The following is a 142,503-nucleotide window of genomic DNA, read 5'->3' on the forward strand; positions in this document are numbered from 1 at the left end:
ATCCACCGAGAGGGCGGGTTTTATACACAGTAGCCTAACGGCTACCGGGCTTTCCCAGTGCTTCTCTGCACACGGCCCGAAAATAGTACAGACACACACAACGCTCTTTCCAGAATTCGTGATGGCCGGCGGCGCTCGTTGAGTCTGACAGAGGAAATAGAGGAAATCACGGCTGCGGCGCCCGCTTCGCCGGAGCCCGTCTCAACACGAAGAACGTTAATTTGTTTCGCGTTTTGCAACTGCTCCGGCTCCAGTCATCGCTGGCGGGGACTGTGTCAACACGTTTTTCGAGGAAGGCGGGCTTTCCGCAAGGCACAGTTGCACTACACGAAGCTTGCAGCACACGCGTACGGGGTAGCGGCGCGCTGAATCGCAACGAGGCCTACTTTATGCGTATTTGTAAGTAACTCAGGAGTGCTGTGGTCATTAGGCACCAATATTAGCCCCAAACGCCGAAGCACTTCGTGCTGATTCATAAAAGGCCAAGAGACATGCGTGTGAACTTAGACGAGACGTGCATGTGAACATCTACAAACCATCTTAGGGCGCAGCCCTTTGGCGGCTGTCTGTGGGCTAAGCCGCGTTGTCGGCGTAACCGAGCGAACGATGTCAAGATCGACGAGTAAAAGAAAAAGCAAATGATGAAAAAGCAAAGGAGGAGAGTGTCGCGAAATTGGGAGGGGAGGGCAGTTCGCCGTGACGGCGCCAGCCAGCGCTTTCCAAAAGTGTGCGGTGGGGGCGAGGAGGGGGAATTATATGCTGCTCCCGCACGAGGCGCTCGACGGCGCGACGCTCGGCGTTCGCTTAAGCGTTCGCTTAAAGGCCGACCTCCATGCAGCGAAATGTCGACGAAAAGGCGGCGAACGTCGCCCGGCGGCGGCCGCTCCACCGCCGGCGTCGAAAATACGGCTGTTCGCCGGCGATCTACGCGAGCTAGATGCCGAACGCGCGGCGGCGAACGCGACCGGAAGCGGCAAACTGCATTTTGAAGCTGCAGCCAATCACAGCCTTGTACTTCCTTGTACTTCCTGTCCTGTCTTCCATCGGCGGCGTTCGCCGCGTCACGTTGCATGGAGGTTGGGGTGGACGAAAACTAAGCGGCGCGTCCAACCGCGGCGTCCGCCGCGCCAAGTTCGCCGAGCAACTTCGCTGCATGGAGGTCGGCCTTAAGGCGTAGTTCGCGGTCCGTTCCTGAGGCTCACTTCGCGCCGCCGACGCAGAGGATCATCACTGCCGTCGAGAGAACCTACGAGTGAGTGCTGCCTCAGCGCAATACTGCTGCGCCCAAATATCGCATTAGGGAGTATCATAATCGCCAGCATATTTTTTGTAGCGTAAGCTACACTGGCCGAGGTTGAGCTGTTTCGCGTGGGCCGTGAAGGGCCGTTCCGTACAAGCGCGAGGAGCATTGGATTGGTTTGGATCGGATCAGATTGGATTGGCTTGGGTTGGCTTGGCCTGGGTTGGATTGGATTGGATGATTGGATTTGGATTGGACTGGATTAAATTGGATTGTGTTGTATTGAAATTCAATCCAATTGGAGAACGGGTGTGTAGAGAATTTAGTCTGCACATTCGCCGGTCTGCGCATTCCAGAGGAGTGACGTCATAGCCACGGCAGACGCACTGGCGCCGGCGCGTGCCTAGCTGTGCACCTCCGTTGCGCAGTAGCCAAGTCTGACGCTGCGCCGGAGCCGCTTGATAGCCGTTTGGCGTGGCTCCTGGAGAGCCGTGCTGCGGGAGGTGCCATGCGCGAGGAGCACTGACTGGACTGGACTGGACCGGACTGGACTGGACTAGACTGCATTGGATTGGATTGGATTGGTTTGGAAATCGTTTTAGCATCAGTAAGCATGGTAATCAGCTAATCCTACACAACCAGGAAGCCTAAGAATAACCAGCTGAACCTCAGCTCACGCTACGAATATCCTGGCATAGCCGAGCTAAGCGACTGCTAATTTTTGTAATGTGATTAGAACACTGTGAGCACCACAGCTGCCGCGGGCAACGGGGAGCTGCGCGGCACATTGCAATCTTAGCGGAGTGTGGCGCGAGCGCCTCGCTAATCGGGACATGACGCGAGGGAGCACATGGGTATGCGTTGGCGCGTTTCACAGCAGTCGCTGCAGACAGACCTCCACTCGGCGAACGAACGACGGCGTGCTACTCTGGCTCAATCAGACGCTTGTTCATGCAGCACTGTGTTTCCAGTTCGCTGCTCTCTCCCTCCGCTCACCTCGTCATTTTTCCACTGCACTTTTCTCCGCTTCCCTAATCGATGTCTCTTCACTACAACCGTCCTTTATTGCCCCTGCGCTCCGCGTTCGCATTCAATCTCCTCCAGATCGCTCGCTCAATTACGCCGACGGCGAAGCCGCTCAGCGCACGAAGCGGGTTTAGGAGCCGCGCTATAGGGGCTTTACAAATCTGCGCTTTTCATATACAAAAGAGAAATTGTGGCTTTATTCTTGTCTCGAAGAGCATGAAAACCGAGGGAGGCGGGGTGGTACGGGCGCGCATGCAAAGTTTGCTGGGGAGCTCTACATCTAATGCTTTTGTGTCAGTCACATTGCTATGAAACTGCAAAATCTAGGCGCAATGTAAAAATGAAGTGATCGCCCTTAGCTACTCACGCATGTTGACAGCGTTTGCCTCCCGGTGATTAGACACGAAATGATGTTGATGATTCTTGGTGAATGATACACACGCAATCAGCGGATCGGCCAACCAACGGTAATTGAAAAAAAAAAGGTTGTAAACTAGCTTCAGGGCATTGCACAAGGGTGATAAACGGTGGGAAAGCATTTTTCAGTCTAAATAAAGATAGAACCAAGAGATCTAGAAGAATTATATAAATAAAAAAGAAAGTTTTTGTCCAAAATTTGGTGCATAAGACCGCAGCTCAGAAAGACAGATTGTTGAGCTTGCGCCATTTTTTCGTGTTTCTTTTTTACACTGACATGCCAAAATTATTTTGACCACCTATGTCTTCCATGCAGAGTTTTCCCTACTCCTTACCGCACCCGATACATCTTATAGTTCATTCAGCTGACGTAGCTTTCTTTCGCTTGTGTTTATGGGCGTCGGCAGGATTTTGTCTTGAGGGGCGCAAACTCATTGTATTGAGGGGGAAGAGGGAGCGGGAGATGGGGCGGGGTAATTGTGCTCGAGAGGCATGAGGGGGGTCCCTTTTGCGCCCCTCTGCCGGCGCCCATGCTTGTGTTGAGTGCTTGTGTTGTGTACTGTGCGCTTCTCTGATTAGCCCTTGTCTGAAAAAATTAGCGCTGTTCACCCTTCAGTTTCCGTTCGGCAGCCCGGTTTTGTGACTGACAAAGCTGGCCGCCTAGCTGCACCAGTGGCGCCATCTACTAGTTCGCTTGGGACACTCCTATTCTCTTTAGCGACTGCTGAAGTTGCGTCACTCAAGATCAAGCCTCCTCGCCTGAGCATAGACGTACCCCCGGGCATCATGTGGATCTCAGAACAAGCAAATAGATGAGAACTATGAGAACACAGCGGGGGAACCTTTATCTATTGCGAGCTCAGAATTCTACGCCCACCTGAAGGTGTAAAGGCAGTGGCAGCTACGAGTAGCTCTGTGTGTGAAGCGTCGATCCAGACATTCCTCAGCACTGGCCCGGGAAGTGGCCCACTATCATTCACAGGATTTTAAATGGGTCGGCAAGGACTCCACATTTTCGCGCTATACAAGACAATTTAGATGATACCGAGAGTTCACGTTACTCAGCCAATAACGACACTGCATGCATTTTGTGGGACTGTCCTCGCTTTGCCGACTGTGATGATTGGTTTTGCCCAAGTCTTCTTAATCCAAGCTAAGAACAGCGTCTGCTCACCACTCTACGGAACTTGTTCGACACAGCCGGCTCCACCAATTTCTAGCTTTAGCTTCCTAATTCCATTCGATCTATTAAACTTTGTCCACAATTCCCATAACCTACCCCATTTTCCCTAGACAGCAAAATTAGCCAAAGCGTAGCATGGAGTCTTCGCACACCCTGTAAATAAAGAAATGCGTGTTACCACCACCACCTGCTAAATGGGCTTCGCTATATCGCCACAGTGACCTTTATCAAGCGCCGGAGCCGCTTGATAAATATACATGTATCACATAATGCGTATACCGTGTGCGTGTCATTGAAGCAGCAGTACGCATGATAATCAAGCTAATCCTAGACAACCAGGTAAGCTTAGAATAACCAGCTGAACTTCAGCTCACGCTACGTATATTCTGGCATAGCCGAGCTAAGCCACTGGTAATTTTTTTCGCAAAGACCAGTATTCTTCTTTGATTGATTGATTGATTGATTGATTGATTGATTGATTGATTGATTGATTGATTGATTGATTGATTGATTGATTGATTGATTGATTGATTGATTGTAGGTTTTAGCGCGCCGACGCAACCCAGGCGATGAGGCCCGCCGTAGTGGAGGGCTCCGGATTAATTTCGACCACCTGGGGATCTTTAACGTGCGCTGAAATCTCGTACACACGGGCATTTTTGCTTTTCGCCTTCATCAGAAAAGCGGCCGCCGTGGCCAGGAAGCGTATATGCGTTTTCTAGTCAGTACAGCCAGCCGTCTCCTGAGCTTGCTAATGGGGGTTATATCACGGCATAAACGTATCTAAAGCATACCAAACCACCCGAACTGAATTAAATAACAACCAAAACGAACCTGCAATGGTTGAAAACCATGGTGTAGAAAAATATTCAACAGAAATAGACGAAACCGATTTAAAAGGGGAAAGTCCGCAAAAACGTAGAAGATGCAGTAGCTAAAACTGACCAAAAGGCAATGAAAATACCCGAAATCCCATTTAGAATGCATAAAGATGTCCTAAATAGATTCTATTTGCTATAACAAATGTTGATATTCAAATATGACAAACCCTTGAAAGTGAAAAAAAAAAGCGGTAACGGGATTTTAACCCGGGTTAGGATGTTTGCTTCGCAGGAGCGGAACTACTACACTACTAGATTTTTTTTTTCTTTAATGCATGGAAATTTCAGAAAACTTCAAAAGACAAGACACTTAACACACAATATAAACACTAACAGACAGCAAAGGGCAAGGACCTCAGTCAAGCGGTTCTGAACGATTAAATTGAGGGCCACATGCACGTGGACATAGGTTCAAACATGCCACTAGGTGGCGTATGCGTCGCTTAGCTGTGCTGGCTAGGAAACGCCTATACGCAAAACGGTTAATTGCGAGAAAGGAACTGCCCCAGGTAAGACTGTAATGCACGCACCGATCATGAAGAGGGAGTACACTAGTAGACCTTCATCTCATGAACCACGTATCGGTGTACATTTAGATCGTTCGTAGATTCGTTTGTGTACTGCAAGAAAAATCGTCGCATATGGGTTCGTTCTTTGTTTGCGATTTGGGTCTCTCCAAGTTTCACGGTCGATTAGACGCACTTTCAGCGAAGGTTGGACGCACTTTTATCTTTCGCGCTTTTCCCAATTTTCTTTAGGCAGGAACGCTAAACTTTTTTTACGGATGACGATATTGGCGGAATTAATACGCACGCTGATAGTCAACGAGTACGCATGTACACTCACATGTACATTAGCGCTGCCAGGGTACGGGAGGCTACAGGGCGGCCATTTCGTGATGAGAAGACGATGAAGGTATTTGCGAAACGACATCGAAGTCGCTCAGAAGAACAAGAAGAAGAAGAATGGAGCTCGAGTAAGTATGACGCTTGTTCGCTCAGCGAACTAAAGGCTAGCCAGGCTGCGCAGCCTGTCGTGTTCCTTGCAAGACAACGACCAACGTTGCTTGAAGCACGTGCTAATGACATAGCGACAGTTTAGACACACGCACAGACATACGCTGCCCTTTCTTCTCAAGGAAGCATCGCTTCCAGGCTCTCACTGCTCTCGTGCTAAGATCCCAGCCACTTTCTGGCGAGGTATCTATGACGTCACTGAAATTTGCGCGACTGGCTGCCGCCAACCAAAGCGACCGCCAAGAAACATATCTGGGCGATTGCACCAGGGGCCTCTACAGTTCCGTTTGGTTGCATCACTTGGATGTTAAAGGGAAGCTGAAGCGCTTTCCAAAAAAATTGAGTTAGATGAACAGTTATATAGTTTCTTGCGCGCTGATTCCGAATATCACATTGAAATTTATCGTACATGAGTCCAAGTGGCATTTATCTTGCAAAAAGCGCGGCCCCGTTTGAAAGACGCGCGCTTTTCGTCTTTTGACGCCCCTGATTGGTTGCGCCCGTCATGACGTCAAAGGAGTACACCCTTCGGCCGCGCGGGTTGTCGGAAGCATTGCGAACGATCGCACGGTTGCCTTTGCAGCAATTTAGCTTGCAGTTTAATTTTCGCACATGACTGGAAGTTTGTTTTATACTTTTCCCGTGCTGTTGGTTCAATTATCTTGGAGCTTAAATTTGCTTTACACGACAGAGAACCCCAAAGCAGTGACTGTGACGTCGACTACTGGGTTCCATCACAATATTTTTGAATTAGGCAACCAGCATAGGGGGATTTGATACCTTATGTTAATATTAGGTACTGCCTTAACTGTTTCTTATTATACACAAAACCATTTATGCTGAAGATTAATGGACGTTTTATAAACAATCTACCAGCGAAAAGCACGTACGTGCACTGCGCGAAAAAATAGCGTTCATGCGCTGTAAACGTATATGCGAGACACATCTTGCCGGTACACGCATAAACCAACACGCAGACTCTGCTTCCGCATTTCCTTTGTTCGTTGTCGCCCACCCCAGCCCCGTTACTCATCCCCGTACACAGACCCACACGCGCGCCATTTCGGCAGCGGCGCTACGGCGCCTCCGCGATTGCTAGCCGCACTTCGATGAGTGGCGTCTTACTGCTTCACATGCATTTATTCTGAAAACACTGCAGCATACTAGTGCCTGCTCAGCATTATTGGCTGTAGTAGGGCTTGATTTTCGCTTGTGCGTTGCGCATTCTGCTACAATATTACGGCCACCTCGTTATAATTAACAGACCAGTCGGACAAGGCAGTTACGTTGTAGTTACGTTACTTTACGTAACAATCACCAAACGTTTGTGATAATGAATAGTTGGCCTGTTTCAGCATTTCTAGATTTAAGCATTTACCGCACTAGTCGGACAGAGGCCGTATATTTACTTTTCGCTCTTAATTTTTTTAGTATCATCATTATATGTATCACCGACTATCACTGGATCGCACTTGAGGTTCAGTGACAACAAGTGCTTGCCAGGTTATAATATGCAGCCACACGGAATCTTGGGCAAAAAATTAGGCCCCCGCAGTCAACACAAATTATGGCACGATGGTGGTTCGGAGTGGTGTTTTTTTTTTTTAATTCCAGACTCCTTATCGTGACATGTATACTTGCAAAATAAGTAATCTGGTTGTCTTGGTTATTTTACTTTGTACGAATACTGTTTACCTCTTAGCCGGGAGAGAACTTCTCTATCAGGACTGGCCCCTTGTTTTAGTTTCGCCAAAAAATTGTTTTTTTTTAACACTGTCCTGAGCCCATAGGGAAAGAAAACCGACGCGTTTAAAGAAACAAGTATTTCCTGAACAAATCTGACTTGGTTTCTGGAATGGAACGAAACATCCCCGGCCAAAGTACAGCAGTATTCCCCATCCTTCCTAAATCTAGAATCTAATGTGAACATTCACGTCCGTCGCATCAAAAAAAAAAAAAAAACGCATTGGAGCGGTTTACAAAGTATTTAACGTAGTGTAGTATATTCTCTGTCATCAAGCACAGCCACCTCGGCTGTCGCTTCCGTATGTTATCAAGCATCCCGGCGTGGCATTATTCTGCTTAGGAATACGGCATGATAACGTATGCCTCGTTTGGCGTTCGTGCATACTTTTTGAACACGAAAATTGTACAAATGAGTGCTATCAACCACAACAACAAGTATCATTCACAAGGAAACACGGCGAAAAGAGCATGGCCGAGGCGGCTGATCCGGCCGGAAGTCCAGGTATGACGTTTTTCAGCCGGTTTTCGCCCGCGCTCTTCGGTCTTCCGGCATCGCGCGGCGAGATGGGGGCGGGGCATCGGGCCAGTTTTGTTTGCTCATTGCGGCGCTTCTATTGCATGTATTGCGAAAATATTTCGTACACATGAACTATTCAATGTGTACTTGCTGCTAGTCAACTTTTCTTTTAATTCTAAAACCGCTTCACCTTCCCTTTAACGCGTTGAGGCATGATAGCTACGCCATTAGTGCTCCCTCACTTGCGCGCGTCACTTCCCCCTCTATTGTGTCACGGCTAACATCGCGTAGCGCCCGATTTGAGAGGTTTTCTATATTATTCACTTTGTTTTTGTAAAAACAATTCGCTCCAATCCACGATGTAAAAAAGGTGGTTGGAAAGCTAAGCTGGAAACGAGACCCTCAACAATCGACGTCACTTGAATTCGCACACGTGGCTCTACAAAGAGTGAAACCAGAGATTCTGCCAGCCGTTACCTAGAATTTGCAGGGACGGCGTCCCAAACGCAGAAGCGTCGGCCACGGCCGGGCTAGAGCTGCGGACGCCGTTGCTGTAGCCCGGACGTGCGTCGGCAGAAAGAAAACGGCGAGGAGCGTCATTGGAAGGGTGAGACAGCGGAACCTAGCCATCCTGACGTGCTAGCTCGAGGCTACACCACCGCGCGACACAAGCGCAGACACCAAAACAATTGGGCATGTGAGCTAAGTGATTCCCATTTATAATGATTTAAACTAGTCAGTTTAGTAAATTTGAGAATTATGAAAAAGCTGAGAACTCTTATAATCGCTATTTATTAGAACCACTTGCTCCTTTCGCCTTTTGCTGTGGGCTAACGGTAGTGTTTGTCTAGCGTCCAGATTTGAGTATGTGGTCTCTACATTTTGTTTTGCGGGAACTTTGTGTTAAAGGTGTTGTGCCGCCAAATTTTAACTCTGTAAAAAGCCTGCTGTAGGCTTCCTCTGCATCCAATGACCCTCAACACGAAGTGCTGGGTACAGCAAGCGCTTAATATATATTTTAATTCGCTTCTAAAAATTACCTAAATGCTCTTCTGGAAATCGGGACCCATCGCTAGCGCCACTAACCATGACGTCAGGGAATTGCCAGCGTAACAAAGTTTGTGACGTCATACAACGTTAGCGACTCGAGCGACGTCAACGTGAACTCCAGTTACCACAGTTTGTTTGGTCGCTTGGTCGTATCAGACACACTATGCCGACACGACGACGACGCGACGCCGACGAGTCGCCAAACTATCGGCCAACTGCCGAATATCCAGACCGCGTTGTCACACTACGCCGACGGCGACAGAAACACGTCGGCCGATGGAAAGTCGCCGTAGTGTGACTGACTCGCCGACCGAAGACGCCAACATAACCGGTCGCCTGACTGGTCGCCCGACGCGTCGTCGGGAATCGACCGAGAGAAACTGCGCCCCGACAACATTCGTGCCGCAATGAACGCGGCTTTATTTTGTTAGTTTCTGGAGTGTAATAAACTCAGTAAGTTCAATGAAGCCCATACAACTCAACACTAGCGCTAATGCGATCCGTATTTTGGCGTTCGACGCTTCGGCCGTGCTCTTCGGCGACGCCGCTACCCCGGAATGCGTGTGCGATCTGCTCGCCTGTAGAAAATAGTTTCGTGCAGAAGAAGCGTTACGTAGGGTAATTTGGGTAATAATAAGGTAATAAGGTAATAATAAGTATCGGCAAAGGTTTTTAACGTAAAACGTAAAACCAAAGTACGGCAAGCACTATCCCTTTAGTGCAAAATCGCAGTCGCAGCCGGGCACACTTATTTTTGCGAGCGCTTTCGCAAAATAGCAGAGTTGATGGCGATAAGCTGTTGCGGGGGCTTCGCAAAACCTTGCTGCGCAAGCGCTATTTAAGAAATTTGAGTTTACAAGTCAGGAATTCTGTAAACTAGCTAGTAAACACCGACGTGCGACTCCAAGGATGGGCCTCCATCTAGTACACCTGCTATATCTGCATTGGCAAACCGGTTGTTCGGTGGCTCAGTGGTTTCGCGCGTCGCGCCCGCCCGGTCAACGTTGCGAGTTCAATTCGCGGGCAGGGTTGCTTTTTTTTTTTTTTTGAGCGTTTTTTTTAGCATTTTTATGGTTTGCATATCCATGGTTTTCATTTGTCTGCATCCGAGGATGCAGACAAAGAATCCGTGTCGGAGCTGTCGCGGCTTGACGTGACGAGTCGGCGTGTTTACTTCCGTGGTGAAGCACGTATGTGGGGGAGCAGACGCCGCAGTAAAGTCGCAACGTACCGCAGCGCCGCATGGTAGACACGCGTGGCAGAGCGTCCGCGCAACCATAGCCTCCTATATAACCTACTAAAGGAGGCTATGGCGCAACGCTGTGACGTCACTGCTTGAATCGGCGCCCAGAAACCGAAACCGAATCCTGTTCACATGAATCGTGCGATAATAAATTTTTTACTCAGAATATGTGCATATGAGAGCATGTATCATGCTTTCTAATGAAATATAAAACGTTTGCAACAAAGAATGCACAAGCAACAAATTTGGTGGCACAACACCTTTAATGCGTAAGCGTTCTTTCCAGCAGCTCTGTGTAACAGGCGTTTGTATTCAAAACGACTTACTACCATACTCAAATAAACTCCGGGGAAGTGGTCATATCATAGTGTGACCACTCATGTAAGGGCGTGACCACTATGCACTGTAAGTGGCCACGTATCGCTATTATACGTCGAGTCCCTTTAAAGTCGGCTTCACTACTAGGCACGAATTTGATTGGTGGAAAGACATTTCACCCGTACAATTCCAAGTCTTATACCAAACTATTAAGGCAACGGCGGTAGAGCTTCATATAATAGTATGAAACTCTATAGGCAAAGAGACGGTAGGGGGCGTTCTGTGGCGCCTTACATGCTGCGCTCATGGCCTGTTTAAAGTCGACTTCATTATCCCAAATAAATAATTTGCTAGTGCGTCCTGTCACTTTTTTTTTTTGTCACAGTCATAAAAATTTGCGCCACTACAACGATTATGTCTGGGGTGGACTTCTGAGTTTGTTACAGATATGTCCATTTTGCGTCCGTTTCAGTCGCGACGTACGTGCACTTGCGAGGTCCTGCAGAGCAACAACCTATCCGCAGAAACGCAGAAACCGACGCCTCGCCTTGCTTGCGATGCGTCGCACCTGTCGTCTGCTTTCAGCCCATCAGGGCTCGCTCAAAACGGACATGAAATGGACACAGCTGAGAATCCATCCCTGTTAACCCGGTTTGCTATGCAATTATTTTGCACATAACAGGCGTCACCCGGCCTTGCTCGGTTTTACATCGTTAAGTAACGCTTACGTACTACCGCCGATAAACAGCCGGCCAACCATGCGTCCTTCTCAAAACCATTCTTTTGTTGCTCGCAGAGCCGTGATCGTCTCGTCGCTGTATTCCGCGCCGCCGCACACAACAGACCCGCCGGCCAGAGAAGGTACGTGACACCTGACTTCCTCACAGTGTGTTAACACCGTTGATATAGTTCTATTTTATCCGTGTTGGACTGATTACATGGTATGTGCAGTACATATGGTTTCATACTAATGTATGCTAGAGGGAAATCTGTCGCTGCATTCGCGTGCCGTCATGGGCGCCGCCGCCATAGCAGCTAGCAACGTCCCTCTCTTACTTGGCTTGGCTAGCCACGTGGCTTCTTTCCGCTTTTGAAGCCAAAACCAACAAAAAAGGAGGACCTTCTCATTAAAAGCGGAGCTGTTTAAAGGCCAACTGCACTCAAAACTTCGACCTCCCAAAAACGTTATTTCCCTATAGTCTGTCTAAAAGGACTGCAAGATACAAAATATGACAGCTGAAATACGCGTATCCACGGCGCTAACGACAGTTAAAAACCGGAGATTTCGAAACCGAAATTGAGAAGAGCGCGGCCATTACGGCCAGGCGGAAGTGACGTCCTAGCCGGCTCAGCCGGCGAGCGAGCGACCGCTTGCGGCCGGCCGGCCGGAGAAAACCTGCGCGCAACGCTTAGCATAGCAGCCAACGAGAAGCGCGCCCAGCGTTGCTCGGCTGGTTCTCGATCCGCCGGCACGTGCATCGTTGCCTGCGACGGAGCTATTTTGAACGTTTCTAACTAATTAACGATGACACTTACGGGGCTACCAGTCCTGAGTTTGTGTGGTGATACGTGATGTAGCATCATGATAAATTAAAATACGAACAACGGAGCACGTGGCTTTCAGTAGATACCGCGCATCCTGGCGACGGGCCGCGCATGCGCAGTGCGAGCAAGTTACAGGAGTTTGTGTACAACGCTGATATGGAAACACCGTCGTTCGGCGTGTGAGCGTTTTGTTTGTCTTCCCACCGCGTTCGGCGCCCGCTCACGCAAGCGTTATCTAACTTTTTTTTGCTGCGATGAGTGAAAACGGCGCACGTAGCTATATTTCTTTATTTTTTATTTCGTGCTGAGCGCCCAACGGACGATGGAAATGCGATGGTCTTTTCATATCATGGTTGGTTACGAACTCTTCTAACTTGTTCGCACTGCGCATGCGTGGTCCGTCGCCATGATGCGCGGCATGTACTGAAAGCCACGCGCTCCGCTGTTCGTATTTCAATTTACCCTGAAAGTACGTTCAAAGTAAATTTGGTCGAGGTGAAATATGAGTGCAGTTGGCCTTTAAACTTGAGCTTGGTCAGGTGGCGTTAGCAAAAAAACCAAGAAAAAACTGCCTCGCCCGTAAAGGGTGCACCACCGCAGAACAGTGAAGCTAGCTTTCTGGCCTGTTCGAGTGTGCGTACAAGGGGTACATGTGTATGCGTACCCCTTACTATACTATTTTAAAGGTGACAGTCTTTCTTGGGCTACAAAAACGCAAAAAATGGCGCAGCTAGCACTAGTGGTGCAAGGCAGGAGAAACAGTGGATCTGGGGGTTGACGTAGCTTGATACGCTGTCAGTGTGGGGGACCGACCGGAACGACCCTGTAAAATCCGGCTAAACTTGGCCTTACCTCTCAACACTTAGCCTAGCCTAGCAAGAACATCGTGAAACCTAACAAGGCTTAGGAAAACCCGAAAAAGCTACGTATGTTTCTCCAGTCTTGCACCATCAGTGCATGCGGCGCCAATTTTTTTCTTGTTCGTCTTGCATGAAGCTCCAAAAACCGCCTGAGAAATAGTCCCCTTTCCGACTAATAAAGCAACTTTAAATAATCCTTTACAGAAATATTGTGTCTTTTTGGAGCCCGAAACAATCTTCGGCCAGTTTATTAGCCATGTCAACGATAAGTGGAACTTTCCTACCTTGTACATGACGCTACTCTTGCTGGAACGTGGCTAGTCTAGACAGGAGAGCCATATTTCTCTCTAGTATGTATTAACATGAAGCACGATTATTAGTACTTTCGGTCTGTTGGGGCGTGTTCTTGTGGGACGGCCCATTCGATAACTGCAAACTAAACCGCGAACACCTGCGGCCCTCCGCGGATTAAAGGTTCGGAGAACTGATTTTTGTGAAGTATACGCTCTTTACCCCAAATGAAAGGGTGTCACTTAAAACACCTTAAACTGAAACGATTTTCTTGGTATGCCCTAGAAAGTTTGGAAGCCGAATTTTGAGACACCAGCCTTACGTATGCCGCCAGAACTGATGCGAGCAACTATGACAGCGAGCAGTGCGACAACGCACTTTTAACTGCCTTTTTACTGCACGCGAGATGAAAAGAGGCATTTAAACATTTGTCTCCAGCTTAAACAATAATAAAATGCAGTCTTTCCTGTTCCATTACACGGTTTTTTAATCATAACTTGAAACTTATGGAGTTATTCATCTACGTACGGCAGTGCCACGTTTCGATGGCGCCGCCTTTGAAATTTCGGAATGTCTAGTACCAGATTAAAAGCAAATTTCCGCCAATTTATTTAAAAATTCCTTGTGGTTATCCGACTATATTAAACGCTGGCTTTCGTATGAGCTCGAGGACATGTACTCCACAAAAATCGCTTGCCTGTCCCTTTAAGCTAGAGTCACCGGACTGACGTCAAAATAGCGGCAACTTCAGAAAGGGTTGGCATTACGAAGTGCTCCCTGCTTAGTTTGCAAAACCGAGGTAGCGCTGCACCCATCTTTACTAAGCGCAAAACAACGTTTTCCAAAAGGCACCCGCTACTGGACCAGGAGACGCGTTGCTGCAGGTAACTTGGCGTTGCTACAGCCACCGATGCTGACTCTGGCTTTTTCGCTAAGTGGGTCATTTATTGCTTTGACATTAAACCAGTTGAAGTTACAATTCCATTTTCTTTCTTGTGTGTAGACTCCGGCAATAAGTCCAACATCGAAGAAACCAACGGCGACTCTACAAGGCAAGTCGGAAGACTAGTCCTAATTAGTTTTCCTCTTACTTCGTCGCGCAGGGGCGTACCAAATGGGGGACAGGTTATGGAATCGTCCGGTGTCAGTACACCTCAAGATTACTGTCACCCCCCCCCCCCCCCTCCCGTGCTTCACTGTGAAGAGAGGCGGTAGCAAAATCAGGGAGAAGCAGACTCACCCCGACGTATTATAGAACGTCTGTTTCCTGGTCTAGTACTGCGAGGTCTTCTCGCGATTTATTCCGTGAAGCCCCTTCTACACGGTGCGGATTTCGCCTGCGAATTCGCAGCTGCGGCGCAGCTCGTGCGCCAAAATAATATATTCTCGTTGCTGTGGCAACTTGCCAAATGTTAGGAACAGTCGAACGTCTACTGTGAACCGCTTGATATTTGGCGATTCGTCGCACCAGTGAAAATAGGAAAAATCGATAGTTTTCCCGCACGAGCGGCGCATCCGCACCGTGTAGAAGGGGCTTAACGCGCTCACATCAAGTCTCCTACTTCAATTTCTGATGGTAACTGCTACCAGGCGCGCCATGTCGTGCCGATGCATGGGCGAAGTAGATTGGTTGGCCGGCAAAATCTCACCTAATGCGCAATTGACAGCTTCAGTGTACAACTATTTATACTTGTTCAGAGAAAAACCAGTGGAAACATGCCATAAAGTGGAGAGGCAGGACCAGTACAGTCACTGGACTTCCAACAAAATTTTATTGAAGGAACTCGGATACTTGTTCACCAAAACGGCGTAGGCGCAGATGGGTCACCCCTCACCCCTTCAAAAACCCAAGATAGCCACAGAACTCTCTCTTCCACAGGCTCCTTCCTTTGGCTCCTTGTCGATGCAGGCACGCAAGCCTACAAGCTTTCTGGGCGCCGAAAATACAAAACGTACGCAGTCCCTTATTACCCGTTTTAAGTTGTGTGACAAAGGATGCGTTTCTCAATGCAGCCTGAGATGACAAGTGTCTGAGAGAATTCTGTGGCGACCTTAGGTTTTTGAAGGGTTGAGGGGTGACCCATCTGCGCCTGCGCCTGCGCCGTTTTGGTGAGCAAGTATTTATAGGAATTGCTTCAATAAAATTTTGTTGCATGTCCAGCGAGTGTCTTTGCCTTGCCTCTCCTCTTGTGTAGCGCGTTTCCACTGCTTTTTCCCTGAACATCATGAACCAGCAGGCCCAGACTTCCACTTAACTATAACTGGTATACCAACCAGCACCGTTTTAGTTGCTCTGGTAAGCATATAGCGGCCACTACTGTTCTTCAGGCGAAAAAACATGGCTCAGGCTGAACACTTTCAAACCTAATTATCACAAGCGAAAGCAAAGCCTACGGACACGGTGCTTTGTGAAAGTTTACCTTTGCCTGAGATTTTGCAGCTTGCCGTCCAGCTGTATCCTACTGGATGATTGGATTCAGCTTTTCGCGTGCGCTAACGTCCACTCGCATACAGCCCGGACGGCGCGCTGTGGATTGCGAGAGGGAGGACCAAGCGGTGGCAAAGCAGCCGTTAATCCCTCGTGGTTCGCTTGCGCAGAAATGCACGCGCAGACGGCCCGGCCGGTGCTGAGCCGTCAAGCGCAGGCGAAGCAGCTGTTTCACCCATGCTTAGTGACGTGGTACCGCAGCGGCGAGGCTCTGAGCGAGTAAAGCGATAAGAAAGGCACAGCTTACGCGACCGCCGTCGAAGGTCACTTGCGACGCGATGAACGACATTGAAAGATGTAAAGTTGAGCGCGGCCGCCCACTGTGACGTTCTTTCCCGCTTCCATTGGAAAAACCCAGGCCCGATGCACCCGTCGTCGCCCCCGAGGCACCCCGGGGCCGGGGAGTGTCGATGACCAACAGCTTCCGCCTCGGCCTGCTGGCCACCTCCGTGATGGGCGTGGTGCTTCTGCTGCACCTCCTGCTCGCCACCATCAACGCACGGAACGACAAGCACGACACAGGCACGTCCCTCCTCCCCTCTCCCCTTTCCATCCGGAGACTGGGTGACAGCAGCAAGCGTCATTACTTTTTTATACCATTTAAATCACACAAGGCAGATAGGCAGGGCTATATATGCATGGCGAAACAGGGAAATACAATACAAGGCAGTGCAAGCTACCAAGCTGACAGGCTAGACAGAAATACTACTCAGGTAGCACAGAAAATGTGGCCAGCCTTTGGCCCATCGTCGGGAAATACCTGGGCTGTTTCGCCATTGGCAAAGTTAGGTCTGCCAGAGAACTCATGTTCTTTGGCATGCATTTGGCCACGGACTGCTCGTTCTCTGTTTGGCCTGCTGATGTCGGAACACAAACTGCAAGTGTCTGGCCACGGAGTTCCTGTTTTCTCCTAGGCCACCATAGGTCTCATGACGAACGGCAAGCGTACGGCCACGACGGATTACTCGTTTCCTTTTCGGTGAGCTGACAAATGGAGAGTCAGGCAGACGGACTGATATGCAGATACAGGTGCGCGAATTTATGGTCCGATTGGCGGGCGGTCAGACGAGTGCATGCATGGATGAGTGGCTCCATCTTTTTAAAGCGTAGCTGTAATAGACTAACTCCCCCGTTTTTGCGTTTGTTGACCGAGAAAGCCGACACGTACCCTCCTCCTCCCTTCGGCACACCCTCTCCCTTCGGCCACCTGTTCGCTTCCGGCGCTCGCGTTGGAGCGACGGGGGGAGCGTGGGTAGTGATGAGGAAAACGAACGTCATTGTGTGCATAACCAATGTGCGTGTCCGTTTACTGTGACGTCATACATCGCGTAGCGACGTCACCGCAGTTCCGTTTGGCCGAGCTTTGGGTAGGACGCGTGTTGTGCACAGCGTAGAAGAACAGCTTGCCTACGAAGAGAGCTGTGGGCGCGAACGCGGCGGAAAGAAATCACCGACGACGATTGGGCCACGGACGAATAATAGTACCACTAGCAAACCGAAATAGTATAGTCACCAGCGGATAGACTTTGACAAAATGAAATGGCACTGAATTTTGTTATTGTAAGCGTTGAGCACTGACTTTCACCACGTTGAAGCATCTTATTTTTCGTTATTAGTTCCACCGTTGCTGTACTATAATAGTAGTAATGTCATTTAAAAAAAATCCGGCGGCGTCGATGAAAGTGGACGGAGCAAAATGGTGAGGAGGAGGAAAGAAGAGGAGGGGCGAAGTAAATTCAGTTCATTAGAAATCTGTCACACAGGAATCTTTCTGATAAGGCAGACCTTAGAGCATCAACCGGAGTGAATGAACGTATTTTTTTATGAATATACTAACATTACATGGAAAGGCTTTATGGTGCATCTGCGCCTCTTTTCCAGATGAAGGGCTTGCTTTCGGTTTAGTTGGTATTCCATAACGTTCATCTTAAGCGCAGAAAAAAAAACAGGGACACAGTAGACACAGTAGACAAGGACAAGCACTTGTCCTTGTCTACTGTGTCTCTGTATTTTTCTGCGCTTAAGATGAACGTTTTCCAGATGGATTCATGTACCTTTTGTGCTACATGATTGAGGTATCCATCCTGTATATCTATCCGTAGTCAACCCGTTCGGCATCCATCCATCTATCCATCCGTCCGTCCGTCCGTCTGTCTGTCGTTTATTTACCACGACGTATATGTAAAATGCACCCAACTTTCAAGCGTCTATGGACGATAAGCATGTTACAATTTCTGGCCTACACCTGTTTCTGTTTGTGTCGCAGGCGAAGTGGTGTACATGGCGCCCCAACAGAACCCAAGTAAGCATGTGTCTTTGTTCACATGATTGTGATGAGGCGGGGTTATGCGCAGTTCGCATGCTTGTCCCAGAGAAGCACTCAACTCTATCGCGCAGTGCAACTATCACGGTACTGCTCGCTCGCTGAAGAGAAGCGCAGACGGCAGCTACAGTGGAACCTCGTTATAACGAACACTGATATAGCGAATTATAGGCAATAGCGAAATAAATAAGAACTTTGGTTGCTCACGCTTAATTTCAGTGACACTTACTCTTGCTATAACGAAGCCGAAAACGCGAGAGCCGCGCGGCTGTAACAAAGAAATGTTCGGTTCACGCAAAGCTCAGAACTCGAAAGCTACGTAAGACAACCTTTTTTTTTTTAATCGTTTGAAAAAAGATCACACCCTTCTTCAAAGAAGTGAGAACGCAGGGCTGCTTTTCAAATGAACTTTATTCTGTCGTAAATTCACGTTTTCATGTCCCGCGGTCCACTCAGGCAATTACAGACAGAGACTGTTCTGACGCCGGCGCTCGCGCGGCACGTGTGTCCGGACCTCTACGAGAGTGCTCGGTGCAGTGTGTGTGAACGCGAAACTGCGACCCTGACCCATATCATGTGGGGCTGTGACTGTGCAGTGCGCGACGGTGGGGGGGATGGACAGGACCCACAGGACCCGTACCCACCGGACGTGCGTGAATGCGTGGGCTCTGCGGAGCCCCAACAACAGGGGAGGGCCATCCAGCGGCTCGAGGCGGCTCTGGCTCTGCAAAGGCGAAAGGGGGCCCCGCGCCCGCCCGTCCCTCCCGGCACTCCGTCCTCCCATGCGGGAGGTGGGGGTCGGGGGCCGACGGTGGTGGCCGGGAGCGCTCCGAGTAGCTCGAGCGGACGCCGAGACCAACCGCCTCGGGGTCTAAGCCCGACGCCCTAGGACCAGTCGCGACTTAGGGTGATTAGATAGAGGGGACGCGACCGAGCCCTGCGTGGCCGGGAATCGTGTCCTTTGCACGCCGGATGCTTGAATAAAGTTCCATCTCTCTCTCTCTCTCCACTTAGTTTGACATGCCACAAGGAGAGAGGTAAGGTTTACCTCGTTTATAGTGGGTTCGAAGCCTAGAAGAATGCGCTTTGTATCTATAGGATTTTTGCGCGAGCCAGATTGCCGATTTGCTACAGCCGATATTTACCTCTACTCTTGCAACGGATATCGGTTATAACGACTTAATTTACTGCCCCGATACTTCTCCATCATAACGAGGTTCAGCCTATTTTTTATTTGGCGGCACAAAGAGAGTTTATTACTATGGTACACCCGGCGTCAAAAGTTGGCGGGACGAGATTTCGAAAATCGAAGTCAATTTCTCTGCTGTCTGGTTTAATTTGCCTTCCTAAGCAAAGAATCGCACTTCGGGGCGTCATCGCCATACTCATAGCAGGAGCTTAGCCACCAGGCAGTAGAGAAATTGACTCCGATTATCGAAATCTCGTCCCGCCAACAGACCTTAGTGTACTTAAACATGAAAAAAAAAATGCGCCTCGCAACTTTCAGTGAGAATATTTGTATACTTCAAGATCGTTGCCACGACGTACCGTCGCATTCCTTCCAACTTGTGACGTCTTAATCTACCGACGGCACGAATGATGGATGGAAACAACAAAGCGAAAGAGAGGTAGGGAGACTGACCAGAGAAAGATAATTTCCTCCTTTATTTGTCGATTTCTATGCAACGAAGTAAAATTTGACAACTATTCGAAGGTCCATGTGTGTCAAAGAGGATATTAAAGGGGAAAAATGCTTCGTGTCAACGAAAGAAAAGTACAGGCGTGCTCCCGATGGCGGCTTCGCCTTATTGTTTATTGGAATTTCAGCCCAACTTGTCCCCGGAATTCATATCAAAAACTTCGAAAGGGTGCTACAGTCAAACCCGGCTATAACGAACCCGGATAGAGCGAATTATGCTATATATCGAACAAAAATATTTCCGTTACGGAAATACATGGGAAACATATTCCTTATAACGAAGTTCACCTCCGATATATCGAACTCTGCATGGGCTCCTAGAATGGCCGCCGAAATGCATGATCTCGGAGCGGCGATTGAGATGTGGATTGGCCGCGACCACGGAGCAAGAGCCGCGACTGAGGCATTGCGCCTCGCACGGAGCGACGTGACGCCCAATACTTTCCGGAACTGTTTCCGATGCGCGGTACTCGCGACGGAACCCGCCCAGTCAGTGAGTGCGGACCAAGACTGCATGCAGCATCGGTGAACTGTGGGAAGATCTCGCCGACTTTCTCGATGATGTCGCCAGTGAAATCTGTCCGACGCTTATAATGAAGCGCTTTCGGCCGTCGATGTGCTCCGCCAATGCTTCTTAGATTTTTGAGGACACTGACTCGGAACTGGTGCAAACAATGTTTCGTGTAGAGAATGATATGCTAGTTGAAGCCGCCGAAACGAAAGTGAAAACAAAAATATCCCCCCCCCCTTTTTTTTTTTTTGCAACGTGGGCAGTTGAGGCGGAAAGTAGCTTTGGTACTTGCAATAAATTGATTATTTTGGTCTGGTAATGGCTACTGTAGTGTGTTCGTTTCTGCATACGCAGATGGCGGAGTTGGGGAGGGGGCGGGGGGCTCTCGCGGATTGAGAACTCGTAACAATAAGCTCGTTATAGGCCGGTTCAGCTATATCGAACTATTGGATATATCGAACTAATCGCGGTGCATATTGCAGTTCGCTATAAACGGGTTTGACTGTAAAATAATTCAGGGAAGCTTGCACTCACGCGCAACTTGAATGGCGAAGCTGTTTAGGTGAGCATTGCCGGACACATAGTAAAGTTTCAGCATCATTAATCGTCGTCATACGCAACGAAGGGGTCGTCGTCGTCTTCGCGGCGAGTGGTGGACCCAAAGTTGTCCTCAGCATTGCATACTTCATCGACTCGAGACAGCGGTGGAGGGATATGCAAGTCGTCTCGGGAAGGAGTGGCGCACTCGTAGCCATGTCTCCAATTATTCATAAAGGCTTCTAGAGAAGACGGCCGCGGTGACCTCTCCCAAACAGGGTGTCTTTTCACCTTTAGCTTTAGCGCAGGAGTTTCTTTTTTCTTCTTTTTTTGCTAAAACCACTGCGCGAGCCGCGGATGCTAGGCGGTCGCCGCGAGGCACGCGCGCGTGCTGCAACGGCAAACTTGCAGATCGTGCAACAGCTCCGCTGTTAGAGTATGTGCTTCTCTGCGTAGTTTCCGTTTTAACAAAGTCATCAATACCGTTGGAAGGGTGCCTAGAATTGCGGCTGCTAAAATTCACATTACAGTAGCACTTGGGCATTGATAGTGCCGAGGCCTTATATCAGTCATTGGAATTAGCTGCCACATCATTTTGAGTTACGTTTGTGCAAGTTTATTGCCGTTCATTATCTTTATTACAGACGCTTTATAAACCTCAAACTACTACAAAGCGTTGCAGGGGCCACTGAGATTGCTCGCAGGTCCAGTTTCTTTCGAAAGAGCTCAGTATGTGCTGTAGCAGTAGAACGGCGCAAGGCAGACCGGGGCCACGGCTGCCCGAAACGGGAATGAATGATTTAATCACACGGGAATCTCTATGATGACCATGCTGATGGCTGGCGCATACCAAGAGGGAGATTCAACATTTACGAAATTCGCGGGGCGCAATGTGAATGTCAGCTACAGCTCTGTGAATTAAGCTCCTAATTTACTGTTGTCTTGGTGCACAAACGTCGGTGTTACCAAAGGGACTCTGCAACACATTTTTGTACTCTTTTCAAAATCTTCTATTCTTGCAGAACGCAGTCATCCAACACACCCAGTACTTAAATTAGGGGGTCGCGAAGTACCGAAGCCAAAATAACTGATCTATGCCCATCAGATAACTTGGAATCTTACTAAAACAGATTTCTCTCTTGCCCGGTTTTGGGGTTCTTCGACCACTGGAATTACGTCATTACAGCGCTTTAGCGGCTATTGGCTGCCTTTTCATGCAGTTGCAGCAATGAACGCATTGAGCCGCTTTAAAACGAAAGCCACAAAAACAATGCAGAAATGGAAGGCGTATCTGCTGCGACGAGCAAATGACGCAGTGCCGCTCCATTCTGCCGATAACTATAGCTTTCGCAGTGCTTCCAGACGCGAAGGAGAGAGTGAAATCGTTTATCTGACGCTTTGCAGAGTTCCTTTGAAGTCACGGAAACTGAAATCGACACCGGATGAAGCATCACTCCTTGTACTGACGTCACAGTATCTGACGGCTTATGCATCAGCTAAAAGCCGATTGACTTTTGCTGCCGCGAGTTAGAAAAATCATGGTGGACGGCACAGCCAGCGACAAAAAGGGAACAGACTACTCAGCAAAAGCTTGAAGAACGGACTTAAGCATCAGCCCACTTACTCAGCAATTTTCGGTCCGGTGACACTGAACCAGCATTGCGGTGGCTCTTGCGAATAGCCTTGAAAAATGGTGCTTCACGAAGCCGATATCGCGAGGCATAAATGCTAAAAAAAAAATAGTTTATTCTAGTGCGCTGCTTCATTGGAAGCGGAATTGAGAAGGCGTTCTGAGCAGGCACAAACTCTAAACGGCGAGAGAGAGAGAGAGAGAGAGAGAGAGAGAGAGAGAGAGAGAGAGAGAGAGAGAGAGAGAGAGAGAGAGAGAGAGAGAGAGAGAGAGAGAGAGAGAGAGAGAGAGAGAGAGAGAGAGAGAGAGAGAGAGAGAGAGAGAGAGAGCTTTACTAAATAAATAGTTAGGTTAGTATCAGCATGGTGACCGAAGACCGTAGTGCTTCGGCGACTATGGCTGCCCGAGCCGTGAGTTCCCTCTGCATAGAGATGCACGGTCTAACATATGATCAGAAAATGACGTGTCTTCGCTCCTAGAACCAGTTTGGCTGCCGGAAGAGCCCGCAGCGGCCTCTACCGAGCGCGTCGCACCCGCTGGATATGTTGCCGAATCGCGTCGGAAACCCTATTGGAACTATTGCTCTGGTGCACACGTGTCTGCCGCTTAAACAATCAACTGCAGCATCTGTCCCTCTCCGACCTCTGCCGGCAGACGAGTCACCCCTGGTGGCTGCTGCAGCAGTAGCAGCGGTGCCGACGTCATCCATCGAGGGGGCTGACTGCTCGGCACTGGTGGGGTTCGAAGGCTGCGACCCGTGGAGGGCTGAGGCGGCGCACCGCTGGTTCTACTTCGCCCGCGGTAGCTGTTGGCCCTGGGAACCGCGGAGACCCATGTGTGCCGCCGGCAGAAACCGCTTCCGGACGACCGAAGACTGCAGGGAGGTCTGCGAGCACGGAGGTGAGAAGATGACGACGCGTCTCCTGTATACCAGCTGCCCCGCTTTGCGGCCCGCTCTTCGGGTTCCGCGTGAATTTGTCGTGACTCACGACTCACGACAACCCTTGACTTGATCACAGCGAAACCGTTTCGCTGTGATCAAGTCAAGGGTTTGACGGACGCCCGTCTGGTCGGGGTGCGTCTTGCATAAAGGGCAACCGCGCCGAACACAAAGTTATAATAAGTTTAAAAGATTCACATTTAGGCTCCCGGTAACCTCAGTCACAATAAAACAAAGCGCAAATCTTCGCCTTAAAGGGACACTGAAGTGAATTTGTCAAGCTCCCGTTTTTGCTTGCACTGCGTAGACTGGCTCAAATTAGCACACTTTTCATCGTTTATCCGGTTGACAAATCGGTAATTATTTTACAAAGCGCGAAAGAAGAAAAACTACCATGCGCGGTTTGCGGCGGCCGCACCAACTAAGGCTGTGACGTTGAGAGGAGGGGCGCCGTGATTGGACGATGCCCAAGGTTAGCAATCACACAAGTTTCGGTTTCGGTTTCGGTTCTGTAAAACATAACCAATGGCTTTGTTGGATGGGCATTCTCAATATCTCAGTAATCATCGTACCGCGCTTCTGCCATGTTGTCGGCTGTAAAATGCACAAGATAAGCCTCCCAGGACGGCTTGTAGTCGTAGCATTCACTAGCCGAGACCTATGCAGTGCATGAACGCCCTCCGCGTACCCGCAGACGCCCAAATGTCATGCGCTTTTCCCCCATATTTGGAGCTTGCCTCCCTCATGCCTGTATCGTAAAAAGCGTGTTCGCACCAGGCCAAGGGTCTGTTCATTCTGGCCTGTGCCCACTGCCTGCAAGCAGTCGGTGCTTATGGCAACAGCACGCCAACGAGAACTCGCTAGCGCGCCAGTGCCAGCCTGCGCGCGTTTTGTGAACTAGTTCGTGTAGCCATGAACGTTGCGGCCCCAAAAAAGGTGAACTCAATATAGAAAACATCGGCGGAAAACAAAACAGTTAACTTACAAAAAAAAAAAGCACGTACCCGCGGGGATTCGAACTCGTGACTCGCAAAACATTTACGGTGAATTCCTAGCGCCGCAGACTGCTAGGCTACGGAGCGGGACGCGGAAGCCTTGCTAATATAGGGTATATATTGTACAAACGGTTTACACTTTTATTTAGTTTTGGCATTTCAAGCCGCTTAGGTGACTATTTGTTGTACTGCGATCGTGCAGTAAGCGTCGCCCGAGCTTCCACAGTAGCTCACGTCTAGCAATTTCATTTCGTAGACGGAAAAGCGTTCGCAGATGCGTAGTCGTGCTGCTGACCGCTGTGCTTGTTCGCCCAGCGCGAAAAAGTGCTTCCCGCGCCCTAGTTTTACGCTGTACGGTAAAAATATCAGTTGATTTTATTTGCTTAGTACCTATATTGACTTCGCTGACTCTTCTCCCGCCTTCAAGAGGCCTTATATTTTCCTACTGGCGTACCAGTCAGCGAAGCGTCGCATGTGCAGCGCTTGTGTGAAGCGACCTTGACTTGGAGCTAGATACAGTGTACAAACAAACCAAGTAAAGAAAGGCACATTCTTCCATTCACAAACGTGTCCTGGCTTCGTTTCAACTAAGCGAACGAATTGCGACCAAGCAATTTTTTTTTAACCTCCTTGATTGCGACGACCCGCCGGCGGCCGGCGGACGAAACGCTGGACCGACTGACTCTGTCGGCCGGGGAGCCGTGCAGTAGCGCAGCCGTGGCGCAGCCAATTGCCAGCTCATCCCCTCCTGACGTCACACGAAAACGCCACAGAAAATGGGCGAGCGTAAAGAGAGGAGGACAGCGTTTTCGAATTAGTTTTTCTACTAAATAAAATCGCGTAAACGTGCCTAGAGTGGTCGAAACATGGCCTGGGGACTCCGGACTACAATTTGCGCTAGTAATCCCGCAATGTTTACATATCACTTCAGTGTCCCTTTAAAGGGCTGGTGAAGAGCTTTCCAAAAATATTTTGTTGGGGGCATTACATTATGGTTTTCTTGACGCTGACTTCGAAAAACGTGTTTATTTTATGTGAAATACACCCAACCCATCTTTTTTCGTCAAAACAAACGACCCCTGCCCGCGGGCGCGGTAAAAGCCCTGGCTGCCTTTTGCGATTGGCTGGCGGCAGATGACGTCATATTCGGAAGTGCCGGCGCTGCGGTGACCGCTCGGCCTGAAGATCTCATTGTTTTCCCGTTCAGATACGGTCCAGAAGGTCCTCTGGTGAATGGAGGGCTCACACAATCTTTCCTTAGAATAGGAGATCCTGAGGGAAGTATAAATGCAACAGGTTCGCTCGCGGCGAGCTTTAGAAAGGGGTTTTCCCCCGACGACTCATGGCCGACTTGTTTCTCGGGTGCAAGGAAGTTGCGCAGATATTGGTTCGCCGCTTTCACTGCCAGCGCTAGTCACAATTCCTAGAACAATTTTTCAACCCACCATCATGCCCATCCTCGAATGTGGAACTGTTTTTACATTTGGACAGGCGGCAACAAGCTCTGTGCAGCGGCCTGCGATGCGCACAGGCAGCGCGGCCGCCGCCGGTCGCCGCGTCGCGCAGAGGTGCTGGTGCCGGGTCGCTGCTCGGCGGGTCAGCGGAACATGGCATTGCTGCACATACGCATGTTTTAGAATAGGGGAGTTGAACGTTGGTCGCCCCCCAAAAGGTAGAGGAACCCAAGCGCAGCACGCTGATCCCCGACGAGCTTTAGAACGCCTTCCCCAACAGCTCCAGCCGGCTCAGGTTGCATGGATCGCCGGTGCTGTTGGGAACTTTAGGTTTAGCACCAATTGAGATAGTTGGTCGCCGCTATCTCTGCAATTGCGAAGGATATATCCTTAACACAGTTTTTTACCACACTATCATCCCCTTTCTCGCATGCGGAACCTTATTCCTACGTTGATAGTCATTCTAGCGATAGGTGCTGTGCTCATTCTTGCGCGCAGGTAATGACATCCATCGGCCTCTCGCCGCATCTCGTGCTCGGGCAGGTTCGTTTGCTACCGTCGACGAGCCTCTGCGACCGGCCGGTCGGCGCTCCGCATCGCGATACAAATTCGATCACCTCTTTCGAAATCACCTTGGATGACAATCCCTAGTACAATTTTTCACCATACTATCATCCTCTCTTGCACGTTTACCTTGCTTTTCGCGACGGCCTTGATTCTGGACGGCAGCGAAGAGCGGTCGCTGCCGCGGCATGCGTGGTGCGAGCCGTTTCGTGCGCCGTACGGGCATGCACGAACGGCGAGTGTGCGGAGCGCTTCCGCGCGCAGGAAACGCTTCATGCTTTCAGCTTGCTTGATTTCTTCTTAAAATCTAGCTATTCAGCTAAGCTGTCGTCACAGCCAACAACGATGATCGGGTAAACGAGCAAGAAGTTCGGGAAGCCCGGAGCGCTCTGGTCCCACAATTTTTCTAATTCCCCTATAATAATGGATCAGGAACTTGGGGTACCTCCGTATTTGTTTGAGCCCGTCGATTCGCGTATAAAGCACAGAGCACCCGACGACACGGCCGGCCCCGCGACTACTCGTGAGGGCAATGTAGTAGCCACGGGCGCTCGGGTAGGAAATCTCTGGTATCTAGCAGTCGCTTTAGGGAATCACACAGTAGCATTACGGTTACAAATAGACGCGGAAGCAACTCTGCACAACAAAGATTAATAAACTGCAGATTGCACGCCTGCTTAATTCGGAACTTAGCCCAGAAAACTGGGACACAGCGAAGCGGCGGCGCACCTCGCTGGCCATCTTCCGAATATGACGCTCCTTCCGGTCGCTGCCTCTCGGTTTCTCGCTCTTCCGGCGATGCGGCAGGGAGCAGTGGGCAGGGCGTAGGGTCAACTTTAACGACGAATACCGCTGTCCCCAAGCTAGAAATGCCGAAAAAAACTTTACAGGCATAAACTGACCAATGTAATAATTGTAAAAAGTAGTTTTGCCCGGTTTTAAAAGTGCTTCAGTAGCCCTTTGAAGGGACAGACGTCCAATTTTTGTCGGGTACATTTTCTCTATTGCAAATGAAAGGGCACCACATAGAACACCTTAACCCGAAACGACTTTGCTTAGCGCCCTAGGACATTTGCGATCGCAATTTTTAGATCTACCAGCCATATGTATCCATGAGAGTGAGACGCGTGTTGCAACATACTTTTAACCGCACGTGAGATTAAAAGAGGTGTTTAAAAACTTGTCACCCGCTAAAACAATAATAAAATGTGCTCTTCCCTATTCCTTTATGCGCTTTTGGAATCACGCGTTGAAACCGACGGAGTTGTATGGTTACGCGTGGCCCCCGCGATCGGCTGCCGGCGACGCGCCGTTAGCCGATCGCTGAGGCCATGGGCTACGTATTATACCCCTGTCACACGGGCACTTTCAATCGCGATTGAAGTGAATCGCGATCAAGTTTTCGAGCACGCTCGACGCACTGCCGCTGCTACACGGCCCGTTTCAATCGTGATCGAAAAGTTGCACCGGTTGCACTCGTGTAAGCTAGATGGCGCTAACATTGAACTTGCGGCCGGCGTCTGGTAACTTCTCGCCGTCGTAGGTATACGTAACTATGTAAATGTTACCTCAGGCTTATTCGGGTCAAGTTATTTGACACAGTTTGTAGCGTTAGTTGAAGTTTTCACCTTCTGTGTCATTACTGAGCGGGGACGAGAGTATCGCCGCTTTCGTTCGATCGCGCTTGGAAGCCTCGATCGCGCTTGAGAAACCAGGATTGAGTTCGAGCGGGATCGAGCTCGATCGCGATTGAAACTGCCGTGTAGCATGCGCCCGATCCGGACTGAGCTCGATACGGATTGACTCAATCGCAATTGAAAGAGGTAGTGTCACGTTTAGACGCCACCTTACGGACTTCAGGAATGACAAATTAAAATTATTTCTGTCAGTATGTTTAGAAATTCCTTGTGGTCGCCCAACTATATTTCTGAAGTCTGAAAGGTGGCGCCACGTAGTGTCTAAGCGTGACACTACCGTACGTAGCCAAACAACTCCGTCGGGTTCAATACATGATTTCGCAACCGCATAAGGGAATAGGGAAGACAAGATTTTATTATTGTTTTAGTTAGGTACAAGTTTGGGGACAGACAGACAGACAGACAGACAGAAATTTTCTACGATGTCTCGGAACGTTACCAAAATCACGAGACGGCGAACTCGACCACCCGACAGTTAACAGGCCGCGTGGCCGTAGCGAACCCGTCTGCGAAGGGGGAGGGAGAGACCAAGGATAGGCTGGGTGGGTACATATAACGAAATAACGAAGCACTACAGGCTAAGCAGGGGGAGAATGGCGCTGCCACCCAAGTCTGGCTCGGGAACAGGCGGTGGTGTTAAGACAGATGCAGACGGGTTCGCTATATACTGACCACGGTCATCATGAAACACGCGTGCCCCGAACAGTACGAGGACGACACGTACAAGGTGTGTTAAGTGCGTGAGCCACCGCGGCTCACCTGCTGTGGGACTGTACGGCAAGGTCCAGTGAAGCGGCAACAGCAACAACGATCCCGCCGTGGTTCGAGGCTTCGGCGCGGAGCAACGAACGACCAACTCCAGGCCGTCCAGCTGATCCTGGCGGCCCTTGAAAGGCTGAAGCCGGTCGAAAGCCGAGAGGGCTCGGCCCCCCATCCAGGGGCGGCTGAAGGACCTCGAGGGGAGTTGAGAGGCGGCTGCCGAGTAAAGGGTCTTTGACAGGATGACGCAGGCCGCATCATGGTGCTCCATTAGGGACACCACAGCAGGCGATTTCAATAAAGTATTTACTCTCTCTCTCTCTCTCTCTCTCTCTCTCTGTTTTAAGCATGGAAGAAAGAAAAGCTAAGGAGAGGCCCTGAGGTTATAGCGAACTAGAATTCTTATTCTAGTTCACTATACTGAGGTCACTTCTACAGCAGCCGGTACCGCCATATTGGTCAGCCGCCCTTTTTTGCTTGTATTCTGCGTGCAAGCGCTACCTCCTCCGCCGTCGCTCGCTCCCCTGTCGTCTGCTTCGTCTTTGCCCGCCGACCATTGGCTACCGGCTGGGCCGCGCAGTGACGTCGTGCCTCGTTGGCCCGGCTACAGTGAACTTCCAATATTCTGGTTCACTCTAGCCCGGCCTTCGGCGCCAATGCCATAGACGCGGTTGCCGTCGGCCTACCATGGCCGTGAAAAAATTACGTCACTTCTTCCACACTCCTCCCGATGAGCCGGTGGCTAGCGGGGCCTCTCCTGGGTTTCCTTTCCTCCATGGGTTTCAGTAACCCAAGAGAGACTGTCGTCTTTAATACGCGCGTGTACAAACCGCAGCGGACGCGCGCTCCCGCCTGGACTGCACTTCGGCGGTGTATCCCCGGCGATGCGACGTGATGGGCTCGTGGGTGTTCCCCTACTACTACGACTGGGCCAAGGCCCGCTGCCTGCACCACCGAGGACGCAGCTGTCTGCTGGCGCCCAACCGCTTCCGGGCCTTCGTCGAGTGCAACCGCGCATGCGCGGCATGCCCCAACTGTGAGCAGTGCCTGCTGAAAACGGGCTCGCTTCACCCTCGTTATGCATGAGTGATGAGATCTACTGCCGTCACGGCATCAAAGGCAAACTAAATCGCTCATTTGGCGGCGAATTGCCCGATACAAGCTGAAATGTGTATTAGTGGTCGAACGGTGACGCCGCCACTCTCCATGCAGTATTTTTTTTTTAACACAAAGTAGATGGGCGTTAAATGTACCGTATTTTCGCGCGTATATTCCGCCCCTGCATATAATCCGCACCCCCACTTTCAGCCCGTCGGAAAAGAAAAAAATTCCCGCGCCTTCCCGCGAGGGGAACACGAGTAAATGCAGAGCATTGGGGGTCGTTAACGCCGCGTAAAGTCGCGTTAGGGTGGGTAGTTGGGTCGTAGTTGCGTTGGTGTTGGTTTGAGGTAGAGAGAGGAGAGTAAAGTCGCTTTAGGGTGGAGCGAGCGTCAACCAAGGAACGAAGGAGTAACGCAGTGACTGAAGCACGAGCGACCGCTAGCCGCTTTATATTTGCAGCGCGCGCAGTGCGCGCAGTAGAGGGAGAGCAGTACGGGGGGGAGAGCGCGCATGCGCAAGCAGCGTGCGCCCTTCCACGCCCCACCGCGCTGCTATCACGCACCTGTTACGCCGAGACCGCGACGGAGCGAACGGGCTGACTACGACGCATGCGCGCGCCAGCTGCTGTTGAGAGAGAGGAGGGAAGGAGGAGAGGCGCACCTGCTGCGGACGCGGAGCTGTTGACGCCGTCCGACGCAGGAAGAGGCGAGGCTAAGAAATGCTCTGCATTTAAAAAATCCACGCGTATTGCCCGCACATTTGATACAGGAAAGGCAACACCAAAGCTACTGCTCAAACAACGCATCACATGCTATGTAGACAGAAAAAGCGTATAGTTATCAAGTAGAATACACTGACTGCAAGGCAAAAGTCACAATTCACTTAGTGTCACTGCCCTCGCTAGAGCCATGGAAGGCTTAGTGTTACTGCGTAGGAGCTTCACGGCACAACACGCATTGCCGTGAAGCTGCACTAAAGGAAAAAACTACGCGTATTATCAGGGTGTCGAACCGGAACCGGAACCGAACCGAAAACCGGAACCGAACCCGAATTTTTGCCCGGAACCGGAACTGAACCGGAACCGTATTTTTTCCGCCATTTTGGAACTGAACCCGAACCGGAACGAATCGAAGGAACCGTTCCGAACCGGTTCCGGGGCCTCAAAAATGTGATTTCTAGTTTTCCATTTCGGTACCCTACCTTGCGTCTGAAGATATTTTGCCACTCGCCAGACAGAACCATGAAATATTTTGCGTAGTCGGCAGTTCCCAAGACCCATCATGTTCTCTTCTAATTATTGCCCTCAATTTAATTTAAAGTTGTCCGTATATACTATCAGTTTGCGTTAGGTGCTGCCCATCTCTCCCAAATCTTTTACATTTAGCATAACTTAAGTGATAACGCATATTACGAGGCAACATATCATGGAATATTCTTCATGGTTTCTATCTATATGGTGTTTAAAATCGTGTAAAGTTTTCAATGTGTTGTTAATTCGCATGCATCCCTGTCCGCTTGTGAAGGCCTTCAGGGACACCATCAACAATAAATCTGCATCTTCCACTTATTCTAGTTTGAATGAACAGTTATATACAAACAGCACTGAGACACAAACGCTCGCAGTTCTCAAAATTAACGTCACTTTTTCTTGTATACAGTGCTGTTGTGTCCTTTGGTTACTGCTCTAAGAGAACATGAGATATAAAAAAATGGGGAATCCTAATTTCCACTTTTAAAGTATATTTGATAGCATTTTCATGTTATCTTGAATCTGCTCAACCTTAAACTTAAGAGGCGGATGGATTGACGTCAATTAGTGCGGGTTAGCGGGTAGACTGGGGTGAATCAGTTAGGTGAGTGAATGAGCTAATGGGAATTAAGGGGACTGATGTGTTGATTAATTTGGATTAAAGGAATTAGCGGGTCAGTTAAGGCAGATGCGACGTTCGGACAATACATGATATCTTTGGGGTCCTTGGCATTTGGAAATTTTGCAGCGTTCTCCTTCTCGACCAATCAGAAAATTTTGTCACGCACAAAGTAGCCGCAAAGTTATGTGACGACCACCTGATTGCTATAAAAGGTCTTTCTTAATGCCCGTACGTATTGCGCCATTATGTTGTTGCTATATTAAAATTGACATCTCGCACTAAAGTTAATAACTAATTGCCTAATGCATATTTTATATTCATCAAAGGGTTTTCAAAACGTGTGTATATATGAGGGGAGACAGTTGGAAAGAAACTAAACTGCGAGAAAAAAAGGGAGGAACGATCAACTGGTTTGATGCAGGAGACGCCCGATAGCATTCTTCAATACCTTCTCTTTCTTTGTGTTACCGTTCTGCAGCCTCCCACAGGTGTAGCATCTCAACCCCCGAACACAGCCCCCTCTAAGCTGAGGAAGCGGCGATAGCTTAGCCAAAGCGGCGACAAAACTCTCATAACAGACTCTTAGCAGGCGTGGCCCAACTTTGCCAACGGTCGATTGCATGTTACAAAACTTCCGATGATCAATCAGACGCCACCAAGGAGACCAGCCGGGCATGTATGGGCACCAGCTCATACTGGCATCCCCGGCAAACAAGATCACCAACCTTGTGGGTCGAGATTTGACTCGCTTAGCCAGCGCTGATGAAGCTCGGCCCGAGTGCATACATCCTGCAGTCACAGACCAGGAAGTTACTCAGCACTATGGCCTCTTCCGTAGAACGTATTCCTCCCCGCACAAATCACTACCGATTAACCAGGAAAGATTACTCCGCACCCTGTGGGCACACACCTTCCCCCACAACACCAGACTTCACCTCTTTGGCGGGACACAACTCTCTGCATTTCGCTGCTTCTGTGGAGAGCCTGGGAACCTCATACACATAGTAGGCGGCTGCGACAAGTGTGCCGTAGATCCATTCAACCTCCACGTTTCCATAGAGAATTGGGAGACAGCCTTGGCCAGCTCCGGCCTAGAAGATCAGTTGCTCTTGATGGAAACGGCTGTCGATTCGGCCCCCTCGAATGAGGACGCCTCTCTGAAACTTTGCCTCAATTGAATTAAACTTCATTTTCTCTCTCTCTCTCTCTACAAGTGATCATTACTGCTGCTTGTGACTTCACTTGGCTATCATCTTTCCTAGAGCCCAATCGCTGTCACTGGTCGCTGAAGGGCCATTAGCAAGTTCGTATCTCCGGTGGTTCCCTATCCAATGCCGTCCTATACACGCCGTCCAATTAGTCTTTATAGCCATTCTTTCTTTCTAACAGCTCTGTTAGCAGATAAAAGATGGGCAGAAGGAAATTTCTCTAAATGCCACCTGCAACAATTGGCAGTCGGCGCAACGTACTCGTCACACTACCATAGAAAACATTTTGCAGGTACAGTTAAAGGAGCTCTTCAACACTTTAGGTAAACTTGCCGCGGTGGCTGAGTGGGTAAGGCGTTGCGCTGCAGAGCACACAGACGCGGTTTAGATACCCGGCCGCGGCGGCCGCTTTTCTGATGGAAGCGAAAAGCGAAAACGTCCGTGGGTCCGAAATTTCGGCGCACGTAAAGATCCCCAGTTGGTGAAAATTAATCCGGAGCCCTCCACTATGGCGCGCCTCGTCGTCGGCGTTGCATCGGCGCGTTCAACCCAGCAACAAACAAACAAACAAATAAATAAATAAATAAATAAATAAATAAATAAATAAATAAATAAATAAATAAAAAAAGCAGTAAATAAATAAATCAACACTTTCGATAAACGCTTTCACTCTTCGCATTTGGAAGCACTGCGAAAACTATCGCTATTGCCAGCACAGAGCAACAGTGCGTGATTTGCTCGTCGATGCGGATGTACCTTCCGTTTCTGCTTCGCTTTTGTGGCTTTTTCTTAAGTGGCTATCAAATGCGTTCTATTCTGCAATTTAAGGAAAGTCGGCCAACAGCCGCTACACCGCTGTAATGACGTCATTCAGCGGTCGAAGAACGCGAAGACCGGGAAGGAGAGAAAAATATTTTGAGCAAGTTTATATGTTATCTGACGAGGAGAGAGCAGTAATTTTTGGCTGAGGCACATTGCGACCCCATAATCTAATGTGTTGGTTGACTACTTCCTGCAAGCACTCAAGATTTAGAAAAAAGTTGAAAAAAGTGTTGCAGGGTCGCTTTAGTTTGGCGAAGACAAAATATTTGGACAAAGAAACCTTCATTATGACTTTGTTTTTATGCCGACTTGATAAGGAAACGAAAAACGAGCACAAAAAATTAACAGAAAAAAACACGCCTGCTTTTTTTCTTCGAACCCGTTTGAACCCGTTTGAACCGGTTCGAACCGGTTCGAACCGGAACGGAATGGTGCTCTGGAACTGAACCCGAACCGAACCCGAAAGGCTCGAACCCGAACCCGAACCGAACCCGAAAAAATTCCGGTTCGACACCCTGCGTATTATCCGTCACCCCTACTTTGCCACTAAAATTTTCGCATTTTTGGTGCGGGTTATACACGCGAAAATAGGGTAACCTGCTTCCATTATTTCTCTTCAATTTAAACACGTGCTCTACTCTAAAACACGTAAGAAAAAAACAATTCGGGAATGTTAGTAAATACCGGAATTGCTGCGAAAAATTTCCCTCTCATTTAGTTACACGACGGAAGCCCAAGACAGATGACGCGAGCTAAATAATCGGGAGTTTTAGAATAACGGCCAGCGTACGCTAACGCTACGGCGGCGGGTGCCGGGACCCGACTGGGCAGGTGCGCATTCGTTGTGCAGGGATGGGCGCCCATGCCTCGCCGAGCTATTAGTTCCGGTGAGGGACGACCTCCTCGCAGCCCGCACGCGCGCAAGCGCCGTCGGGTACCGGTAACCCGTCGCCGTAGCGTTAGCGTACGCTGGCCGCTACGATAAAACTCTCTAATGAGGAACATCGCATTGCGTTTTGCGTATAGCACTCGCTGATAGCACTCGTCGACAGGTATAAGCAATCAGTGGCCGATACAAACACGGCAGCTGGCAATCAGCTGACCTGTGCCGACGATTTCGCTCGTGTCTTGCGGCAGGAGGATGTAGGACGCCGCGCGATCCAGCAGCTAACGTCGAGGTAATGCTTTTGAGCTTAGTGGGCCGGTCTCATGCGTGCACCGCCATGCCCGAGCCCGCGCGTCCCCGTCGCTATGGCGACACACATAGTTACCAGGCATGCGCGCCGCGCCAGTGAATACAACCCATATACATAGCCTTCCACACTTCGTTATCTCAGCTGGTTCTGGTGCGTCGTGATGGATGCCCTCAACACACGCGTGCTCCCACACAGGGACAAAGTGTATACCGCCGAGCATGCACCGCAATCCATTATGACTTGGGCGCAGCCAACTCTTAGTCTGTACTGGCTAGGTTAGTCCTAAACATCGCTCGCCCCCTGCCGCAGGTACGGACGAGCGTTGCGAGGCGGCCATTTTGAGTGGGGACTGCAGCCTGGAGCTGAAGGCATTCCAGGCCTACTTCGACACGCGGACGCAGACCTGTCGGCCATGGACCGACATCTGCCTCGCGCCGCCCAACAGGTTCCGCAACGAGAGCGAGTGCCGGCGACGCTGCCTGTCCCGTCATTGAGCGAACACCGGACGTCGACCGCCGCGATCTTTTTGGAACTGACAAAACAAGCAAACCGACAAAGATACTTTCCTGCACGCCCCGTTTTGTTCAATGTGTGTTCGGTCGAAGCCCTCTATGGGCATGTCGAAGGAATTCACAGGAGTACTGGCACAAAATTTTCGTGTTAAGTTTTTTTTTTGTTTATACGAGCCCACCCATCGTAGAATGGCACATTATACGGACGATAGCAGCGCAAATTATTGCAGCCTCATTTATTTGTGTCAGTTTCGGTTTCAACAAAACGAACACTGAGGCGGCCGCCATGAAGTCTTGACGTCACCGTTCTCGCCGTTCCACTGCCGGTGTGAACGCGTGCGCGCGCGCTCGTGCGCCCAGGCCGGCCGTAGTCTCCCCATCTTCACGTACGGGGAAGCGTGACGTCAGTCCCAAAACCATGACGTGTACACACCGCTGAACAGCGTGGGCAAACCGCAGCCAGCGCGTTGGCACGTCACGGGAGAACTCACGTCGGCAGTTTGGGGCCACGAGGAGTGCATGGGATCATGCTGATGCCGATTGCAAAAGGGTATCTGTTCTGGACTTTCTCGTGCGCGCAAATATTCAAATTAATTTAAAATATGTTATACCGAACAGCTACTGTTGAAAGTTGGTGGGAGATATCTCCATATACAAAGGAAGACTCTTACATAGTTATCCCAGCTTTGAAATTTCGTGTCAGTACTCCTTTAACAACACTGCAGACTGCACGCTCTTACATTGACGAATGCGTACAAGGACCAACGTCCGTCATGTCGTGATGGCGTGGTGGGCAAACGGCTTGCAGGGGAGTTGGCTCCGTTCCCAAAGGGAATAAGGGAGGGGGCGTTCATAAAGCCGTATTGTATGCGTCTAAAAAGCGGCTCTAAATATCCCAAGAAAGGGATTCTTAGCATCTTTCTAAAGCCCTTTCCGTAATTATCAGAACGTCTTCTAACCATCTAAAATGCGGATTGAAAAGTCACATTGACAGACTTGTACAGCTCGTGTAAAATCCCACTTCTAAACAGATTTCCGAAGATGTTTTAGAGAGAGTGAATAAATCGTCTAGAAATAGTAATACCGGCTGGACATAAGACGTGATTTAAGACCTCTCGGAAACGTCGGGAATGCGTGATAGGATTGTCTGGGATGCTTATAAGCCGTTTCTTTCGTCCTGAAAAATCGCGGTGGTAAGTCTCTAAGCTCTTTTGTGGGGGGCTGCACACCCTAGAGTTGCTGTGGATATTCTAGAAAAGCGGTGCGTATCGCCAGAGTAGCACATACTCGCAGTATGGGATTGGCCAACCAAGAAATCCACCATGAGAAAGCTCCGCGTTCAACCAACGTCGTTGTTAACTGGAGGGGTGTATGATTCGTTTCGCTTTATGAAGCACTTTACGCGAGCACTGATGACTACATGAAAAGAAACTAACCCGTGAAAATAGTTCAGCTAAGATCACTTCTGAATTCAATTCGGAAGCTGGATTGTTTAAAAAAAAACTCCCCCCACCTCCCCGAGGGGGATCGTGCGGAAATGCGAATGCATTGGGTGCACCTATGAGTGCGCTGCGGCAAGCAGTAACGGAGAGAGGCGTGCGCTCCACTGCATTTATATACATTTTCCGAGCGCAGCGAGCGGAGAGAGGGTACGCGGAGAGGAGAGAGAGACCCGTGCAACACGCCCGCCCCGCGCGCGAGCTCTCTCTCCCGCCGAGCTCCGCGATGCGAGCGCCCTCACACGCCCGAGCGCGCTCCTCCTCTCCACTCACTCTCCGCTACTCCGCCCGAGCTCCGCGATGCGAGCGCCCTCACACGCCCGAGCGCGCTCCTCCTCTCCCCTTGCCCTCCGCTACTCCCGCCCGAGCTACCACCTGCTCCGGTTGCTAGGCGCGCCACAGCTGTTGCTAGGGGCGAGGAGGAGCGCGGAGAGATAACACCTGCGGGCGCACGCCGACGGAGCACGACAACCCCCGACTAAGAAATGCATTCGCATTTACGACGACGATGACGACGAAGGCAGAACTACGAGGCGCGCGCTCACGTGCGCTCGCGCTGGAGGAATGCAGGCGCACGCCGACGGAGCACGACAACCCCCGACTAAGAAATGCATTCGCATTTAAAAGCTACCACAGCATGCCCTCCCCCCCCCTCGCCATTTCAACTACACATGTGCACAGCAGATGGACTTCGCGGTGAGACAATAGGCATTTCTGAAGCAGCCATTTCCAAAATAAGAATTTCGAAATATAATTTCTGGAAAACAAACTTGGGGGGAAGAAAGGAACAGCGAAATTGCAATATCCAGCCAGCTAAGTAGTCGTTAGGGAAGGTCCGATGGCAATCATTTAAAAGGCGCATCATTCGATAAACAACCCTCCTGATTTGATTTCTCCTGTGGAGAGTGTAGTGCCCGTGTGCTGGAGCTTGCTAAGGAAGGGACAAGTCCATCTGGCCCAGAGTTCGGCAATGGGAAATGGCGTTCGTCACTTGTCTGCACAGAAACATCGTGGGGGATGAGTCGCAGCCTCTTCTCCTCAGCGATGAATTCCGTTGCCACCATTTTGGCCTGCCGAATGAAAACGTTGTTTATACCTGCAGGAGGACCCGATGTGACCCTGTCAGACGTTGATGGTTCATTGTGGGATACAGGGGACCCCACAAAAGGTTGGAGTGCTCGTTGCCGCTGGCTGGAAAAGTTGGGAACTCGGGCCCACATTTCAGAGCGTTACGTCTCCGCCAAAGTCGCCGCATGGCTCCTTTTCGGTATTTGACAATTCGTTTCTGACCGTCCCTGCTGGTGATCCTGTTAAATACGTCTTCGCTGTCGTCTACACGCGGCTGCGCCGGCCTCTGCCCGATTCACACCAGGGTTGCAATCTACGCGTTGTCGTCCGATCGAAGCTAACTTCCTGGTCGTCGGCCACTTCCCAGAGAAGGTTGTCGATTGGCTCCTCGTCGCGGTACGTCACCTCGACGCCAGCGCGAGCAGTTATACCTCGGTCGGGTCCAAACTTGACAGTACCGGCAGAATCGGTCACGGAGTAGAAGAGGCCCCGCTCCTCGGACAACTTGCGCCTGCGTTCCCACTCTAACAACGACATCGCGTTCCTCTTTCGCTAACTGGGGGAGCCGGAAGAGTCCACCTTAGCCAGACTGGCATCCCACTCGGCGTAGCCCTCAGGAGATCACCGAGTGTCACCCGAAGCAGGTCCACGGGGTCAGAGTCATCGTCAGGCATGAAAACTTCATTGACATTGAAGTCTCCTAAGTCAACGGGGCTACTGCGATCGGTGTTTCGGCAGAGGTACACTGTTGTAGCCTCCCACTTGACCTTCTCTGACGGCTTCATGCTTAACTTTGCATTGAAGCGAACTTTATCGCAAACTCTGAACATGCCCGGAAGATTCTTGATGAAGCTTCTGAGCGACTTGTCCACATTATTCGCATGAAACAAGGCCCGCTCCCTCACATTGGGGCCGAATTTTATGAAGCCGTAGCTCGACTTGGCAAATTCTACCACACCGTGTTGGTTGACGAGGTGAAAGAGTGTTGCAATCACCCATTCCTCCATCGTTTGCGCTTGAGGCGAGACAACAGGCGACGAGGTGAGCCTGGTCGGGGTGGCACGAGTGACGCGGTTTGCTCGGAACTTGGCCTTGCAGTCCTTGGGTCCTGCTCTGGCATCGATGACGACGCTGTCGCCTACCTGGAGCCCGGACGACCGCAGGCTGGTCTGCTGGGCGTTCTCCAAGGACTGCACGTCGAAGTACACGCTCGTCCTGATGGGCGACTCGATGGAGATGAAGCCGTAGAGGGTGAACAGACGGTATACGACTCCCGTGACGTCAGTTAGGCAGGTGACGTCCTTTTCGCTCGCAGCGCCGTCCAACGCTGAAGAAACGCTCTCTGCACTGACGCTGACTGGCGAAGTCCCTTGGCGGTTTTCTTTCGCCACGTACAAGTTGTCCTCGTCGAAAACCTCGGGAAATTTCTGCAGGAAAACCATGAGGGACTTGACCGAGCAGACGTCCGTTGTCCTCAGTTCCGGCGGAAGCAGGGACAGATGGCCGGTCAGCTGTTGGAGCGAGATCACCTGGTGCGACTCTACTCGCTCCTTCAGAAATTTAACCGTAGCGTAAGTTGAGTGGCTGCTACGTTTTGACATGGTTGCCGGACCGTGCACTGATCGTACCTAAATGCTCTCACAACGAGCCTGAATGTCCCCAATAAGCGCAGAAACACACCAGGTTGGTTTGTGATTCCAACGGCAGAGAGACTGCGCTCTGGCTGCTCGATCAGCGATGCCAGTGACGGCGCGCAGCGCGCACTGCACGTTATCGCATCTCAGCACGCTCTACTCTCGCCTTCTTCGTCGCTCAAGTTCCAGTTCATTCTGCAGCAGGTCCTTGTGGTCGGCGTACGGCGGTTTGCAGGACGTTATCGGGCGCGGCGGCTGGGTTGCTGGAATGAACGAAGGAACGAATGAGGTTGCTCTAGCAGGCAGAGTGGACACAGTGAACACTACTGAATGGTCACTTCACGTCATCCTCTTTCAGTGTGGAGCTGAGTGGTTGGTTGTTGCCAAGGTATCAATGTCGCGTGCCCACTCTTGGGGATTGGCCAAGACATACTAGACCGAAATCAACATCAATTTTATTTTTGTGAAAAGAATGTAATATTTCCCGATTTTGAATTCGGGGGGTATAAGGCGCCGAAGCTGCGCGTACACCCTTCGTCAAATTTTGTGGACCAATCCTAGGCCTTCTCAACCACAAAAAAATCAAAGAATCGGCTTTACCTTTAAATGATGACAAAAATATTTTGAGGCAGTAAGAAAGGTGTTTTCCCTAGCTTTCCTACAAAAAAATTTTCAGCTTCGCTCGGGACGTAAGCGTGTACATTGATTTTTTTGCAGCCTGCGCGTTTGCGGCTTGGCCCACAAAATTTTGACAAAGACTAGCTTACCTAAAAACTAGCCTAAACTAGCCTACCTAACGTTCGTACGACCAAAACTGGAATATGCATAATCGATTTGGCATCCCTCACAGGCATACCTCACCCACAAATTAGAAGCCATACAGAATCGTGCCGCCCGCTTTATCTGCTCACAGTACTCCACTAACACAAGCGTAACCGCCCTAAAGCAATCTTTGAACCTGCATTCACTTGAGTCACGCCGGATCATTTCACGCATCTGCCTTCTTCATGCCTTTTATTATCACCCGAAATCCAGACACCCTCTCTTAAAACCGCCACACCGAACCTCGTCCCGTATCAGCCACAGCAACACCATAGCACGACTACCCAGCTGTAATTCATCAATGCTCAACTCATTCTTCCCTCAAGCAATAACCCTCTGGAACCATTTGCCCGATACTATAGCCTCGTGCGCAGACCGCAAATTTTTCCGCGAAAAATTGCTCAACCATGTTTCATAATACCTGCGTATCAAATGTGCCTTATGTGTTTCCTTTCGTTAATGCTGTATCTTTTGTACTTTTGAACTGTATTTTTATACTGTAATTTTGTATTTGCTGCTAATATTGTTGTATCTTTGTCACTAGTTCTTTTTTTTTTCTTTGTTGCCTTGTAATTTTTTTAGCGCTGTGTCATACCTTTCTGCACGCCCCCCCTTATGTAATGCCCTCAGGGCCCTTAATGTGGAAATAAATGAAATAAATGAAAATAAATGAAATGAAAGACCGTTACGAGGCGTAACGTAGTGGAGGACTCCGGATTAATTTCGGCTATACCTGGCGATCACCTGGAGGAAGGGCACGCGTGGAGCGTCGAAGAGACTCTTTCTTGATTAGAAGAGCGTCGTGCAGGGACAGCTGCAGAAGCTGGAGCGGGTGCATAACCTGCGGAGGATGAGCAGCCAAGTCGGCCTGGACGTGGGTGGGCGTGCTACGGCGGGTCCCGAGGATGCGAACAGGGCACGGGAACGATTGCAGTATCCGGTGCACATCGCATGTAATACCCAATGTGCTGTGTACAAGCCGTATCTCGCGAGTGGCTTGCGTTCAATCGGTGTAGATGATCAGGCAAGACGGTGGGGTAACACAATGACGAGGACCTATGGCACACAAGCCATCACGGATGGCGACCAGCTCTGCCGAAAGCTACGGAAGTGGTGCCTCTGTAACATAAGTGCATATCTGGTTTACAGACGTCATAGCAGGGCAAACCAGGCTCGTGTGGATGATGCCATTGTCCACCCCTGCATCCACATGGACCTGGAGGCCATCTGGTGTGTCGATAGCGAGGGGTGGGTTGGTCTGCTGCCCTGGGTGAATACTTTTTATACGCCCTAGAGGCCAGTTGTCGGTGGCCTGTGGGCGGTGCCATGGTGGTGGCTCTATTGGACGCGCTATCAGAGGTGATGCGGGGTCATAGTAGTGCGCTAGTGCGGGGGCGGCAGGAATCTAGGATGCTAGCCACGCGCCTTACAACCAAAGAATCCATCACGTCAAAGCTTCGCGTTCAACCATCGTCGTCGTTATACGGAGGGGAGCATAATTTTTTTGACGCTCCCTGCCTTCCTTCCACCGTGGCGCGAATTCGCTTCGCGCAGTGGTTTCCTTTTACTTTTGTCTCAACCGAAGAGTACGCGCAAGGCAGTTCTTAAGCGGATTTTTTCGCACTGGATATATATAGAAACACAAACAAACGTTCCAACGTTGTTCGGTATAAGCGAGAATTCGTCTCAAACCAGTTCGTCTTAACGAAAGATCACTGTATCATAAAAAATTAGAACGACACGTGAGGTTGGCAAGGGAGACATTTCTTCAGGTTAAAATTGGCGTCAACACCACAAGGTGATCAAGTAACGTTGATCCAAAAGCTAGTAAATAAAAGCGGGTGCTGAGCTAAAGAACAACACACACTCTTTTTTACCGTATGTATTTATTTCTTGCAATCACTTTTAGTAACATAGTTGATCGAGCTTTCTGCTTGAATTCAAGCTTCATGGCGTTATCACCTTCCCACAGGCACTGCCGCCACGCTATTGTCTGCTGCTATGCTACAAGTTTATGGCGTGATCACAGTAAAATACTGCCGTGACCATTGGTTGTATGACGAGGTAAGGACAGCGGCACATTACGCCCAATAACATTGGAGCGTGCCGATGACGCCGATTCACTCATTCGTCAAGCTCGAAATCAATCAGCGCAGTAGTGAATAAAAGTCAGTTTGTTTGTTATTTCTCTCTGGAATTCCATCATGTGACCCACCAGTGTACTAGGTAGGTGTAGACAAATGCCATGCGTTGGGTTCTTTGTAATGAAGAGGTTTGTGCTGCCCTCTTATGTTACTGTTCACCAAACAAACAATTGCTATTTTATTGCCAAACATAAAAACAAAACGGAGCATTATTTTTATGCGCCATTATCGCTGACTTGGAATTTAAGCAGTTAGAAACTATTATTTCTTCCGCTAGAAAACGGTTATAAACCACGCGTTGTGCAAAACTGCGCCTGCTGTGAATTCACAGGGATTTTACAGTGGCAAAGGTCGGTGAATTTTTTTCTCCCCTATTTCAAGGCGACAGCAGAAGCCATTTGCAAGCCGTTACGTAACAACATGTCACTTTTACGCAGGCTGAAAGTGCCAATGTGTGACGTAAGCGTTCCCACCAACTGGTTATATTACGTCACGCCAGCTCAACCAATCGCAGAGAGGGCGTGACCTACAAGCCGTATTGTTGTTGAATAGCAAACGCAGGCCTACGGTGCCATGTCCGCTGCATGTCTAGTTTTTCATTGTCGGCCAAGAATGGTGCGCTTTCAGTAGAGCGAAATAACGCAAACTTCAGAAGTGCTGCAGTAAACGTCATGAAAAGTCAAAATGACAAAAACACACACAAACAGCTATGTCAACCCGAAGCACGTGACCAAAATTGAAAGCCAATCAGAAAAGACTTCCCGCGAATTCACAGTTCACGGTGAATTTAGTGTGTCGGGAATAGAACCCCAGGTTCTTACACGCATTGTGCGCTACCTGTTGGGGCGCTACTGAAATCCCCCTAGCAGCCCGTTGCGAAAGCCGCCATGGGAGGCACCGGTCCGCTCCCCTGTCGCCACTGCTTTTGCTGCACGTTCAAACTGAGATTTACGGTTTGTATGCGTTGTAAATTTATATCTACGTGGAGAAGTAACTCAGTTCGCAAAAGTGTTGTGTTCACAAAGTGAGCGAAGGATTTATTCGGTTGAACTCGTGTATGGGAAGGCTTGATTGATTGATTGTGGGGTTTAACGCGCCGACGCAACGCAGGCGATGAGGCGCGCCGTAGTGGAGGGCTCGGGATTAATTTTGACCACCTGGGGATCTTTAACGTGCGCCGAAATCTCGAACACACGGGCGTTTTTTGCTTTCCGCCTCCATCAGAAAAGCGGCCGCCGCGGCCGGGAATCGAACCCGTGACCTCGTGCTCAGCAGCGCAACGCCTGTATGGGAAGGCAATTAAAGGCCGTATGGGCATGACACCCAGAAGAGAAACGTTTTTACAGCCTGCCTTGCGGGCACAAGTTTCTCAAAATCTGCATGTTATACTTCAAAAAATAACGTAATTATATTTTTCAACTTCACAAAAGACGAGGTTTTGTCTGCAACTATGTCAGATGTTGCGCAATGTTTCTGCGCAGGGTATTCCATCTATGTGCTTGCACCTGGAATTGTGACTGCGCAAGTTCTAACTGGACCACATGGGTATTACATATTGTTTTTTTATCCAAATGTGATTCTCCATACATGTAACAGCATGAAATTCACATTTGTTGTATATAGCAGAAGTGCTGACGTCAATAAATGGAACAAACGATCGAATACGAAGTCTCGAGGACTTCCCAGTCCTCGAGACTTCGTATTTGGTCCAATGCTGATTTTGACTCCATGACTTCGAACATCAGCAAAACATTACAAGGGTGTATCAAGCTCGATGTGTTATCTGCGTTTCATGTATCGTCCTTCGGTTCTGCAGGAGCAATGCAAGACATATAATATCCGCCTTTCCAGCCTCACGGATAGGAAAAAATGGGTAGCTTTCAGTCTATGTTGCACCCTCCACCAAGAAACTGTATGGGCTTCCAGGTGTAGCCCAGCACGCCAGTGGTTTAAAAAAATTTAATGCGCACCTACAAGTTGCTCGTACATCACAGCAGCATCTAATCCGCCCTCTTACTGTGAGCTTTTCAAGATGCAGTAACCACGGCTTCGTATCTACAAAAAAAAAGAAGAAGTTATAAAGCAAGAAAAAAATGTTTACGAAACGGGGGAGCTCGCAGCTCGGGTTTATTGATTCTGCCTTATTGCAGCGTAGGGGGGACGAATGAGGCCGGAGGACATGTTTTTTTTTCTTTTCCTTTCTTTTTGGAAAGTGAACTTTGTCGGACGGTTGACGTAGGTTCGCTTTCTGAGGGCGAGTTCATCCGAAGTCGAAGGGAAGACGTCGCAGCTCTGTGTCAGAGGCGCACAGAAGAATGCCTGTGTGTACGTAGATCTGAGATTCATCAAAGAAAAAGAAATATCTTTAAGGTCATTTTATTTGTCGCTGAGATTCGTATAGGCCTTATGCAAAATCTGCTGCCCTCTCGCGGCCACCGCAAGCGCGACCGCCATGTTCAAGGGCTCAACTGGAAAGCGGAGCATCGAACTGTAGCGAGTTCCCGGCGATCTATCGTTTCCTGTCGTCCAGGATGCGCACATACTGTTGTGTGCCATGTTGCACACGAAGTGGGAACAAGGATGCTCAAGGGGCATAGGTAAGAATGCTAGAAGTCAAAGTATTAATGTTTATTGCGTGTCGCGCGCGCGTGTGTGCGTTCCGCGCGTGCGTGTCGCGCGCGCGGCGAATCGTATCCGTGTAAAATTCGTTCATGTAACAATGACAAAACAAATTGTGTCCGTGTGATATGAAAGGGGTTACCAAAGAACTGCCTGCTTGTCTCAATATGCCAGAAATATCTCACGCTAACGCAGCGGCGATTGCGGACTACTACTTCGGTGATCGGCGCGAACGCGATCGAAGCTATAAAAAGAATTACAGCGAATGCTGAATGGAACGGCCAGCGCTCGTGCGTGTAATGCTGATAAATTAGCGTTCGTGCTTGCTGGTCCGGTGTTTGAAATTATTTGATCCCTCGGAAGGCAGGAGTGTCAACTGGCTTGAACATAGAGGGTGAAACCGCTGTGTTTACATGCTTTGCGAGTTCAAGGCGAACGTCGCTGCTACAGTTCATGTCCGGACGTACTTTATGTACTGTTTGAAAGATTCCGTTTTTTTACATTCTCACAACGAAGAGAAGTTTGCACGCGATGTAAGCATTCTGCGTTCACACCAAATGCAGGGCAAAATGAGTTCGAGTGGTCGCGTGAACGAACTCCGTGCCGAACACGAACCATCGCTTGATCCGCGATTTTTCTTGCCATGAATGACGATCATCTGGCCAAAAGCACACGCAAAAAAAAAAAAAAAAACGCAACGCAAAAAAAAGATGCCCTTCTAATGAAAAAAGATACATGAAAAAAGACGCAGTTTAGGTACATTTATTGTATGCCTTAGTTCTGCAATTAGCGCAATAAATGATTATTGAGCATTTTCAGTGCATAATTGAGGAGGTAGAACGAAGGGGAGGAGGGGGTAGCTGTTTCGTAGACATTGTTCTCTGGGGTGTACCACCGTTGTACCCTCTCATTTTATCAAGTATTTCTTTGCTACCTTCCTTAGGTGAACCTATCGTATAGTACTTGCGATTACAATCACCAAAATTAATCACCAACTGTGTTCGATCGTTTGTAATCTGCACATTCATTATCGTGGCAAGAATTCCTTAGTATTTATTTTTCATTCAAAACGCTTCCATCTATCGAAAATTTACTCTGCACCGGGCTGCAGCATTGCAGTGCTATTTGATTTCTTAAAAACGGGATTTTTTTTTTTGCGAGCGACCCAGGATTGCTGTTACAAAAACAAGCGCAAAGTTGAATTGCGGAAGAGCGAGCATTCGTCAATGTTTTTTCGCTTTCATAAGGACGATTTACCGCACTGTTTGTTGCAAAACACGATACCCCAGCGCTACTTGAACAAACAAAAGCCGTGAGCCAAATATTTATTGCATAAAATAAGAAACGCACAAGAAGTGAAACGGAACACGCGTGTTGCGGCTGCCCGAGCGACTGATTTTTCAAAACTTCGATTTGCGTGCGGCACCATTGATGGCTCGGTAAGCTTTAGAATGTAATTCATTCTAGGCACCATTAAAGAACTTCTGCGCAAACTCAAAAGCACATACAAATAACAACAAACCAAGAGTACTTGTACCCGGCGCACCGTTTCGTCTTCATCGTCGGCAGGCAAACGTACGATTCGGTGGCGAACTTGTAACTGCGCTCCTGGTGCCGTTGCGATTGCGTTTTGGACGCGTAATATGTCTCTGCGAAGCCGGACGGGAACCGGGGCAACGCAGACAAGTCCACACACCATTCATCAATCATTACGTGCGACAACACAGCACGAGACGTGCAGCGAGTCACCAAGAAGCGATAACACGCACGCGCAGCACCTTGTAGCACACGTATTCCCGACCGGCGCTATCCTTAAACATGGCGTCGAAGCGAGGGTTCGATTCGGCTGCGACAGAGGGCAGCACTTTTGCATAAGGCCTATACCTCCATCGCCAGCATGTCCATCGCACGGAAGTTGCGCGAAGCGAGAATAACAAGGAAGAAAATGCTTGCGGAGTTGTTAACTGACTGACTGACTGCAACTTACTTGCACGAATGCTTTGCTCTGTGGACAGCCAATGCACAAGTGCGGCACGCACACTTCTACAAGTGGTGCACTTGTACAACGCACATTTGTACAAGTGCGGCACGCACACACACAGCTGGCTGGCGCCGCATCTTTTCAAAGTGCTACGAGTTGTGCCGCGCCTCCGCCAGATGGCGCCACGGGTCCCGCGACCGAGAGAAGTCGCAGAAGGCACGATCAAATGCAGAGCATTTCCGGGGGCGCACGATGTTAAGTAGTTTGCGTTACGTTAATGTTGTTGCACTTGTGGCAACTGCTGACGAGGGAGCGCTCGTCAGCAGTAATTTGAATGAGTCAACGATATAAGGCGCGTTCGTAGCGTCCCATTCTGTGTCGGCTTTGTGGCGCAGTGGGTAGAGCACCATGTACATTGCGTTTCGCCCGCAGGGTCGAGGAATCGAAACCGCACGCCGGATAGTATTCTTTTTATATAGTAGCAAGGGCGTCCGCAGAACTTTTTGCTAGGGGGAGTATCCATAAGGGGGGGGGGGGGTACGGTTGGATAGCACTAAAAAGGCGCTATTTGTGGTTACAAAAAGTACAAACAGCGAATTAGAACCGGACTTTGAGGATATACATTGGATTTTATTACCGAACAAAGAAATAAAGTTAAAGGAGCCATGAAGAGAAAACACAAGTTTGGTTCATTCAAAAGATTGTCTCGTTAGAATCATACTGACACCACTTTTAACGTAAACTTCGCTCAAATAAGCTACATAATTAGGAAAAACGGGAATGGTCATGCGACCCACCAGCTCATTTCCCGCAACTGAACCTATGATGTCACATGAGCTAAGCTCTGCGATTGGCGGAGGCTGGCAGAAGCAGACGCAAATTAGGTAGAACTTACAAACGAGACGAACGAGCGATTTGCGCTTAAATTTAGGGCACATTCTTTACAAAGCAATAAGAATGATGGGACAAACAGTGGAATTACGAAAGCACATGTAAACATAGAAGTACTGATGCCTTCTGCTGTTCGTACTGCGCACAGCATGCTTGATTTAGCTGCACAGCACTACGGGGCTTGGGGTTGTCTCAGACGCCGTGCTCAGACGACACTGGCCGATTGACGCAAGCAACGGTGTCTTACGTGACCCCATTTGTCGAGCGAGCACTGTTTCAGAGAACGAATATTTTCTCCCAGAACAAAAACAAGCCAGGTTTAAATGCGGGCAAAAACAAACCAAACGCGTGCCACGGTATGGTGGCGCCATCTAGGTTACGGAACGTAAAGAAACGCGGGAACAAACCAACACCGCTGTACAGGGTGGAGACAACCTTTGAACGGTCCCGTGCCGCCGCAATTGGGCCAACGGGCTCAACGCGTTATTCTTTTCGTTTCCCACGAGACCTAGCAACGCGAAACAGACAATATGATTCAAACTTCTTCAGTAAACCGCGTTGCGGCGATAATTTTAGCGCGGTTTTGACACAATGACTTGCTTCGGCGGCGAGCGAGCAACCGAAAATGGCGGCGCCAGCGTATACGTGTCTCTACCCTGTACGGTGGATGCGTGAATGAAGGTACTCTAGGCTGCAGAGCGGTCGGTTTCAGTGATGTCACTTGGGACCACGAAAACGCACGATTGAGCGGGAAAATCAAAATTTTAACCCAAATTGTTTAATTTCTCAGTGAATAAAGCACCGTTTGTATCCGGACAAGCCCTGGGGGCACTATAAAACACGAAATCTTTCAAATAAAACCAACTTGCATTTTCTCTTCATGGCTCCTTTAAAGAAAATGCGAAAAGTTACTGTCACTTTGTAAAGAAGAGTGGCCAGTCTCGCTGCGTGAGGGTTCTCGACTCACGCCCACTGATCACCAGCACACAGTACAATAAATTCACACACATAGAACTGCACTCCGTCAATCTTCCTTGAATAGCAGCTGCAGACGCCTCGGGTTTTTATGCGCAAATTGCGACATGATATGTGTGAAGTCTGTTGAAATGGCTCACGCAATAAAGATACTACTCGCCTCCCTGGCTTTCAATGCAGTAAAGGCGTACAAGCGTTTTGAGGGGCTGATTTATAGGTTTTGTTTCAGGGCTTGGATGGTGCCGACATTTCGCAATTTCGAGGGAAAGGGTGTACAAGGTGATGGGACGGTACGGGAGGATGTTACACTTTCCCTACTAGGTGTAGCGGTGTCCCTACTAGGTGTAGCGGTGAAGACTTTTTGCTAGATATAGCTGCAACTTTGTCCGAAAACTGAAGTTCTTGCGGTAAGACTGCATAAATTTAGAGTTTAGAAAAACAACAACATCAAAAAAAACGTCAAACCTTTCAGAATTGTTCGCTATCTTCAATAGCCAGCACAGGCAGTCTGTTTCACTGCCGTCATATGACCCGCAATGTTAGTCAGTGTCTAAAGTGCAATGTTGACCGCAGTCCTGAAGGGCGTCCATACGGATACGCGGGACCTGAGTGTGATAATCATTTGAGTAGTGTGGATTGTTGCGCTAGTCTGTTCACGTGCATAATTAAAAAAAAAACTTTGCGCTAAAGGACGGGACAAAGGAGAAAACGTCGGTGTCGTTCTCTCCTCTTTTCCGTCCTTCAGAGCAAAGTTTTAATTATGGGCCAACCAAGCTGTGCAGCTTTTTTGTAGTGCATAAAAATATCTGAATTTCCAAGGGGGGGTAGTTGCCCCCCCTTCCGGACGCCCATGTATAGTAGGGACAACGACGGTGCGGACTACGGAAGTCAACGCGGGTGACATCGTGAGTTACTGAAATGCTCTGCATTTAAAAAAAAAAGAGAAGAATCCGCGGGTGAATGCAAAGCCTTGAACACAATCTTCCTGGCAGGGTCAACCTACGGCTCGACAGCAAGGCGACAGCAATCTATCAGTGCTCAGTTTCATGTGGAGGCTTCCCCCTACGATGCAAAATTTCTGGATGACTTCGTTGCAGTATGTAGTAGATGCGTATGCAAATAACGTAATAGCGCACGTTTTTGCAGAGGTGCGTTCACGGGCGCTAAAGGCGGTCGGCGCCGCGGCACAGACCCAGAGTGGCACGGGTCTGCACGGCTGGCGCTGTGCTCGCCCGGTAAACTAAGCGGGAACAAGTGCAGAACGGCAGTAGCTCATGTGCAGCGCGCGGCCGAGCGGCGCAAAACTGCATTGCTGCACCATCTGCAGCCAGCGGGCGCCAGGTCGAGGCTCAAGGAACTGTCGTGCTAAGCGCGCTTTGCGCATGCCTGTGTACTTCATTAAACACGGGGCATCCTTGATCCCTCGCGTGCCCGCGACATGCGACAGCCACTGTGGCGCCGCGTGACAATCGCCGTCATTCTGCTATCACTGGTGCAACAAAACACGTCGCCCGCGGCCGCCGTTTGCGCGGCGCGCAACGTTGAATATATCTTATCTTCCACGAGCCACTGCTGGTTGAGCACGAATTATATTGTAATATTAAACCTCAGCACCGATAAACTGTCAGCTGACCCAGGATTGCCGTTCGCCGCTAATTCCTGTAGCTGCCACAGTGGATGTTGGTGCGTGCTCTCGGACCATGCCGCCCCGCGTTCCGGAGGACCAAAGACATATCGCCTGTCTTACGGGCAGATCTAAGTAGAGACAGTGACGCAAGTGCAAGTGGCGAGATCAAGTGGGATATAAATCCGCCTCTTTCATTGCGGTGTGCTGCCACCTAGCGTGCCTAGCGGAAGTTGAAGCCGTAGGGTTTGCCGGCGTTTCCTCCGGCTGCGTTCTCGTTGTATGCACGGCAATCCCACATTACGGCGAGGAGCAGCCGAAGTTTTTCTTCTGTGTTGGTGTTATAACGCCTTAAGACGACAGCCCCTGGTCATCACATAATACCAGGCGGCTTCTTATCACTGAATGAGGGCTGGCAGAGAAATCTCGGACAGATCCGTGTGCCGTCCGAGTGGCAGCTCGAGCAGTACTTGGAGTCGTCTGGCATGAAGTGCGATCGCCAGTTCTACAAAGGCCGGCAGTTCGCAAAATGCCTTTAAGCGCTGGACACATGTACGATTGGTACACGCGATTCGCATGCGACTGATCGTTACGACTGTCGCCACTAGTCGTACGCGTGAATTTGAGACGGCCCGATGCGCGCATGAGATGCGTCGTCGGCGTCGCTCCGCCCACAGTTTTTGCACCATGGTCAACTACGACGATCGCTGAGCTGAATTTGTAGATTCTGCGCGTTTGTTCGCAAGAAATGGATAAAGCAAGCAATCGTGAAGCGTTTTCTGCCTTCGGAAACAGTCCGCGCACACGCCGGCCGTGCCTGCCAGCTCGGCACACTCAGCGGCTCGAACCGGCGCAGACCACGGTAGCAACCGCGCTTGTCACTGCTCTTCTGAATCAATCTGATCGCTAAAAAGTTCCACAAGCGAGAAAGTAGGTGTTAGTGTGGTGAAAAATTGTGCTAGGGATTGTTGTCAGGGCTTATTTTAAAAGCGGCGATCAGATATATCTGCCGCGATGCAAGCCTACGCTGACCAGTCGCCGCGGCGCGCGGTGCGCCGAGCAGCCGAGAGATGGCGATACCTGCGCGGAAGCATCGAAACAGGCTACGCAGATGTCTTGGTCATCGATCGCTCAAACGGCAGTTATAACTTAAATAGAGTTCCACATGCGAGAAAGGGTATGATAGTGTAGTGAAAAGTTGTGTTGCGGATTGTCATTCGCAGTTGCACAGATAGCAGCGATCAAATATCCGCCAGGATGCTAAGCCTACAGTTCCCATCACCCGAGCCGACGCGAGCGACGCAAGCCGCCGTAGCCGATCGCGTGCGGCCGACGGGAAGCGATAGAAGCCGGCACCGTTCCCTTTTCGGCACTCCGAGTTACAGCGGAACGCAGCACAAGTTGTGGGCATTGTTCCGCGCACAACGAGCGCACACAAAAAATCAAATGATGTAAATACAACCACGACCCCTTCCCGCTTGTGCGGGAGCTGTGGGGAATGTCGTCTGCTGCCCCTACTGGACTGCTTAGGGACTTGGCCGCTAGGAGATTGCGCATGCGCAGTGGGGTTGTGAAAGAGGCGGATTGCAGGCTCAGACGAGTGCGAAGCACTTTCTTAACTCGGAACTGGTGAGTACAGAGCAAATACCAAAGTTTGTAGGCAAAGTTTTTCCTATTGTAAGAGGCGGAACACACACCTAAGTTTAAGTGAAAAGAAATGGGAAAAAATTGACAGCCCTTGCAGTCTTTGATGAAGGATGACAAGCCGAGCGGGGCGGAATCCGAGGTCACGGAACACTCGCAGGTTGTGGGTAAGGGTTCCGCTTACTTCCTAGTCATTCAGGTGAATGGAAGCAATATGGACTAATGTTTTATTCTAATGGACAAACACGGGGCTGAAACTGGCTCGCAAAACGTTGTAGTCGTCTGCGCGGCTAATTATCATAGAATTAGGTCTGGGGTAGTTTCCACAAAACGAGAGCTACAGCCGTTTTCTGTAACCATACCTCCACCTTTGAATGTCATGTATTGACAGTAGAGGGAATTCCCTATCGTTTAGTTTCCCTATAAACTAACTGTGGCAAGTAAATGTGATTCGGCGTAATGCTAACGCCATCCCCGTGGCCATTTTAAGCATGATTTTGTTACGCGATACCTACATTAGACCAGGATGTTTGCTTTGCCGCAATATTAAATCTGGCGACGCGACTTTTTTTCTATGCACCCCGTCACCAGACGCAGTTTCCAACAGGTAGCCCAAATAACTCCTGTAAAATAAATTTAGTCGTCTACCAATGCGTCACTCGGAAGATAAGATTTACTCAACGTTGCACACCGCGCAAACGGCGGCCCCGGGCGACGTGTTTTGTTGCACCAGCGATAGCAGAACGGCAACGATGGTCACGCGGCGCCACAGCGGGTGCCGTGAATATCAAAAGCATGTCGCGGGCACGCGAGGGATCAGAAATGCCCCGTGGCTAATAAAAGACAGGCATGCGCAAAGGGCGCCTAGCACGCCAGTTCCTTGAGCCTCGACCTGGCGCCCACCGGCTTCAGATGGGCGCAGCAATGCAATTTTGTGCAGCTCGGCCGCGCGCTGCACGTCCCGCAAACTTTTGCCGGCGACTGTACGGTATCTCTCCACTTAACGGACCCCGATGTCACTGGGCACGCACGTTTTGAAACGAGATCGCTAGGAATGCGTGATAGTCTTTCTCGCATAGTTTCTTTGTCTAAGAAGATACGGAAACGGCTCGGGCCATGTTTAAAATATTCCCAGTCACGCACTACACGCGCTGCGCGAAGCAACATCCGGCTGCGGTGATGAGACACAGTGGAAGATGCTGCTGCCAGTCTAGAACCGTTTAAGCTCTAGACCACACCTATGCCTCGCTCCTACTTTGCGACGCGATGTCTAAGCCATGAAAAAATGAAGGGGAAGCACGAGAGAAAAATGCCAGCTTTCTTTACGGATTGCTCAGGAAATAATGCATCGTTTCTTGTCAAACAAAAGCCGAGAGTGCTACAAAACGTATGATCTCTCAGTTAAAACAAAATTTCATTCAGCCTGTAGTGTCCCTTTAAGGAGAGCACAATCTTTGGAAATGAACTCTGATGTTGCACGCTGTTCAAAGTGAACGGCGGTCACAGGCGCTTGCCCTTTGCAGGTTTTCTTCAGCTCTCCACATCTTTTCAGTGCAACATTGGTGCAGATATGTGCGACATTGCTGTTCGACATGCCTCCAAGTACGCCTTCGAGTGCATGGTACACTTAACCTGTGCAATGGGGACTAAAACGTGACAATCTGCATTACTGTGCTCAGGGCTGTAGCCGGGGGGTTTGGGGGTTCGAACCCCTCCCGAAATCTTTTCCAGGCAGCACATAAGCATTACTTATTGTTGCTTTTGGCAAAACTACCCCCTTCCTAAAACCCATAACCCCCTCCGAAAAAAAATTCTGGCTACGGCCCTGACTGTGCTGCAAGAAGTAAAGAAAACATTTCTGGGGTCAACCTAATGTACTCCATCAATTCCCTGCAACCAGCGTCAAGCGAGACATCCCATGGCCTTCGCCTAGCAGAAAAGCCAAGCTTCCACCAGACGGGCCGGAACAGCACCAACAGCGCTTCAGTTTGTTGTCGGTGAAACTTCCTGCCTGAATGAAACAACGCAGTAACGAAGTCCAACACCCCGGGCATTATCACACACCTTTTTACATTTATTATACATTTCAAAACTCGCACTCATGTGCCCATTCAAGGTGACACAACAATGTCCATCTCTGGGTGTTTCGGAATCGCAGGGGTAAGTGGTGGTGGGCCAATGATGGGGGAGGAGGAGACATGAACGACGCAGCTTCCACGATGAACGCACATGGCCGGCAAAATGCTGAATGGAGGAGAGAGCTGCTCACTTGCAACGTGTCAGCATGGGACGGGAGGAGAAACAGAGCAATGGGTGACTGGGCCTGTTCAGACGACAAGCACGATAATGACCTCGCCACAGCGACCTGGCTGCAACTGGAGGTGTGGTGAACGAGAAGCGAGACGTATCATACTGCTCAGGACTGGCTTTTCGACGCCTGTCTCCGTAACAGGATGTAGATCTTCTCCTTGATCCATGCTTTGTTGTACGGTGCGTATGTGTTGGTTGACTTTTGGTACCTGCAAATGACAATGGGGCAGGCAGGTTCCCATGTGCTACTCTGAACAAACAAGCAATAGTATGTGTAACTTTCAAAATGCACACAGTCTGTCAGTGCTCATTATAGCAAACTGAGATGCAACAGATGTCCACAGGTGCCCATATGCTTAAGCTTCAGTACATTTTGAAGGCAGCAAGTTTAGGTTCGAACAACCACCTTTAAAAGAGGTAGGGCAGCAACAACCCGAACGTGGGATTCAGATTATTTCAGTTCATGTACAACCTGCTTGCAGAACATGCCACAACAGTGACGGAAGAAGCAGTTCCCATTTTGGAGAAGTTCTCTCTCTGAGCAAGGAAACTGGCAGCTTAGAACAGCTGCGAGAGTTGGACTAGACGCCAAATTGCGGTAAAAGGTTGATAACCTACTCCGTCCATCCGAGGCAGTTACCACCAATACCAGAAAACATACCAGGCAGGCAGGCAATAACAGATTAATGACTCATGCATAATATTTCCAAGGCCACATTGCTGTGCTACATGGTCCATACCTCCTTTAACACTAGCGCACAAACACACCGGGCCACAACAGTGACAAGACTACTCTGACCTCCAACTGCTTGTTGGCATCTTGTGTGAGCTTTTCAACGCAGCAGATGATGCCCAAAAGGTTAAGTCAGGGGCAAGAAAGCCACCCTGTTACCTTTATGGTTTCGGCATATCTCCAGGGGTGGAGCTCCAAGTTTGCCCCTCGCAAAAATTCCATTTCGCGTCCATTTCAGTCGTGATGAATGTGCCCTTGTGAGGCCCCTGACAAATTATGTGCAAAAACTAACGCCTCGCCCTGTCTGCACTGCGCACTACCTGATCGACTGCTTTCGGCCAATTTGGGCTCGCTTGAAACGGACATACAATGGGCAAAAAATGAGAATCCCGCCCCAAATCTACGGCAATAGGTTGGCCAATCCATTTGCGGCCAATCTGCTGCACTGGTACGTGTCATGTGGGTATTCATGGAAAAACAATACAAATATGGGGAGACAATAACACTTACAAACTGCTATGTTTTAAATAAAATAACTGCAAGCTACCGACAGGCATAGTGAAACAATATGTGCAAATAGTGTTATTCTTATATGCATAGCATGTCTTGCCCAATATTGTAGCAGGTTTAATATAAGCCTAACTGGTGTATGCGTCGTAAAAATTTGCTATGAAGTAGTGGTACAAATAGATGATGGAAAAAAAAAAAAAAAAAAAAACCAAGACTGCCTGCTAGCATTTAACCCTTTGGTAAAAAGTCACGCTGAAATAGGATTATTTCAGATTTGTAGCATGTCTAGGTGAATTCCAGAAGATTTTCTAATGTCGGTGCACCTTTGTCTCGCTAATTTTAGCTCCTAGAAATCCTGGTGCCATAAAAAAAATACCCGTCACAACAGTGTCCGTGAACAAAGGTATACATGGGCCAACAATGACAGTGCTTGCCACATCAACAACCACTTTCCTGTCTCCCCCCCTCAACCCCATCTGTCAAGTCTGTTGATGCATAGTTGTATTTGCCTTTCCCAGAAAGGTTACGGGATCTAAAACTGGTAGAACCTTGTCGACACACATGGAGCAATAAATTGTAAGCGGCAATGCCTTCCCAAGCATGCTCATTTTGGCAATAAAAAGTGGGCAGCTATGCCCACGGTTTTCCGTAACCACTTTTTGTAACAGCTTTATCAGGCAACTTGTCCACGACGAGGCTTACTTTCATAGTCATAGTATTGGCACCAGAACAGCACGAAGGATGTCTGCACCCGGCACTGAGGGGCATTTATCAGCTCCTGCAGGAGGGATACCGGACAGCTGTACGTTTAGCTCAGTCGCTGTCCTAATAAGCTTTCCCTCTCAGCTTTTCATGCCCTACAAATATGTCTGTGTAGGTGGGAGAGCTCAGTATGCAGTCAATGTTTTGCTCGAGTTCTCCAGTTGCTTGGTTCCACAAAGTATCACGTTAGGTTTTGTTTTCATCCCTTAAGCACCCCCAACCCCTTGAGCGTACATCTGTGTGAATTCACTGAGGTTGCAGAAGAAATCTTGCTCTCGTAGGCCTGACAGTGAATGCGCTGTCCCGTTGCTTGTGTCTAACTTGCAGAAGGTTTAGTGTGGGGGCCCACTAAGAACATCCCAGGACATACTCTGAACTTCTGCATGTCTACACTCTTCAGCCCACCAGGGTCCCCCAAAACAATGCTAGAAGCCTCGTCGAAGTTTTATGGATGTGCACGTTTTTCCCTTTTCTTTTAACTTTATCCAGTCTGACACAGCTTCCTATACACTTCTTGGGGAATGGGACTAGTGTGGCCTTTATCTACATGTTTCAAGATATCAGGGTGAATGTACAGAGAATATTATGGGCCTTTTAACAATAGACTGCCCAGATGGTGACTGCTTCAAAGCTTGTCTGACGCATGACTGGTTTCAGTGCACCTATCACTGCACAAGTGGAGCAGCGAACACAGAGGTAAGTCTTTTGGATACATAGGATATTCGACTGCTTTTCATAAAGGACCTCTTATACATCATATTTTACCAGACATGTACAGCTCCACAGCATGCTTTCTGCCTTCACTGTGGTTCAAGGTCATTCATCGTGGCTTGCATGTGTTATGCAAGCATGTTTATTGATTGCAGGGTTTAACGCACCAACACAATGCAGGCGATGAGGCGCGCCGTAGTGGAGGGCTCCGAATTAATTTTGGCCACCTGGGGATCTTTAACGTGCGCCAAAATCTCGTGCACACGGGCGTTTTTGCTTTTTGCCTCCATCAGAAAAGCAGCCGCCACGGCTGGGAATCGAACCCACGTCTTTGCGCTCAAGCAGCGCAATGCCTATAAAATTGGATTTGGCTTTTGGACAGTGACCTGAGGCAGAGCTTTTTTTTTCCACAGCCAAGAGTGCTGCGCCATTTTTTTGTGTGCATCTACAATGCAAGCAGAGATAACGCGACGGCTCTCCCGTCATTTCACACCTGTAGAGTCAACAAAGTGTGTTCCCCACGACATGCACTTTGAGGGGTGCTGCGTATGCTTGGTACAGGTGCCAAGAGGGCACCCACAGAGCCCCTCCCATGTCAGGGACTATGAGATGCTGCTTCAAGTGCTGTTTACAGGGTTCGTTCAGGATTCAAATACAAGAATTCAAGGATATTCAAGGCCCTGTCAAGGCATTTTCAAGGGTGCCGGGGAGAACGTGTACCAAACTGTTCTACTACTGTTCTGCTCACACACAAAACATTTGCTTTGTATTTTGAAAAATGACCCTGAGAAAAACCTCTGTGGAAAAAAAAAACTCCACCTTTTGGAAGTGCTCAATTTTAGTGCCACCCGCAATAATAATGAGAGAGCTTTACAAGATACATGCCATTTTGAACTTTTTCGAGCTCTGCAAGTGTTCTTAATACACAGTCTCAGATAGCGAGGAACACTCTATACAGCTGGGAGAAATCTGGCAAGAAGCAGGAGTGGGATCCCATCAACTTCCCACCACAGCTGTCACTGATACGTCATGCTGTTTTGGCCTAAGCCAGATTGCTCCATGTCGCTTTCGAGTTTCCATGCACATGACACTGGTGGTCACTTTTACTTCATTTATGATTTATCTGAGAACTTTCTCCATGAGAGTAAGTTGGGTGGGGACCATAGCAATTACAGCAACTGAATGATTTCTTAGCACCCCGCAATGTCGTCCTCAACTCGTGCAACCCCATGCTCATACCACCGACATCTTAAACGATGATGTGGGTTTGGGACGTTAACTCTTTCGTTACCACGCCTATTCAAATCGATCACCAGTGATCGATGATTTATATTGCCTATTTCCACATGTTGTAGTCATTTCTCGTGCACCTAATTCGGTCAGTGGTTAGTCTAGGCACTGCCCTTTTAGAATCAGTTTAAATTTTCCCGCTCCGGCGACATTGAGATTTTTGACGGCGTTTTTTTGCGAGCTGAGGTGCGTGTGTTTTTGAGGAAGGGGGCGTGGCTGCTGCCCTTGAGAAAAAAGCATGCAGATCGTCGCTAAGCTGCATTACCATAATAATTTTTTTTGTCAAAAGGCTCCCGGCAAGTCAAATACCAAAAATGGGGTCAGCTTTGTAGTCCGACAGCGTTGAGAGGTGATAATTACTTGAAAATGGCCCCAGCTATTCACTAATGATCTTTGGTCCGGACAAAGGGCAGCTTTATTCTCCCAAAGCTTATTTCTGATGGTCCCCCGCATGTCTAGCAAGTGTGCCTGCCATTTTCAACCAGTTCCCAGAAGTTTCGGTTTCGTTTTTGCATTGCGAAATTCATATTTGGCGCTACTACGCAGTTACCCAACTACAAGCTCATTTGCCATGGCGCCTCCTTTGCCCGCTACTGCTCCTCAAACAAGCATGTCGCTCGCGCTTCCACTTTAATCTACGCCTTGCTTCTGCGATAAGAGCTTCCACTGAAAGTCAAACGATAACACCAAGTCGTCGGGTGTCAGTTCAGATGAGGAGAACGCTTCCAATTGGCCTTGAACACTGCCAGCTGTTCACCGGCCAGTTTCGTTTCATACGAGGGTATTTCCAGAGGTCTAGTGTCGCTTCTTAGTAGTACTGTCTATTCTGACAGAGTCTCCAACCGCCTTGTATTTGTTTCTTTTTGAAATTGTTAGATGGTGCTGCAATGTAGTAGGCTCGGAGTGCTGAACTCGTTTCACAGCCCGATGGCGGCTTCGTGAAAGCTTGCTGGGCATGATTCTAGCGCATCGTACCTTATTCCTGCAAGCAAGGCTACCATAGTGAGTCAGAACATGATAATAAACCGCAAATGAAAGTTCTGACTGATAAGTGATCATCAGAATGTCAACAAACATCCACCAAAGAGTTTGGTTCTCAAGTCCAAGCGGATTTTTTCACATCGCTTGCTTCCCTTCAATATTGTGCCGGTCATAATCATTGACAAGGTGTTTTCACATCACGTGTAGGTGAATTTGGGCCTTTAATAATGTCAAACCACGAGATTTCTTCTAGAGAACCATCCAAAATAGCAAAATTTGAAATAGTGGTTGGGCTTCACCACATGGCATGGGCACCACGCGGGCTAACATTTTCTTTTATATCTCACAAATTGTACTGCGCAACTCAATTTTATTTCTAGGACGGGTTTTTGAAATGTCTACCTACAAAATGTATATTCTCAATTTTTTCTACTACTGGTGGTTTATTGTACACAACTTACTTTTTCCTTATTTTCTTTGACGCGTGGACAGAAATTTCGAATTTGATAATTTTTTTCGCAACCATTATTTAGGAAAACATTATTAAAACTGGTGTCGTTGGAAAGCGCATGGAATAATCTGCATTTTATGTTACTGCAATGTGTGCCTAACCAATGTGCACAAGGCAAAAAAATGTTTTGTTAGACCCTTAAGAATTGGCCAATTTCCCGTGGTAACGAAAGAGTTAAGGCCTGAACCCGCAGGGAGTGAAGCCTGCTTTGACCGACTCAAGTGGTCGATTCTGGTCAGACGTAATTATTTGCGATCTTTGCCTTCACGCCTCCCTGGCACACCTCACAGTCGTTTCTCCTTGCCTGAGCAAGCTTTGATGAAGGCCAGTGAGAGTTTCCTTTATGACTTCAGCTGAGTCGCATGCAAGCGTGCCAACTGTTCCCACTCACACAAGGCAGCTCAGGTCCACGAGCTGGTCCACGAAGTCGAAGAGCTGGCTAATGTCGTACGTGATGGAGGGCGTGTTGGGGTTCTGCCGCTTCAGGTGCTCCTCGTAGATGTGGCACACCCCTTCCATGCACTCGTTCACCGACTCGTAGTCCGAGTACGTGCGCGTCTCCGGCTTGCCCGGCTGCACTAGCAGGATCGTGTGGGACTGCAGAGGGAGAGGGAGAGGGCACGTCTCTGACCGTCACATGCAACAGGCTCACCAACAAGAGAACAGGCCTTAACACGCGCACGTCTTGCACTTCCCCGGCTAGAACTGGCAGACACAAGAGCTGATTGAAACACAACAGCCATCGCCAACACCAGTAAGTGCAGGGGTGGAAGCGGCCTTGGAAATCCTTGGGCAGCTCAGGGAGCAGAATACTGTTTAGGAGCAGCTTTGGAGAAGTTGCAGGGCCTTGCTTTCCCATCATTTCAACTTTATTTCTGATATACTCGGCGAGAAACTGCAATTTAAATACATTTTATCTAGCATGCCTTAAGGTGACTACACATTAGACACGTAGAAAAAGATGGGACATCCATGTCTGTGTGGCTAAGGTGTAAGTGAAAAAGCATGCAGCTACAGGATGCTTCCGAGTTCAATTGAGAATGCAACAGATTCAGTGTTTTTAAAGCGTATAATTAATGAGCACCGTGGCAAGGCCAGTGCTAGGCTGTGTGGCACCATCCATCGTTTGGCAGACACAGCTTGAAGTGGTGACTTCACAGCAAAAGATTTGAACAGTAACTTGCAAATTCGTATAGCTAGACGCTACTTACTGGGCATGATTTCTAATGACGATACTTTTTCGTTCTTTACTGTTCGTAACCTAGTCCTTCCATCAGTTTCTGACAGCCCGGAACTAATTCTTTTTGCACTTTTCCTCACATGACATAATAGTGATGTCAATGTCAGTTCCGGTAACATGTTTGCATGGACCCTTAGGAGCCCATGTCAACCACAGGGCACTGTATGGATGCCTCGTGCACATTTAAAATCACTTAACAAGTCCAGTGATGCTCTTGAATTACCAGCGACTCATCAGCATGAGCAACGCTTGAGGGGGGGAGGGAACGAATTCACCATGCAAGCATGGAACTCGCTGAAATCAAATGTCCCTTTTCTCCACTGTAGTATTACCAGCAAGCCTACTGCACACCTTTTTTTCCACACCCCAGTTGCTGCACCCAATTCAGACTTCAAGTGGGAGCTTGCCTCTGGCTGCTGGCCCCGCTATTGCCAGTTGGCAGTGATGAAACTTTCCACGAACCCTTGATTAGCCTGACTGATAACTGGAGCAACTGTGGATGGCTAGTGCCCATGAAAAACCGCCTAATGACCCTTGTAATGCTTCCGCATCAAAATCAAACTTCGCACCATTAAACCACTTCAGCTTCGATGAGCTGAGCAAAGAATATAGCAAATACAACTAATAATGGCTAGGCTACAGGAAAAAAAAAGTAATTTCATTCCATTACAGTTCTATGGTTGAGATGAGCAATTACATTGTGAAAAACAGAAGTAAAATGTACACATTTTACTTTTACATTTTACTCTATCCTTTCACACTGCAAGGATAAGTTCATCTGCATAGCTTTGTCTAGAAATCTTATCCACCTCTTACTAAACAGAGGTCAACTAACGTGCAATGACGCAGCTACCGCATGCCTGAAGCGCTGGCGTTATTGTAATTGGAAAGGAAGTATTTTTCACAGAAAATGGGTTACCTCTTGCCAATCATTACCAAATTTTACGTTCACATTTAAAAAGTTGAGGCCAAAATTAACACCTCCCCCTCCAAACTCAACTAGAATTCTGCACACAATGCCATGATTTCGTGCATACTTTCATGGTCAAATTAGCTTGTTGTGCTACATGCCGCTATGAGCAATCTTCAACCCATTTTGTTGCGATTGTGGGCAAAGCTTGATGCTGGCCAACGCGTGTGGCCACTATATTACTAACTGCCGCTTGCTCAGCCACATTAGGCAGGCTGGCATAACAGGGCCACTTTGCACTGCAAAGAGAGAACGTCGCACCGGGTTCATAGCTTCCTTCTCACCGTTTGTTACGTAACTACAAAACCTGCATTTGACGCCTTTTCACCTTTCCCGCATAAATGAAAGGCACAATATGACAAGACATTCCCGCCTTCCCTATCTGAGAAGCAATGGCTTGGTTCCTGATAACTGTTACTTTTAACACCTCAAGCAGGGAGCTGACGCCCACGTTCCTCGAGTTCCTCCAAAGAGGGCTGCGATGAGCCGCTGACCCACAGTTCGGCTGACGACACCCCCAGCCACTGCGACCCGTAAACTGGTTTACCTGCCCCTGTGGCAAACTTGAGCACATGGAACCCATTGCTTTTTGCTTCCTGCCACCGTTCAAAGATTGCCCACACCTGCAGACTCTGGACCCAAACACAATGTGTTTTGGGGCAGGAAAAGTAGACTGGAACAGGACGGCACAAATGGCGAAGTGCGTCCACCCCTCCAGCAGCATGCAGGAGCTGGCCAGAAACTTTGTGACGTGGGTTTGGTACCTCCCTGACTGGACTAGAAGGGTCACGTGCGACTGGGACACGGCAGGGACGACACAGCATATCCGTCCCCGTCACACGAAAGAGACGTGCACTAAGTGCGTATTCCTCGCTAAGCTACCAGACCACTAAGAGCGTATTCCTCGCTAACATACCAGACCGCATTGAAAGAGAATAAAGCGAGTGCACACTGCCCTTCGTCACAGTCACACATGAAAGTCTCGCAAAAGCCTCCAACATGCGCAATGTGCGCATCTCACAGACCCCCCCAGCTAAACTAAGATGATCGTGTGGCACAAGCGAGTGCAGCACATTCAATATGCACATGTGACAGCCACAAGGCAAGGGTTCACCACGAAGAAAAAGGGGCATCATCAGGGTCCAACAACTTTCTTCCTCAACTGACTTGAACACTTCCACTGGCCATACAAACGCTCCCCACCTCTCTACACCAGTGGTATGCGTAAAATGCCCTGCCTTAAAAAGGTGCAACATTTATGGCAGGTAATGTGCAGTTTGTGAAGAGGATCCCACTAACGGTGGGCACCTCAGGCCACAGGATTTCAGTTTTTACTACTGAAAGCGATTGACTGCCACTTTTTGTATCAATGCTGCTTTTTTCCATTGTGACGAAGGGGGCAAATGCCAGAACAATAGGCACACGAACAACCACGTTAAACTGCAGCCCACACTGATGACGTTAAGGTCCACAATATGCATAGTCCCGGAAGTAACCATCAAACATTCTCCAGATGCTTTAGTTGTAATACAATGAAAACAGACTCAGCAATATTTCGGCTGAATTAAGCAAAAGATGAACTTAAATGAAACACGCACCTTTACAACCTGAAAAGGTACCAAAATTTAAACAATTTAAGCAAACTGAATCCCCACAACCATAATAAATGCATGCCTATTACAGCTACAAAACACGAACCATATGCAGCATCCGGTAACAACACTTTCACTCGTACTAGAAGCAAACTCAGAAACCTTACTCATATTTTCATAGACTGACATGAGCACTTTGTCAACATGGCAGGCAGTTGTAGACTAAGAGGGTGTTCAGGGCAGATATGAAACTCTGCATCAACGGCCCAATGGTAAGTTAGCTGTTAAGACCCGACATTATTTTCTGTAACTTTTAAAGTTATCAATGATGAGGCAAATCAGAACCACATTTGCTGCAAAATTTCATTTAAAGGAGCCATCAAGAGAAAACACAAGTTTGGTTCATTCAAAAGATTGTCTCGTTAGAATCATACTGACACCACTTTTAACGTAAACTTCGCTCAAATAAGCTGCATAATTAGGAAAAACGGGAATGGTCATGCGACCCACCAGCTCATTTCCCGCAACAAAACCTATGATGTCATATGAGCTAAGCTCTGCGATTGGCAGAGGCTGGCAGAAGCAGACGCAAATTAGGAAGAGCTTACAAACTAGAAGAACGAGCGATTTGCGCTTAAATTTAGGGCACATTCTTTACTAAGCAATAAGAATGATGGGACAAACAGTGGAAGTTACGAAAGCACATGTAAACATAGAAGTACTGATGCGTTCTGCTGTTCGTACTGCGCACAGCATGCTTGGTTTAGCTGCACAGCACTACGGGGCTTGGGGTTGTCTCAGACGACACTGGCCGATTGACGCAAGCAACGGTGTCTTACGTGACCCCATTTGTCGAGCGAGCACTGTTTCAGGGAACGAATATTTTCTCCCAGAACAAAAACAAGCCAGGTTTAAATGCGGGCAAAAACAAACCAAAGGCTTGCCACGGTATGGTGGCGCCATCTAGGTTACGGAACGTAAAGAAACGCGGGAACAAACCAACACCGCTGTACAGGGTGGAGACAACCTTTGAACGGTCCCGTGCCCCCGCAATTGGGCCAACGGGCTCAACGCGTTATTCTTTTCGTTTCCCACGAGACCTAGCAACGCGAAACAGACAATATGATTCAAACTTCTTCAGTAAACCGCGTTGCGGCGATAATTTTAGCGCGGTTTTGACACAATGACTTGCTTCGGCGGCAAGCGAGCAACCGAAAATGGCGGCGCCAGCGTATACGTGTCTCTACCCTGTACAGCGGATGCGTGAATGAAGGTACTCTAGGCTGCAGAGCGGTCGGTTCTTGTGATGTCATTTGGGACCACGAAAACGTACGATTGAGCGGGAAAATCAAAATTTTTACCTAAATTGTTTAATTTTTCAGTGAATAAAGCACCGTTTGTATCTGGACAAGCGCTGGGGGCACTATAAAACACGAAATCTTTCGAATAAAACCAACTTGCATTTTCTCTTCATGGCTCCTTTAAGGTGGGGATGATGCAACGTCCAAGCTTTCATCTCGCACCTCATCACATGCTGGAAACATTACGTAATGCTTGGAATGTTCTCTAATTAAGCTAGCCGGCATACTTTACAGATGATACGAATCAGACTGGGCACCACGCTCCAACCCGGGCTACTTCTGAGTGTTTTGAGGTGGGCGCGCGTACATGCAATGCCACATGTCAGGTAACGGTGGGCATCCATTTCTTTTGTTGCCTTCGACTGTTCTCTAATGACAAAGCGTGTTTCATGATAACATACTAAAGCTTGACGTTGGGCTAGATGAGTACACAATTTCACTTAAAAAAAAAAAAAAAAACAGCACAGAGACTAAGACGTCTCTGCGCTGTTATTGAAGCTGCAAAAGCGCCACGTGATCTCGTTCTACTTGTAATTCTAACTTTGTCAAAAAAAAAAAAAAAAACACGCACGTGCGCACACACACACACACACACACACACACACACACACACACACACAATCTTTGTGGCTGCAGGTTGAATTCGTGCCGTCGCCGCCACACCTAAGTTTATCACGTACATACATCATGATTGTTTCCACTCAGACACTTTGCCATATCGCTCAGCTTCATTGGGAGCTCAATTGGAGCACGGTCATTCATACAACGCACCAGAACATTGTCGCCAGAACACCTCACCGTCTCATAAACCTCAAGAAGCAAATAAGGAAATCAGCGCATGGGGATCACACCGAGATAGCGCGCAGCGGTCCGCGTTACCCATGCAGCTGTCCATTTGAGTAGGGCTCCGGATTAATTTTGACCACCTGTGGATCTTTAACGTGCGCCGAAATCTTGTACACATGGGCGTTTGTGCTTTTCGCCTCCATCAGAATAGCGGCCGTGGCGGCCAGGAATCGAACCCGCGACCTCGTGCTCAGTAGCAGCGCAAGTGCAGCTGTCCATGACTGTCCAACCATACAAATAGGGTCAGTGCTGCTATGCGGTGGCGCTACCATAAACAAACGTTTATGTTGTTGCTTAAGAGATACGAAACATACTTTGCTAAACCTCTTTAGGGTATCTGGTGTGAAGAATCACAATTTGTCATTGATTGATTATGGGCTTTAACACGCCGAAACAACAGACGTTATGAGGTGCGCCATAGTGGAGGGCTACGGATTAATTCTGATCACCTGCAGATCTTTAAAGGGACACGGAAGTGATTTGTAAACATTGCAGGACTATTAGCGCAAATGGTAGCCTGGAGTCTCTAGGATATGTTTTCACCATTCTCACTGGGTTTACGCGACTTTATTGAGTAGAAAAATCAATTCAAAAGCAATGTCCTCCTCTCTGCATCCTCCTTGCCAATTTCCTATGACGTTTCATATGACGCCCACTCGAGATGGCTTGGCTTGATGGCACGGCTCGCCAGCAAAAATGCCCGTATGACATTTCAACGCACGTTAAAGATCCCCAGGTGGCCAAAATTAATCCGGAGCCCTCCACTACGGCGTGCTTCATTGCCTGCATTGCGTCGGCACGTTAAACCCTACACTTAATTAATCAATCAATCAATGCACAGCTCGCCAACCCTACGACAGAATCAGTGGGCCCAGCATTTAGTCGGTCAGCCTCCGGCGGGTCATCACAATTTGTTTGCCCAGTTGAAACTAAGACTTGTCACATTTGTGCATGGAAGAATGTGCCTTTAGTTTGTTAGTGTGTAGACTGTATCAAGGTCTAAATCCAAGAAGCATTACTGACTGGTATGCTAGTAGAAAAACCCAAGGCCAATTGAAGGTGCGAGAAGAGTAAACAAAGTTATTATAGGCACTAAGAAATTATAATCAAACGAAACTTTTATCGCACAGTGTGCGAAAAAAGTTTCGGGAGCGCGAAGCACTTTTTGCGCTGAGTGAACTAGCACAGTGGTGAGCAGCACGACCACACATCTGCGAACGTTTTTCCGTCTAAGAAATGCAATTGCCAGACAAGAGATTTTATGGGAATTAGGGGGACGCTTACTGCATGAGTGATATTCAAGAAATCGCCACCTAAGCTGCTTGAAATGCTACATACAACTAAATAAAAATGTAAACTGGTTTACATAATATACTTTATATTTCCACCCCTAGCACTGCTTATGGCCGAGTTGTCTGGTGCACTAGGAATACCGTTTTGCAATTCGCAAGTGCGAATCACCCGATAGCGAGTTTTTTTAAGTTCATTTATTTGTCTTTGAGCAATTTTTACTACACAGAATTCACCATTTTTGCGCCGTAACGTTCACTGCTCCACGAGAAAGTTTGCAGAACGCGTGCTGACTGACACTGATGCGCTGGCAAGTTCTCGCTGGCCTGGTGTTGCCATAAGCACAGACAGCTAGCGCGCACAGTCCCAAATCGGCAGACCACCCTTGGCCTGGTGCGAACATGCCCCTTACGACACAGGCACGAGACAGGCAAGCTCCAAAGGTGGGAGAAAAGCGCATCTCATTTGAGCGTCTGCGGTGACACGGTTCATCCACTGCGTACGCTCATCTGACGCATTTTACAGTCAACAGCATGGCAGAAGCGCAGTCTGCCCATTACTGAGATATTGAGAATGCCTGTCCAACGATAACATTGGATGCCAAGCATGCCAAGAACCGAAACTCGTTTGAATTCTAATCCTAAACGTAACACCTTGCATCGACGTCACTGCTTTAGTTGGTGCGGCCGCCGCAAACCATGCATGGTATTTTTTCTTCTTTCGGGCTTTATAAAATAATTATCGCCTTATCAACTGGATAAACGATGAAAAGTATGTTCATTTGAGCCAGTCTATGCAGTGCAAGCAAAAGCAGGTGCTCGACAAATTCCCTTCAGTGTCACTAACGTGAGCCGAAATTTCGAACACATGGCCGGTTTTTGCTTTTTGCCTCCATCAGAAAAATGTAAATCATGACCACTAGAATGTGCCCAAATGCTAACCGCGCAACACCGGCGTAAAGCCTTCAAATTCCAACTAAATGCCATTTCTAACATAGTAAAACATGGTGGCCAATTATTCAACAGCCTGCAGCAATGCAATACATTTCAGACTACACTCGGTTACAAGGTGAGAGCGGCAATAGCTCATGTAGTGCATCACTCCGCCGGAGTGACAAACCCGGATACCAACGGGCACACATTTTGAAAAGAGATTGCGCTTAATGCATGACATCGGCTACTTTTTATCATGTAGTTTGTCATCTGTTCAGTAGTTTATGCAGGTCAAGTGCAAAAAATCATAGAAATGACTCGGGCCATGATCAGGATACCTGCAGTAACACACACTTTGCACTGCGAGAGGATCAGCCTGCTGCTGTGATGAGGCACAGAAGCAACTTAAATTGTCGTTCATAAGTTGTACCCAATATAGGTGCTTCGAGCAAGAGTTGCAACCACTTGTCGAAACCCCACCGCCTCTACATTGCTGATTGATTGATTGATCATAGGGTTTAACGCACTTAAAAGTTAAAAAAAGAAAAAGCAATTGAGAGACGCCCATGAGCATTTAATGGCCTTTTTCACTTGCGCATGTCTCAACATCTGCCGGTGAATACTGGGCCCTTTTAAGAGCGACAGCTCTTTTTCTAACCATTGCAGACTTTTGTTCACACTGGGATTGTGCTTCGCGCGAAAGTAACTCCGCACCACTTCCAAGCCGACTACAGCCTGGACATATGTGGCCGCCGGAGACGCCACCTCTACCTCCTCGTCGTCGCCCCCTTTTTTTCTCTGAGGCTTCGTCCAGCGCCAGCGCTGCTTCATGGCTTGATTGCGCCATGATTTCTCTCAAGATTAGCGTTTCACACATTGGGACGGTGGCTAAAGGAAGCCGCGCTACCATGTGACTCCAGCAAGCCCAGCACGGCGGGAAAGCCGCTACAGGCGGCCCGACTGTAGCTCAACGCCTGCTTATTGCACTGCACACACAGACTCTCGGTCCGCACGCATATCAGCACGTTTTCCGTTCACTGTAAAAAAGTATCATCCGGTCATAGTTGGATAAAATTTTTTACTTTTGCATGTAGTAACTGGGAAATTGTGTTATCCAGGATCGTAGTAACTGGGAAACAAACACCGTAATGCTATGGGGCAATTTTAGAGCTTACAATTGAGAGCGCACTAACCGTGAAACCGTATGAACCGGGAACGTATCAACAGGGTTCTACTGTACTTTGTCTTTAAGAGGCATTGAACAGAGTATACACCCATGAACTTTAAAATGTATGGGTTACGATCTGGGTACTACTGGCTAATTTACTACCCGTAATTCTCAAGAGGAAAGTGCATTCAGAAGTGCCACTTCCAAAGGGTCCCGCAGCTGCAAACTGCGTTACTTTTGGAGTCCTTTTCAGTAGGTGGCTACCTAAAACTACAAATGTTCCCATTTGTGAACCTATTCCTAAGCGACTATTCGTAACCATGCCCACACCACTTCGCCCACATTTCTGCTTTCATAAGCAGCTACCTCAACCAATGTGCCGCGATCAGACTCTCTTCATTAAACTGAACAGTGCAATGTGCAATCTCAGGGGTGGCGTTGATGCAAAAATTTTCATATTTAAATAGCGTTTGTGGAGCCAAAGGTACACCTGGGTACAAGACATCAGTACACACCACACCACCCAGGGTTTGCACAACACTGAAATTTCCTGCTTCGCAGCTCCACCAGAGAGACGGCCACCGTGACTGAGAAGTGAATACGTGAAAAGCCCGGTGATCAGTGCTGATTTAAAAGAAAGGTTAAGGGGAATTTTTGACTTGCCCATATTGTACAAGCTACTACGTTTAGCCCCAAATAGCGTAAATTTGCCTCTGTGATTCAAAATGCAAAAAAGTCAGACGATTCAGTAGGGCCGTTACATTCTTCACATTTTAGAATGCAGCATATTGCTTTCGCTGCCACAAAGGCCTTGAAATCCTAATTAGCTTAAAAAATATCAGAACACCTTTCAAGCTATGCCAAACTTTAACATTGGGGCTCAAGACGAGACACTAAGAACTGCACCTGGGTGATGAGGTGCGCTGCAAAACAGCGGTACGGATGAATTTTTGACCACATGGTCTTTCATCACGTAAATTAAACACTGGGCTACTCTGAACAGCGCTGCTGAGGGCGAAGAAACGAGTGAATGAGTAGTAGTAGTAGCAGAGCCACTTAATTTTGCATAGAGTTCAGGTTAGGGCAAGCAAGCACAAAAGCTCACATAGGGGCATTCCGAGAAAGCCTAATTTTGGCACGTGCCACGGGCAGCGCGCGCGGAGAACGCGTTGATTTCTGCCGCCAGTCTGGAAAAGCATGCGCACGCCAACCGCGCGCGGCGCACACAAACAATTACGCAACCTCACAACCACTGTTGCTTGAAGGCTGAATGCGGTGCTTCGCGGAAATGGCACTTTCAACGTGGTAGTAAAAATTGGCCTTTGAGAAAAGCGGTTGGACCACACCAGTGTAACACGTGCAAACGAAGAGGTTTCGGTTAGCGCCGCTCGGACAACGCGGTTACTTATCAACCTCGTGCGTAAACGTGAAACGCAGTTGCCGGTTGCCGTAGACGGCTCTCTCTGAACGGGCGTGCATTTATAATGGCCAACGTGCGAAAAAATAACAGAAAACACTAAGCCGCGAATTTCAACAAAACAGGGTTTGGGCATTTACAATACGACAAATGACACATTAAAATATTCTAAAAGGTTCTTTTTGAGAGACGGCAGCACCGGGTTAGGCCTAATGCTCTAGACGGAGCGTACCACTTGGCAACAACTTCATTTATTAGTCACTGTGTCACTCTGAGAGCGGGAAAACTATATGAAGTAAAGAAGGAATTACTTTATACTTACCATAGCTGTCAGGTCGTCAGCACGACTAGAGTGGCAATAATTATTCTAATCACCGCCGAGACGAAGACCACAGCCACAATCAACACTTCAGCAAGAAAAAAAATAAACGATTAGAAATGATAATCTCGAACGAAGGGGCTTACATCTCGGTTGCCGGCACAAATACGACTTTCGCTGCTGCCGGTAGTGTAGCAGACGACGCAGCGATTGTCTGCGCGCACAGTCAAGTTTACACTTTAGATTAGCATTATATCAGCAAAAGCTATCTCTATGAGCAATTAAGTTTTTTACAACTAGTTACCAGTTATGTTATTCAAGGCGAGAACGTCACGCATGCAACTTTAGTAGTCGACTGCTTGCAAACTCTAGTCCGTCACGTCGCAGAAAATTTTAAAGAAATACAGCGTGTAAGAATGATCAAGTTAGGCTTTCTTGCTTCAAGAGGCCCTGTGTATCTTCTGCGCATTTCTCAGCACAACATTGTAAAAGCGCGCATTGCTCGCATACTTTGTTCAGGCCACATTGTGCGCGATGGCCGCCCGGCCGCAACGTAACGTATGTTTCCGATAGCACCCGGTAGTTCTTCAATCACGATTTTCCCCGGCTGCCCCGTAATTTGCCTGAGCGTGCTCAAGATGTTGCCTCCGACGGCACGCTTCACGTGATTTGAGGATCGGGAGAAGCGGCCCAGACCCACGCAATGGCGGACATTGTAATGCTACTCGCGCTTGCTGGCGCGATGTTCGCCGGGAGCTACATCAGCGGCCTGGTTCCATTATCGGTTCCGCTGACTGAGGTGCGTGTATGCGATGCGTGATCGCGGCTAGTGAGAGCGCGAGTGTTGGTAGATTTCTCCAGCGCTTCACTTCTTTCAAGGTTTGAGGGAACTTCGAACGCGACGCGCGCGATACTGCCGGTTGAACACATAACGGGTGAAAACAATCTCGGCGCTTCATTCAGTGTGTTGTGCTCGTTTCTGTTTCGCTTTCGCAGGCGCGACTTCATTTGGTCTCCGTGTTCGGCGCCGGTCTTCTAGTTGGCACGGCTCTAAGTGTCATCATACCCGAAGGCATCAGCACGCTGTACATGACACAGATCAGTGAGTACGACCTTGACAGCGTGGCTTGACGGGACCACCTCGCCCGATCTTGGCTGTCTTGGCGTCGGCAGCCTGCTGCGTGGTGCGCTGAAAGCAACGCCAGCTGTTGCTGTCGTGCGTCCCCCTCTGTATTGTTTGCCGCCTGCCTTTCATCGCTGATTGGCACTCGGTAGTTTCGGAGGCGTCTGCGCTTTGGGCAGTAGGGGTAGTTAGCAAAAAATTACTCAGTGGTGCAAATATTTGAATTCGACCAGTAGTCGGATGTTTTCATTTGTTGCACATTTATATTTTATCCTAATACCGCATTAATGACGTTTTTATGTTAGCCGAGTGTTTAATTTCTTATTTTTTTTTATAACCATCTCATAGCTGCTGCTGATTTAAAGCCTTAAAAACTCACCAAGTCATGTGTTGCTTTTTCGCCTGACTGTTAATTCCATTAATTCATTCACACGCTCATTCATTCAGCTGTCCACTCATTCATTCTCTTTTAAGTCTTACCACTTTCGAGAGCCCACAGTCCTCAGAAAAGCCTCCTGGGGCTTAACACTCATCACAGCGCTGCTTTGTGCCATCTTCGTTACGTTTTGTGTGTGTGTGTGTGTGTGTGTGTGTGTGTGTGTGTGTGTGTGTGTGTGTTGAGCGGAGCTCTTTGATTCACAGTCTTGGACTCACCGCAGACAGTCCGAGGGTTCCTTATGCCATATAAATGCACGTGTAAAGAAGCCTCGGATTGTATCTCGAGCAGTCTGCAGTGAGTCCGAAACTGATAATCAAAGATTGATTGATTGATTGATTGTGTGGTTTAACCCGCCGAAGCTACACCAGGGCTATGAGGTGTGCTGTTGGGGAGCACTCCAGATCAATTTTGACCACCTGGGGATCTTTTAACGTGTGCCGAAATCTCGTACACACGGGCGTTTTTGCTTTTCGCGTCCATCAGAAAAGCGGCTGCCATGGCCGGGAATCGAACCTGCATCCTTCAGCTCAGCAGCACATCGCCTTAGCCACTGAGCCACCGCGGTGGGTTGGTAATCAAAGAGCCGCAGTGTTTGCAATACTTAATCGACCAGATTTAGGGGGAATCGCCAAGGTGGAGTCACTTTCTGGTGGATGTCAAACTGTCCTCCGTAGTGTTTGCAATGCAAGACTCATGTCGGAGTTTGGAAGATGGCTGCTCCGAGGCCAACGCGGGGTCCCCTCCTGCGTCTGTGCAGAGGAGCTGGCGCACGACCTGCAGCACGGGGCGCTGAGCAGCCGCAAGCCCGGCGACGCCACCCTAACGGTGAGCGGCAGTGGGGGGGCCAGCCACGGCCACGCGCACGACGAGCTGCACGGCAAGCTCGAGGCCATCGACCCCCGCAGCCTGGTGGGCATCACGCTGGTGCTGGGCTTCCTGTTCATGCTGCTCGTCGACCAGCTCATCTCCCAGCACCGGCACCGCAAGGCCCTGCCCGTCGTCGTCAGCGGTGAGGCCGCGAGCGCATTCCGTTTAGGCTGCATCTTATTTCACAGCAGCCGTGAGAATTACCTCCAGGAAATTCTCACGGCAGTTTTTATAAAAGCTGGCTGGCCTCAAATTCGCTGAATAATGTTACCTCCCAACATAACGTAGCGTAACGTAACGTAACGTAGCCCAACTGCAACGATCCCAACCTAACCTCGCCCGACGACACAGAATATACTCTATACTTAACCTAATCCAACCTATTCTAGAAGTTCTGTGCATCAATCTCCTAATATAATAACTACCAGAATAAAAAAAAAAGCATTGACAAAATCACCATGAGCGAGAACTTCAAAAATTTCCAAAGGTAAAAAGAAAAAAAATCTCCCGCCACGCCAGACTCGAACCTGAGCCTTCTCGTTTGAAAGCCAGTGCTATAACATGGCGCCACAGGAGCAGCTGAAGTAACGAGTTTTTAGGAACTATTTGTTCCATAAAATCTCCTGGTGGCGTGCTTAGCGAATTAGAGGCGACTGCCGTGAGTAATTCCTGATGGTAATTCTCATTGTTGCCGTGATAAGACACTACCTTTCATTTACTTTGGCTCTTCGATTATCGGTCTTAAACTCGTTGTGGACTCCTGAAGTCATCTGGCATTCGCTTTTCCACTTACATTCCTATGGTGAGGACTATCATCTGCAGTGAGTTGGAGACTAAATCGAAGACTCCCACGGTGTGTCACGAGCTTTGTGCAGCACTGGTTAGTCTGCCGCTAGCATCGGCCAATGGGGAGGTGGGAGAAGCCAGCACCGGCCAATCGCGGAAGCAAGCCCCGGTGCCAGTGTGAGGCAGGCGACGCACGGGGAGAACTGCCTTTTTTCATTCGTTGTGTAATTGCCTCTGCATGCCTTGTAGCTTTGATGGCGCTGTGGTGAAATGAAGCACAATTTGTGGTGGGTGTACAAAGCAACACTGGGTAGGGTTGTAAACGTCGCGTGGTTAATTTATCTGGACGAGATGTGAAGTGTGTGGCCCTTACTGTGTTGTAATTTTCTTTTCTGCCCGCTTCTTTTTTTTTCTCGTGTGAAATGTGCTGCTTCTGCTAGCACCAACAGCACCCACTAGGGGGTGGAATGCCAGCAGATGGGGTTTCTGACTGTTCTATATTTTGCACCTGAAAAGAGTCTAGTTCTATGCATGGTGATCATCTTGAAATATTTGTCACACCTTTCTGCGAACATCCGCCAGCACCCCGAGAGTTTGTCGCCCTCCTCCAAGAATTGCGAGCTGGATTTATTCCAGTACACAACCCAGAAGAGCAGTAAAATTGCCTCTAGGGGTGCCTGTGCCAACACTGCGCAGTGAAGAATGCAGCATCCTGTGGCAGCGGTGCTTGTTGGTTGGCGTATTCTTGCTGCCAAAGCAGTGCGACCTTGCAAGCAGCTGCCCAGAAGCAACCTTGAAGCTATTGTCAGCGAACAAATGCAGAATGTCATTCGTAATAGTGGCACAGATCAAACATCGGATGCACAATTGGAACATGTACATTCGTCAACTCAAGTTGTCCTTCACACTCAGGCCATGGGAAAAGAGTCAAAGTCTTCTGTCATCAACTTCCAGTGTCCAGAACTGCCCAAGAACACCGCCTACTGCGACGCGCAGTGCACAGTTCACTGGTACCCCGTATCTGCTTGGCTACATGCCAAGTACGAAACCGTGGGGTACAATTTCAACATCTGTCCCTCTAGAGAGGTCTCCAGGCACATAACATGTAGGCAAACGCCCCGCCTCTGAGGATCCAAATTGAATAGAATACGGAACACCACTGTCATCTTACCGCAGCTGCAAGCCCAAAATTTCCAACACAAGAAGCAATTTGATTGAAAACTCTAGTCACTGAGGCAATGAACTGAGCTCTGGCCTTCAAATCCAACCCACCAACGCTGCTTCCCCCAGCTCCACCCCAACCTTCTCCCCTGACCCTCTGTGCCTCTCGTATATGCTTCCCCATCAGATGCTGCAGCCCCAGCACTGCCCTTTACACTGTCGTAGACGCTAAGCCCTGAAAACCTTGCCCAGAGCCTGCTTATCCCAAGTCGCAAAAATCAGGCTGACGTCAACCCTAACAGTCCTACTGATACCAGTACCAATACCTCCCTAACCTATCTCTAATCTTCCTCAACTAGTGCATTCAGCTGTCAAATGGGCTTCAGTAGAGTTTCACTGCCCTTTTACAATGTGTCACGATCAACCAGGACAAGCACACAACAGTAACCAGAGGATCCGTTCCAGTGGCAACACTTCAGTGGAACTGTCGGGGGCCTTCACTTGAAGGAAGATGCACTCAACTGGATATTTCAATCAGCTGGGGTTTTCAGGGGCTCTGTCCCTTCTACCAAACCAGGCATCCAACTTGCATCTGTTAACCTGCGATTCCCACGTCATTCCCACTCTGCATGACCAGGACCTGGTGCTAATGTCACGTGAAATTCTCCATGCCGGTCTTGCTACTCGAACCTAAACTCTCAGCAAGCTCACGACCGGCCCTGCGCACAAGTGGCAAGATGCACGGTACGAGATTGTCCAATCCGATCTGGAAGTGCACGACAAGATTGTAGCTGTAAGCATCAACTCTCTCTCCAACGTTCTCTCTTCTCACCTTTGACCTATTGGGTTACAAGGAGTAGATGCATTCCCTGGTAGCTCCTAATGACACGCCGTCCTTCCTTGCGAATCCTTGGTTTCACTCATTCTTGAAGGAAAAAGAGCGCTAAAAAAAACGACACTGAAACAAAGAGCGGCGACACAGATGCCTGTAGGCCCACCTGGGTGCTTTCATCTGACCCCCCTCTTCCTCAGCTTCCCTTTCCAGGGTGGCTGAAACTTTTCTGCTAAAGTCTTGTTGCAGCCCGAATGAATGGCCAAGCAACAAATGGGTCAGTCCCTTTGCACTGTCTTGTATTTGCTTGCTTGGTGATGTCGGCTGTGATGACATTCGTGCAAGCCTGCAATTATCAGTCACAGATTCACCATGGACTCCTCAAGAAGCAACCTGGCATTCGTTTTTCACATGTATAGTTATGGCGGGGAGAATCTTTGGACTGCCCCGAAATTATCTGTGGCGATGTATCCGTGACGCTGTATCCTTTATTCGTGAAGGGTGTAAATTGAAAAGTCCCACTGTGACTACATTTCACCTGTACAAATTGTCTAGGGCACACAAAGCTGTCATTGGCTCCAAACGGGGTTGGTGTCACAACTTTGAAAAGTGGGTTAGTGTCAAACCACATCAAGCACCAGTGTGATGTCACTGCATTAGTCCATGATGGGGCTGTGGAGGTCACCTCTTCTTTGAAGCTCTAGAAACGAACCAGGACCACGACTTCCTACTGCAAGAAAGAGCTATATCAAACTCCTACTTTTAAAGTACCTGCTTTTAAAATAGCAGATTTTCTGTCATTTTTACACTTTTTGATGTTGGATACAATGTTTAACGCTCTATTTTGCAGTTGTATTGTATACTTCTTGTGCTTTTATCGTATTCCAATGTCACTTTTGTGCTGATTCTTTTCTTTTTGCAATATTGTATGTTTTTTCGGCTTTCAACTCATTCCCTTCCTCTGTAAAAAAAGACAACAACCTGTAACGACTCTCTTTCTGCAGATTCCGAGAACTCGAGTGTAGTTCACACGCACGGACGAAGCTTCACAGCCACCCTGGGTTTAGTAGTCCACGCCGCGGGTGAGTGGTTGCACCAAACTTGTTCTGAATAAACTTCATGATGGCCGTAAGTTTAAACGCAAACCATGTTTTCTTCGTGTGTTTCTGGTCTTTTTCTTCTCAGCCGACGGTGTGGCGCTGGGTGCGGCAGCGACGACGTCAAACCTTGACACCGAGGCGGTCGTCTTTCTGGCCATCATGCTTCACAAGGTGGGCGCCCTTTTTCACTCCTAAAGGGACCCTGCAACGCTTTTTTTTTACCTTTTTTTCTACATCTGAAATGCTATGTAAACGTATTTAAAACACATCCGGTGCTTAGACTTGGGGGTCGCAAAGTACCTCAGCCAAAAATTGCTGCTCTATGCCTATCAGATAACTTGGAAACCTGCTCAAAAAGATTTTTCTCTCTTTCCCGGTCTTGGAATTCTTCGAGCGCTCAAGTTACATCATTAGAGCGATGCAGCGGCTACTGGCCGGCTTCCTTTTAGTGCCAGCAATAAACACCTTCCGTAGCCACTTAAAAAAAGTCGCCACAATAGCAAAGCACAAACGGAAGGCGTACCAGCTGTGACGAGCAAATCACACAGCTCCGCTTCGTGCTGCCGATAACCAAGCTTCTTTAGTGCTTCCAGATGCGAAGGGAAGAGTGAAAGTGCTTATCGGAATTGTTGCAGAGTCTTTTTAAAGGGGCCCTGCAGCACTTGCCATTGACTACTCGGAACGTATTTTGGGGTAAAGCCTATTGTCCCAGCAATCTCCTCCCGCAAGAATTAATAAATCCGTTTACTATCACCGGAACTACACGTGATGAGAAATCGCGCATAATTGTTCCCTCTCAACTCAACCACGCTCAACGCGACGAAAGCTGCGCGCTCACTCCCGGAGAGGGGGCGGCTCGTGGCATAGAGTTAATACTACTGGCTTGCGGCGTTCTCTTCCGCGGCCTTCGATATATCACAGGCCGGGTAGTTTCCTGCTTTTTTTCCACAACGTTAATGCCACAAAAAAGCAGGCATGGCTGCCTGCTCGCAAGCAAGTGCTCGGCCTGGTGGGGCATTTTTGAAGAAATAAACGTTTTTTTGAACGTTTAAACGTTTGATGAAATAAACGGCAAAACTGTGCGTACAGGTTCAGGCATAGAAGAGTGCAGACGACGGCGGATCGTCACAGGAATTGCGAGAAATTAGCCGCGAAGTTGACCAGTGGCAGCCAATCGGACAGCCATGGCCTCAATGGCGTCGTTTAGGCCATGCCAGGGGTGCATACTGAAGAAAATTGAAGAGAGCGCGGTTGGTTTTTTCGTGTCTTTCACAGTGATTTGCGCGCTCACCGCTTCACGTGCGTGTGTAATATTTGGTTCAGGTATTTCTGGCAGTGTAAACTAAACGTCGCACAGGTTCACTTGCACTGCTCAAAGAGTGTTGCAGGGTCCCTTTAATGATTTTCTCCACGTCCAATCGGTTGCGAGTCTTCCCAAATTGGCAAGCGACAGCCCCGTGCGGCCGTCCTCGACATCCTCTCTCTGCACGCAGGCGCCGGCAGCGTTTGCCCTGGTGTCTTTTCTGATGCACGAAGCTGTGGAGCGCCCCACAATTCGCAAGCACCTGCTGGTGTTCTCGCTGGCAGCGCCCCTACTAGCCATCGTCACCTTCCTCTCGATACACAGGGTGAGAGCCTCCTTGCCTTCTGTGCGGGTGGTGCAGAGCCAATGACGAGGCAAGCACTGAGTGACGGGACAGGGTGCTACGTGACGGTATGATCGCCATCATCGGGACTGAGGGAGGTTAGGGCTGGTGCGAGGGCTCAGTCAGTCGGATATGTCTGTATTGGTTGAGTAACTGAGTGTTGAATCGTGACAGTTCCCACGGGAAATGGACTGCAAGTTCCCCCTTGTGTGGTGCGGGGAATTCTCAATGTGATTAATGTGGTGGCAGTCTCGTCTGATTCTTTTGCCACGTTCTTTCAGATCTAGATGATGATGTGATGTTGCTGCACGTGTAACACCTTGTGAAAGTTTTCATTGTGATGTGGTTGTGTGTTCAGTGGCAAGAGATTTTGTGAACATTGCTGGCACTGTAGAAACAGCAGTGAAGAAGGACAGTGAAGGAAAAGTAGACGAGAAAGAACAGTAAAGAACCGTTAGCCCCCTTCAAGCAAGGGATTTCATTCACAGGTCAAAATTGTTTGAGATTGTTGTGCGGAGGTTACACAAAGGTTCTAAAAGCTGTTTCATCTTACACGTGCCTGATGACAGTTTGCTGGGGAGCCTCTACCCAAGTTGGACTAAAGCGAAGCACTGCGAAACTGTGCTGAGAGGCAGAGGCAGTGAGTGTACTGACAGAATCTGCAACATCAAGTATGTCTTGGTGAAACAATTTGCCAGCTATGTACAGCACTACCTGTTATGACATCCCAAGCCACATTACATCCCGTGATGTGAGTGCTTGCATGTTATCTCCTATGTTGCAATGCTACTGCAATGCATCACATTGCATCGGGATATCCCGCTGGGAGTGAACACAGCATGTTTTCCATCAAATGCTACAAACATTTGTAAAGTTTTTGAAGTGGCCCTAAACAGCGGCTCATATTTTTCTTATCTTGAGATGTATGAATAAGCTGAGATTCCAGACTTCAGCTACCATAATTTCGCGCATATAACCCGCCCCTGCATATAATCCGCACACCCACTTTCAGCCCGCCGGAAAAGAAAAAAAATCGTCGCGTATTGCTTGCACATTCGATACAGCAAAAGGCTGCTCCAAAGCTACTGCTTGAGCAAGACATCACATACTACGTGGACAGAAAAAGCGTACATTTAGCAAGTAGAATACACTGACTGCAAGACGAGAGTCACAATTCACTGACAAAATTCAGTTGTTAGTGTGCGCTCCTCTTTGTTTTTTCTTCCTTGTCCTTGTATGATTTGCACAATCGCTGCCATGGAAGGCTTAGTCAGTGTTACTGCATGGTAGTTGTGCCGTGAAGTGAATGAATGAATGACCTTTATTTGGGAAGAGGCCTGAGGCCCTGGTGGGGGTTGGGGGGAAAAGGAAAAGGGAAGACCCGTATTACAAATAATGATCACATGACGTTGTAATCGTTTAGAGTTCCTCTTCCGGTTAGCTGCAGGCACGGTTTGAGTGTTCACATAGGCACTGGTCGTTGGTATATGGAGCACTGTCAGGAAGGTTCACACGAGTACAGTCGCGTGCACGAACACTTGAAAAAAGGGTGGGAGTCAGTCAGCCACTATACAACTCTGTACAGACCACTTTGTACAGCAAAGTTAGCAACCCTTTCAAGGGTGCGTGGATTGCCTCTAATAAGCTGCAAGTGCTCAGATAGTGATTGTGGGGCCTCCTGGGACTCTAGGAGTTGCTCTCTGCCACTTGAGAATGCTGAACAAGACCAAGAAAAAAAAAACGAACGTATTATCCGCACGCCTACTTTGCCACTAAAATTTTCGCATTTTTTGTGCAGGTTACACGCGCGAAAATACGGTAAATAGCGAAATGGTTTACATTGGGCGGGCTATACAATGCAACCATGAGTAAGAGTTATGACAGATTTACACTTCGTAATTCTGTAAGGCATTTCGTTGGACTTGCACTTGCTTACTTTAAATGCTGTTTGCATCAGAAACTCTTGTGCAAGGCTGTCCGGTTGGAAACGTCATCCCGGTTGTCTTGCTCTAACTCACAGCGCTAAAACAAGAAAAAATGTGGTCACACGTGTGAATTGCACAAATGGTAGACGGGACACCCGACCAACGAGTTCCTAAGTGCCCGTTTCGTCTTCCCGCTCTTGGCTTTCGCAGGGCGGCACGCAGTCCATCACCTCGCACAACGCAACGGGCGTGGCGCTGCTCTTCAGTGCTGGCACGTTCCTGTACGTGGCGACCGTGCACGTGCTACCAGAGCTGGTTGTGCGTCACAGCACCCACCAGGCCGACGCACGGGCTCGCATCAACAACCCACCAAACGAGGGCTTCACCAAGACTGACGTGCTCGCCATTGTCGTCGGCACCCTCACGCCCATGGTCCTGACCGTCGGGAACCACGGTCACTAGTCGCCTAGCTAGTCCTCTCTGGCCACCAACCAACCCTCTTGTTCCGTGCTCAAAAAGTGTCGTTTGCTGCCGGTGTACCACTGGACAGACTAGCCGGCCTGCCCAAGTGAACCGTCAAGTGAATTCAATTCCTCCGGCAACCTGGTGATGGCCGAATCTTTCACGGACATTTGGGATACGCTGATCTGAACTCGCGTGTGTATGTGAAACTGTTGGTGCGTAATCAATGCGCGAATGTCAGTGCGAAGAAGTTACTCACACTGGTGCGCCCTTCGCCCATCTATTACGGAATCGCAAGTTTTCTGGAGTGTCTACATTTTTCGACTTTGCTTTTTTTAGTGATACAGCAAGTGTGGAACACTGCCGGACGTCAAGCTCTGACTGCACATTCCTTTAAACTAACCTGCGGCCGTGTAAGTGCCGCGCCTCGTGCGTCCTTCGGGGTTTGTTCCCAATACCTTCTCGTGGTGGTGCCTACATTTTTCCAGTCTCATTCTTGTATCGAGCTACGTTTGGATGATGTGCGTCGTGAGTGGTATTGATGGAGTGATAAATGCATTTGTTGAACCTGTTTACTCCTCGTTGAAAAACGGTTGGCCTCATAGCAAAGTATACGCCCAACATTTGCCTTCCCGGAGCGTGTCGAAGGATGACTCGACGTACGGGCTGGTATTTTCCGCGGCAGCTGTCTGCGTTTTCCTACTGCCTGAATATATTTTAATTAGGGAAAAGATCGTTTTCGATTCCCGGAACATTATTTTCTGCGCAGGGTACGGAAGATTGTACCGTGTTTGGCAGGAGTGACTGTGACCATAAAAACAGTTTATCTTACGGAGCCCCTCGTTTCAATGTTCACAAGCAGAAATAAATGTACAAAAGTTTTGTCCATTACTGTTCCTCTTGCTTGCTGCCTGAAACGGAAAGTACTTGCTGAATGAGGCTTTGATATCTACCTAAGAAAACCTTGTACAGAGCCCTTTGTACCTTTCCGAATCTTTGGAGATTCCACGTGCAGAGAGAAAATGCTTTTATTTCTCCGAGAAAAAAATGAACTTTCTGCTGTCTTTTTATGTTTAATTACTGCTGGGAATCTTTTGGCATAAAAAAGTCGGCCGCATTTCTTGCTAGTATTACGACTGTTGCCACGATGGTAGCCAGCAGTGCTTGTCGAACCTACTTTATTGTGTGAGCACAACTCAAGCGTTACTTACGAGGTCGCGGGTTCGATTCCCGGCCGCGGCGGCCGCTTTTCTGATGGAGGCGAAAAGCAAAAACGCCCGTGTGTGCAAGATTTCGGCGCACGTTAAAGATCCCCAGGTGGTCACAATTAAACCGGAGCCCTCCACTACGGCGCGCCTCATCGCCTGCGTTGCGTCGGTGCGTTAAACCCTACAATCAATCAATCAAGCGTTACTTAATTCTGTTGGTGAAAAACGCGTCCCCATGAAATTTCGTTCCCCTGTGGGTACCAGCCTGTCACTTTGTGCACACCCACTGCGCCATCTACTGGTTTGCTTACAACACCCCTGTTCTTTTGAGAAACCGCTAAAGGAAGCCCCGCTGTTCGGCCTGAGTAGCCTAGTGGCAAAATCGAGGGTTGTGGGCACAAACGACCCCAGCAGAGTCAATATTTTTGAAAGGCGTGATTTTTTTTTTTTACTATAGCTCTTTTGGCTCAGTTCAACTCACTCCTTCCGTAAATAAGGGTATCTTTCGGTTTGGCATCTTTTAGGTCAATTCAGAAGCGGGGCGTGGCACATCAACACATATCAACTTTCTGCATCGCACTGAAGTGTTCGGCTCGTACCTATCTCGAAGTGGAATATCGTGCCGTCCCCAGGTCCGATCAAAAGTCCCATTGGCTGTCAGCCTAACTTCCCATCAGCTGCGAATGTATGTGCTTGTGCGATGTTCCCATTGGCTGTGATCTGTCGTGGCTGAAGAAAAAGCAGAAGTGTTATTAGAAGGAGACTCTAGTACCTTTTGAAGCGGAGGTGTGGGGACTCTGTGGAGTCTTGACGGCAAAAAGAAAAAGTCGGAGGGCCCTCCATCTAACTACGCCGATGGTTGAATCCCTCACGAGAACGCTGAGTGCCTCCTCCCCACCCCCAACCCATCCATCGTCGTCTAAAATGCAACCTGTCCAAGTCCAAAGCCAGTGGCCATGCAACGAACCCAAAGGGATTGCCGAGCGACCCGAATGCCGTGACGACGCACTCGGATAGAACACAGGTTCAAATTCCAACCACAGGAAGCATTTAATGTTCAATCGTCACCATTATGTGCCCTCCATGGTGTGAAGTTGGATTTCCTGCGGTGCGTTTTGGTTACAACACCTCCATCAGCGAGACCAAGAAAGCTTCGCTTTAAGAACTGGGTTTGTGTTTGCACTCTGGTCGCTTGTTTCTCCCCAATTTGAAACCAAGTCAAAGGCTGTGCAGTCGGAGGTGTCTCATTACAGAGCATGAGCCTGACGGGGTGAGCCAAATTGCTGTGGGGAGCAGACTTGCAACTCTAGACTGCTTATGCAAGACCATTATCTATGCAGAATTGTGCAATCAGTGCAAGGGCACCGGTATCGATAGTATAATTAGGCTAATGGGGGTTGATGGGTCAGTTGCAGGGGCTGTGGATGTGTGCCAACGTCTGAATTTCGGACAGACACAGACACTGCTGAGGTGGTGGAACTTGGCTCTCGCGGCACTGAGGCAGTGAGGGCATTTAGGCGTTGATAGACAGACGTGCCACCTTCGGAACACATTTCAGCAGAGTAGCTGGCATGGGTGATTGATTGATTTATTGATGAACACTTCAACAGATCAGAGAAGTTAAGGAAGGGATGCGAGGAAGCCGGTCAGAGTGACAATCACATTTTGCAGCACATACCATCGGCCGCATGAGAACTCGGCGAGAAGTAATTCCTAAGCATTCTCACTTTAGAGAAATCTTGCGTGCCCACATAGTGTTTAACACGTCATATCCGGTAGGTAAATGCAGTACTGGCAGATGTAGCTTTTCCCAGCTTCAGTGAAGTCTGTGACAAGCACTGGGCTGAAGAATTGCTGTAACTGATCTAAAATGCCAACTTCGTCTGCCCTAGCTGTCAAGAAAATTGCTGGATGTATTATACGTGGTTTTCATTTTGCACACTGAAAACTGTGGACCACAAAAGACACAGGAAAACTGTCGTGTACAATGTAACTCAACTCGATAGCCTGGCTGATTATCCCTTTCACCCCCCCAACAATATATCTGTCACTAGCAGAATGTCAATTGCTGAAACCAGGGCTCTCACTTTTAGAGTAAGCGATTTATTTTGGTGCTGTCTCGGTGGCATTTGTTTTCCTTACCCAAAATTAATTGCACTCACTCTCCAGGACAAAGAAGTTCAAATAGTACTGCATCAAGTCAGACAAAACACAATCTTAGTAGCTAGGCCCAATTGTGAAAATAGCTCTACGGTTTTTCCTTGATGATGGCTAGCTGTGTTTGGAATCCTTTTCAGCACAGCGGAAAACTTCAATGCACGGTTGCATGTTAGGTTCAGTACACCTGGCAACTGTGCCAATTAACTTTTTCTCTCGTAATTAATGCACAACCACAACGCATCAAGTTAAATGAACAGCACCAAGTGCCAAATGTTCTTTAGGCACAGACACTCGCAATCCATGTGGATGTATCACTCGCCGCGAAAATACTGGAATGAATTTGCTGTTTTCTTGCACTTGCATGCACTTGGGGCCACAGCGTTGATACTTCTAGTCCTCCCATTTGGAACTGTCCCAAATCTAAAATGTTTAGTCAGTGCAATCTATCATGACTTTCGTTTGCTACTTGCAAAGCTGTTTCGACATCCAGCACCGGTATACCTTACATCACACACAGGATGGTGTTTTTCCCCAAGACTTTAGAATTATCCGGAACATCCTTCATAGAACATACAACTTTTAGAGAAGAGGTAAGTGTGTACATGGACGACACTAGGCAAGTGGTATAGGATTTCAAAAGCCTTGAAGGAGCCATGAAGAGACAACACAAGTTTGGTTCATTCAAAAGATTGCCTCGTTAGAATCATACTGACACCATTTTTAACGTAAACTTCGCTCAATAAGCTACATAATTAGGAAAAAAGGGAATGGCCATGTGACCCACCAGCTCAATTCCCGCAACAGAACCTATGATGTCATACGAGCCAGCTCTGCGATTGGCGGAGGGCGGCACAAGCAGACGCAAATTAGGTAGAGCTTATAAGCTAGCCGAACGAGCGATTTGCGCTTAAATTTAGGGCACATTCTTTATAAAGCAATAAGAATGATGGGACGAACAGTGGAAGCTATGAAAGCACATGTAAACATAGAAGTACTGATGCGTACTGCTGTTGGTACTGCGCGCACTATGCTTGGTTTAGCTGCACAGCACTGCGGGGCTTTGGCTGATTGACGCAAGCAACGGTGTCTTACGTGACCATATTTGTCGAGCGAGCAGGCAGACGCGTGAATCAGGTACTCTAGGCTGCAGAGCGGTCGGTTCCTGTGTGATGTCATTGCAGACCACAAAAACAAACGATTTAGCGGGAAAATGGAAATTTGAACTTAAATTTATTAATTTCTCAGTGAATAAAGCATCGTTTGTATCCAGACAAGCGCTGTGGGCACTATAAAACACGAAATCTTTCAAATAAAACAAACTTGCATTTTCTCTGCATGGCTCCTTTAAGGGGGGCACACGGTCTTAAACTGAAAAAGTTTATTTTTACAGTGATGATGATGAAAATTGGGGGCCGTATTTAGTTTTTCATTCTCATTGTAGGTAACAAATTTGTTTTTGTGTAAAACCACTATGTTCAAATTTATTTGGATTATTATATCTGATTTTGACAGCCTTTGTAACAAAACTGCAGGAATGATGCAGCTGAACGAGGGGCCAGTCAACTGAGCACAAATCAAGAAGTGCAGTAAGACTAACATCATCATTCTATCTGGTCTGTAGCAGAAGTTACGGCCCTTTGAAGTTTGGGCTTGAAAGGTGGGAACCAGAAAAAATTTACACCATCTTCCTGTAGGGGAACCCCGAGTAGTATGCGAAGCAGCCATGGGGTCGACTGAAGTTCCCATTAGTTTCCAGTTCGTCGTTTCTGTTGACGTTCAGCTTCGCGTGCCTTCGTTGTACCAGTAGCTTCTCTATGTAGTTTGAATGAGTGAAGGACATAAGGTGAGTTCGTAGCACATGCCCCCGTCTCGGTTTGTAGCGCAGTGGGAAGAGCGCCACGTACCTCCCGTTGCGGCCAGAGAGTCGTGGGATCGAAACCGGGCGCCGCCTACCTATTTCTTTTTATAGTGGACTGCGCTGACGGGGCTGAAGCGCAGTAGGGTGCGGACGGCGGACGACAACGAGGGAGGGAGGGACACAGCCCCGAGCATGAGATGCTTCACATCTAAAACTGGCTTTGCCTTCCAGGCCCAAACTTCAAACAGTCGTAAGTTCTGCTACAGACCAGATAGAATGATGATGTTAGTCTTACTGCACTCCTTGTTTGTGCTCAGTTCACTGGCCCCTTGTTCAGCTGCAGTTTTGTTACAAAGGCTGTCAAAAAATCAGATATAATAATACAAATAAATTTGAACAGTGGTTTTACACAAAAACAAATTTGATATCTACAATGAGAATGGAAAACTACATACGGCCCCCAATTTTCATCATCATCACTGTAAAAATAAAGATTTTGATCAAAGACCAATGTGCCCCACACCACATTACGATGCTGTCAATAAAGTTTATCCTCCTCCTCCTCCCCCTCAAAAGAGTTTACCGAATGTCATTTCGACTCAATAAGCTGAGGTCCTACTGCACGCAGTTTTCAATGAATTCATCCTTCTGAAATGTAGCAGAAGGTTAACAGATTTATGAGTTGTAAGGGTCAACCAAGCCATCCAGTGGGCTGGGCAGTGTTTTTTTATTCCTTTGTTAAAGCTCCCCTTCTCCCCAAAGGTCATGGCAAAGCAGCTAGAGAGAACCACATCACAATGCACAATCTTTTCCGTTTATCGTTTTTATTATGACATAGCTCTACGCATCGTAGATTGAAGAGAAAAGGAAATGTCCTCCACTGTAGCTTGTCTTCTGTACACGATGAACGACGGAGAATGTGAAGCCTTGACTGGATGAGAAATGTTCCCAATAGAAGAAAACGCACAAAAACTGACACCCTGTCGCGCACCCAACACGTGCCAACAGGCGCAGATGTCACTTTGTTTCACGAAGCCGTCCTCGACTTTTGACAGCCACAGTGCCGACCGAACATGACGTGCAAGCAATGACAGTGCAAGGCAACAAAGACGCAGAGCAGTTCAAGCAGCACTGGGCATTCGAAGATGTAGCTGCTCAAACGTGGTCCTTTTAGCTGTGTCGTCAAAAAGTGGCCTTCATACACACAACGAATTTCAACTAAGTCAAACTTCAATTTAAGCCAGAATCACACCTAAGTCATGCAAGACTGGATTACACGATGACTGTATGCCACACGTAGAAGGCTTTTTTTAAGTGTGCCGAAATCGCACCCCACAGCACAAAGGCCACCTGACAAACCATCTCAGAATTAGAGTTACACTTTGATTTGATGCTTGATTGATTGAAAACTGCTAAACATTAACCTCAGTCAGGCATATGAACACATGGAAAAATTGCAGCCGAAGAGCTGATTAACAAGCTTACATATCAAGATGTGGCCTCGGGAATACAATTCCTGATCCTTGAATTTGTGGTTTACCTTATATAACTAGGCTGAAAATGTCACTGAGCTAGTAGAATACAACCTTACAATGTCTAACTCAGTTACCCCTCCCTCCTCCATGCCTAAAGTCTAATTCAGTTCTTTAAAGCTAGATTTGCTCAAGGTAAATAAAATACTACTCCTTTCAACCGCTGCCACAAATTGCAAACGGCCTCCACAATACTTTCATTTTTTGAGGAACGCAAATATGCACTTCCGTTCCCATAAGCACTGAGTGCAAACATCACATGACAAGTAACAAAAACTAAACTGCAAAAAAAAAAAAAAAAAAACACCTTTGTATCAACTTTTTGTGCAGCAAATACAGGTATAGTTGCCACTAGTCTTGCACAATTTATACCGAATACGGCAGTCCCACTATGCACTGTGCGTTCTAAGTATTTGCAGCACCGATGCTCTAATGTGTCTGACATTACAAAAAACGATGTGAACACCTCAACTTTACCGAATAGTGCGAGTAAAAAATAATCCCGGTAAACTGCACACTGTGATGCGAATGTGGGCAAGACGGCCGGAAGCTACACGAAACGCTTCATTCCTGATCGTAGTAAATCTCGACTACAAGCCAACAAAAGTTTCCTTTAAAATTAACAGGCAGGTACATAAAAACAATGCGCGTTGTTTTTGACAAAAAAATGGCTGAAATCCAAAAAAAATTCAGCCAAAAAATGGCTGAAATCCAATAACAAAGCTTGCTTTTCGTAATTAGAAAACACATTACCGCAATCATGGGGGGCACCTACCTGAAAAAGCATCGACAAAAACTTGTGGCAACAACAGTACCAAGCAAAGTGCCCGTGAAAGTTCCGTGCTCGAAGCAGCCCTCCCACAATATCTCACACGAAATTGCACCAAGCACCAAAAGAGGGTTCACCCAAAGATGGTCCGCTGCCAAGATGGTCCATTGCCTTTTGGTGTTTCCCAGGCCAGTCAGACGTCAGCAAGGGGACGGTTCCAGAAACCCAGTGCCGCTAAAAGTGCAAATGTCCAGACAGCACTGTTCTTCGAGGTGGTGGTGCTGCGATGCCTGTACAGAACTGTTCTTCCCAAAGCGAACCCACAAGTGAGGAGGTCACTCGTCGTAGATGGGTTCGAACTTCTCGTCTCCTAACGTGTTTATGCTGGGTTCGGCACCGACCGGTGTAGACGCCTCCTCCTCTTTCGATACTCCGTCAGCAGCAGCCTTGACCCCCTCCTCTGAGGCAGCATCCATGGCTTCCGCTTCTTCCGCTGGTTGTTTCCCGGCACTCTCCTCCGCTGCTTCCGAGCTGCCTGGTGCTTTCTCCGCTGTAAGACACAAGTTGCAAGGCTTTTAAGCAAACTTCTTTTATAACACGTTCTACACTGACTTTCAAAACCAAACCACTTTAATGTTGAAGCGTTTCTGGCTGGCAACAAATGCCTTGACATCAGGAAGCACTCGAATGGCAGGAAGTTTTTTCACTAAGGTATGCCCCGAGAGGGGCATACCTTAGTGAAAAAAAAAAAGGTGTCCAGCACCTCTGTTTAAGAGGCCCTTTTTCTGCTCCGACGTACATCCAGTAGTGCTAAATAGTGCTATCTGCTTGCATTTTCATTACGGCCTACTGTCCCCCTCATGCACTCTCCCCTACGTAACAGCAACAGCATACACAATTTCTAACAAGGTTATGAGCCCTCTGTTTACACAATTTCTAACAAGGTTACGAGCCCTCCATTTTCAACAGGATAGTGAGAAAAAAAGACTGGCAGCTTCACACTCTTACATTACTTCCATAGCAGAACACAGTACATGTGCTAACGATGCTTCGTGAATCGGCACACGCACCATGTCCGAATAGGCAGCCCATACCCAACCCCAATCGATATTAGAAATACGGAAAACCCGTTCAGGCACTTTTTTGTGCTGCATAACCTGGTTATATCTCGCAGCCTTCTGCCACTCACACCCACTAGCTGTGCCCGTTCTGCCTTTCCAAAGTGCTTGCAAGTACTACCCAAACTTTCACTGCACTATTTCAGTTGTTAGCATTCCTCGAGACAACACTCTGAACCTCAGCCCCAAAACAGTTTCAGGGCTCCAAAGCTAAGGAAAAGGGGCAGGGCCCGGGCAGGTCGGCTTCCGAAAGCTCCTCACCTTCGGTCTCCGCCTGGTCCGCAGGATGAGCCTGCTCGGCAGGGACGGTCTCTGGACCGGTTGTGTCCATCGGCTCTGCGACTGCACCATCCGCCACCTGCTCGGTCGCCTTGCCATTTGCAGCTGTGCTCACTCTCGCCTCAGCCGGTCCGTGCATCTTGGCTGCTTCCGACAGGGCGGCGGAATCTTCGCCTCCTTCAGCCGCTGTCGTGGCGGTCGCCTCGTCTCCCTCGGCCGACTTGACCGAGGCCGGTCCCCGGTTCTCCTTGTCCGGGTGGGCCGTTTCCTCCTCTTCCTCTTCTTCTTCTTCCTCCTCCTCTCCCTCCTCCGCGGCCGGCATGTTGTCACGGTGGTACAGCTCATCGATGGCGTCCAGCTCCTCCTTGACCTTGGCGCGACGGCTCTCGATGATGGCTGCGCCAACAGAAGAACAGTTCGTGGGAGTGTTGGCACTGCCTTTTTTGCAAGCAATGTAAAAACACCTTTGCCAGAAAAACATTTTCATACCCTAACTGGCTTTCACGGAAAACTGTGGCTAGAAACAGTGGTAGCATTTGGGCAGGACTCTACGAAAAACTGGAGGCAAACTTGGCAAGTTTCAGACTCCGCCGTTCACCATAATGAGAAAATTTCCCCGTATTAAACTTTGCACAGAAGCAGGACGTTTAATCGCTGGCTATGCTTACTACACGCCTAAGAAACTGTATGAACACCCCCAGAATGGTTTTTTGTCCCCTGCCTTGTGGGATTTCAGCACTCGCCCCAACGGTGCCACCTTCCACAGTTCGTTTGAGGAAAAGTGCAGAGAAACGAGAACTAAATTTAAAGCTCAAAGTGTTGCCAATCAGACTCGATACAAGCAGAATTTCGTGTGTATAAACTTGAGCATCAGGATCCTCACAAGTGTCTGTCATTTGTATACCCCGGGAAAATCCAAGGTAGGAACGGCCATAATGTGAGGGCTGATAAAATCCTTCCCTTCACGAAGGAGTGCGTTAATAGCAAAAGTGGGATTCAGAAGAAACTCCTGCAGCAGTACAAACTGCCAACAGCCTGCTATGCTTTTTCACCTCAGCAGTTATGTCACCACAGAAGGCGTGGCGTATTTAGTTGGATACTCTTACCACAGGACCAATTTTTTGCCAAAACCAAGCGCAACACACATTCTGTGATTTTTCATTATTTGTCATGATGCGGCAGAGAATTTAAAAATATGGCAAATATTGAAGTTCCTGTGGGGATTTTTTCAACAGGAGGCAATTTACAGCATTAAGCAATGGATTTTTTTTTTTATATGTAGGCACGTCGCAAAATGCTGTCTGTTAGACGTGCTTTGACAACTAAAATGGCTGTGTGCATATCTGTAAAGACTGCCAACCTTTTATTGATTGTAGGGTTTAACGCGCCGACGCAACGCAGGCGATGAGGCGCGCCGTAGTGGAGGGCTCCGGATTAATTTTGACCACCTGCAGGGGATCTTTAACGTGCGCCGAAAGCTCGTACACACGGGCATTTTTGCTTTTCGCCTCCATCAGAAAAGCGGCCGCCGCGGCCGGGAATCGAACCCGCGACCTCGTGCTCAGCAGCGCAACGCCTTAGCCACTGAGCCACCGCGGCGGGTGAGACTGCCAACCTTAAGCACAAGGGCATGCTTAGGTATGCAACTCTTAAATAATGTGCTCCAGCAGCCCGTAGCTTGAAGTTACCATGTTTTCTCGTTTAAGCATTGTAAAATGTTTTGCACCAACCAAGTTTTCACAGACATTGTTGCATTTGGGGTTCCCCTTTACCACGTACAACTTTGTGATACCACGTGGCTGGTTTATGATTTATTTATTAAAAGTTTATTATTTTATCTCAAATTTTTAAGTTATCATAAAAATACAGTGATATTGCGCATTGAACCCTGAATGGTTCTGTGCAATCCTTTATATGTGCGGTGCCACAAGCCACAGTTCACAAGTGTTTCTGCTGCTGACAACATTGTATAACATTTACCTCTTTCTATATTTTTCTGCCCCACATGCACAAAGCTACTCTGTGACAGATTTACGTCGTGCGTCATCATTATCAGTTCTCTAATGTACCCCTTAAGCTGGTGTAAGTTTCTGCTGCATCCAATATTTTTTTGTGCACAATTTAGCTTTTTCGTGTAATTCACACTGCAACTAATGCCTGCGCTCCACTGGCATCTCAAATGTGTTCTGACTAAAAGTCGCTCCACTCAAATGCGTGCGTACGCCACACCGCCCAATTATGTAATATAATTCAGTTCAAATGTTCTTTGAGAGCTGAACGATCATTGTGCAAGACACTCAAGGCCCCCAAATGCCTTCCATATATGAACATTTCCACCCTCACCCAGAATGCCTAATGCAACTTTAGGAATACCGATACTGAAGGCAAAATATAGAGTTCACATCAGCAAATTTCTAACGAGTGTCTTGTGCAACTTATTTTTCCGTATGCTATTTACATTTTGCATTCTTTACATCCTTCACCCCAGCAGTGCAGATAAAAAAATTTGAAGGCGATTTGCAATTACCATGAAAAGAAAAACACAAAATGACATTTAGAACTAATATTTATTATGCGTGGCGACAGTTTTATTGCGGGATGTCGCCTACACTTTTAAATGCTGCCTCGCGGTATGAGAACGCATCTTGAAGGCAGCAGCACCATTGGAACACAGTGAGCGAATGTTAAATCAACTGCCATTGAAACTGCGCTGGAATACAGCAGACTTCGAATGCCATTTGGGGGGGAATTCGAAATCTCCCTAATCTGAGTTGAGCGATAGTAATGTCGAACGAGTTTGAAACGTCAGTGGAGCACGGGTGTAAAACGTGTATGATTAATATTTGCGATGTTGCCACAAAATCCAACATCCTGAATTTTAATTTTCAGGATTGGTCCAATTTATGTGAAACACAATGAGTGCACATGGTAGTGAGGGAGTGCTTGTGGGCACATACGTGCCTGTACCAGAAAAGTGTACAACCACAGTTCACACACCCAACGATGACAAGAAAGATAGCCTCATGCTTGGGCCAAATTGACAACGTGTACCCATTCTTCGTACACGTCCCCTCGTGTCGATCACCGACATAAAGAGGGAAAAATGCCATGTCACACCAAAGCCTTCCGTCAGCCATTCATTCCTTGGACGTTACACGATTGGAACCACCTTACCGGACCATCAAAGACAATCATCAGTTTTGTGCAGCACTAGCTAACATTGTATGATTAAGGCCCATCTAGGCTTGTAGTTGTTTGCCTCCTACTTGTTACAGCCGGTAAGTGTTTTTTATTTTTTTATGTACAACCTGGTAACTCACTCCCAGTGCCTCTAGCCTTGAGAACAGAAATAAATAAACTAATTTAAAAAGTGTGGGGAGGTCCCAGGAAAGTCAACATGTCTCCCTTCTCAGGTAGGTGAGCAATGAGAAGATGGAAGATGCGCTGCAAATAATGAGGGCAACATGTGTCCGTTGCCACACCACACAGCGTCAAAGTTTGCCCCCAAAATGACACTGCTTACGTGAGCTCGTACTGCCAGAAGCTACCTTTGTAATGCATTATGCAGAACCGCAGCACTGACGTAACCAGCTTATTCCTCCACAGGCCAATCGATAGTGCTGCAGCTGTTTGTAATTATGCAAATACTGCAAATGACTTTTTATTGACAGGCCCAATATTTCGTTAACTTACTCAAGACTCATCTTCCGGAATGCTTCGTGCATAAGAAAACACAAAAAGAACAAAAAAAAAGAATTGGGCCCATATCTGCCCACTTTGCTTACAAATGTTGTCGGAAGACTACAAGTCTTTGGCTGCCCCTGCCACATAAATGCCTCCTTCCTCTCCCAAGCCCATCTGTCATGCTCTTCCCTTCCCTTTCAATCCTCCCAGGATAAACATGGAGGACGTTTGCTAAAGTCAATTCAATTTTCTCACATTCCACTCCTTATGTGCCTTCTATTAAAACTTTTTGCTGCTGCTGCTGGTCCAGACCCGCCGTGTGCTCTCTTTGTATTATTCCGACCCAAAAATACAAAGGGAGCACACGACGAGCCCGGGTCATTGTTTTTAAATCGACTTTTTTATTTTATACCTCAAAAATCAAGCAGCCATGTATATTCAATTAAATTAACTCTGCTAATACCCCTTATTCTTTGGTGCGTTGCCTCAAATATGTCTTACATTTTGTTTTTTTCTGAACAACGTCGACGAGTACATAGAGTGTTTCCGGATTTTGTGGTTCAGAAAAGTTTTGGCTATATAAACATCTCACACAAGATTTCACATTAACTTTTGCCTGCAAGGTTGAATCGAGGAACAAGACAGACAGACATTTTCGAATTTAAGTAGCCCAAGAAAGACTATCATCCTTAAAAATGCCCAAGAAACCCTCTTCATGCTGTCATGCAGCATATGCGTTTGAAACAGCCTAATTTTAATAGCTCGCATGAGCAAAAAAAAAAAAAAAAAAACAGAGAGAAAAAGAAAGAAAAAAACTTGGAGGACATTTAAGCACTTCTCGTATGTCGTGTACGTGAAAGTACTAATGCCTACTGAACACCCCAGAGATGACGTAGTGCCAAACAGGTATGCTCATATTGGGAGCACCGCTATGGAGCCAAAGTGCTAGCAGCAAGTGTTGGCAGCTGGCTCACTGGTGACCGCTGCGCCTCTAGGCGAGGGCAGTGCACAGCCACAATTTCCCTTCCCAGTGTGATGCCTGCAGTTTGGCTGGCTCCTTGGCAAACACGCCACCATTGCTATGGAGCTACATGATATGTTGCAGCTAATGCATGCCTGCTCCCAGCCAATGGGAATTTACGAGCCATCCTGCAGACAACGCTGACGCTGACTTTTTCAATCAATGGGCTCTTTAATGCTTGGGCATTAAAAATGACAAACGACCATTCTGAATAAATAAATAAACAAACAAAGAAGGAAACAAATGATTAATTAAGTCAACACAAGAAAACGACCACGCTGGAGCAGAACTGTACATGTGCCATGTGGAACGTAAAGACTCAACAAAAAGTGTCTAACCTTCATTTTTCGATCCGCCAATGTAAACTGAAGTTGCTTCTAGATTGGTGATTTTTCTGAACATAATTCCTACCATACCATAACATGATTCTGAACTATACATGATATTCCTGCGAAGATCTTCAAAAAACTTTCTTCTTGATCTGCTGACTTTGTTTTTAAAAAAGAAAAGAACCCACCAGCACATGTGCTTAGGAAGGCAGGGACATTTAGCTCAATTTTTTTTTGCGAGAACCATTCTTTGCAAATCCAAGGTAACTTTCCAAATACACTAAAATCTGATTCCCACGAGAAGTAAGTTGTTTACTGCTACAAGTTGGTTGGACTGTAATGGCTGCCCCATCGACAGGATGTAGACATTTTATTTTAGTGTTGGCAAGCCCTTGCAATTTTTTACCGTAGGCAATAAATTTTGAGGCTGCCATACGACAGAACACTCATCTACCCCTTGTGAAGATATAAAGCCCTGGGACGTTGTGGGAATAGCGTACACCAGTACTAGTGTCTCGACTGGCACTGCTGTCTTATTGTGTACTCGTGCCAGCAGAACTCGTTGGGCTGCTATAGGTATAGCAGACCCATGATTAACATGCCAGGAGATAGTGTAGGGGCCTATTCTGGAGAGCTGGGCTACAACGCCTTAAAAACTGCCGTCCCAACACTTTCAACCTAACTGCGCAGCACACAAGACACTTCCCTCTGCTATGGGGGAGTGCATTCCTGATGAATCATTATTCTACACAAGAACTTCCAGCTCTGCTGTATTCAGGCAATGACACATTTTTACCCATGCAGCAATAATTTTTTTCCCGTTAAAAGAAAAAAAAAAAGTCTATAATTACAACCTATTTTTGCAACAACAGTCGAGGGTATTGACGAGCAAGATCTTGGAGCGTTGCTTTTTTATTATTCTTAACTATTTTCATTTTTTTGTATGTTGAGATATGCTCACATCTTAACAACCTGCCCCCAAATTTTTACTGAAATTCATAGTCTGCCAAACGTGACCTCATACTGCAAGCCACAGCTTTCCTTGTTTATTAGGCTTGCATTGTGCCTTGCTAGTCATTTTTCTAAAGAAGTGGTTAGAGAAGACAAAGCTCCACACGAAGTTTGATTTCAAAGCCATCCTCACAACTGACTTCAGGGGCGCTAACTCGCAGTGGCGGAAGTGTAACTGTTACTGATACAAATCATAAATTTCAAAAACTGTCACAGCACTAAATTATAAAACGCCTGCCAAGGGCATGAGTATTCTACTTACCTCCCCCCCCCCCCCTTTTTTTTCATTTGATAAATTCTGAATGACGACTTTGGTACTCATAAGACAGGGATGAATTCAATCACTTTACCTTTATCAAAAGCAATAAGTGCCCTAGGACACTTATTTCCCCACATTTAAGCAGTTGTTACTGCTGTTAAAGACATAGATAAGCCAATTGAAAAAAAAAAAGCAATTGCGACAGCTATGAAAGGCCCAACAGCTTATCAATGAGGCAGCACTGAGGCAATGGGCAGCCACAAGTCAAGTTCATGGCCAGCTCGACTTGGCTTGGCCGGCTTGTGGCTCGACATGAAGACGCTACTGACTGAACCCGTCTGCACAATCATGAGATACAGTTGCAAAATTTACAAACTAAGCCGAAAATATTTTCGCCATGAGAGGAACCGTGCAGCCCCTTGCCACTCGGTTATTTTTGAAACAATTCTAAACAAAGCTTTGCAAATAAGCGCTCCAAAGAGACTCCTAACCTACGGCCCTTCCCTCTACTACAAACACACCACTCTTCACACACCAAAGCTTTTTTGCCCTGTGCTTTGGTGATACCCTCAACTTTCATTCCATATTCTCGATAAAGGAGACTAAGAGGGGGGGGTGCTGGCACCGATCGAAGAGCTCCTTTGTGATATTCGCCTCTGTGCACCATACGTGAAGATCTAAAAAGGTGCCCTTCTGCAAAGCGTCTTTTTTGGTGTAACCCCAAAAACATTCAAAATAAAACTGGCACCGCAGGTTTCCCAGGCGATAGATTTCATGGGGTTTTCCTCCCTGAAGTAGCCAATGCCTACAACCACTGAAAACTTTAACGAGTAAAATCTAACTGCAAATGGACATAACATACTTTTGATCTGAAAGACCAAATTCTGTTGTTTTTTTTGCCACCACACAGATATATAGAAAAGGACAATTTAGAAGCACAAAGTACTATTTACGCACTTGCGCATTCATATATGCTTAGGCTAAAGAAATGTTATTTCCTCTTGGCACAACTTTCATTTTTACTTGTGAAGAATATGCACGGGATTTTGATAAACTTCACTATGTCATGCGCTTTTTCAATTCAGGGTTATGCTGGTTCATTGGCATCGCTAGAGCTCGTTGTCTGCGCCCGTCATCTTCTACCAAATAACCTGTACATCACACAAGTTATGCTCTCCAACACTACTGCCGTAACTTCTCTCCCTTGTGCCTCATCATTTGACATGTACATCAGGCACGGCAATGTCTATCCTGCATGCCAATCTTGCATCTTATACCTATGATGTGTGTTCCTCCTGAATCACTTGCCCAGGAACGACCCTCTTAACTCAGCCAACAGATCAACGGCATAAGGTTCTATCTTGTCCATGCTTTGCGAGTGTGACTTTGACCCCCCTCCCCCCCCTTTTTTTGTTTTGTTATATCACAGCTTCCACAAAAGCAAACAGCTAAAACTTGCCTTGCATGCTACACATTCAAATGGCTATCATACCTTAGCTTTCTGTTCAGTTGCTTACACTGTAGTGTTTGTGTGAAGTGGTTGGGTTGTTTGTCCTAAGCACCGCTTGATGTGTGTGCATACACGTACACAAATGTTTACGTAATATTGCCACATATAGTATGTATCTGTAATACCATAATACCCTGCAAGGAGTATTAGGGGAACAATAAAGGAACAGTAAACGTTAAGGGAACAATAAACGATGACGGTGTGTGTACATACATGCATATACACACACACAAATACACAAACATACATACATTCAATTACGAATGCTTTTCTAAGATGCTCGCTACTCTGCTTTTATAAATTGTCGGCAAGCATAAAAGCAGCCCCTAATTCACCACGACGAAAATGCACACACACACACACCAATCTCTGATAATCGGCACAGAAATGCATGAGCATTTAAAAAATGCCTTCGCGATGGATTCGCAATTTTTCTCTCTTTTTTTTTTTTTTTCAGGGAAACCGTTAACCTGCTATGCGATGGTAGGTAAGGCATGTACCGACTGACCTTTCATCATCACAACAATGACGACGAGCCGCTACATTGGAGCGTATGGACAAACTTTTAACTTGGCAGTGGCTGCAAATTGTAATATATTAATGATAAAGAAAAGAGCGTACCAACAGGGGCTGGGTTACAAAATAAGTCACCCAACGTTTGTGTCCAGCACTCCGAAATAACGAATAGTAGACCACCTCTGTCCCTACACAGAGTGGTTATATACAACTAATGCTTATTGCCAGCAATGATATGGCACAGGGCAGAAAGTTGATGCTTTATGTAACATCCAGAAAGAATACTTGGGTGTGAGCCCAAGGAGCCACTGAACGAGCATCTTGGATCAGGGAACATCTTTAGGTGGATTACATCACAGCTCAAGCTAAGAGGGAGGAGTGGACCTGGGCTGGGCATGCGATGCAGAGAGCTGACAATCAGGAGACTAGAAGGGTAACAGAGCGCCCACACTGAGAGACTGGACAGTAGGGGAAGGCCATAAACTCGATGGAGGAATGAAATAAGAAACTTGGGGGCAGGAAAAATTTGACTCGAACATCGCACAACAGGGGCGACTGACTATGGTAAGTCTACAGGAAGGTCATGGAGGAGGCCTTCATCCTGTGGTGAAGCAGGTTGACGATAATGATGGCTACAAGATCTGACTGGTCTCAATGTCAACAAAACTAGCACAACTTCTCCTAGAGCCACACTGATAGAACAGGTGCGATATAGCCACTGTAGCCATTCAATTCAACACTGGCCGTTACACTGCACGCGTCAAGCAACATGTTGTGCAGTGCCCTGCAGCCTTGCTGCAAATAACCGCAGCTACAAAGCCCTTAAGACTATTGCCAACAGGCAATCTGATTTGAAGATGTGGATAAGAAGATGTGGATAAAACGTTAAGTCCCCACACATAATTCCTTTTACCTAATACATCCGTATCAATACAGCGTGCACCATGGGAGAGGTAAAACTTATTTGAAAGGATGAAGCATGCATGCATGCAATCACCGCATGTGCCGCCATGCAACAAAACCCCCCTAGGACCTCCAGCCACACATTGAGGGACTGATAAAAGTGCAAACATTCCCTTCCCTCATTTGGGATGATAATTCAAGCATCTTTGATAATTCAAGCCCAGATAATTCAAGCATCTTATAAACACATAAGTTTATATGCACTTGGGTAGTTGACAGGTTCATCAGACTTTCACCCTAACCTCATTGTGCTTTTCATAAGTATACCGCATTCTCATAGAAAATTTGATGGACAAATTTATGCCGGGAGGCCTTCTTTTTTTTTTTTGCCAAGCATTTTGTTTCATACACATCGTGGAGAGGTGCATTTTCAATTTTCTACTGGCCTGTACTTGAACTTTTGCTGCATTCCTGCCATGTTGTAGTTAGGGTACAGTCCATCACCTTGTTTTCAAGCTCGGCTCCACCTATCATCACACCCATTTTACTCTCCGGCCTTTTTTATTTTAACAGCAACACTTGGTCGAGGCGTTCATGGACAAAATGTGGGAACGTGGTTGCAGCAACGTGGAGAGGGAACAACCTAGCGAGGAGGAGAGCAGGTGCCAAGCGCACCAGCAGCAAGTTCAGAGAATGCTTGAATGAGGCGTTCACATATGCAAAGCTTTTCTAAACTACAAAGACTGGTGGCAGTGTTTACACTTGTCAACATTCTTGAGCATAAAGGAAGGAAGCATGACACATATTTGAGGCAAGACATCAATGCATAAGCGATGTCTGCATTGTTTTTCTAATTAAAAATACATGGATGCTCGATTTTTCTGATAGCAAATAGACCAATGCGGCACGAAATAAAAAAACAACCCAAAAAGCACTCGTGGTGCCACCTCGTGGCAGTGTTCCAAGTTCAAAAGTAACAAAAGGTTCCCGTAGATGGCACAAGCAGTGGAACAAAACAAAAATGAATTGGCGGGAACGGGTATCAATCTGCCGGCTTTGAAAAGTCCTACGAAGCTTAGACTTACGATCAGAGAACGCCAGGCAACTTGACTGTTAGCATTAGCGTTCGCGACGTTAAGTCAGCGAAGCTGGGCTAACTGCTTTATTTGTTATATATGCAATTGCTTTCCTCCCCCCAAGGGTTCTGTCGCCCACCAATTTTTTTTTTTCTTTCAAAAACAACATTCCAGGTGTTGTTGCACCCCTCCTCCTTCTCCATAAACCCCAGCCCCACCAGAGTAGTCGAAGGGGGATGGTGTTCGTGCTGAGTGCGCGAGAACAAGGCAACCCTCGTGACGATGCAAATCAAATTGATCGCACGTATCCATACAGCACGTGGCATCTCACTAACAATTTTTGAAGCCACTCACTGCGGACGCAATAAAGTTCATTCTCATTTGAAACCAATTGCCTGCACTGTGGTTTTGGACCACCTTTCCGGTCCCTGCCTTCTCCGAACAATCCACTCGTGAACGCTCGTTCTTTTTCCAATAACGTTTTTGAAGCGGATACTTCTCTCAACAGCACTTCAGTATTTGGGAAATGCTGAATATTCAGCACACACGAGTCAGCATTTTTAAAGGGGTCCTGAAATGCCTTCCGCCGATGCATGGATGTACATGTAACCAAATAAAGCAATGTATTAGCTATCTCCTCCCACAAGAATTTTGTTAAAGCGATGAGTATTAGCTGAGAAATCGTAAATCGAAAACCGCGCATTATCGTCTCACCGCGTTTCCTCCTCCTTTCAACTTACTCTCCGCTGTTAACGGCGCGCCAGCCTCCCCTCCCGTGATGCTGCGCTCCGCGGCGGTGACGTACTTCCGCTATTGGCTCACACAGCCGTCTGCTACGGGCAAGCTTTGTTGACACCTTGAATCATGCACTCCGCTCAAGGCTGGAAAAGCGAACGAAAAACCTGGCTGCTCGTGTGCGGCGGCCTGGCCTTGCCCTTTAGCGGTGTACGTTGCTGTCTTATTTTGCGGTGGTGGTAATTCCTGCCGGCGGCATGTGAAAGAGACATTTTAATCCGATACAGAACCCGTGCACAAAACGCTTCAATCATGTGACCAGTTCAGCTTGGGGCGACGCGTGGTGGAGAGCGGCAACGTTGGCAAAACATGCTCCGGCGCGGCTGTGAGCTTTCTAGCGCTGGAGCGAGCGCCGTTTCTTTGACAATCTCAAACATCGGTCGCCTTGGCAACAAGGCACAAACCGCCCCAGAAGTCAGTTACGGTTGCGTGATCCCGGTTTAGCTCGGGGCCCCATCTCGCGACATGTGGGCACTGCAGGCGTACCACTCACTCTCATTGGGAAGTGTGAGATGCGTTTGGCATTACAGGAGGCGATGGTGTGTGTGTTGTGGACGCCTTTGTTTCGTGATGAAATGCGACGTTGTGCTTCTGCGGGTGGATAGTGCTTCCCATGTTCTGGATTATCTTTCTCGAGCGACGTACGACTCAACCTCGCATGGGGTATGTGCAGTGTGCGTGGCTAAAAGCCATCGGCTTGTGCGCCAGAGTTAAGTGACTTGCTGTTCGTCCCCGCAAACCGCGCGCGAGGTGAGTACCGAATTTACGACGGGCAGGAGGCAACCCATCGTTTGTCAATCGCGGTTCAGACTTGCAACGCATGTTGTGACGTTGTGTTCGTTCGAAACGCGTCTCTGCTTTGTTTTGAAGTTGAATAAAATGTATCCGTCAAACCCGGGCATTCGGCTCAGGGCGTTCTCTGCGATTGCACGAAAGAAGTGCCACGGGGCTTCAACGCTTTCTTTATGGAACGTACTCAGGTAAGAGAATATCCATGTCGTGTTATGGCCGTGTTGCATTCAATACGAACGGTTAAGCGTTTGTTTACACTTGTTTCGTTTGTCGTAAAATGTCCAAGCACTCCGGCACTCCACTCCGCTGGCAGATCAGCCGGCGAGCAGACGCTGAGCAGACGACTCATCTCTTTGCCGGAAGTGCGCGAAAAAGCCGCCCAATAGCAGGATGTCTAGCTCATGACGAACATATGGGAATCGATGATGTAGACATGTGAAGATGGTGGCGCCCAAAAACACGAAGGGAAGGGTGAGAAAAAAGCGACAAACTTTGCAACAAAAGTGTGAGCTTTCCGCTGCGCGTAAAAGAGTAATACTTGGCACAGATGACGTTGACGACCCAATCTAACGATTGCGCTACTTCATTTAGTGTGCTCAAAATGCCTTTCAGGGCCCCTTTAACTATGTGACATTTGCCAATAGCTCCCACTCAAGGAACTCCCAGCTGATCGAGGCACCACCACACTCGTCAAAACGGGCCCCTAGATATATAGGCAATAAAGCTCCGACTCTGATTCGGAGTATAGCTGAGTGACCCAGGCCCCGTACTTGAAGTACGCATGCAAACTCCATTGCCAACCCTTTGATAAAAAAAAAAAGCAAAAATAAAAAGAATACTTAGCCACAAGTTTTCAAGGAACACCCAGTGCATCACACCCCAGCCGTAAAATGTTTTCTTGGTTTCCGCGATTTGTGCCAGTTATTTTACCAACAACTCGCCACTCAATTACCTCCTCCCCGAGCCCTCATCCAGTTACACCACACAGCAAGATGCCTGACCTTTGAACAGCAACACCTGATAACAGCGCAGGCAGCGGCAGCATATACACAACACACTGGCTATAGTACAAAATTTCCCGTGGACTTTGAGTAAAAGATAGCGAGGTGCCTAGGCAACCTAAAAAATTCCTTCAGTAGTGTAGGCCTTGTGTATGGTGGTCCTGACGTATTAAAATAATGAAGCAGCCTCACTTCAAGTACATTCCTTACCCAAGTTACTCCCGTATGCCATTCTTGCAAATGACATTCCTGTGAATACATTCCATACCCTAGCAAGAAATGTATTCGTACGAATGTCGTCCGCAAGAATGGCATGCGGGAGTAACTACCGAACTCCAAACAAATTACCAACAGCCTCAAATATTACCTTTACTTAAATACATCAACTCATTTTCTATATTTTTTTTGCAACAAAGCTCAAAACAAGTACACTTTACACACACATACTAATATATGAACTGTTTGGTTCGAAATCGGCTGAAATAAAATTCATAAAGAATACAACTTTCTCTCAAAAAAACTTTTCTAGATTCACTTTTCTAGATTTTGCTTTAGTCAAATCCTCAATTCACCAACATGGTCTGTGGTCTGTGCCAACGTGAATGATAAGTAATTATATTTTGATTACGAAATGCGGCCTCCCACACTTTAGTTCCTCATTTTGGTCACCTAAAGCAACCCCATAAAATACATGCGCTAACACGTGTTTGTTATCCAATTCGATTAGCAGCGCGATTTTACCGACCGCAGTGCTTGAATTTTCTATCTCCACAAATTGTAACAAAGAAATAAAGGATTCGATTTGCAGCGCTATTTTACCAACCGCAGTGCTTAAATTTTCTATATTTCTAAAATTGTAACAAAGAAATAAGGGTGGCCTTTATTTTTGCGTCCGTCGTCATCGGCGTCCGTACTCTCCTCCGCTCACCCCCTCTCCTCTCCGATAATGAACACTCTCTCGCGAGGGGCATTGGATTGGATTGGATTCGATTCGATTGGCTTGGCTTGGATTTGGATTGGATTAAAGTGGATTGTGTTGCGTCATAGCCGCGGCAGACGCACTGGCGCCGGCGCGTGCCCAGGTGAAAGCGAACACTCTCTCTCAACACCTGCGGGTGTGCGGACCAGCGCGCTCTCACTCCGCCGGTGGGCAGCGCTGCGCGCGGTGCTGCGCATGTGCAGTACTCTCTCTCTCTCCGTGGTCTCCTCTCCTTCGGGCGCACTGCGCACATAACCGGTGTGTCGCTCTCCGGCGGCCTTTCGGTCGACGGTTGCTCACCGCTTGCGCTTGAACCCCCCCTAAGCGTCGCATCACACCAGGGTTCCCGCGAGGGGAGGTGGGCGTAATTTTTTTTGTTAAACGCCTCTGTAGCCGGGAAACTCAAGCTTCATTATTTTATTGCCTGGTTTAAGTTACTTGAAACACTCTGTTTGCATGTGTGTTGCAGTTTTTAATAGCCTATTAGCAGATTTTTAATATATAAAAGATTCTTTGTGAATTTTATTTCGGCTCATTTTGAACCAGACAGTTCGAATATCAGTTTAACTTGGCTTGAGCTTTGTTGCAAAAAATATTCAGAATAAGTATGCGCACTTAAATCAGGCTAATTAAGATAAGGCCACAGCTGTGAAAAAAAGAAAAAAAGCCTAGCAAGCATTGCCCTTGTACAGAATGCACACATTCCAACTATGGGGTATTTTAGGTGAAAGTAAAACACTGTTTGCTGAACAACAAAAACAAACAAAATGAGCTCTGTATAAATGGTGCATGAATGAGGAACTAAGAGAATAGCTTGCCTAGCAAGCTTTTCTTTTTCTGCCAGGATTGTAATCACTCTAACAGCCTCTCCACATTTAAAAGAAAAGAAAAAAATAAATGCTGAAGAGCACATATTTCTGCATGACCACATCTGTCACATTTATAAATTTTGTGTATTTGCTCCATTGCCATGATTTTACATTGTTTCATTTATAATTTTCTCACCATTTTGCATATCAACCGCTGGTACATGAACACATAGGTAGGTGTCCAAAGTCCTGATCTAAACTCACTTGTTCCATTTTTTTTTTATTGCAGCTTTGTTGAGAAGCTCCACAAACATTAAAGCAAAAATATTCATCTTTGCAAGCACTCCTTTCAATTAGCTGTCAGTTTCGATTGTTTATACTTGATTTGCAGTCCACAAATTTTGCACACCTCAACAAAGGCTAAGCATTGTCCAGAGGAAAGTTTGAGGCAACGTCCCCAAATAGCTGACTCAGTATGCCTGTCCCTCAACTCTTTCTTTTAGCTGCTGGACTACAAAACATGCCAAACACACGGCACCCACGGCGCCTTCAGGTAGGGCGTGTGTATTGCAAACCTCCATAGTTCCGCAGCTATCCAAAATCTGCATTTATTTTCAAAAATCAAGCCAAACGAGCACACAGAACAGAAAAAAAAAAAAAAAAAAGAAGTGCGTAGCTATTTATTTGCTCTACTTGCGTCCAAAGTGGTCGGTTACGACCGCCTAGTCTTCCTTCGCTTGAGATATCCGCGCATGCATTCTGAAAGGCGTAAAAACACGCAACCAGTGTCTTCACATGTCGGGGGCACTCACACACTGAATGCACCCCCACCCCCCTCCACTTCAGAGTCCCAGAAAAATTAATGTACACTTGGCGGTGCATTCATAATTAAGCTCTTTCCACCACCACCCCGACATCAGCCGGATCTTTTTCACACTTTGAAGACACGGTCCTATGACTGTCTGTGTAGCAGCCTTCGTGCCATTTGGCAAACGCTGCCACCAGCTTCCCAGCTATGAACCCGTTATTTTAGAATGTGCGGACAGAGCAGCCCAACCAAACCAGAATGAAAGTTTACTGCAAACCGACCTCATAATTCAAAACCAAGTACATCTGGCGTTTACCCACTGGTGTAACTTAACCTCGTCCTTGTAAACATCTCACCGTTCAAAGGTCAGGCATCGCTGTTTTGCAGCCGATCGGATAACAAATGCTGCTGCACTGGCGTCAACGGGCGTTTAGTAGAACTTGGGCTTTGGCGGCCGTTTTTACAATACAAAGTGGCCCGCGTTTTCACTGCATGGATTGAGCAAACAAAGTTTTGGTTGCTCAAACCATGCTCTTTTTATTTTGAGATTCTAGCACATCTTCGGCACAATCTCGGGCTTCTTGTTCAACAGGAGGGGCCCCTGCTTGCTGCATATCTATGGTGGTACATTTAGCTGCATTGTGGTGCTCACTGGGTACGCCACAACCCCCCCCCCCCACATAGCCAAACAGCAGCCACAAGATGTTTCCTGGGTTTCCATGAGACTGGAAGTTTTTCTGGAAACCAATAAGGAAGCACTAGTTCAGCTGACATAGCGCTCCTTTCAGGGCAACCGCTGTAGAAGCACCAGGCACACTGAAATCGTTCATGTGCCAGTGGTTTGGCGATTTCTATGATCCTTCGCAACATGAAAAACACTTGGGGCAGTCCACACTCAGCGCACACTGCGCAGTCCGACATTTCAAGAATTCCCATCACACCCAAAATTCTTTTGCAGTACTGTTATCAAAACAGCACAGCAAACGATACAAAATCAGCATACTCAACAAAACTAATGCTTTTCAAATATTTGGCATGCAAAAACAATATATAATTAATTACATCCACCCAACCTCCTTCACAACAGCTTTTCAGAAAAGCCCAGAAAAACACTCTTCACGGATGTAACTGCACAATGCTCATCCCTTTGCCCCATAAGTGTACGGAGTATTTGCACCTGATATTGCTTTAGAGAAGCTAGGATTGAGTGCATGAGATACGTTTTTTTAAAGAACAATACGAAGCAGCAAACCAGCCTTCGGAAGGTGACCACAACGCTGGGTGCAAACCCTTTGTCATGTCCAAGGAGGAACGCCGAGAAGCTGAACGAACCCTATCTCCCCCTGCGTGGCCACTCACCCAGGATGCGCTTCTGGGACTCCTTGAGCCGCTTCTGCGTCTCGGGCGTGTGCTTGGCTGGCTTGAACATGATGTGCGGCTTGGTCTTGGTGTGGATGAAGTTGAGCAGCAGCCGCTGCCGCGCCTCTGCTTCCTCGTGCTGCGCAACAGTGGCGGGAACAGAACAGAAACTGAGGAACGCCGAACCACCCACAATGTACTACGCTTGACAGTGGCAAGCGGGTGAAGGATTCCACAGCAAGCGGCTCGATTCCTTCGCCCAACGAGAGCGCCACCAGGGAACGTTCACCCAAGGAGGAGGAGGAGGTGACAGTGAGTGACACCCACCAGGCGGGCGACCTCCATCTTGAGCTCGAGGCGTCGCAGTCCCTGCTGCTTCTGCCGCCGGGCCAGGAACAGGTTCTGGCGCTCCTTGCGAAGCTCCGCCTTCTCCCGCTCCGCGGCCTCCTCCAGCTTCTGCTCGATCTCGGCTCGCTTCTGGGACTGCGTGGGAAGGAGCAGGGAGAGGAGGACACACCAGCCACGAGCAGAGTGTCATCTTAAAGACTCATTCGGTAGGGGCATTGTACTCAATTGTCTCAGTACATTGTATTTACGCACTAGCAGTGTTTGATCAAAAGGTGCCTCAAAAGGGTGGAAGGGCTATCATCTCCATCCACCACTGCTTGCAGACTGCTTTCACGGGACTTTGTGAAGTCACAGCTTCACAGTGTCACATGCACCTCACTGTTCACTTGAGATACTAGGGCATCATGCCACTTTTCGGCTCTCCAACGACTGCAGTGGCACAAGACCACGTTGTGTGCTGGTTCAGGAATGCTGCACCGATGATGAACTTGGTATTTACTGCAAAAAATCCCCAGTGACATCTGTTTGCACAACAAGCAGTAGGGCTTGCACTGTCACAGACGTGCAACGAGCTACCTGGTAAGGCCTGTGCTGTTCAGCCACTCCTTGTAAACTCTTTTACACTACTGTCGTATTCTCGCACACAGCCTTGATGAAAGTAACAAGCACGTCCGACACATACACTGCCAATACCTGCACCTGCCCACATCTCATGTTAACACATTTCGGCACCACCGTGGGACCACGTCATGTTTTGTAAACACTGCTAGGGTGCCCAAACTGACCAGCGTGGTGAGGGACGGCCCGTTGGAAATGACCCTCACAAGTTGTAGGCTGGTTGCGCACGTGAGTGGTGCACCTTTCACCCAGGAACCATAAACAGTGTGGGGCTCTTCAATTATCATCCCTGACTCACTGCAGACAACCCAAGAAGCAATCCAGCATTCATTTTTCTGTACATCCTTACAACGTAGAGTATCCTCATAATGCCCACAGACTGTCAGAGGCTGTGAACTGAACAACCGCAATGACAACGGTACCTTTGGACAGCAGCATGCTTCATGCAAGTATGGCACTCTCTCCCCTACACGACAGTTTCTCTTCTTCCCAGATAAACCCCCAGCTGGCCTCACTGACTATATCTGTCATACACAGGCCAGCTTTCTCTTTTTGGCCGCAGCTAATTCCCCCCTCCTCTACCCAATACAGCCTGTCTTGGAACAACCAAACGGTTCAGAGAGAGAGCTGCTCCCAACAAGGTGCTCACCTGCACCTGGTCCTTGCGGCGGGTCTCTTCACTCTGAAACTTCTGCAGGGTGCCCAGCATCATGCCGAACATGCGCCGGTTGCGCTCCATGCACCGCCGATCACCCTTCTGCGCGGCCGTGGCGTCCCGCCGCGTCCGCAGGGGCTCCTTGGCCGTGGGCGCGGCCACCACCGACGACTGCACGCCACCCTGCCACGCCCACCCAGGGGACGTGAGGAACACTCCTTCCTATCCGACTTGAAGGAAAAACTACTCGCTTACAGGGAAAACAGTGCACTTGCACGAATCCAACGCGCACCTTTTCTCATTTAACGTAATTTTAAAATCTCCGCACGCGTTACAATCGGTCGCAAAACCAAAATCATCTTTCAATGCTCCCCGCTTTAGTTTTGATGCTCGCAGGAGCTGGATCAGCTAGTTTACAAAGAACAAAGAATTTTGAATGCCACAGTTGCATACATCAAATAAAATGTATTCGCACAGGTGCCATGTCTTTACATTAGCGCGGTATAATCAGTGTCAAACTATTTTGTTCAGAGAGAGAGAGAGAACAATGTTTAATGAAAACTGGCGATGTCAGCCCAGCTAAGATGACTGGCTTGCTACGCCAGATGAATGCGATGACAATGATGATTATAATGATGAAGAGGAATACATATGATTTTAACTAATTACAAAGTCTGATCAAGACTTGTGTCCTTTAGGTATGCCAATAAGGCTTTCGTTGCACGAGCGGCGCGTTTGGAAGAGTTCCAACTTTCGTAAGTAAGCTTACCTGTGCGTTACAATGGGGGGGGGCATGTTAGTATCGTGCAAACACGGTACTTATAATGCAGTTTGAAAGGACGGACAGACTAGTTAAAAGAGCAGAAGCGGACACAGCTGGAATTTGAAAGTGGGTGTACTACGGATAGGACAGTGAACGCCAGGAGCAGTGATGTGTTTTTGCAAACAAAGAAGGAACAAGGCAGAACTGCATTCTTCTAGCAGCGCTAAAATGACGGGGACAAAGAAGAATGTTAGGAGAATGCAACTGTACCAACTAGCTCGACTTTCGTTACTGCGACAAGGCAGAAACCTACTGCTCCAGTGAACCGAGCTCCTGCAAGAGAAGAAGAAATTCACCACCCATACACGTGCAGCGTCCAGCTACAAATGAAAGGAAACCGTTATAACGGGACCAGCCTTGTTAGATTACAAAAATTACTAACTCTACACCGTTACTTTGTAGCAAGGCATTTGGTTGTAAGGCGCCAAATTAGAACCGAAGTTTGTAACATCACACGAAGTAGAGATGAGATGTAACTGAAAAAGTGCACAAACAACAGAATATACTAGATGTGAAGGAATAGGCTGAGAGCTAGGCAGCATAGGGAATCGGAATGTTTGCTGGGGAAGGGAGTGAATAGTATACCGTATTTATTCGATTATAAGGCGATCCCAATTATAAAGGGAGGGTGGAGTTTGGAGCGCCAGAAAAATCGCCTATATATATATATATATATATATATATATATATATATATATACATACACATACATAGAGCTTTGAATATAAGGCGGGGTATGACTTTGAGACTACGGATTTTGGGAAAAAAACCTCACCTTGCATTCAAATAAATATGGTAACAAACACTGCCCAGATGCAGATAAAAGTCAGTGGGTGGGGCCTTAGATCTATTGGTGATGATAACAGATGGAGTAAAGACCATGATGGCAGAAAGCACCGTGCAAGTAAGTGTGTCCGCAAATGAGGTCAACACATCTTTCTCTGCAAACCTGACGACCAGAGGGCCATTCTACCTCTTCTGGGCTTCGAAACTGGGCAACTATACACTAAGCAGGGCAGTACACTCGCCACTATCACGAGAGGGAATAAAAGACACTTTGAAGTAAAAGACAGGCATCAGCCAAACGTTTAGGGGAAAAGCCCAATGAAAATCAAGGTTTTGAAGCAAGGGGTGGGGAGAGAGAGAATTGGCATCCAGAGGCCAAAGTGTCGTCGACGGAGATGCCACGCAAATAATTTTCCCGAACACTCATTACCGCAAGCACGCTACACACCAGTTCTGCTACTGCTCTGTTGACATACGGCTCTGCATGGTTCACTTGCCTTACAAAGACAGCGTCGTGTTTATAAGAAAAAAAAAAAAATTCTGTGGCCCCATTACCTCGACCAAAGGCCTGCACTTCTGAAAAAGGAGAAGAAACGGGACTTCAACAGGCCGCACTTGGCTCAGCAAGGTGCTTCCTTTCTTGATTGGTCCAGCAAGGAGGCAGTAACCATAAAAAGACTTGCATCGATTACTTCTTGAAACGGGTTAACCAATTGATCCAGGATATATTGAACCCAGATACACTGAATTATTGCATACATCGAACAGTCCGAACATTCCTTTGCAAATCTTATGCAAAATGAAATATTTTATATATCGAATAGTCAATATATAGAACTATTCTGCGATCCCCTTGGAGTTCGATATATCCGGGATCAACTGTAGTTGATGTAGCATCCCAGATTGATTTGCATATACTATACGGCTGCAAGAAGGTGAGTACAGACACCTGAACAGAAGAGGCATTCCTTTTTTCCTTCCCCCTACGAGTAGGTACTACCACCAAATTTCTTTTTTCATTTTTTTTTGTTTGCTCCTATGATTCCCTCCTAGCTCATGAACCCTGACGCATGAATTTAAGACTGGACAGCGTGCTGCAGTTTATGAATTACATAATCGGTTTGGCCTAGGGCCTGGAAGCGGCTGCAGGGTGATCTAGGCAATGGTCGGTGGCCCTTAGTTCTGTCCTAGCAAGACACCAGTTCTGCCGTCGCTTCAAAAGCATCCAAGACCACCTTTCACGACCAGTAATAACACCCACTTCCCCCCTAGCGCTATTAAACCTTTGAGGGTATAATTTTTTTGCCAATGCGTCCCCCCAGGATCGATTTTTTTTATTGCTGATTTAAATTCTACGGACGAATCTATATCCAGAAAAAATGATTAAAACTTTTTTTGGGTGACTGTAAAGTGACAAAAAAATCATTTGTATTGTTACATACATATGGCTTATTATGGCATTACACAAGAAAAATTCTAAATAAAAACGAGAGAGTAACAAGCCGGCACCTTTTGAGTGAATCAAAATCCGATAGACATCAGTTTCGCGGGCGCAAAAAGCGGGAAGCGCCCGGAGGACAATAACGAAACCAGCCGCTGCGCACCCGCCGGCGCGCGCAGCCAGATGCGGGAGCGATAGACGACGCACCGCTCATAAAAAAAAAAAAAAAAAAAAAAAAAAAAAAAGAGAGAGAGAGAGAAAAGAGCCTCATCAGTTTGGCAGGCGACCTTGGTCTGTGGCAGGCGCAAGAAGAGAGGCGCCCGGGTACTCGGTGGACGATACCTAGCGCACCCCCTCGTTAGCAGATGCGCAAGCGATAGCCGGCGCGCCGCTGCAGTAAATCATAAAAAATAAAAAGAAGAGCCATCGGCGCAAGAAAAAAATTTGACGTATTTCCAAAGTGTGGCAGCACATGCCAAGCAAGAGAAGTTGGCGAAAAAGGCGCGCTTTTTAAAGATACAAGTGATGCCCTACATGTACGTCATTGACCATTTTGAAAGTGTTTGCCGATGCCGTACATGTACGGCCGTGACCCTCAAAGGGTTAAAGGTTAGTCCTGCCCTATTCAGCAGGTCTGGAACTGCCCAGAGGTGGCGGCGGTGGGGTGAACGGTGACAATAGATGCTACAACCTCAACGAAAAAGTTGGCATTGTATTATTTCTGCTGCGCACGGGATCGTACATTTCGTTCCTGTGTGTCTATGGGACGGAAAAGACCAAACAGTTGGTGTTTGACGGGCCGAAAGCTTACAGTATTTTTGCGTGTATAACCCGCACCAAAAATGCGAGAAATTTCAGTGGCAAAGTAAAGGTGCGGATAAGAGGGGTTTTTTCCTTTACTTGCAGCTTCACGGCAATGCGCGTTGTGATGTGAAGCTCCTACGCAGTAACACTGACTAAGCCTTCCACGGGAGTAATTGCGCAAAACATACAAGGAGAAGGAAGAAAAAACAAGGACGAGTGCACTCTTACAACTGAATTTTGTTAGTGAATTGTGACTTTTGCCTTGCAGACAGTGTATTCTACTTGCTAAATACATGCTTTTCCTGTCTACGCACTATGTGATGCTTTACTTGAGCAGTAGCTTTGGTGCAGCCTTTCCTGTATCAAATGTGTGGGCAATATGCGAGGACTTTTTTCTTCTCCGGCAGGCTGAAAGTGGGGGTGTGGATTATATGCAGGGGTGGGTTATGCACGCCAAAATACGGTATACGCTGACGTCGCAGAGCAGCCAAGCCATGCCATTTCCCTGCCCCTTAAAACTGTAGCAAGTAACATTACAGAATGGCGTCTTGGCACGTAGTTTCTTGGGATGAAGTTTCTCAAACCTGTTCCTGGGTTGCCAGCTGTATGCGTGCAGCACAGAAACAACAGATGTTTGCCCATCTCCAGCCCATAAATAACGGAAGCATGCTGTTTCGCTAACACTGCAGTAACAGAACAAGAAACACCACTGCTCTGCGGAAGTGGGCACAGGCGCGCTAACTAAAGGTGGGCCTTGGTCCGACCGCCATTCAACAACACCAATGTATTCCCAGAAGCGTTCCGTGGCCATTAGCACACTCTGATGCGGTTGGCACACCGCAGCTTGGTCGGGCACAGCAAGGCATGGGAGAAATGGTACAGATTTGCTTGATTTGTGTAGTGAATTGTTTTTTTTTTGTTTCTATGTTTGATATTTTGTTTGCCATAATGTGCGGCTATATTTTTGTGCTGTTTATTTGAGTGTATTGTATGTGCTGTATTACCCCTCCTGCTTGGGCCCAAACTGGGCCTGCAGTATGTACTAAACAAATAAATAAACAGATGACCTGACTGGACTCGGGGATTTCATCTTACCCCCGATGTTGGGAGCGGCCCCAGAAAAACAAAGATCTCAAGTTTGCCCCTCACAATAGACAACATGAATTGTCAGGGAGTGAGACGCAGTCTACGAGGCCCTGGGCTCCTACCCGGAGACACATCGGGATTCATCCCCGCCATCCGCTTCCTGGCCCAGTCCAACGACTTTCCTTCCCTTCCTTTTTTTTACTTTCCTGGTGTGTGTGCGCATGCGTGCATGTTTATTATTACTGTTATGTTATAGTCTTTCTCTCTCCTCCGCCTCTCCTATCTACCTTTCCGACATCCCTTTTCCCACCTCCCCACACCAGCAGGCATTCTGGTGTCCACTCCTGGGTGCAGTGGCAAAAAAATCAGACAGGGTCCTTTCCCCATTGCGCGAAATATTTCTTAAAACCCATATTTATAAAAACAGAATGGCCACTAGTGCAAGGTGTGTGTTCCCCCTTGCGATATTTCTGGATTTACACCACTGCCTAGGTGCGACAAATTATGCCGGCTGGTGGGCCGTCCTCTCCATTATCTCATCAATAAATTCGTTCGTTCATTTTACTAACATAGAGAGAAGCGCACCGACGGGCGATGTCTTCGCTTCACACCACTCATCTACGATGGTCAGACAAACTTCCAGCCACGCTCACAACAACAGAAGGGTGGGCGAGTGCAGCGAAAAGGTGCAGAACGTACCTTTCTGGGCAGCTCCTCCTCCTCCCCGCTGTCCTCGGTTGGCGTTCGAACGGGCGTCCTGCGGCCACGGGGGTGAACAGAAACAATGCGGCCATGCACCAAATGCCATGCACCGAGTGTGCATTGCACTCCTACGGTCCCCAGGAATGCATGCCATGCCAAGCTAGACACGACCATAGTCGGCTACAAGTTAAGAATGGCAATAGCACATGTATCACTCCACCGAAGAAGCAACGAGGCCGCGACGTCAAAGCACGCAACTTCTGAAAGAAGAATGTGCTCAAAGGGACACTGAAGTGCATATTTCTCAAGCTCCCGTTTTTGCAAGCACTGCGTAGACTGGCTCAAATAAACACACTTTTCATTTGTTTATCCGGGTGATAAGGCGGTATTTATTTTATAAAGCCTGAAGGAAGAAAAACTACCATGTGCGGTTTGCGGCGGCTGCACCCACTGACGTCAGGTAAAGGTGCTGTAGCGAAAGAGGACCAGCGTCTGGCTTCCGATACGGTGATCGAGTAGATTAGCGAGGCAGTGAGCGCACCTCCGATCCTCCTCTTCTTCTCCTACTGTCGCCCCCTGCCTGCGCTTCTTTATTTCTCAACACACTCCCGCCGCCGCCAAGTTCATTAGGAGCTAGCTGGCAGCGGCACGGGCAACGAGCGCTTGCTGGGTTGCTGGATCGAAGTGACTTAGGATCTAAAAGTGAATATCGCGAATTGTCAACCGGAAAGAGAGACCATGCTCCTGGTTTTCAGTCGCCAGGCAGCCGCCAGGATCAAACAGGAACAGTTGATGTATACTGCCAAATTTCCAGAGAGCGTCACGGTAGCATGATGGCATTGCCGTCGCCTCCACGTCTGATACTGCTTCCATGAGAAAATACGTGTGTTCGATTGGCGTATCCGTTATCTCTGCGAACAATAGGACTTCGCTCTCGCCGTGCCCAACAAGGTACAAAGGCTCGTCCTGAACTGAGTTGCGCTTGCTGAAGAAGGGGTAGTCACCATAGAAGCATCTGTTCTGCTTCGCCACGAGGATACCTCCCCACCGGGCCTTGACGAGCGTGGCCGAAGCTTGCTTCCAGCGTAGAAGCTCGCTCATGGAGCGTCGGAGGAGCAGGCGCTTCGTTATCCCCTGACGCGAGTCAATCTTCTTCACGAACAGTATTTTTGTTGCTGAACACAATGAAAACTTATTTGACTCGTAACCGGGTTGCTGAACTGCTGGCGAAAAGAGAGATGCGTCGCCGACGTAAGGGTCGCAACAGGGAAACTCGGAGGTCTCCGAAACAAGAGTCGCATCATCGAATCTAGGGCCGTGGCAGAACGGGTCCGACGTCTCCGTGGCAGTAGTCAAGTCGTTAATGCGAGGGCTGCGGAAGGGCTGTAATGACGCCTCTGACGCGAGAGCCGCATTGGTGACGCCAGCGCTGTGGCAAGGCCGGTCAGACGTCTCGGAAACGATGGTCGTGTCAGCGACGGCGAGGTCTCGGCAGGCTCCCTCAGATTTCTCCAACTCGGAAATCTCGGCAACACCAGGGTTGGGTGGTCGCTGGAGCCACTCTCCCGGGCTGAGCCCATCGGGGCTTTGCTTGGCGTTCTGAAAGGCTGCAGCGCCTCCGTCGTCGTTGTCCTGTTCTACCGCCGCACCAGTTATTTCCCGGACGGGCGGCATGTCACCCAGGACCACTGTCCGCCAGGCCTCCGTGGGAAGCGAGCGAATATTCGAAGTTGCGATGCGGGTGGTAACCAGGGCCGCCTGAGGTTGAAGAACGAGGCTTGCGGAAGAGTCTTGGCTCGCGGAGAAGCGTACGCGCGTTCGCAGGGCGCAGATACGCTCGTCGTAATCGATCGCTTCCAAAACATCAGCATCAAATTCTTCACTCTGCAGGTTCTCCTGAACTTGAGCGTCGAGTTTGTGAAGGCTCACCTGGTCATGCAAAATGAGGTCGAGGACATTTTGTCGGTCAAGGGCCGTTGCTACCTGGCTCCGCAGCAAGGCGCCGAGGACTGTCATGGTCCCGGAGACGGTCGCTCGCAGGACATCTCAGCGAATACGAAGAGCGTCCATGGCACCAGTCGATGAAGCAAGACGCTGGGGTTGCGAATAACAAGGGAACAAGGGCGGGCTTGGGCACGAGCCGAAAGGGGCGGCGGCCGAGGGCAAGGCTTCCAGGATAAAGCAGTACGAAGGTATCCAAGCCTCGCGTGTCTCGGAGCCGCTGCGCCGTCGAACGTAGATTCTCTCGTTCGCCGGTTCCTGGGTTTCACGGCACCAGAAAATGTGTAGCGAAAGAGGACCAGTGTCTGGCTTCCGATACGGTGATCGAGTAGATTAGCGAGGCAGTGAGCGCACCTCCGATCCTCCTCTTCTTCTCCTACTGTCGCCCCCTGCCTGCGCTTCTTTATTTCTCAACAGGTGCTACGTGATTGGACGATGTCGAAGATCAGCACTCAAACAAGTTTTGGTTCTGTGAAACAACATGCTTGACATCTGATGTTATTGTTGGATGGGCATTCTCGATATCTCAGTAATCATGATACCGCGCTCCCGCCATGTTGTCAGCTGTAAAATGCCTCAGATAAGCCTACCAGGACGGCTTGGAATCGTACCAATCACTAGCCGAGGCCTACGCAGTGGATGAACGCCCTCCGCGCCCCCGCAGACGCTCAAATGCCACGCACTTTTCCCCCAACTTTGGAGCTTGCCTCTCTCATGCCTGTATCGTAAAAAGCGTGTTCGCACCAGGTCAAGGGTCTGCTGATTCTTGCCTGTGCCCACTGCCCGCAGGCAGTCGGTGCTTATGGCAACAGCACGCCAACGAGAACTCGCTGGCGCGTCAGTGTTAGTCTGCGCGCGTTCTGCAAACTCGCCCGTGAAGCTATGAACGTTACAGGGCAAAAATGGTGAATTCAGTATAGAAAACATCGTCCGAAAACGAGGAAATCAACTTACAAAAAAAGAAAAAAGCATGTACCCTCGGGGATTCGAACTTGCGACTTGCAAAATAACATAGTGCTCCAGACTACTCGGCCACGAGCCGAGTAGTCTGGAGTGCTAAGTATGTTATACATTATAAGGTATATAATGTATAACCAGTTTACACTTTTATTTAGCTTTAGCATTTCAAGCAGCTTAGATTACTATTTGTTGTATCGTGCTCATGCAGAAAGCGTCCCCCAAATTTCTACAATATCTCACGTCTAGCAATTGCATTTCTTAGCTGGAAAAGCGTTTGCGGATGTGTGGTTGTGCTGCTGGCCGCTGTGCTTGTTCACCCAGCGCAAAAAAGTGCTTCCTGCAGCCTAGGTTTACGCTGTATGGTAAAAGTTTCAGTTGATATTATTTTCTTAGTACCTATATTAACTTCACTGACTCTTCTCCCGCATTCAATTGGCCTTAGATTTTCCTACTAGCGTACCAGTCAGCGAAGCGTCGCATGTGCGCTTGCGCAGCGCTTGTGTGGAGCAACCTGGACTTGGAGCTTGATACAGTGTACAAACTAGCAAAGTAAAGAAAGGTACATTCTTCCCTTCACAAGCGTGTCTTGGCTTCGTTTCAACTGAGCGAACGAATTGCGACGACCCGTCGGCGGCTGGCGGACTAAACGCTGAGCCGACTGACTCTGTCGGAAGGTCGGCGAGCTGTGCAGTAGCGCAGCCAATTGCCAGCTCATCTCCTCCTGACGTCACACGAAAATGCCACAGGAAATGGGCGAGGGTGCAGAGAGGAGGACAGCATTTTCGAATTGATTTTTCTACTAAACAAATTCGCGTAAACGCACCCCGAGTGGTCGAGGCATGGCCTAAGGGCTCCGGACTACAATTTGCGCTAGTAATCCCGCAATGTTTATACATCACTTCAGCGTCCCTTTAAAGGAGCCATGAAGAGAAAATACAACTTCATGTAATTTGAAAGAACTAGGATTCAGTATCTCAGTCAGCTCCATTAGAGCCCCAAAAGATGTTTTTTTAACAAAAAAAAAAAAAGAAAGCAAGAAGTAATTAAAAACTTTCAAATTTTGCGCCACAGTGACGTGTTATGAGCAAGAATGACGTCATACGGGCCAACAATAAAACAATTTCCAGTGCGTTAACTGCACGTTAGCATTCAAGTGGTGCGGTCAAATGGAACTAGAGGCCCCATTACAGACGTCCAGTCATGTGTCGTCGCGACAGGTCAGTTAGGCGGCTGCCAATCGCACAAACAAGGTTCCGTGACGTCATAGAAAAGTTGCGGGAAATTGGCTAGGGGGTCGCGACTGCTTTCACACGTTTTCTTTAATATCTCCGTTATTTGTTCGAAGATTGCGATGATATTGGTATCATTGTTATCGGGACTAAGCAGTCTTTCTAATAAACCCAACTTGTATTTTGTCTTCATGGCTCCTTTAATGTGTGAGACCACATGCTTCTTCTCATCCGAGTTTGATGGTACAGATTGACACTCGCAATAGTAGGCTCACTCCTTCCCTGCTGCTCCTATTGTATTTCCTGCCTCCCTCTGTGCCGTGCGATCAGGTTGTGGTGATAAGGCACTCAGGCAACTTTGGTTGCTGTTCTTAACCTGTACCCAAGTATAGTACAAAGCAGGGGTCTAATTTAGTAAAAAAAAAAAGAAAACCGTCACTTTGAAATGGTGTGGTTCTGGTGTGAGCATTGCATCTTTGTTTTCCTTTGTTCAGGAGTCCTGTGAGCATGGAAATCTTCAACTATTTTGCACCTATTCATGCTTGCATGCTCTCATCCAAAACATGCTGTCCTCATGCCGGCATTAAGTAATTCCAAACTAACGGCCGCAAATTTACAGAATTCGGCCACAGCACACTTTGGGTGCCCTGACGTGAAAGGAGCGACATTCCGTTCGCATACAGGTACAAGCCCGGGACTTCTTGGTGTGATGCAGACTGTTAATTACGTTTATGTGCCGTGCCACAACCCTAAACCGAGCTAGAAGATAACAAGCCACCCTTATTTACACAAATCTTTTGTAAAATTAAGCTAAGAGAACATTTCACAGTAAGGAATTGCGCGTCTTATGGAAGAAAATTCAGCACTGCTGGTGCTCGAACCCAGACCATTCACTCCGATTCTACGCCTAGGCTAGCGAAGCTGAACAGCCGAGCACTTTTAGCAGTTGCTCCAAAGAACAGAAGGAGTGTCCGAAGTGAGCCACTAGGTCACACCCAGTGCAATAGAAGTGCACCCAGTGCACTTCCATTAGAATGCTGGTGGACGAAAAGCAGAAAGGGAAATAATGCCTAGGACAGCTACCACCTGCAACAGAAAAAAATAACGTATTTCTGTGCCTGCCTTCAGAGCAGCGCTAGTATTAAGCGACCAGTATAAAACATAGACATATTAGTCTTTTCTTGGTAAGTGGACATGTCATCACCCCGTTTCAAGGGGGATACCACTAGCAATCAATCGATCAATCAATCAAGTGCCTGGCTTGTACCCACAGGAGAACGGAAAGCCGCGCAAAAGGAGTGAGTGAGAGGAGGGAAGCCATACCGCTGCGGTGGTGGCCCTGTAATAATATTTCTTCGCTTGGGCGGAGGAGGTCCCACTGTGAGTCCTGGCTTCCTAAAATGTTGACAACGGCACGCATCAGACGGAGCACTTCTAGCCTCTTCTTCGCAAATGCGTTAGTTATGGCGGCTCATTCAGCAGAAGCAAGTCGGGAGGTTGCCAATGCTAGGCCACACCTGCAGCCCGGGTTCATTACAAGTGTCACTAAAGTTGTACACCGCTGACAGTTTCTCGATAATGTGATTGGCGGTGAACAGTAACTCGGACTGTTTATCCGAGTGCTTAACGAACCAATTTCTGTAATGAAGCAAAACAGGTTACTTCGAATGACACTCAGTTTGCGACTTAAACACTAAGTAATCCTCCTCACACCCCCAATGGGAAATAACGGGCAGTTCGCATGCACTTACTAAATGCATTCATGAACTACTACGAATGTGCTCAGGTTATGCAAGCCACATCAAAGGAACATACCACGCAGCAATATCTTTTAGTTGTTTCGTTGACTAATGCTGTATGCATGACATCATATGGCCCTCCCAGCAAAGACTATACGCACTACCCGTAACATTCATGTCATATAGGAACTGCTTGGCTTTATAACACCAAGGTATCGCCTCCAGCTTGCATACAGGAACTCGAAGATTAAATCCCAACTCTGCTGGCCGTTCTTTCGCACTGGCTAGCCTAGTTTCTAGGGCAATCACTCAATTTGCTTTCTTTGCATTGTTTTCTTAAGTGAAGTGGGGTGGTGCGTTTTACGTCACTTTCGGCGCAAGGCGCATGAAACAATTCTCTGTAATTTGGGAACTTCCTTTTCAAGACAGTCACCTAATTTATTGTACTCATACACAGTATTTTGGGAGTCTCAGGTGATGTGGTACCTTTTAGGTCGCTGTCTACACGGACGCGGGTTCGATTCCCGGACACGGTGGCTACTTTTCTGGTGGGATGCGAAAAGTGAAAACGCCCGCGTGTCGAGAGTTCGACGCACGTTAAAGATCCACATGTGGTCAAAATTAATCCGCAGCCTCCCACTACGGCGCGTCTCATAGCCCATGGTCTAGCTTCGGCCCGTTAAACCCCATAATCAATGAATCAATCGCCGTCTACAAAGCGTGCATAATAATAAACCACTGCTCTCACACTGCCAGAACTCACTTTTTTTTTACAGCAGTCACCCAGTTTATCAAGGTTGAGGCATGTACAGAATGGTACCTTTTAGGTCACTGTTGGCGTCCGTGGGCATAAACACGTTGTTTATATTTAGGAAAGTAACGACATCATGTGTATAGGCTCTGCCTTATTCGTTGCGATCCCACGGCTGAGAGCCGCTGCGTATGCTTGTACTATAGTACTACTACTTACGGAGTGTCTCTCTGAATTCGTCCCTTGGCTGGCCCAAAATAGCGATCACGGCCTGCCTGGTCCGGTGGGGCTCCTTGTGCGGGCCCGCCGGGTCGCCGCATTTGGTTTCTGCGAAAGCCGAACGACCACAAAAAGTATTCACCACACACGAGTGAAAACACAAGACGCGGTTAGGAACGCTAAACTACAATGCGCTCCTTTCGGATGGTCAGCGGCGGCGATGCACCCACACGCAGACCCACACGCGGTAGCGGTTAATCCCATTCAAGTTCCGTTAGTAACCCGCCCGAAACTGTATTGTGCCGCATTTTGCGGTCCTGAACAACAAACCACAGCACTCTCGAGCGAAACACACTTCGGCGTCTTAACGGGGTCGATTTCATTGTCCGTTCAACGGATTCGTTGGCGGCTAATGCTCCAAGGTATCACTTGCCTGAACTCATCTGGATCTCTGCCTGTGAGCCTCTTGATGTTTTCGTCCACATCTTTGAGGTCCTTCTGGGCTTCTTCAAACTCCGCTTTCAGCTGCGATAACACGCTTGCTGCCGCCATTTTTGCTTTGATGCTTTAGCCCCGCAGAAACTTGCTAATATTACAGTATATTCAAACGTTAAAATTATTTTACACAAAAATAAAAACTTTACAGTAAAATAATTTGCAAAAAATTAAAAACGTTACAAAAAACGTGAAACTAAGTTACGTTTATTTACTGCGTTCTGATTAGCAGACGACGAAAAGAAAGATGGCGGACGACGCGCTCTTCGAGTTCTTGTTCATGGAAATGACAAATTCTATTTATTCGCAGAACGACGCCGCTGAAAGGGTAACTGGTCCGAAACATCTTAAAAAGCATGCTCCGAAATCAGCGCAAATTTACCGTCGCACACCCTGAGGTGTACGGCAGGCTGTTTGAAATCCCCTGTACCTCCCACCTGCGCTTAGCTTTGGTGGCGTCTGACATTAACCAACTCATTTCTGCAGGATGCCTCGGTCACCAAGCTGGAGCAGATCGGCTTCTCCACTGGATATCGACTCGTTGAGAGGTACTCGCTTCGACCACTCCGGAGGGTCTCGTAGCTCGCACACGTTCACGGAAGTTAAACCACCGCAATCGCAGGCTCACGAAAGACTGGCCGAGGTTCAAGACCGAGCTGGACGTCATCAAGTTCATCTGCAAGGAGTTCTGGTCCGCCGTGTACAAGAAGCAGATTGACAACTTGAGGACGAACCATCACGTATGTTACCGATTCGTGCCGACAGCATGCTTGTTCATACCGTTGATACGTTCAAGCTATCGTGTTCTGCGCGCTGCGATCCTTACATTTTCTTTTCCTCCTCATCCAGGGGGTTTACGTCCTGCACGACAACAAGTTCCGGTTCTTGACGCAGCTTTCCAACAACAAGCAGTACATCGAGATGGCCCCCAAGGTATGCTAGCTGCTTCGAGCTCTTCAGAATTAAGCTACAGTAAACCTTCGTCATATTACGAAGTCCTTGGGACAACTCTTCGTTCTAACCGGTACTTCGTTAAAAGCGAGAATGACTTGCTTTTCATGCGCTATTTCGTCTATTCGCTTTTACTGAACATTCCAAACTGTTGTTTTGCTTAAAACTGTGACCTGACATACAATGTAGTGTATTGTGCCGTTTTTTTTTTTTCGTTTTTCTTCATTTCTTTCCTATATTTCTTTTATATTTATTTTCTTCTCATTTTCTTTTTATTGAGACTGCCTAGTAATGTTATGACACGGGTTCCTTGGTTTGCACTGCTCTGTTGTAACTTTAACTCTATAAGTGTAACTCTGAGATCTGTGACTGTGTCATTTGTCGTTGGCTGCTTTCACTGTATTTTTAATGGAATAATACACCGAGGGTCCCGGTGCAGTATCAACTATGGGACCCTCGTCTGGATATATCATTTATGTAACCTTCCTCTTTAAACTTCTTCATGCATTGCAGTGGGGGCTGTGAAAAACTTTGATTGAAACGATCCAATTAAGCAATTTTTCGTTATAAAGCCTGTTTGCCTTACATGTAATCCGATTGAGGGAATCTATCATATAAGTGGAGTTATCCTGCAGACATACTCCGCAAAATTAGCTTTTTGAGGGGCCAGTGTAGCTTTTTGGCCACTTGCACAGTGCATACTGCGAAGAGCCTGTTTTTGTTTCTTTCGTTGCAGTACTTGGCGTTCACTTGTGGCCTCATTCGTGGAACTCTCGCCAACCTTGGCATCAACAGTGTGGTGACGGTCGAGGTCACTACCATGCCTGCATGTGAGTCACGTATTATACCTCATTCGAAGCACGCGCAACGCAACAGTAAGCACTTTTTGCTCTAATGAACGAATGTAGCGGAAAGCCTTGTCTTTGCCTTCTTGAAAACTGAAGTAGAGACGGGCAGCTTTTTATCCTGCCATGACTTCTGAAAAACGGCTGCACTATGCTTTTGCCTTCATCTTCCTTGTTGTCGTTGGCAGTGACAAGTTCTGCACTTGTGGCCTGTCAGTGCAACACTGCATCCACATCAATGTAGTTCGCAAAGAATGCGTCTTCCAAAACATCCGCCAGTGGAGTTTTAGATTGGCCTTACCCTATTTCGCCTTCTCCGTTCTGATTGATTGATTGTAGGGTTTACCGCGCCGACGCAACGCAGGCGATGAGGCGCTCCGTACTGGAGGGCTACGGAGTAATTTTGACAACCTGGGGATCTCTAACGTGCGGCGAAATCTCAAACACACGGGCATTTTCGCTTTTCGCCTCCATCAGAAAAGCGGCCGCCGCGGCCGGGAATTGAACCCGCGACCTCAGGCTCAGTAGCACAATGCCTTAACCACCGCAGGGGGTGCCTTCTCCGTTCTACACAGCCTGATGTGCAGACACAGAGTGCATTTCTCTAGCCGTGTGCCAGGCCCCAAGGTGCCGGCACAGTAACATGTACCGTATTTATTCGGATATTAAATGAGGTTTTTTTGCAAAATTCGTAGTCTCAAAGTCATACCCCCCCTCTTATATTTGAAGCTCAGTACATGAATATATGGCGACTTTATTGACGGTCCAAACTGCACCCTTGCCTTATAGTCGTGACCGCCTTGTAATCGAATAAATACAGTAATTTGAATTATACGTGGCCAAACCTACTCAGGTTCTAATTAATGAGCTTCTTTATACATTGACTTCTATGCGGACTTGGCCAGACCAAATTGTAGTTAAAATTATCCCTAAATTTAATAATGGAAGCTCTAATTAATGATATTTCACTGTAAACGGCAAATTTGGCTAGTTGGTGCTGCATCAGCTTGATTTGCGCTAAGACCTTTGGCGTCAGAAGGACGAAAAGTGGATGGGACGAGGTACAAAAAGATCTAAAGGATGATGAACCAACTCTAACCAACCAATGAGCCTTCAGTAAAATATGCTGTTGGGCTAGTTGGTTCATTGCTTAAAGAAAATCGAGCGCTACAAACGAGTACAGAAAATTGACCACATCTTTCCGTGGGGGGGAAACCATGGGGTGATGCGACGCATCTGGGCGGTGCCTGTTACGGTTGCGCCGACCATCGCGGTAGCAGGCCTCTTAGTCTCCATTCAAATCATCAGTGGTCATCGGATGTCATTGGAGCAGCGGCGGTGGAGCGACTGAGCGGAGCGGCGCAGTTATCGCGTTTATATGTACCGCGTGTTAACGGCGAGGGGAATGGGAGAGAGCAGCGCATGTGTTAACTGAGCGCTAATGCGTGCTGACGCACATTAGGCGTTGCAATGAGAGCGGGCGCTAACGCAAGATGGCGCTGCAGTGAGAGTGGCGTTAAGGACCTTAAGCGGCGTTACCGCGCAGCTGGCGTGGCGAGGAGAATGGGGGAGAGGCGTGCGGACTAGGGATGGATGGAGGGACAAGGCGAGTTAAAGAGATGCGTCGCATCTAAAAAACGAAGAATGACGAGACAGATGCGCTCGTCGTTCATTTTTTCTGTCCTCGTTTGTAGCGCTCGATTTTCTTTAACCCAATGAGCCCCATTCATCGTCTTTCTGAACTTTTTGCGCCTCGTCCCATCCACTTTTCATCCTTCTGTCGTAAAACGCAATTCAATTTAAGATAAGCTGATGGAGTGCAAAAATTTGCCAATCGGACACTGGCTAGTGCTAGTACTGCAGGATGGGACTGGAGGGAGACAGCAATGCGAAGAAAATGGGAGTGTAGTGCTGTCTGTATCAGACATTTGAACCCTCAAAAAAAAAAGAAGAAAAAGTAAAAAGTTTCCTACCTTTTTTGTGCAGTTTGTTATGCCCTCGGTTTGTGCAAAATAGCCTAAATTCACACTTTTCTCAAGCTTACATTGGCCATGAAGACAACATAAACCTAACATAAAATGTAAAAGCAGGCAGGCAGTGCCACTAGCACACCAAGATGGCTCCAATCGTGTAATTTTCCCGTCTTTTTGCACTCTAACTTTTTTGTAGTTTCAACGACGGGTTGAAACTGAAAGCCATCACTACTATTTTGATCGACAGTTGCTTTTTGTTGGCATCAACCAATCACGTAAAATCAACTGCTCTCTCACACAGACTAGTGGGTTGCCAACATTTGCTCAGTTTTCCCGATAGTGTGTGCGTGCTTTAATCAAGAATTTTGCACTGAAATTGGTGCAAGTGTTATCCTGGCAAGACGTTCTTTCAAGTGGAGCCATGGTGTTTGTATTGAGTAACATTTTCGAGTTACATTCAGCAAATGCTTGTGTGAAGCTCTGCAGTGGGGATCTGACCAGTGCCAAATGCTTTGAAGGTGCCATCTGCAATGTTCCAGCCTGCATGTACTTACCTTGAACACTGTGCTCTGTGCAGGCAAATTCCAAGTCCAGGCTGCACAAAACTCGTGAAGTCCACCGGTTCCCCCTCCCCCTTTTTGCTCTTCACTGTACCCTCTGCGTATGTCACTGTGCATAAATGTCAGTAACCAACCACTTACTCGTCTTTTTCGAGTGTTTTGTTACTACGAGTAGAACCCAAGGTGGTGATGTTCACTCTCGGCATTATGCCCCAAGGTTGGCTACTTTCTAGCTTGCATTAAATGAACTAGTACTACTGTGAAAACCATTCTGGACACAGGTAGGCAAACTTTGGACATGACAGAGTGGACATCACAAGCACTACCTTACTTGACTAGTTACACCACAGAATATGCATGACTGCAAAGTGCAGGGTAGCATGTTATTTGCGACTTCCCCTGTTGTAAAGTGATATAAAAGGGCTGCATCTAAGCTCACGGCAGCCGTCAGAATTACCTCCGGGAAATTCTCACGGCAGTTTCCATAAAAGCTGGTTGGCCTAAAATTTGCTCACTAATATTACATCCCAATGTAGCCTAATGTAACATAACCTCGCCAAACCTAGCATAACCTAACCAAGCACGTGGTAACATACCCAAATCCAGCCCAACTGCAACAAACCTAATCTAACCCAGCCCAATGATACAGAACACAACCTATATTAAACGTAATTCAACTAGTTCTAGAAGTCCTGTGCGTCAATCTCTTGATATAGTAGAAACCAGAGTAAAAAAAAGTATTAAAATCACGATGACCGAAAAATTCTGAAAGCTAAAAAAAAAACATCGCAATGTCTTACTTGAACCTGAGCCTTCACGTAACCCAAGTACTATACCACAGCGCTACAGGGGCAGCTGCAAACACAACTTTTTAGGGAACATTTATTCCACTGATCTCCGAATAGCGTGCTTAGCCAATAAGAGGCAACGGCCGTGAGTAATTTCAAAACCAATTCTCAAAGTTGCCGGGATTACAGACACTACCATATAAAATTGAGAGGCCACAGTACAGGCATAATGATTGGCCACTTTTGCGTTCCTCACTCAACTACTCTAGCATGCACATGCCATCATCCAAACTTACCCTACTCTACCAAGAATTGCGGCATAAGCCACGAAGAACTCCGCCGTCAACCTCAAAACACAATGAATTGTTAAAAATGTCTAATGCTATTTTATTCCTTTCAAATTTTTTTTTTACTAATGTGCTATTCACAGTGATCGGAAACAGTCAAACACTCCAAAGAAATAGTCATTTGTTTCATCACTAAGGACCGTGGGCCAGTCTACGTTTCATTTCTTCGTCTTCGACGGCGTTTAAAACTGGCTGAGGAGTATCACGTCGGCACTCAAAGCGGACATTCTGAAGCAGCAGTTCACAGAGCATCCACGAAGGACCATCGGTCAGTCTACGTTCCGCACTCTGCTTGACAGTGGCACTCGCAAGCAGCTGTCATCATCCACAGTCACAAGAAGGGGGACAGCCAGGCATTGAGGGCCTGCTGGAGTGCATAAGAGCTGAACACGATGGCGGCCGTCTTTCGTCGGCCCATTCCAGTGACCGCTGAAAGATGAAAACGAAGCTGCTTTGAAAACTTCGCAACACTTCTCTCTCTCCTGCGATCTTCCTGCACAAAGACATCGCATAAACTCGGCACAAAATTTTACGTCCACATTTGTTCTTTCGATTTTGTAACGTCAGACTTTACACTGTCGTGGAAAAACGACAAATTGCTCACTGAATGCCCTAGGGTTTGTAAAAAGTATAGCGCGAGCCTAAAAAAAATTAATTTTAATGGCGGTGGCAGCCCAATTTCTTTCTGCATGCTGGGATGTGTCATTGCACAAAGTGTAATTGCATTTGTACCTTTCACGCAAAAATACATTGATTGATTGAAGGGTTTAACGCGCCAACGCAACGCTGGCGATGAGGCGCGCCGTAGTGGAGGTCTCCGGATTAATTTTGACCACTTGGGGATCTTTAACGTGCGCCGAAATACGCAAAAATACAACTACACACAAATAAAGAAGAGCATGCTGCATGGCCACCCTGAGGGGAAGGGGGAGAAAATCCCTCGGGCTCACCTCGGCAGGCCTGCACCTGCGAGAAGAGAAAGAAAGTGGCGAGGAACACCTGCGAGTGGAGCCAGTCGTAGCCCCACAGGTTGGCCGGCAGCGCCAGCAGCTTCCCATAGCTGCCCAGGACCATGGCACGTGCCAGGAGCTTGCTGAAATTAAAAAGAGGGGGCACCACCTATGTGCATACTCTGTCCCAACCCAACCACCGCATCCTCCCAAACCGCCAAAGCTCCTCCATCCCTTTGACCCTCGGATAAAATGAAGATCAACCCGGCTATCTGGAAGACACTGCCACTCCCGGCGGATTTAAGCGAGAACCGGTGTAAGTGCAAAGTCAGCCACACACTTTTTTTTTGTTTCACAAACGTTTTCGAAATTTCAGATACCATAAACAAACAAGGAACAGCCACACACAGAGCTGGCATTCATAAGCAGTGGTTCAGGAATGATGAAATTGCACTTCCACTTTACTAACATCCTATCACAGTAGCATCGCACTCGCCGAAAGTCGCACTCACCCCACCCTACCCTCTCCATCGAAAATTCACAAATCTGGTGCCAACTACAAACCGGCAAGTAGTATAACGCCACCATCCTTTCCCATATCTCCCCCTCACACTTCCCGTACAACTGCCCAGACAGTCAAGTTCCGGCTACCACCGTGCCCTCACCTCCCCATTCACTGGGCGAGCTTGGACCTGCAGGAGAAGTGCAGATTCAATACCTACCTACCTCACTTATTATGAGGGTTAAATAATACCTCGGGTGGGAAACAACAGCTATTACTGCTGCCGCTGTGGCTAAGACTCATTGTGTTCCCAGTATTCACAGTATTCTCGGTTACATCGCAGCTTAGCAAGGGCTTTTTTTATTATTTTTTAATCGCCACTGCAAGGCAGACGCTGCTTTCTCTGTGGGAGTTCGCGCGCTCTTCAGGCGTCGACCGCAGAATGTAACATTTAAACTCTCCCCCCCCCCCCTTCCTTTCTTCCCCATGCTGACCGACGCGTCCACCTTCTGAAATAAAGTTTTGTTATGTTATGTTATTATTATTATTGCATGTGAAATTGAAGGGAGTGGTTTCATATGTGGACCATACCAAGGGAGCAACAGAGATGGGAGAGGATGCAAACCACCTAAATCACAGTAAGCGAGGAGGGGACTACAAGGGAAGTTGAGGAGGAAGGAAAAGTAGACAAGGGGGAGACGAGTCAGTGAAGTTCAGTGTCAAAGGACGTGTTTTGCAGACGCAAGATGGGAGCTTTCACCTGGCGTAGGAACATCCAATGGCTCAATGACGAGCACTGTCTGCGCACACTGACTGATTGTTCGAGTAGTTTTTTTTTGTCACACATGGCAGGTTGTAAAAGACTGCTGTGCTCACCTGTCGCACTGGCAGTTGGACAGCCTTGTAAGCAGAACCACCAGTCCGATGAACATGGCATTGCCTGGAAAAGACAAAGTCGACGAGCTCCCAATTACAATTGCAGAAAAAAAAAAAAGACGTCGCCCACACTAGAGAACACACAGCTGGGCTTGTTAATCGGTAAACCTACAACCTTTTTCAATCGACATCTTTGCTTTTGCAGTCGTACTAAAGACAATGGAGCTAAAAAGGATGCCTTACAAGAGCTCCTGCCCAAATCCCCCCACCCCCCTTACCAAATAAATTATCTAAGTAAAACAGCAAGGAATCTCATAACTGTATTAGTACCAGTTAGTCACACTCAGAACTCTGAAAAAGTTCCCGCAGGTTTTGTCACTTGGTCCTTTTTTTTTTTTTTTCATCACTTCTCAAAAAGTTCAGTGCTTTGGTAAATGCATGAAACAACAATGACAGTAGCCCAGTCAATAAACCTGGATCCATATTTTTTCTAATAGGCTGGGGGGAAGCATCTCATCTCGCCAACCACTGACATGTCTAATGCTACATGTCAAACAAACCACAGCAAAATCACGGTTGCTTACATGCAGCGTTAATGCGACTGCAGCATTCTACAACGTTCACAACTACACTGCATTGACAGCGGACAACTTGCTACTACATCTGGTCCAGAAGACTGCGGCAAAACAAGCTCTGGAACACAACCAAAGCATCTCAATTAAGCAATTGCAGCCAATCTTGCACGGCACTTACTCACGACCAGGAACAGACACATGATGTAGAAGTGCCACTCCAAGTCGTATCCGGCTTTGTGCGTCTGCTGCCTCGAGATCCACCGCTCCAGCGCTTCGCCGAGCAGGAACAGCAAGCCAATCTTCCACGGCCTCTGTTGATAAAGAGACCACACAAAAGAAAAAGCCAATAGGCATATACACAGGTTTCCAAGGGTGAGTTCATTGTTGTAGGCAGTAGTAGTGCCAAAACGAAATGCAGACTTGACATAAACGACGGTCATTGCAGAAAAAGAGAAAACATCCCGCACGTACGCCGATTCCGACGTTGAAGATGATGTGCCTGTACGCCTCCAACTTCTGGAGTAGTGCGTCGATGAAGACAATGGAGAGCTCCGTTTCGATGTACTCATCCACCACCCGCTTGCAGTGGGTCTGCAAACAGTGCAAAAGACGCAACAAAACTTTCAAGAAGAACAGGGACTCTATAGATGGGCGATTATTCTGAAAGGGGGGGAGTGCGACTGCAAGTAGCCAGAAAGAAGCCGTAACTGTGGTCTTGCTCACAAATGCACGTTGTTCTCTAGGTCTGCATAGCATGGTACCTCCGAATGCACTGCGCAAGTGTGCGCACGGCCAGTGCAGTTGCGACCACAACAGTGCATCAGGCAAGGCACTTCTCCGTGGAATACTTCACAGCCATTTAACGCCGACACTAACAGCATAGGACGTACCAGCTGGAATATTCCAAGCAGCCCAGAGGTGCTTGGAATACCCCAGCGCTTTCTGTGCGCTTTTACCAACTAGGCTAACCTTCGGTATTGCTTCAATTCTGCCCCACTCGAGCGATCGCCTTCAAATTGATCGCGACTGTACCTTTAGCCTGTGGGATCGGAATACGACCAATGCACTGCTCGGAGCAAAAATCTCGATTCCACTTGAGCAGCTGCCGAAACGCATCGCAGTGCACCCCCTGCTGCCGAGATACTGGGTGTGCGGCCCGTTTTGCTGCACACATCGTCATTTGCTGCCATGAGTTGATACGCTGTTAGTAGACACAGAGACTGCAGCTGCACACATCTTGTGTATTTTCAAAGTGCTCGTGGTGAGCAGCTGAATTGGAGCTCAATATCTGTGGCCGTGTTAACACTCAGCTTTGTTTTAGGTGCGGAGTACCTCAGGACCTCACAATGTCCATCCGCGTCTGTGCACATAGCATTTACAATCGCAAAAAATCACGCAGGCACCTGCAGGATTCGAGCCTCTGCCCGGTAGACCAGACAGAGTTAGTGTCAGTCGTCTTACCCGTTGGGCTACGACCGTGAGTCAGTACCCGTCAGTCAAACGGCTTACTCCCTCACCTGTAACGGTGTGGAGTACCTTAGGACCTCCCAATGTCCGTCCGCACCCATCCGTGCGCACACGACCATCAAGCGAAATTCGATTTGAGCCGTGAGTTGCAGTTTCATTTAGGGAATAATCAAGGTGCAACTCACGGCTCAAATCAAGTGACAGTCGGGGCACAAATCAGATGTCACTCGCGGCGCAACTTGGATGTCATTTTGAGTCCCGTACTCGGCACCCTCGCCATCATCTACGGGAGGGAGATGCTGCCATTTTTTATCTCTTTATTACTCCCTGTTATCGCTATGCTTCCTTAACGATAAGAACCTGCGAATCAAGTGTAAAACATGCTCAAGCCTTGTTTCAATGGAGCAAGTCACGTGCCTGAGTTTATGATGAGGAGTAACACAAGGAACACACTGTTCAGCGTATCACTGTACGCAAATTCCACCACGAAGTCTGGCCATGTCTGGCTCAGATCCATGTACAGCCAAAGCAATACCACTCTGTCCTTCTGTTGACCAACACCGTACCAACTTGTGTGGGCCAACAAAGATGCGTGCAGGTAAAACAGGCCGCACAGCCAGTTTATCGGCAGTTTCTCATGGTGGTGCTGCAATGCCTTCTGACCGCTGCTTGCGTGGAATCCGGCCTTTGGCTCCCAAAAGTATGTTCACACAGCGTTGCTCTTATCTCACTCTTATAGACACCGTTTTTATTCCGGCCGGTTTTCTTTCTTTTTTTTTTCGTTTGTTCTTTACTGAAGTACCTCACCACCGCGCACTGGTAGGTATTCTCAGTTATGTGCTTACGCTTTGCCTCAAATGTGGCAAAGGTTCATTTTGCGTTAAGCAACTGCTGACTTAAGCTTCTGTGAGCTGTGCCACCAATACGCTAGTCTGGTCACGTTTTTGGTCAGGTGGTAATAAGTTGGATTTTAGTGGCGCATCAGCCAGATGTGGCTATAATGCTCTCTTTGGTCAGATAGACATTTTTGCGGCGGCATATGGTTCCTCGGGAGTTCAAAACGGTTTCCAAAAAAGCGACGCAACAAAAAAAAAAAAAAAAAAAACGCCGGGTTCACAATAATACCCTTAAAAAGAAGGGACAAAATCGACATCACAGCTGTTGGCACGCGTACTCACGCATCTTGACAAGGTCAGTAGATCTGGGCCGTACGATCTGTACATCTGCTGCTTCATCGCGCCACAGTGAACGCACGCGTAGTCAAAGTCCATGGTGGTGCTCTCTGTCGTCGTCGACCCGCGGGTCACACTACTAGGCGGGTCACGAAACTGCGCAGCGGTTTCTATTTCAGATTCGCTACTGCTTAGGCTCGCCAACATCAGTCTTGAAAGAGAGCCTTTCCTTGAGCTTTTCGATCAGAGACTTCTCTTCTTGAGTGCCTTCCGGGCTGTGCAGGTTCTCAAGTATGATCTTGGAACACTCGGCGCGCGTGAAGCCCGAAGCAGACGATGCGGCCACCCTCGGGTACTGCTTGGCGTAGCGGTCGGAGGTCAGGGCTTGCAGGCTGTTCAGCTTGCGGGCGCACTCGTCGGGGTCTTCGAGTACGGTCTGGTCACTTTGGCGGAACTCTTCCGCCACTCTACGCCGGATGTACTCGCCGAGGCATTTGCCGCTTCTGAAGGGATCAGCGCGCCAGACGCCGCAGATTTTCATGTAATCGCGGTACAAGCTGCCTGCCATTTATTCTCGTGCCGCGAGCAAGTTTGCGCGTGTTGGCCTTATGTTGGCTGCGGATCGACTTGGATCGGATTGCGGTCGCTTGAATTTTCCCTTGAATTTAAGAATTCTTCAGCTGTCTCCAGTAAAAATAATCACGGGTCAGGCAGTTCTTAGAATTGTTTAGAACATCACGTGAGTAGTCTAAAGGGTTGTTTTCTAGTTTATATAAACAAATTTTGTATCGATTATTGGTTTCGTTTTCAAAGATGCAGCAAGTGCCGCATGATTGCAAACCGCTTGGCGGGAGAAAAGAAAGGAAAATGAATCAAATGAGTGAAAACCAAGACAAAAATTAAGTTCGCGCCTTGACTAATCCCCATGAGTGAGTGCGAGCCATCTATGTTGACGGTACCACCGGTACCACCACTAAGGCAACTAAGGTGGCCCCACCACCGCCACCACGCGATCACCCCACCACCACTACCCCACTACTGCCACTACGTTCTGTGCCACTACCCAGCATGTCATCAGTCGAGCACTAGCGCAAGCACATCGCAAAACCTCAAGTTTAAGTATGGCAGTGAGACGTGCTTCCGTTGGTGGTGCCAACGATGAAACGGATCACGACACCCAAGGACTGCGATCGACAGGTGAGCGCATGATATGCATGCCCACTGTGCCACGGCCACATTTGCGGCACATTAACTGGTTCGAACCGTCCAACGCGCGTTTCTCATAGGCACCAAGAGAAGAACTATGTAAGCATATCTCCCATGCGTAGCAATACCAATGACGGCATTGTTACACGAATTTTAATTAACTCTTTTATTTTTACCCTTCACGCATGCGCAGTACGTTCGACGAGCTCAAGTTAGCCCTGACCAGCACGCGGGAGCCGTTCACGTCCCCCTTATCGTGCACCTGGCTTTTTGTCGTCCTCATCAGCCTGATCGTCACAGTGACCGTCGTGCTATCGCTCTGCTACGCCTTCAAAAAAGGTACGAGTGCGCAAAGGGGCCCTGAAACGCTAAACCTAATCGGGCTTCCTTTAGGTTATAAACGTCGGTTATAAAAGTTTTATACCACTTTCTACCACGAAGCTATATCTAGGTGCAATGTCGCGGCCGTGAGCAGCGACGGCCGGGATGTAGGCAAAAAGAGGAATTCATATGGCATGGTGAAAGGCACGTACTAGTGGCACGCTGGCAATATTTTAAATGTTTGGTATGGCTTTGTAAGGTCAGGTCAGTGTATACATTGAGCCCCAGATTGCAAAAGTAATTTCCCATATTTTTTTAAGTCGCTAAAATACTTCGCTGCAATGACACCAAAGACGATGGCACTTTGGCTGCCCCGACCACGCTACCACCTCCTCCTCTCTCCCGCTCCCATACCGTGCACAATCTCCTCCCTCCTTTCTCCTTCAATTTACCTTCTCTCTGTCTCTCTCTCGCCCCTCACCTTAACTCGATCATCACCAGCCTATCTACGCCCACTGCAGGGCAAAGGCCTCTCCCATTAATCTCCAATTATCCCGGTCCTGTGCTAACTGCGACCAATTTATCCCCGCAGACTTCTTGATCTGATCTCATCTAACTATATATCTGCCGCCCCCTGCAACGATTGCCTTCTCTGGGGATCCACTCTTACCCTTAATGACCAACGGTTATCTTGCCTCCGCATTACATGCCCTGCCAATGTCCATTTCTTCTTAATTTCTACTAATATGTCCTTAACACGTGTTTGTTCCCTGGCCCACTCCGCTCTCTTCTTGTCTCTTAATGTTACACCTAGGTATCATCTTCCTCTCCATTGCTCGCTGAGTCGTTCTCAATTTAAGTTGAACCCTCTTAGTGAGCCCCCAAGTTTCTGCCCCATAGGTGAGTACCGGTAAGATGCAGCTGTCATACACTTTCTTCTTCATGGACAATGGTTGGTTGCCATTCATTATCTGAGAATGTCTGCCGTATACACTCCACCCCATTCTTATCCTTCTAATTATCTCTGCCTCATGGTTGGGATCCAGGGTCACAACTTGGCCTAAGTAGATATATTCGCTTACCACTTCCACTGCCTCGCCACCTATCTCAAACCGCTGTGCTGTCCCGACGTTATTGATCATTACTTTAGTTTTCTGCATATTAATTTTCAGGCCCACGTACGGTTCTACTCTGTTTGTCCAGTGCGGAAAGCATGCTTTGCAATTCGTCCCCCGAGTTACTTAGCAAGGCAACGTCATCCGCAAATCTGAGGTTACTGAGGTATTCTCCATTAACCCTTACTCCCACCTGTTCCCAATCCAATGTTCTGAATACTTCTTGTAAACATGCTGTGAATAACATTGGAGAGATTGTGTCTCCTTGTCCGACGTATTTTACTGCTCTCCTTATGGAGGATGATGGTACCTGTGGACCCATTGTGATATCCTCTAGTATTCTTACATAATGCTCATCTACACCCTGGTTCCGTAATGCCTGAATGACTGCTGAGGTTTCGACCGAGTCAAATGCTTTCTCACAATCTATGAAGGCTATATATAGGGGTCCAGTATACTCCGCGCAAATCTCCATCACCTGATTGATCGTGTGAATATGGTCCATTGTTGAATAGCCTTTACGGAACCCTGCTTGTTCTTTAGGTTGACTGAAATCTAAGGTTGCAGAAATTTTGTTAGCGATTACCTTGGTAAGTACCTTGTAGACGACTGACAGTAAGCTGATCGGCCTGTAATTTTTCAAGTCTTTCACGTCACCTTTCTTATGGATTAGAATGATGTTCACCTTCTTCCAAGATTCCGCTACACTTGCGGTGATTAGGCATTGCGTATACAGGTTTGCCAGTTTTTCAAGTACAATTTCTCCGCCATCCTTCAAGACGTCTGCTGTTATCTGATCCTCACCAGGTGCTTTGCCCCCTTTCATTTCTTTCAAAGCCTTCCTTACTTCTTCGGTCGTTACTGGTGGGATGTCTATCTCCTCTGAACTACTTTCTCGTTCGGCATTATGCTGGATGTCCTGGCTACTGTACAGATCCCTATAGAACTCCTCGGCTACTGTGACCATGTTATCCCTATTTGCGATGACATTGCCTTGCTTGTCTTTAAGTGCATACATCTGATTTTTCCCACGCCAAGACGCCTCTTTACTGCTTTCAGGCTACCTCCATTCTTTACAGCGTATTCGATCCTCTCCATATTATACTTCCGTGTGTCAGCTGTCTTACACTTATTGATTAACTTAGAAAGCTCCGTTAGTTCTATTCTGTCAGCTGGGGTGGAGATTGTCATGGTTTGCCGTTTCCTAATTAGATCTTTCGTCTCCTAGGAAAGTTTACCAGTATCCTGTCTAGCCATCATGCCCCCGACTTCTACTGCACACTCCGTGATAATGCGTGTAAGGTTGTCGCTGGCTTCCTGTGTCGTAAGCTCTGCTTCCTCGGTAAGAGCTGAATATCGGTTCTGCAGCGCGATCCTGAATTCTTCTGCTTTACGTCTTGCTGTTAGCTCATTATTCGGCTTCTTTCGTACTAGCTTGTTACAGTCCCTCCTCAAATCTAGCCTAATTCGAGATCTTGCCATACGGTGGTCACTACACCTTACCCTTCCGAGCACTTCCACATCCTGCACAACGCCGGGGTTATCGCATAGTTTATCGCAAGCCGCCATGTAAATAGTTTAAAATACATAGTCCGTATCTCATGGTTCATGTCCTGCGCCACGTAACAATATGAAGTCTATTTCATTTTGACACTCCCCAAATCGGGCTCCTCCACGTCCACTTTCTGCTCTATCGTTTGCAGAAGGTATTCATGATGCGTAGGTTATTCCGTTCTGCGAACTTGACTAGCAGGTTCCCCCTGCTATTTCTACAGCCCAGACCATAGTTCCCAACTGCCTTGTCTCCAGCCTGATTCTTGCCTACATTAGCATTGAAATCACCCATAACTACGGTATACTGTGTTTTTACTTTAGCCATTGCCGATTCCATATCTTCATAGAAGCGTTCCACTACCTTGTCGTCGTGGCTGGATGTGGGCGCGTAGCCCTGTACCACCTTGAGTTTGTACCTCTCGCCTAATTAGTACAAGAACTGCTACCTTTTGTTAATGCTAGCGAAAGGGTAGCAGCGGAGGCGTAGAGGTAGAGCGTCCGCCTCGCATGCAGAAGGACCGTGGTTTGAATCCCGGTGCCAGACAATTCCCACCACATTTTTCAAAAAATCCGCATGTTGATGGAATTGCAGAATGAAGCTTGGGGTATGGCCTGACCCCGGCGACCATTGCCAGTAAAGCACTCCCTCACCAGAGCAGGATTGGCCCCCCTGGTGTAGTAATGGCCACAATCTCCCATGAATATGCCAATTAACTCACCTTAACTACCAATGATCAATTTCTACCTTCCATCCTCTTCCTAGCTCTTCCCTCTAATCCTCCTCCTACACTTCCCCACTCCACCGCGCTACTCCTTGTATTCTCCCCCCATCTGGCTCTTCCCCCCTCCACAACTCTCTCTCCTAACCTTCCTCTTCCCCCAATCTCCTCCCCTCCTCAGATCAACTCATGGCCAATGTTGCATATGTTACGGCCACCCTAATTCTCCCCCTCCTCTCTCCTTTCCCTACGCTGTACCCCTCCTCCCATTCACTTTCCTTCCTGCATTTACTAGTCCTGACTCATCCCTCGTACCCTTCGCATCTTTCATCCTCACCTCTCCTCCCCTCTTGTTCTGTTCCGCCTACCCTTCCGGTCAACCCCACCGTGCTGTTCTCTCATTGCGTTCTCCTTCTTTCTGTAGATACCAGCTCTCTACTCGTACCATTTCTCTTCCTCGATCTCTCCTCCTCCAATCTCCCTCCTTCCCTCACGTCTGTCCCCTCCACCACTTCCCTGCCTTCCCACCTGCCTTTTTCCCTGCTTCCTTTCCACCTCCCACTTCTCTGCCTTCCCCTTCACCACCCATTCCTTTTTCCCTACATCCTCCGCTCCGCCTTCCCAATTCCCTTTGCATCAATTTTATCTCCCCTCTCCGTGTCCTCCACGCATGTCACCCTATCCTCCATTTTCCCTCTATTCCCTCCTCCTTTGCCCTCCCCTTCCTCCTTGTCCTCCCTCTTCCTCCAATCCCCCTCATCCACCAAACCCTCTTCTGCTACCTTTTTCACCCTCCTCTCACTCACCCATCCCTTATCCCACCCCATCCCACCCTCCTTCCATTTACACCCTTTCCCCTTACCAATCGTTTACGCACCAGTTCTTAGTGGTTTAGTGCCCACTAGTGAGCAGTTTCACCTATAACAATTATTGCAGAGTCGAGTGACAGACAGTAAGACCAGATGATGTGGAAAACCAGGAGACAAAGTGCCGGGACGTGCAGAGGGAACCATGAATTCTATTTACATAATGATGATGATAATGCCAGCATGCGCGGGGATCGGAGAACATCTTCTTTCACAACATCCTCCCCGCCCCAACAGAGTGAATAAACTAGTTGTCCCGTCCCTGTAGTCCGTTTCACTGGCATGGTCACTTTCTGTGTTCGTCCAGTTTCATCAGGGCAGCTTGATCTTCCAGCGGTGTTTGTAGCGTCGATTGCGCTTCCGACAAACATACTTGTGTGCAGTTCCGGACTTGTCGACAACAATCACAGTTTGTTGGACGAAAGTAAGTTCCTCATGAGTTTCGCCGATTTTCTTTGGGATGAGAAGCCGTCGATGATGATACTTGTGTAGATCCCACGTGCTGGTTTCACTGTATTCTTCTGCTGTGGGGTCCTTGCTTAACAGAGGAGTTTTCTGTCGCATCCGAGGATTTGTCTGTTTGGTGCGCCTAATCAAGGACTTCGGTGGTCTCCTAAACTCTCCGCGTTCGTACAGTGTCCAGTCATTGATGCGCTTCCTCAGTTGAACTGTCAAACGGGTCGAGCGCTTGGGAGAAGGTCTGATTGATGCGAATGACGTTTGGCAAGGAGAAAGGGCTTTGGATCGGTTCTTCGGGCCTATCTTTGCTGCTGCCTTGCGTGGTATCCGCTGAAGCATGTCGTAATCAGGGCCCCGTGGGAGTTGCTCCTGGCCGAGTACTGTTGAAGGTGGCTCACGCTGACATTGGTCACTGTCGTTAGGTGTTTTCTCTGAGTGCTTCGGACGAATAAATTCACGGTTTTTAGTTGGAAAATCTTCTGCTGAAGCTTCACCTGGAACGGCTTCATTAGCGGGGTACTCGATTGTAATGGGCGGTGTCGGAATTGAATTATGCGGAGCACGATTACCTGAAGACTTCTTAACGAGCGAAGAGTCGGAGATGCCGGATAATACATCAGCAGTACGCTGATATTCTGTTGTGATCCCGTCTTGTAAGGCACACCGTAATCTTGTTCTCGTGTCGATGATAATCTCCTCATATTCAAAGCATGTGGTAAATTCCTCTTCGAGACATTCGGGGGCTGCGTGAGGCTCAAGCTCTTTATCAAGCTGTTTCAGCTTGGCTTCGTGTTCTTGGAGGCGATAAAGAAGGCTTTTGAGCGCTAGGTCACTGGGCTGCGGGCAGGTCACTGCGGCAAGGGCTTCTGCTCGAATATTCTGTATTAGTGCCCGAAGTGCCTGTCGTTTTATGGTAATGATTCTGATAGCAGGAAGCTTCAATAAACTGTCCTCTTTTCCCGCGTCCGCCGTCATATTCTTCCACAGTGAAATGCGGCTCTCGATTGACTCACCCAAATTCCACAACACGCGATGAGATTCCGCTGTAGTAAACAGTTCTCATGGGCCCTTCGGTATGTAGGCACGTCCGTCGGCATCGGTGGGGTCTCTGGCTTCCATCGTTGTTGAACCCAAGGTCGGATACTTCCGAGTCGTCGAGGGGGTTTCGTTCACGGGTTTCTTGCACCAATGATGTGGAAAACCAGGAGACAAAGTGCCGGGACGTGCAGAGGGAACCATGAATTCTATTTACATAATGATGATGATAATGCCAGCATGCGCGGGGATCGGAGAACATCTTCTTTCACAACACCAGAATTCTTGCATTAGGTAGCCCAAAAAAAGATTATCAGCTTAATAAATTTGACGTTGTGGCCCAACACGCATAGAGCATGGGAGGGAGTGTTTGGTTTCCGGCAGAACAGTGCATGTTTCCAGTACACATTTGTATATGCATAGTTTGCTGGCAGCAACGTTGATCTGTTGGGTGAGATTTAGTCACTTCTATACGGGTGCCTGGACGTGCCACTTTGCCGTTTCGAGGGACCAGTGAAATGATGCGTTGCAGTCCAGCATAAACGCATGCCGTGAGGCAATGGAAAAGCATGGAGGCAATTTTTTGTCATCGTTAACGCTAATGATTCTAGTGCTTTTAAAAACATCCTTGATACAAGCGATGTCTGCAACAGTGCTTTTCTGTACCCAAAGCATTCGCAAAGCATCTCTGAGAATTGTTTCAGGGCCCCTTTAAACACAAGCGTAAAGGAATCCTACGCACACTTTCATGCCTGCCTATGAAGCTGAAACTTTGAACAAAAAATTTAGCTACTATAAGTAATGCAGCAAGTTCAATCTTTCTGGACAAATAAAACGTTAAAAAAATAGTAAATTGCCACCTACTAATAAACTTTGTAGTTTTTTTTTTGATGCATGAGCAGAAATTGTCTAACAGTGTTAATGTTTCTGTGCAAACAGGTCGACCGCCTCTGCCAACAGGCCCCCCTGTTATTCGTAAGTAACCATGGCAAATCCATGGTGGTAAATCCAATCCACTAGCCAGATGCAATTGTTGGCTTCAGCCAGCCTGTGTGCCCTCTCTTTCCAGAACTGACGCCTACCCCAAAGGACAACAAGAACGTCACGACGGTATGTACGAATTCTTATAGCCTTGCACAATGATAGGCAGGACAACCCGTAGCCTTTGCAAATTGCAGTGTGTAATTGCTGGACAGACCTTTTGGTGGCTGCATAGCACAGTGCATAAGTCACGTGTCTGTGGCACACATTTAAAACCTACCCAGTTTGAAAAGATTTCTCGACGATGATAATTTCTGTGGGTGGAGTCGATGCCGTCACGGCCAGAATGATCTGACTACATAGCAAAAGATGGAACGGTTGGTAAAAAAAAATTGCACCAAGGCTATGAAGCATGCCTTAGTGGAAGGCCCCGGATTAGTTTCAACCACCTAAGGATCTTCAACGTGCATTGAAATCTCTATACTGGGGTGCTTTCGTTTTTCATCTCCTCCGGAAATACTGCCGCTGCAGCTGGGATCAAACCCATGTCCTTGGGCTCAGCAACACAATGCCTTAGCTACTGAGCCACTGCAAGTTTGTAAAGGTTGTGCAAGGAAGTTCTGCATACAACTGTTGCTCTGAGAAATATATTAGCACCGTTTCCATCATTGTCCAGTTCAGTGTTCAATGTAGGCTGAGCTGGAGCAGGAAACTGCATGAATCAATGCCAAATATGGAATGTTAGAAAAATGCCGCATTAGGACAAAAAAAAAAAGATCCCCACACAGCCACACTCTCATTCCTTTTGTTAATTAAGAGCAGAGGATGGGATGAGTGCTATGCCTACTCAATGCTGTTTGCTACTTCAAGCTAGTGTACAGTGAGCAAACACTCCCATTAGTGCCTACATCCAGCATTGAATTATGCGAGCAACTCAAGTCTATGGCTGAATGGAATCGTCCGACAAGCATCTTCAGCACTTT

At 48.0% G+C, this 142,503-nt stretch overlaps 8 protein-coding genes across 8 annotated transcripts in view; 4 read left to right on the top strand and 4 right to left on the bottom strand.

Moving 5' to 3' along the window:
* The first annotated feature begins 18,085 nt into the window (after positions 1 to 18,085).
* LOC144149589 (papilin-like) lies at positions 18,086 to 35,689 on the top strand. Its single transcript, XM_077681227.1, has 4 exons — positions 18,086 to 18,123; positions 23,176 to 23,421; positions 29,766 to 29,966; positions 35,438 to 35,689. Exons 1-4 carry the CDS (start codon positions 18,102 to 18,104, stop codon positions 35,620 to 35,622), a joined length of 654 nt encoding a protein of 217 aa, XP_077537353.1. The 5' UTR covers positions 18,086 to 18,101; the 3' UTR covers positions 35,623 to 35,689.
* An 18,896-nt stretch (positions 35,690 to 54,585) lies between these two features.
* Positions 54,586 to 71,647, bottom strand: E(r) (enhancer of rudimentary). Its single transcript, XM_077681305.1, has 3 exons — positions 71,488 to 71,647; positions 60,741 to 60,946; positions 54,586 to 55,060 (listed from the first exon to the last, which is right to left on the bottom strand). The coding sequence occupies exons 1-3, from the start codon at positions 71,488 to 71,490 to the stop codon at positions 54,958 to 54,960; spliced, it is 312 nt and encodes a 103-aa protein (XP_077537431.1). The 5' UTR covers positions 71,491 to 71,647; the 3' UTR covers positions 54,586 to 54,957.
* A 317-nt stretch (positions 71,648 to 71,964) lies between these two features.
* On the top strand, positions 71,965 to 82,712 carry Zip102b (Zinc/iron regulated transporter-related protein 102B). The gene is made up of 7 exons (XM_077681304.1): positions 71,965 to 72,283; positions 72,481 to 72,586; positions 73,804 to 74,055; positions 77,697 to 77,774; positions 77,878 to 77,963; positions 79,286 to 79,420; positions 81,574 to 82,712. Exons 1-7 carry the CDS (start codon positions 72,188 to 72,190, stop codon positions 81,823 to 81,825), a joined length of 1,005 nt encoding a protein of 334 aa, XP_077537430.1. The 5' UTR covers positions 71,965 to 72,187; the 3' UTR covers positions 81,826 to 82,712.
* Positions 82,713 to 87,858: 5,146 nt separating this feature from the next.
* Positions 87,859 to 122,326, bottom strand: Pnn (desmosome associated protein-like protein pinnin). Its single transcript, XM_077681842.1, has 9 exons — positions 122,197 to 122,326; positions 121,764 to 121,871; positions 120,378 to 120,449; positions 114,862 to 114,919; positions 109,217 to 109,405; positions 107,929 to 108,084; positions 107,602 to 107,740; positions 90,732 to 91,145; positions 87,859 to 89,902 (listed from the first exon to the last, which is right to left on the bottom strand). Exons 1-9 carry the CDS (start codon positions 122,313 to 122,315, stop codon positions 89,688 to 89,690), a joined length of 1,470 nt encoding a protein of 489 aa, XP_077537968.1. The 5' UTR covers positions 122,316 to 122,326; the 3' UTR covers positions 87,859 to 89,687.
* A 163-nt stretch (positions 122,327 to 122,489) lies between these two features.
* Positions 122,490 to 126,727, top strand: Trs33 (trafficking protein particle complex subunit Trs33). Its single transcript, XM_077681901.1, has 6 exons — positions 122,490 to 122,586; positions 122,745 to 122,806; positions 122,881 to 122,998; positions 123,108 to 123,191; positions 123,946 to 124,039; positions 126,605 to 126,727. The coding sequence occupies exons 1-6, from the start codon at positions 122,506 to 122,508 to the stop codon at positions 126,637 to 126,639; spliced, it is 474 nt and encodes a 157-aa protein (XP_077538027.1). The 5' UTR covers positions 122,490 to 122,505; the 3' UTR covers positions 126,640 to 126,727.
* A 1,041-nt stretch (positions 126,728 to 127,768) lies between these two features.
* Arv1 (ACAT-related protein required for viability 1) lies at positions 127,769 to 133,448 on the bottom strand. Its single transcript, XM_077682051.1, has 6 exons — positions 133,271 to 133,448; positions 131,097 to 131,216; positions 130,804 to 130,936; positions 130,051 to 130,114; positions 128,673 to 128,815; positions 127,769 to 128,151 (listed from the first exon to the last, which is right to left on the bottom strand). Exons 1-6 carry the CDS (start codon positions 133,361 to 133,363, stop codon positions 128,054 to 128,056), a joined length of 651 nt encoding a protein of 216 aa, XP_077538177.1. The 5' UTR covers positions 133,364 to 133,448; the 3' UTR covers positions 127,769 to 128,053.
* On the bottom strand, positions 133,449 to 133,805 carry LOC144148453 (ubiquinol-cytochrome-c reductase complex assembly factor 2). Its single transcript, XM_077679991.1, has one exon. The coding sequence runs from the start codon at positions 133,803 to 133,805 to the stop codon at positions 133,449 to 133,451; it is 357 nt and encodes a 118-aa protein (XP_077536117.1).
* A 259-nt stretch (positions 133,806 to 134,064) lies between these two features.
* Positions 134,065 to 142,503, top strand: part of LOC144150206 (uncharacterized) — an 8,885-nt gene continuing 446 nt past the window's right edge. The window contains exons 1-5 of the mRNA XM_077682052.1: positions 134,065 to 134,461; positions 134,551 to 134,569; positions 134,664 to 134,809; positions 141,479 to 141,514; positions 141,609 to 141,649. Of these exons, the coding sequence (XP_077538178.1) occupies positions 134,386 to 134,461; positions 134,551 to 134,569; positions 134,664 to 134,809; positions 141,479 to 141,514; positions 141,609 to 141,649 (318 nt within the window). The 5' untranslated portion in view covers positions 134,065 to 134,385. The remainder of the gene's footprint in view (positions 134,462 to 134,550; positions 134,570 to 134,663; positions 134,810 to 141,478; positions 141,515 to 141,608; positions 141,650 to 142,503) is intronic.

The sequence above is a fragment of the Haemaphysalis longicornis genome, unplaced genomic scaffold (genome assembly GCF_048455015.1).
Source record: "Haemaphysalis longicornis isolate Haplotype H1 unplaced genomic scaffold, Haemaphysalis longicornis Haplotype H1 scaffold_8, whole genome shotgun sequence".
In the NCBI taxonomy this organism is placed as follows: Eukaryota; Metazoa; Arthropoda; class Arachnida; order Ixodida; family Ixodidae; genus Haemaphysalis; species Haemaphysalis longicornis.

Coding starts and splice junctions, on each gene's coding strand:
- LOC144149589 (XM_077681227.1), top strand. CDS start 18,102: ATGGCGCCCCAACAGAACCCAA. Junction 18,124..23,175: donor GGCGCCCCAACAGAACCCAA/GTAAGCATGTGT, acceptor CTCTGCCGGCAG/ACGAGTCACCCCTGGTGGCT. Junction 29,967..35,437: donor ATGCGCGGCATGCCCCAACT/GTGAGCAGTGCC, acceptor CCCCTGCCGCAG/GTACGGACGAGCGTTGCGAG.
- Zip102b (XM_077681304.1), top strand. CDS start 72,188: ATGGCGGACATTGTAATGCTACTCGCGCTTGCTGGCGCGATGTTCGCC. Junction 72,587..73,803: donor GCTGTACATGACACAGATCA/GTGAGTACGACC, acceptor GCGTCTGTGCAG/AGGAGCTGGCGCACGACCTG. Junction 77,775..77,877: donor TTTAGTAGTCCACGCCGCGG/GTGAGTGGTTGC, acceptor TTTTCTTCTCAG/CCGACGGTGTGGCGCTGGGT.
- Pnn (XM_077681842.1), bottom strand. CDS start 122,315: ATGGCGGCAGCAAGCGTGTTATCGCAGCTGAAAGCGGAGTTTGAAGAA. Junction 120,450..121,763: donor CGAATTCAGAGAGACACTCC/GTAAGTAGTAGT, acceptor TCAACATTTTAG/GAAGCCAGGACTCACAGTGG. Junction 109,406..114,861: donor AGGAGGAGCTGCCCAGAAAG/GTACGTTCTGCA, acceptor TGGGCGTGGCAG/GGTGGCGTGCAGTCGTCGGT.
- Trs33 (XM_077681901.1), top strand. CDS start 122,506: ATGGCGGACGACGCGCTCTTCGAGTTCTTGTTCATGGAAATGACAAAT. Junction 122,587..122,744: donor AGAACGACGCCGCTGAAAGG/GTAACTGGTCCG, acceptor TCATTTCTGCAG/GATGCCTCGGTCACCAAGCT. Junction 123,192..123,945: donor ACATCGAGATGGCCCCCAAG/GTATGCTAGCTG, acceptor CTTTCGTTGCAG/TACTTGGCGTTCACTTGTGG.
- Arv1 (XM_077682051.1), bottom strand. CDS start 133,363: ATGGACTTTGACTACGCGTGCGTTCACTGTGGCGCGATGAAGCAGCAG. Junction 128,816..130,050: donor TCCAACTGCCAGTGCGACAG/GTGAGCACAGCA, acceptor TTTTAATTTCAG/CAAGCTCCTGGCACGTGCCA. Junction 128,152..128,672: donor GCAGGTGCAGGCCTGCCGAG/GTGAGCCCGAGG, acceptor TTCATCTTTCAG/CGGTCACTGGAATGGGCCGA.
- LOC144148453 (XM_077679991.1), bottom strand. CDS start 133,805: ATGAAAATCTGCGGCGTCTGGCGCGCTGATCCCTTCAGAAGCGGCAAA.